Source organism: Calypte anna, chromosome 2 (assembly GCF_003957555.1).
Source record: "Calypte anna isolate BGI_N300 chromosome 2, bCalAnn1_v1.p, whole genome shotgun sequence".
NCBI classification, from domain to species: Eukaryota; Metazoa; Chordata; class Aves; order Apodiformes; family Trochilidae; genus Calypte; species Calypte anna.
In genome coordinates, this window is record NC_044245.1 from 17,089,127 (window position 1) to 17,215,170 (window position 126,044).

Here is a 126,044-nt window from a genome sequence, read left to right on the forward strand (position 1 = left end):
ATCTTCCATAGCTTTGCAACAACCACAGGAGGCCCTGAACAATGATTAACAACTGAGGTAAAAGAGCGGCAGCCAAACATTTAAGTCCTTCTTATGAAACTGAACCAGAAAAACACTAAGTGACAATTATTATTTCAGGGGTGGGCTTCACGAAGACCTGAACAGCTTAGATTTTTTTATTTCCCCCTTCCGCTTGGGATAACCCCCGGAGAAGGCTAACTACCACTAGTCGCGATGCTCCTACCGTTTTACCAGTTGTGCTGCCATAGAAATGTCTATCCTGACGGGAGGCTGGGAGGCTGGATAGCCAGGACCAGGACCGCCCTTCCCTCCTAGAGCCTTTTGGCTTCTCCGGAAGAGAGGCGCTGCCTCAGGGCAGCACTGATGGGGCTTTTTTTGAGGGAGCTGCAAGAAGGACACAAGGCTCTCCCCTCGTCCCCATGTGCCCAGAAGGACAGTCGATCAGCCCTTCTGCCGCCCTTCGCAGCGGACGGGCCACTCACGATACCGCCCGGTACCACCTATTCTTTAAGGTAGCCGTGGGCGGCGGCCATGAGCAGCGCCTGCCCTGCCCACCCCGCGCATGCGCCCTGGGCAGCACGGCGCTGCCTACAGCTCCCGGCTTGCTTTGCAGAGGGGCTGGGTTGTTCTTTCTTTTTCTTTTTTTTTTTTTTTTTCGGTTGTGGCTTTTTTTTTTTTTTTTTTTTTTTTTGCTTTGCTTCTTTTTTTTTTTTTTTTTTTTTTTTTTTTTCCCCTCCTCTCAGAGGGGGAAGGATGGGTGGGGAAAGCGAGAGCTCACGAAAGCGAGGCGAGGAGGAATCCCACAATACCAGGCGGGTTGCAAGCCCGGTGGTGCCGCTGTCTCTTTAATGCAAGAGGAAGCGATGCGGAGGGGTGGAAAATGGCAGAGTTGCAGATGTTGCTAGAGGAGGAAATCCCTTCTGGCAAGCGGGCTCTGCTCGAGAGCTACCAGAACCTTACTCGAGTCGCCGACTACTGCGAAAACAACTACATCCAGGTGAGGGGCGCGGGGCAGCGCACCGGGGCCGGCGGTGAAGCGGGGAGGCTCAGCCGGGCTCGGCTCTCTGGTGCGGCCGGCGGGGCCGGAGCCGCCTGAGGGGCAGCGCGGCGCTCGGCTGCCCCCGCCGTAGCTCCCCACCCCACAGCCGTTCCCCCGGGTTTGCCTTTTCTTTCAACTTTTCCAACCGAACGCCCGGGCTTCCCTCCCCCCTGCTCCGGAGGGGAAGGGAGGGGGTTATTATGTCAGTCCGGCTGGGAGGGTGTGTCTTTTTTTTTTCTCTTTTCTTTCTTTCTTTTTTTTTTTTTTTTTTTTTTTCTTCCTCTGTTTTTATTTATTATGAGTCACATCCCGGAGACCTGCCTGGTCCGGGGTGGGGGGTGAGCGGGGTGCGAGGGCCGATGATCCTCTCGGTGTGGCCGGCTCAGACCCGGTATCTCAGGTTTCCCCCTGGCTTCCCGGCGGCGCGGCTCCCTGCGGGGGAAGCCGTCGGGCCCCGGGGCGGCGGTTGGTGACGGTTGCTGAGGCTCCGCGCCGAGCGCCTCCCGCGCCTCACGTGGAGCCGGGCGGCCCCTCCGCTAGAGCCGCGCCGGCAGCGCGGGGCCGCCATCCGCAGCGGCTCGGGGGGCGGAAGGGGCCCCGCACCCGGGTGACATCACGTAGTTCAGTCATCCCAGGGGATCCGCCGTGTGGGAGATGTGCGAGGGGTCCTCTTTATCGGCGTGCGGCTCCCGGCGAGGCCGAGGGAACGGCGTTCATTTGCGGGGAGCGCGGAGGGTCCTGCGTCGCGGCGATGAGCCGTGTGCGGGGGCAGGAAGCTGCCGGCACTGCTGTGCGAGGCAGGGGTGGTGCTTCAAAATGGCAATCTGTGCCTCTCGTTGGCTTCGCAATTCCAGCACCCTACAGTAATGATTTCAGACCGGGTCTCCGGTGCTGGAGGAGGCTCCGTTGCTTGTAGCTTGTCTGCACCAGTCGGGGTGGATTTTTTTTCCCCAGCGAATTGCCAGTGCTTCTTGGCCTTGCTTAAGTCTACTTTGTAAAGCTGCTTCAATCACAATTGAGTTTAATTATATTTGCAGCGCATAAATCTGTAAGTCTGTATATGTAGTCATAGTGGTGTGGATACAGAGCCGTTCAGAGATCCACAAATTCGAAGTATTATCTTCTTTTTAGTAAAAAAATTGAAAGGGAAAAACGAATAAACTCCACTTTATTTGCTAGACAACTTTTAAAGCGAACTTGTTGAACCTAATGCTAGACTACCTCTGATGAGTGTTTAGCATACGTTAATAAATTCGCTGGCATCCATAGTTGTTGGTAGACTTACTGTTTTTAGCAGAGAAGTAGCAAATTTGAAAACACAGCTTCAGTAATATGAAGTACTTTTTAAAATAACCTCCTTGGATGAAAACTGCTCTAGCAAGCCATATTTTTAAGATTTTTTTGGTGTGGTATCTGAGGTAGTATGAGTTAATGGCTATTTACTCTTCCGAGTTGTTGGCTCCACCCAAAAAAAGCTGCTGATAGAAATGCTTCAGAGAGGCGAGGTTCATTTGGTTTTTACTCATGGGAAATATGACAAATACATGAGCATGGTAATTGCTACACAAGTTTTGACCTGTCTCCTGCTTCTGACTTTTTCCCTATGTCAGAGAGTTACAGATTCTTCAGTTACATCATTTTCTTCAGAGTCTGAAAACTTGTCTTTTCTTAAAGCAAACAAACCAAAAAAACACAATAGTTGAGGTAGCTCCAATCTGGTCATGTGGGATAGTTTGTTTTTTTGTTTGTTTGTTTTGTTTGTTTTTTTTAATTTGGTAGCTCATTTTAACCTCAAGTATCAAGGTCATCTGGATGTGGGATTGGTACAGTTTGTTTTATCTGAGTACAGCTGTGTTTACCTGTTTTAAAAGGAAGCTGGAGTTGTAGAATTCCTAATGAGGACTTCTGCTGTAGCTTTGAAAAAATGTATACTTTGCTTATATTGTACACACATTGTACATTTACTCAGTAAAAATGTCAAATATATTGATAAAATTGCATGGGTTTTTAATATGTGATGGAGTGGGGTTTTTTTAATCAGCACTTTATCCAAAGCCATCTGCTCTCCAGTTGGACTACTGAACAGATTATAGTCCAGTGCCTATGGTGGGGCCAGTGCAGGATTAGGCAGTATGACACAGGGCACTGGGTTATGAGCTGTTGGAAGGAAGAAAGAGAGAGGAAGAGGCTTAACCATCACGTAATATGAAGTTTGTATTTCATGTAATTGAGCATTTTATAAAAAATGTGGGCCAGAACAGATAACCTTGCCATGAAGTGAGTATTAAAATAGTTCAGAAGTGGCTATGCATTGTAACTCATTCTGCAGCATGTAACTGTTTCAGTCTGGCATCTTAGAGTTTGGATGGGCTTGAATTTGGAGAGTTTTCTCTCTGTGGGAAAGGCTGTGTCCTTCTTAGTAAGAAAACTACTGTGTGCTTTCACCCACTTTGCACTGTGGCACGGAGATGGAACTTCTGAACACTGGTGCTGGCAACTTAACTGTATTTGCAATAGCACTCAGATATTTATTCAGAACTCCTGATGTTCTCAGTGTTATGTTTTATATTTTTTACTCACTTTAACAGGAAAGTAATTCCCCATCCTCAATATTGGTATATTCAAGCTATAGGTATATTATTTGATCTGGAAGCATACAAATCTTGTCTCTTACTCAGGGAATAGTTCTGATTTTAGTTGTGCTGATTTTTTCGGGTTTTTTTCAAGATAATTTGTCTTTGATATGTTTTGGTTTTCCTTTAAAAGAAAAAGGGGGGGTGGGTGGAGGAGGAAACTCACCTGAAAAGAACTTGGCTCCTTAGTCGTGAATGTAGTTCTGTTGTCAGTAGTCATCCTTGTACTGTAGCATTTAGGAAAGATGATGGCATTTGGGACTCACAAAGTGAAAAGCATTGTTCAGAGAAAGCTGGGAAGCAGTTTCATGTTAAGACAAATTGTGAATAAACCAGAATGTGAGGTAGTAATGCAATCTGCCCTGCAGACCGTGTGTGTTCTGGTTATCTAGAAGGTTTATCTGATAGGAAGAGAATCTGAGAATTTGAGAGAAGCAGAAAAATAAGTTTCTAAGGAATATTTGTAATGTCAGTAGTGCTGTACAGAGAATAGAGTTTGGTGGCAGTGTTGGGGGGATAGGAGAGAGAGGGAGACAGAAAAAAGGTCAAGGAAACCAAACGCAGAACTTCCAGAGAGATTGTCTGATCAGTTCCCAGGCTGAATCTAATAATTTTCAGTTTTAATGAACTTGCTTACAATAACTACTATCTTATGAAGTATAAGAAATTACACCAGAACCCCACATCTCCAGTGTTACTGTACCTATGGCTTTGTTTTGAACACATTGAGTTGACTGGTGTAGTGCAGAGATGCCTCTCTGGTGCTGTGAAACACTGCTTACAACTCTCCCCTACTGTTTTATGTATCTGTAGGCAGATACATAGTTTTTGTCTGTCACTCTCCTTCTAGGCCACTTGGGAAGATTTATTTTTAATTTTTTTTTTTTTAGCTCAAATATTATTTTAATACAACTATGAGAAGCTCTAAATGAATAGCTTGGAATATGTACTACTTACGTAAATTCTGATCTTGATGGTCTCTAGTGGGTTGATCTAGCAGCTTTAGGAAATAAGTTAAGTGAAAGACCTTTTAAGGAAGTAAGCTCTGTGTTGCCTAAATGTGTGGTATTTTGTTGTCATGTTACTTCCTTCTGTAGTCTTCAACTGGTATGTGGAAGCTGAACGGTGAGTTAACAAACTGTTACAGTTAAAAGAGGCAAAAGCAGAGAAAGATTTCAGTTTATTTCCTTGTACAGAAAACTTAGTCTCTTACCAGCAGATAGAAAAATAAGCTTACGGGGGTTCAGCAGAAGTGTTGCGTTCAAGAAGTTCTACAAATGGTTATTTTCCAGTATGCATTAAGAAATCCTGTCTGTTCAGTAGGAAGCACAGAACATGCAGCCTGTGCAGTAGATAGTATGTATTGGAAAGGAAATAACTTTTTTCATGGTGTTTATTTTTCCTTAAATGCTAGTAACTGATCTGACGCTTGGTTTAGTTGCCTGGTATTGGAAAGTGTCTTTGCTTAGTTCGGTACAAAGAAGTTCACACAGAATGCCTAATTCAGGAAATGACCTGCTTTAAAAGGATAAACTTTAATTGTCACTAATACACTGTGAGAACTTGCATGATTTTGTGTTCATAGCTTAATTAGTTTGTATTGCAAGTAAATACAGTGATTTTCATTGCTAAATTTGGCAGAATTTACAAAAACAAAAATTTAAGCCGGTTCACTTTCTGTAACACCAAATAGCTTGAGAGAGCTTGAGAGCATTAAGATAAAATATAGATGTACCATCCACTATCCTGTGTAGATTTAAATCATATTTTTTAAGGAAAGATGTTAGCTTACATTTAAACACTGGGGTTTTTTTAAGGTAATTTTTAAGGTAATGCATAAGGCCTTAGTACAAAAGGCACTGCCTGTTCTGTGTGCCTGGTTTAAAAAATAATAATAATAATTGGGGTATAGGTGTGGTAGATTAGACTTGTAGCATAGGTCTTCTGTGCCAGTGTGTTGTCTGTGTTCTGGAAAATACAGATGGATGTTTAGCTTGAAAGCAGCAGTAAGACAATAGTGCAAGTTCACTGAATCAGCAAGTGTGTACCCTGTGTATACAGGAGACAGATCCTGTATGTCTGTTTTTTGTGCAGAGGAGGCAGATGATACAAGACCACCTTTTCCAAATTAGAAATATTTCTTTTGATTTTAGTATATTTGGTTTAAGAAGTCAGCAAATTGTCAGCTTCTCTTCCTGATCCATTTTCCATTGGCATTTCAGCAGATGATTGTGTCTGCACTGTGCTGCACCTTAATAGATTGAAGTAAAGTGGATTTGGGATAAGCTTTTACAGGTGTGTACTGCTTCTTCCACAAAAGGAGTGCTGCCTTCTCCTTTCTGTTTGCTCATGCCCTGGAAGGCAGGAGCTTGCAGATTGTTGTCTGTGTATTTTAAGCATGATCCTTGCTCTCTGTGCTCTGCTCCTTGTGCTGAGCCCCGTGGAGTTGGAAGAAAGCAAGACATGAATGAGAGGGGAAAGTATCTAATACTTAACCTCCCTCCAGTTCTCTTGGAGCTTGTTGCATTACGTAGCTCTTACAGTAAAGAGAAAAGAGATGGGCCTTGAGGAGGGTTCATAAAGTGGATCGCATTGTAATGAAGGTAGGAGTACAGGAGCAGGCTGTGTAAACCAGGAAGCATTGTACCTCAGGACAAAGTTCTTGTTATTGTCTGTGCTACTCATCTAAATTTAACTACTAAAACCCCTGAATCTCTCTCTCTCAAAAAAAAAACAAACCAAGATGCAACTTTTCAATATCTTTGTTTAGTATTTTGAACTGTCCTCATATTACAGAAACATAAATGGAGGCACAGAATTCATAACTGACTTGTGGAAGGTCATATAGGGACATGTTGTCAGATTTGGGAACAGAACCTGATTGTTTGGACTCCTAGTACTGTGCACAAGGGTTTCCTCCCTACAGCCCTCTCCCTCCTTTCTTAAATGCCTCTGTTATACTACAACACATCAAGAAGTACATATTTGCAGAAATGCACAGACAGTGTTCACAGAGACTGCAATTAATCCCTTGGGAAAACGTGCACCTGCAATCATCAGTGAACTCTTAGCAGCAATTACTTTTAAAGAGTTTTACATATGTCTTCTCATAAGAATATAATTTTTGGCTTTGCAAACTTCTAGAGTTATATAAAGCTCACAGTACCCTCTGTCTGTGTGTTGATGGTGGCAGAGGCACAAGAAGATACCATTCCTGTTAGTGAAAGCAGTCTGTGTTTTAACAGTTGTGGTAACTGCAATCTTACTTATCTGCAGAACAACAGAGTGCCAACTGTGTTTACAAAGAGTGATATACCAAGACATCCTTGAGGGATTAAGGGGGTATCTTTCTCTGCCTGTGTTCAGACCTTGATTAGTAACTTGGAGTCAATAGGAGGATGGTTTGGTTTTTATTTGTTATTAGTTGGTAGGAGATGAGTTGTGGGCCCTCAGTTACTCAGTGTCCAGGCTTGTTCATAATTAGCTGAGCATTCTTGCTTACTTAACTATTTGTGTTACCCAGGATGGTGTTCTTCTGATGTTGCTCCTTCTACCTCTACCTTGCCTCCCCCAAATCTGAGCACTGATGACAAAGGTGGATGGGCAGGCGGGCAGACTTGGTCACTGGGATCCCCCTTTTCCTCCACCCCTAACTAAAGGGAAGTGTCTGCTGAATTTGTAGTAGTAGAAAAAGATGGTGTCTGTAGGTGCCTTTCATCCTTCATCTCCAGCCTGTCATCATGCCCTTTGGACTGTGCTGGAGGGGCTCAGTCAAGTGTTTCATCAGCTGAGGGCCAGGTTGTGAAACACAAGATACTGCACTTCTAACAGGTAGAATCCATATATTGTACAGCAAATAAAAAGCAGAAGGCTTAAACTCCTCCTCTTAGTATTAGACAGAATGCCTTTTGTTTCCTTGGGTTAATTAATAAGAGTGTAGATGCCACCTTTGAAACTGTGCAAATAGCGTTATTCATTACTTAAGCAAGTTCTTAATGCTGATAACAGGAGCCATTTACACTATCATAGAGTGTAGATTTGTTACTGTGATGGCAATAAAATAGAAGAATAGCAGGCAGGGACCCTGCAAGAGAATTTCACCTTGGAGCGAAACACAAGTGCAGCTTTTTCAGGTGCAGCTTATTAACAGAGATTGAATTTTACATGAGATAAAACTGGTAGTCAGTCTGCTGGCTAAGCTGGCAAAACAAGGTAGCTTTACTCTGAAAAAGATTGACTGCTTACAAGGTGAGTTTGTTTCAATAATGTTCTTGTCTAAGATTCCTGATCGAATACATTTAGTTAGTAAGTGTTGAGTTGTGGCTCTGAAATTCAAAACTTGTATTGGTTTGGGCCTGTTCTGATATTAAGTATCTTCATAACAGCCACAGATGATGCATACTGTGCTGTATCTCCTGCCATGGTGGAATATTCTAAAAGTAAAGGTTGTCTTTTCTTCAAAGTGGCAGAGCTTCAGTATGTTCCTTATGTTAAGATAGCAGATATATTTGTGACAGTGTCTTCCCTCCCTCTTGCTTCCTCCCTCTATCTCTCTACAAAGAGACCAAAATAATCAACTCCATGTACTCTTTCTAAAGCAGAAGTTAGAGTAAGCATGCTGCTCAGTGTGTGAGGAGGCTCTGATACTATAGTGACCAGCAGATAAAGAGCTCATGACCAAAAAGCGTCCACATCACTTTCCGAATTGTATTGTAACCTGAAGGCAAATAGGAGTCAAATGTGGTGCTGTTCCTGCTTCTGTAAAGAGAGCAGAGATCTCTCAGAATCTGGGCAAAGGAGGCTTACTGAAACAAATGCTCATTTGACATCCTTAGAGTTGGATCTAATGTTCTTACTGGGTGGTCTTAAGAGTATAAATAGTCAATTTTTGTTGTTGTTGTTGTTAGTAAACATAAGCATAATAATTCTTTGATATCCTTGGAAAAAAATTGAAGTGTAAACTCTTCTGGCTGCTTTCACACTAGCGTTTCACAAGATAATGTTTTCTGTTAGCTGTAGGCAAATGTGGTGTGTGAGTGTTTCTTTTTTTTTAATTTATCTTTTTTTTTTTTTTCTCCAGATGATTTTCCACCAGATGCATATTTTCACCTTCATCTCTGACCTCTTTGTCTGGGCTCAGCAAATCCACCAACTAGTATTTGTCTTGAGACAATTTTTTACCAGTTGAGCATCTTATTTGACTTTATTGTAGTAGAGGTGCTACAAATACTTGAACTGTGGTCCTCATGCAATAATTGTGTTTTCTGGGGCCTAAAACCAGAAAAAAGGAAAATGTCTGTGCAGAACAAATAGACAAGAGAAGAACAAGCTGTCCAGGCAGTTGCATCAGACTACTGCAGTAACATCTAGGCTGCAGAATGCCATACCATGGCTTGTCTTTTCACATTTGTATCCTTCATAATGTTAGTTATTATTATGTCACTGAATGTTACTAGTGACATTTCTCTCTTTCCAGGTGCTTCTCCTAACCTGTGATCTTAATGTGAATGTGCTGATTTCTCTCTCATTGTGGAAATCTCCTGTCTGCTTCCTGTAGGCAGTTCCCTAGACCTGTTGTCTCACTCTGCTGCTGCCAGATACCGTGGACTTTCTTTTTTGCTGCCATTGATGCAAGAGTGCTCTAATCACAGCTTCTGCCTCTGAAACACTCACAGGCTTGCTCTTCAACTCACTGACTTTTTCTCATTTCATATATCATATGAAAACCTCTTCTCCCTTGCCCATTTCTCTTAATTAATCTTTCTGTTATTTAACTGCATATTTTATTGCCTTGCAGTTTGTGCAGCTGCTTTTTATGATGCCTTTCAGACAAACTGCTTCAACTAGCATGGGTTTTAATAATTTTAAACCTGCAGCTACTGAAGGCGTTTATATACAATTCTTTTTTAGATTATCTTTAAGGCCTTGGCTCTGAAGTGGTCTGTAGCTGTAGCCACCTGGGGAAGCCATGATGAGCAGGATACACAGGAAACAGATGGCAACTGGGGAGACATGGTGTGCAATGGGACTGATACCATTCTGTCTACTAGTAAAGTTCTTAGGAAGCGTTTCAGGTATCTGTATTCTGGGCCTTTCTTTTATAAGAAATCTCTCTTGTTCAGGAAGATAATCCTTTTGTTACTCTAAGACCAAGGAGTGGAAAGGGCTTAATGGAACTTCTATTCTTGAAGGGCTTTGGATTTTTTATCAGTGAGAAATAGGTGGATGTGTCAGGGGGACTGAGGTTCTGTTGACATACGTTGGTCAGTATGTGTCCACAAAGCATAGTTGGACCTGATACTGAAGGGTTTTTATAAAATGCTATTATAGCATCCAGTGTTCCCACTGTGAGACCTTGTGGCAGGTGGCTTGGATGATGCTTCAGCCAAGGTCCAGAGAGTATTAGACTAACAAATAGAGATATGATAGATAAGGCACTTATCATTGGCAAGATCCTTGGAGACCTGGCTGGGGATTGTTTAGCTTTTGGTTTGCTGGCTGACTTGCAGGATTTCTAAATCTGGGAGGAGCTATTGTTTCTGTGATGCAGACTCCTGGCTTTAGCTACATTCTATAAAATATGTGTCTGGTTTGGAAGTGCTTGGCTCTACAAGAACTCTCTTTAAATACCGTGGGTGTGTTTCCTGCTGCAGTGTACCATATGTTCTTCCATCACTAAGATGATCAGGTTGCTGCAGTAGTCCTGAGACTTGTCTGGGAGCATTGCAAATACATGTTGTCTTAAATGGCAACAGATTTTGTCTGATTTCTAAGGTGTCTTAAGCTTTGAATGTTAGAGAAAATTGTTGTTGCCAAAGATGTAGTTGAAGCTTGGGCTCATACAGTGCTGCTTACTTTGTAAGAAGTCTTGTATCACTTGAGCGGTGGCTGTGTTATTTCTAGATGTGTATTTCACTCCTTTTTAACAGTCCATCTTTTGGACCAGTGGAGAAGCGTAACAGCCAATGGACAGCTTTCAAGCACATGCTCCCTCTTTTGAAACCTGGATCGATGAACAAGAACTCTAAAATAATCTCTAGACAGTACTCTGCACTGAATACAGTCCATTCTGAGACTAGTGGAGGTACTTGTTTTAATTATAAGGGGCGTGTTAGCTGGGGATAGGAGCCAGGCATGCAGGGATATGGTGCCTGTGGGCTGCTGCTCTGCTGAAGAGAGAAAAGTTTCTGGTTTTGGTCCTGGATATGGGGTGTGGTTTGAGCATGTTCCTTGGGCATGGAAAGGGGGCTTAAGAGTTGATAAAGAATGATCTGTGTTGCATAACTTTCTGCCTTGTTGACAGAAAAGGGGAAAGGTTTGAAGGACGATGGGAAAGCAAGCTGAGGGTCTCGAGCAACTTGATTGTGGTAGGAGTAAAAGCACAGAAGGAAGGAGGGAGAGAATGTCCTCTCTCTTCAGCCATTTTCCCTTGCTACCTGTGACATGATAGGAGAACATTAAAAGCAAATCCTGTTACTGTTTGCATCCTACCTACAGCAGACAGCTGGAGAGGTAGCTTTACTTTTTTACCAGATTACTACGAGGGGTTACTGCAGCAGTGCTGGGTGTGGGGGAGTATGAACTGGAGCAGGTACTTATTGGCTGTATAACATCTCACGAGGCCTGGGGGAATGAATGTGGGGAATACTGTGAGTCATGCTTGTCAGTCTCAAAGCAGGAGGCTTTTTAAAATTGGCATTGGAAGGGAAGAGGTGTTTAATGGAGCAGTTGTGAAGGAGTTATGGAAAGAGAACATAAATAATGAGCAAAAGATACTCATTTAGGCTTCTTGCCTCCTCAGAAAATGATTAAATGCAAACTAACCACTGTGAAGATTAAGAAAAATGCATCATCATTAAGTGTAATGGGTGTGAAAATGTGACCATTCATGAGGATAAGAAAATTCTTTTTTGTGACTAGGAAAATGGGTTTCTGCAGTTGTTGAACATAACAGGTTTTGTTTTAAGAAATTACAAGGTGGTAAGCTGAAAAGTAGTTCCTCTTGTAGGAGCTAGGAGGTTGCAAAAGTCCAATCTTTAGTTTTGCTTTGGACATACATAAAGTGTTTAGGCTGTACTTGTGTAAAGTCTTTCCTTTTCTATCCCCGTATGCATGCAGGATTTTATTTACATGTTTTTAGGGTATAATTTCTTGCAACTGACACAGCCACTTACTGCTATTACGAAGAGTTTTGAACAGAGCTTGTGAAATGTAACTGTTTTGTCTTGGGCTTGCTAACATCTACTGACACTGTAGTAGGAATATTATCTCTGGTAGCTAAGCCTTGCCAGCAGACGTAATTGGCATATAATCTGCTTGGACTACTTCTGCCTCTCTTGCAGTGTAGTGAGGCCATCCCAATCTTTGATGGCATTGGATATGCCAGGTAGTGTCCCACACTCTGCTCCCTGGTTGTGAATGTCATCCCCTGTGTTTTAACTTGGTGGGGGCAACTTCCCTTGGGAAACATGGATGTGCAGATAGGTGCAGTATGGGTATGGGGGATGTTCAGCTGTGGCTGATGTGTTCCTGTGATGAAAGGACTGTTTCTCTGGACATGGCTCCTCTGTGGCTCTCATAAAGCCACTCATCTGTCAAGCTGGTACAGACAAGATAGTAACAAGAAGTAGGTGTTCTGGTGGCCTTACTACAAGTGCTGAAATAGTTCAAGGGTAGTGTTACTATTGGAGGGGGGATATGATGTGATGTGGATGTCACTCTTCTCACACATCTCATCTTATGGAAGTGCTGCTGTCATCTGTGTGACTCTTTGTGCCTCTTGCATCTGCCTAAAGCTGCCTTCCTCTACTTGGTTCGTGAAGGGGAAGCAGTCTTTAAAGTCAAAAAGGAGCAGCATCAAAACACCAAGGGAACTTTCAACATGGATTAGAAATCTTTGCTCTAATTGTGTCTGGCAGAGGCACTGCAGCTGTGTTTCTAGGAAGAGTTACTCACTTGAACTACCGCTGTGCTAACACTACAGGAACTGACTCTCCAAGGCCTTTGCCTGCAAAAAAACTCAACAAATGAAAACAAAACGAACCCCTATACTTCTGAATTTGACACTTTGTTTTCTAATGAAGAACTTGCTGTCTGTCTTCTGTTGGTTTCTGAAAGTTAAGTTTTATCTGTTGCTGGATGTGGAGGTTACCATATTTCTTCACTTTTTTTTTTTTTTTTTACCTGCCGTCCTCCTGTTTGTGGAACTTACCGTTCCTCTCTCCCCTCCTCTCCATTCTCATGAGCCATCTGTTTTGTTCTGTTGTGTGTGTTTGTTTTTTTGAGGAGCTAAATTCCTACTTTCTACAATCGACATAACCTAGAATTCAAGTGATCTTATGTGTATAGGGTTTTGAAATGCTGTTGCTAACCATAGGCTCAAATTTTAATGTAACAAAGTAATTCTTCAAAAAGAAACTTCATGTAGGGTGCTTACAAACACTATCAGATAAAAATTGTACAGTGAGGTATATGAGTATGTGAAAGTCTAAGCAATATTAACAGCTGCCTATGTGAGCAGATAGAAACAGAAACTAGGTCGATTTTCTCCACTGACATGGAAGTTACTGTAAAAACAATCTGTCTTTACATGGCAGTCCATTATTTTATTACCATGAGATTGCTGTGTAGCCTCTGTGCTATGTGAGAGTCTGCCTTGTTGTGAAAGGAAGCTACTACAAAACTGTGGATTCTGATGTAAGCATGTTGTGCTAGGATGTGCAAGCCTTTGGATAGCTTCCTGCTGGAGTGAGTATATTGATTGTCATGACACTAAATAGTCTGCAGTGTAGTGCTACAAAAGATGAGAAGAGAATTTGCCCCCTTCTCTGTGTGTGATGCTGTGATGTTTGGGATCTGCCTGAACTGTAAAATCGGGGCAGCATCTGCATTTTGAAAGTGACTTTCTTAAACATGAGAACCCTTCTTGGAATTTGCTGGATGTTAAAAGGTCTGTGTAACTCCTGGCTCTACATTCTGGTGCCTTGAGGTGCTCCTTGGAGCTGGACAGGGCTGCCAATAATTTTCCAGCTGCCAATGATTTTCAGTGCTTTCCTTCCCCATTTCCCTCTTTGCTTGTTCTGATATCTCCATCTGGAAAAACCTTTTTGTGGTGTAGCTTACAACCTGCTTGCATTTGGACTGCCCCTTTTGCAGATGCTGCCATTCAATATGTTGCTGTCTTGCAAACAGTGGTTGAGGCTATCCTTTTGTATGGGTTTGGAATCTCTGATAGCAGGACATGCTGAGGTGACACTATAGTTTGATTCTTTTATGCTCAATCTTGTTGTTTTAAACTTGCTTTGTCCAATCCCTGTCTGGTATGATTGCAGGCCTGCCTAGAGGCAGTGAGGATCTGGAAATAAGCTTGTCTCTAAAAGATCATTGAATTTTAGCATGTTGCTTGTCTTCAGCTAAGGATTTATTGTAGTATTCTGGTCTTATTCCTTCAGTTTGGTTCATCAAAATTAAAAAAAAAACCACAACAACAACAAAAACCCCCTTTTGGCTGTGTAAGCACCTGCCAGTCCTTGAGAGTAAACTGAAGTAAATAAAATATATAGAAGGAAACATTGTTACGAATAGTATGAAAATTAACTTTTTCACACTGTGAACTGAAGAGTTTTGCCCCAAAAAGGGGAATCTTGAGCTGCCTTGATTCAGAGGCTTGCATGGGATGAAAATCTGAATTTCACTTTTTCATTGCAGTTAGGTTCTGTGTTGCTACCACTTTATTATGAAGAGGATATTAAGGTAACTGGTAAATGCTAAAGTATCTTCTTCCTATTTCCACAAAAAAGGTGAAAAATCTGATTACCAGTGAGCATGTACTAGCTAGATGAGCTAATTTTTTTGGTTTGGTGTTGGCACTAAAGGAAGTAGATATAAAGCCATCTTAATTTCAAGCTCCATTACAAACAGAAAGCAAAAGATCAATATTTTAGAGACAATATGTAAAGAAACAAATGGAACATAAGTTCTCTAATTCCCTATTATATGCTGTCGAGCATGCAGAAATAATCAAACTCTCCAAAGCCTTGGATAGCTTTCTTAGTGTCAAAGAAGAAAGACTGCTATAGAAGTGCCAAGGGTTTCTTTTCCTGGCTGGCAGTCTGAGGGTGGCATAAATCCATATTTGTAGCTCTGGATGATGTTTATGATGTCAGAGCCTGCTTTGTGTCAGCTCTGAAGAAAGTTTTCTGTTGGATGTCATAAAGTAAATCATAGGCACTGCAAGGAAGTTGAAAGCAATTTTGAAGCAATTGTAGGTGCTAATGGAAGCTTTTGTTTCTGTCCTGGAGCTTGTGTTGTCAAAATCATGTAAAACAGAAAGTAAAACTCAGACCAAATTTCTTAAGCTTTCTGCATATGTAGTGTTGAAGTCTTACTAAATCAGTGTGTAAGGGTTGTGTGAAAATGACACATGGGCATGTCTGTTTCTGTCATTTTAGTTCTGCTGCTTGCTATTTTGGTAGTACACAGTCTATCAGTCTAACAACTGACATTAGCAATGTATTGTGTCAACATATATGTTTATTATGACATCTCTAATGGATTTGGTAGGAGAATTGAAAATTGTGCTTTTGACAACATAAATATGTATATATATATTTTATTTTTTTTTTAAGGGGAGTGGTTTAGTCCAGAGTCAACATAAGCACTGTTTGCTGCATTGGGCAGAAAATGCTGCTAACAGAGCAGCTGGCATGTATCTTCCCAGGCTCCATCTGTCAGAGTCGGCATTGCTTTGTAAATCACACTCCTATTGGATAGATTCATGTCTTGCAAATAACATTTGCAGCCTAGATTAAAATGGAATTCCTAAGTTGATTTTTTTTTTCCCCCAAGTAACTTACAGTTAAAAAAAAATAAAGTTTTTGTAGGTTCTTTCCGCCCTCCTTTACAGACCTATTAAAGTCTGCATCAGGGTGTTATGAATGCTGCATTATGTGGACTTAATGTAAGTAAATAACATATATGAGGATAAGGTAGTTATTGAAAACTTAATCTCAAAACCGTGATTCTCTGCCACATACGTGCAGGTCAGGTTAGGCTGGAATCTGATGATAACCTGGATCAATGCATCTGGGAAATTGAAACATGATTTTATTTTTGGGGGGAAGGTACATTAAAGTACATATTTATCTTGCATCTGTTGTTGTCAGTACTGGTACACTTTTACCACTGTGAGGGGTGTGGGTGTGTATGTATCTGTGTGTGTACATATACAAGATATTCATGTCCCTTAAACTCCACATTGGAATGAACTTCTCCCCTTAATGAAGAAACTTTTCACCTTCTACCTTTGAAAAAGAGAAAATAACTAGGAAAATTGACTTTTATTTGTACAGTTAAATCAACAGAATGAAAAGCGACTTCCAAGTAAAAGAAATCAGTAAGAGCACGGGCAGATTGGCCAAATTGGTCTCAGCCCATAGAAATGCTAATTTGCTATCCAGGCTATTCAGGACTGGTCAGGGGAATATTATTGATGGAAGTGAAGGATTTGTTTCTATCTGATCATCTAGCATGTACAGGATTTGGGGGAAGGGCCTGTTTGTGAATTATAGACAGTGCTTGTTAAATATCAAACTACAATAAATTGGTATGTGTCTTCAACCCTTGAGGTGGAGTATGTGACTAGTAAATATTTTTTTACAAGGTAGTGTTTCTAGAAAGAAACAGACTGAAATCTTGCTTGTGGGCTCTAGTGTAGGTTGCTACTGTAGTGGTGATCCCCTTACCCTCTGGTGCCTTGGATGCCTGCTGGCTTTATTGTGCAAGGTCTTTACCTGGGGGGAAGATATTTCAAGTTCTGCCTGTTCCTCTGTGTTTGTTATAGCTGAATTCCTCCTGCATCTTATCTTGGAGAAATTCAACAGACACAGCATTAGTTCATACCAGTGGACCTTTTTGTTGTGGATGCTTGAAGGAAGTTCACATGGGTTGTAGATACCACCCTGGCTGTGTTTACTGAAGATTTCTGCCTCAGTAGATGAGAAGAATTGCTGTTTACTGTATGAACTTGAAAGAATTTGTCATCCTGGTTTTAATTTTGGGGTTACTGTAGTGAGAGGGATCTTGGGCTCTAGAACTGTTTTGAATGGTTAGGTGTTCTTCTGTGCCTCCCCTGTCTTTAAATTCCTTCATACTTCTGAAACAATCAGTTATTTGAGTGGTTGAGAACTTTGATACTTTTATTTGACACCACTTCTCACTACTTGTTAGGAGAGGTGTGTTGGGTAGTCTGTTCTGTTTCTTGTTTTCATTGTCAGGGAAGGATTGACTGGCAGTCTCCCTGGAGAGAAGGTCTTGGACAGTAGGTGGACATATTCAGTGACTGCAATATGCTGTTACTAACAGCTTGAATGGTACATGGTAATGAAAAGCTTGAGCTTTCAGCACCCCATTCCCCTGTCCTCCCTGAATTCCTCCCAAATTCAGGAATGGCAGAAAAGTAGCAATAAATGAGAAGTTGTGACAGATCACTTCAGTAAAGCACTTGAACCTATTTCTACTGCATGCATTATAGTACTGATTATCTGGATACAGGATTTCAGTTAAGATTTCCCTGCATTCTAGAACGTGAGCTTTTGGCTTTAGTTCCCCTGTTCATAAGTGCTGGGTTTGCCCTGTTGTTTATCAGGCTGTGCTTGTACCAAGTCCCTTCCTGTTCCTTCTCACCACATAAATGCTTTCTTTTAAAATTTCCTACTCTTCTTTTTGACTGATTATTGTAACAAAAATGGCAAAGCAGGTGGTTCCAGTAACAAGAATACTGATGGTGTTTGATCTCGAACTGATTACATTGAAGACAGACAGTAGATGAAGTGTATTGGTGACCCTCTGAAGTCTTTGGTGCTACGGGAGGATGTCTCTTGGTTAGTATGTTGGACAAAGGCTGAGCTTAAACTTCTGAACTGGCTCTCCTAATGGCTTACTTTGCTTTCCAATGCAGAAATTGAGATGCTGATCAGTGAGGAACAGTCTGTAACTTGTAGGCAGGTAAATACTAGGCTTGGTGTTGGATATAGAGAAAGACTCCATGTATCATCCCCTTGAAGTAAATGCTAGAATAATACTTTGCAGAGAGATTTTTTTCAGTGAGATTGCTATATGGCATAAGCACAATAATTCTGTTCCAGAAGGCAGTTGACACATCTGATTCATACTCTGTCCTTATCTGGATGGCATACATAGTGTACGCCAACATGTATTTGTAAATTTTGAAGCCTTAGTTTCCTCTGTCATGCTGGAATAATATATAGCCCTTAAGGCTATACCTGTGGTGAGAGAAACCCTGAATGCTCCCTGCTGAGCACCTGCTAGTAATAACCACAGTCTGTTTAGATCTCCTTGGATGGCTTCCAGGTAGGTAGTTGGCTCCTTAAAGTTCTTCAGAATAGAAAAGGTTGTGGCACTTGTTCCTGTGACTTGCTGGTTTGACTTTCTTCTTCATTTATATCTGATATTGATATAATAACTATCAGTAACTGCCAAAATATGTCACATTGCAGCATGGACAACCTGTACTCATGGGCTACCTAGTTATTTTGGTAGATAGCTCCTCAGTTATTTACAGTGATCTTTGGATTTACTGTCCTTGATAGTCGATGTAAATTGACTTTTGGCTCAGTATGTAAACCTGTTCTAGTTTGTGTCTGTGTTACATTTTTAAATCTTTGAAACATTTTGCAGCTTGGATATGGAGTACATACATCATTAATAGTTTAGAAATACCAAACCCTTTTGCTACTATTGACAGTCAGAAGTAGCAAACTCTTTGACACCAGCTTTGTGAGTTATTAAAAACTTACCACATCAGTGAAGCAGCAACTTCAAACTCAAAATGTATCCAGAAGTTCCACATAGTGTTACAAGCTCCTGCTCACCTTTCTGTAAAAGTATTTCCAATTGATTGAGAAGTAAGGTGATGTAGATTGTAGCTAACTTAAGCTAAAAGTTTTGTCTGGGTGTATTTTCAGTTTTTATTGTTTTTTGTTTAACTAAAAATTCTAGTTCTGAGTTTGGGTCCAGATATCTGAGCTAAAATGGCAAGAGCTTAGTGAAGGAAGCAGAACTTGAAACCTCTTCTGTCTTATCAGAAAGTATGCATCCTGTAAATGTCAAAAATCTATGACATCATTAACAAAAGAGCACATAAATGGCCATATTGATGACTTTGAATGACATAGATTTATTTTATGAGTGCTGGTATATGATAGAGATTGCTAAAATCATGTGGTAACTGACTGTAGTAATCGTAATTTTCTCTTCACTCTGCAATCAATTAACGAAAGGTGGAAGTCTTTTTTAAAAAGACAACCAAAATGTAAAACTAAACAATTATCCTGTTTCTACTTGTAAAGCAAACACAAATGCTCTGCATTGTTGAATTCATTAAATGTACATGAGCAGTAACAGCAAAGGCATGTAAAAATTGAGTGTAAAGCTTTTCCTCTAGCTTGACTGCTGAATGTGGTCAAGGCCTTCCAACAGAAAAGCCCTCAGTTGTTTGTCCTGGATGGGTTCTCCTGTGTTTGAGTTTGCATGTATTCCAACAGCTGAAGTTGAAAAATGTAGAACAACACATGCCAGGTACTGAGGAAGCAAATTAATTTGTTTCTGCTAGGGCAGCCAGTCTTGGTGTGATCAGATTAGCTGCTTCGGACCTTTGTCAAGTGGAGCCAGTTCTTCTAGTGTGGTGTGTTATCTTACAGAGAGTTTCAAGCACAGTTAATGGGACTGGAGTAGAAAGAGGGAAAAGTGAGGTGAGAAAATAGGAAGTGAGGGTATGGGCTGGTGTGCTTGCAGCAGAAAATTTGGCTTCCAAAGACTCTTCACAGTGTGAATTGATTTTTGGAGGAAAACTTTACATGTAGTTGCATGCTGTGTGAATTAGAAGATGGTAGGAATTAGTTGAGAGAGAGAAAGCTGGGTCTTCAGATGGTTTGAACACTCACAGATGCAGTTGTGGGGATGTTCCTGCATGGGCAGCAGTTTGTAGAGGAAAGAAAAAGTTGAAAGGCTATGCAGCTTGTAAAGATCAGCTGCCAAGTGATCATCAGGTTCCTCATAATTTGACCTTGACATGTTAGTGAACTGAGGAACCAGTAAATAAGCTCTGATTCTCTTTTTACTGTGGCAATTGGTTGGGTGCAGAATCAGTTTTGACTTGATTATAATAGTTTTTAAGAAAGCTTTTTAATACAAGCTTGGATTTGGGAAAAATATGTGGTATGCAGTTTGGAATGCCATGGTAGTTTAGCTATTTCTTAGTATATCCACTTCAATTATAGTCTAAGTTTCTAAGTTGGTTTGTTGTTTTTGTTTTATTTTTCCCCAGTATTAAATCTAGTTATGTGAAAGCAATTTCAAACTGTATTTTTGCCATAGTAACGTGACTGTTAAAGGTGAACTGAGGATACAAGTGAACTGAGCTTGGTTGAAGAGGTAAACTTGAAAAGCTGTGATGTTCCGGTTTTGAAGAATGAGACCATCAAATAATTCCAAACTCTTAGGAAGCAAGCCCATGACAGCCTTTGTACTGTGTGGTCCTTTAAATCTGAATAGTTAAGGGGTACTGAAGTATCATACTAAAGTATCTGAAGGCATGTAAACATGTATCATCTTCTATACTGCTTTTAGTTTTGGCTTAAAGTGAAGAGATGAAAATAACAGTTGAATGTTTGAAATCTCTGCTTTCTCCTGGTGCTGCCACAAAGCTCTTGGATTCTTCCTTTCCGTGCCCCATTTTGCTTCCTATGAAGCTTCTACTTTATATCCAATGGAAACCAGCGGTCCTAATTAAAAAAATGCAAAAGACTCTATAGAATGGCTAGGGTTGGAAGGGACTCTAAATATCATCTAGTTCCAACCCCCCTGCCATGGGCAGGGACACCTTCCACTAGATCAGGTTGCTCAAGGCCCTATCCAACCTGGCCTTGAATGTCAATGTCAAGTTGTTTCTAATCTAAACTCTTAAGCTGTAAATTGTAAAGTGAAATTGCCTGAATCATTGTCAAAGCTTGAAAAGCTTCTAACATAATAATTCTAGAACTTGACAACTAGAAATGTCACTATTCATTTCAGGTGAAAGGTAGCTTTGTTTACATCTGGAAATACTAAAAAATTGGATTTTGTGTAATGTGACAATTGCTGTTTTGCATCTTGACAACAGATTGCATTAAACTGTTTTTGCTGCTTTGCGCTGTAGAAGGCATCTGTATAAATCTGTATGAAGGATGACATTAACCAAGTGTTCCAATAGGTGTTAAAACACTGCTAGGTATGTTAAACATTAATATGCACAAATTCTCTGGATTGGAGGAATTCACCCTGTTTAAAAAGCTTTTAATTAAAGCTATCATAGCATAGCTTGTATTGCAGTATTTAGATCATTATGCAACTTTACAATCTATAAGAATGGCTTGCCTTCTGTTTTTTTTCTTAAAGCAAGAAAGATGAGGATTCCTTACTAGCTGTTATATCTTTTCACACTTTAATTTAGGGACAGATTTAACATTTGTGGATGTTAAGCTAAAATATTGAGGTGAAGAATTAAGAAGTAGGATTTAAGAATGAATGAGTGCATGGAAACCAGAAAATGCTCAGTTGAATGCAACTGAAATTTTTGTTTCCTGACTTTGTCCTTAATATTATAACTGTTGCATACAATGTGTGTTGAGTGTTATTCAAATAAATTAACAATAAAAATAGACATAAGTCTAGCTGGAAGGGACTGTTAGTATGAACCTTTCCTTTTGGTTACTGAGATAACTGACTATTTCATGAATAAAATGCAGAAGAAGCTATGCTAGCTCTGAGTCATCGTGATACTGGAAAAGCTTTCTTATGTGGAGCACCTTTCCTACAAAGGGAAGTGAAGAGAATTCTGCATTGCTGTATTTTGCTAGTTGGGTGACTGGTGAAGTATGTGATCTCCACTTCCATGCTGTCATACAGGGAGGACTTTCACAATGGCTTTTGTATTTTTTGGGTAGATGTGGTGTTAGTACCTCCTATGCTGACATTGAGAAGGTACTTGCTTGTGATTCAAGTCATGGAAGTATTGGCTGATGCTGAACAGTAACCTGCCCAAGTGATGCCTCAGTGACAGATTTGAGGACTTTACCTTAGCAATGTGTGATTTCAATGGAAAGTAATCTTTCCCATGCATTCTTTTTGTGAGGAAGCTGCCCTATTTTCTGATACTTCAAAATATGTGTGTTTTCCCGGTCACTTGCTCAGCTGTCAAGGAAACTTTATTAAGCTTTTGTACAAGGAGGGATAATTTCACAAATACTCCTTCATTCAGGACCACACTGTGCATGTCATCTTGGTGCTCTGCCTGTCCTTTTCCTGGGCTGTAGGAGTAGTAGGCAGCACCCAGCCATGGGAAAAGACTTTTGTCTTTAGCTGGCTTGGCCTCATAGGAGGTAACAAAAACTGCATTTCAGTGTTCTTGGGGAATTGGAGGCTTTTCAAGAAATGAAGGATTGGGCAGGCTTTAGCAACTCTATTCCTAACAAATTATGATAGTGTTGGTTTTTCTACTGAATAAATTGTTTCTCGGCATGTACTATTGTTATTTTTTATTTTTCAAATTATTTCTCTGGTCCTTATTGAGATTTTTTTTTTAAATATAGATGCAGATAGTGTACGTTGACTGCAGTCAGATCTTCTTGATTGCAGATCCTTCTAAATATAGGTTGTATTTTTTTGTTCCTGACTTTTCCCTCCCACCCCCCACCCTTTTCCTTGTCTTATGCAAACATCTTATTCTTTTGCTTTACAGGCTCCAGATAAAAGGAAAGCATTAGAAGAGACCAAAGCCTACACAACTCAGTCTCTAGCCAGTGTTGCTTATCAGATCAATGCACTGGCCAACAATGTATTACAACTGCTGGACATCCAAGCATCCCAGCTACGGAGGATGGAGTCCTCTATCAACCATATCTCCCAGGTAATCTTGTTTTTAATAAGGGGCTGGCAGCAATGGAGAAGGCATTATCTCTTATTGAGCTAGATAGTTTATGTTGACTTGCTTAAATTGTCTGAGTAACATGACAGAAAGTGGTAAGGCTTTTTTAATATTTATGAAGGCCACTTTGTGATGGAGATCATGACTGAGATAAAAGGGTTCCTTTATCAAGAAGCGCTGTGATACATTTGCTCTAAAGCAAGAGTTAATAATTAAGATTCCATGACTGGATGCTGCAGTTGAGGAAAGAGTAGAGACAGGTATTCTGTTTCTGAAGAAAATCCAAATAAAAGCACCATATGAGTAAGGATATTTTGTTTAATGTTGCAACGTAGGCAATAATCTCATTTGTTTTCATACCCTTGCAGGATGCAATTTCATGAGCTGTGTGGAGAGCGGTTCACATGCTGCCTCCACCTGCTCAAGCCAAACTCCATCCAAGCCAAGGCAGTTGGATGGGTGAGCCAACCTGACTGGTACTGTGACTGCAGTATTGCCAGAGTCAGTGCAGGGAGGACATGGAAATAGATGGTGGAAAAGAACAGGCCTGTCCCTGCCAGTGGGGGGTGGATCATTACCCTGTCTGGCTGCTGCTGAGGGGGGGACAGTTGCTGCTGATGCCTGCCTTGTACCTAATCTGACACTGATCTGATTGTGTGGTAATTCTGCCAAAAAGTGCCTGCTGTGTTTAACCTGGCAATGGTTTATGGCATAAGTAGGTGTGTAGCATTCTGGTGCCAAGGAAGGGAGCAACGGGATCCATGCAGCTGTTTCACTCTTACATTGCTATTCTGAAGTGGGCTTGAGTGACTTGCTCCTACTGAAATTCAGTCTGATATTCTAAGCCTATCTGAGATACTTAATAAACAAATCTCAGAGGATTCAACCTGAAATGTTCCTCAATGCAGCCAGTGAATTCAAAACTTTTGTTGGCCAACCAGTACACTGTTAGTGGTACACCTTACACCAAATACTTCAAAGACAGCACTTCTTATGGCCTTTGCTGTCTGTCTCTCCACAGTCCCTGCTAACCTTTGTTTACTGTTCTTTTAGAGTAACTGTGGTTTCTAAAAATCTTTGTTAGATGGCAGCATGGTGGTTCACTGAAAGCATGTCAGCAAGGAGAAGATTCCAGTGCATGTGGCAGGACCCTCCTAGTAACAAACTTGTCCAGAAAGCTTTTAAAGTTAGTATGTGCTAAGAAGTGCAGTTTTAAAAGCTGTATCAAGTACTGAAAAAGTACATGCCAGTGAAACAGTAAAGTATGCAGAAGTACAATTGCTGGAGATAAGTTACCTGTTATGTCAAGTATTTTGAGATTTCTTGATGCTGAAATTATGACTACCTCTGACAAAATGACTGGATAAAGAACTGAACTTACAGGCCTCCCCAAGCATTGGGTTCCCTTTTATACCAAGCACATATTTTCTTACATGTGTAAGAAAAGGGCTGCACTGTGTGTGAAGTGATTATTGTTAAATTCTCATTGGTCCACTGGTATGACTAACCATGGAAGAAGCCAAAATGTTTGATACTAGCACAAAAGGTGTTAACCCTCTGTACTGTTTGCTGCTTGAATTGAAGGCACTATGCTGAAAGCTATTGAGTCACCTGATACATGAACTGATTGCTAAAGACTATGAACAATCAGTGCTTTGTAGAGCTTTTGAGGAGTGTTTAGCAAGGTCACTTGATTGTAGTTTCTGTCCTTGTTGGTGTTTCCTGAAACTAATCCTTGCTTATAAATCAACCGTTTTTGACTAACAAATTTTGTAGAACTAAAATAGATATGATGCACACATACCAGCTCAGCTACTTGCTTTGAAAAGTTTCTGCTTAAATGTTTTAACTGCGTATATTAGATCTGCTGTGCAGTTTCTCTGATAAACTGTTTCTAAAGTTCAGAGGTCTCCAGAGTGTCCTTTCCCATGTTTGTATCAGTTGTGAATATTTTCATGTCACTAAAGCCTGATGAACCTATTCTCAAAATGGAATTCTTCTCCGTGAAAGGAGTATTGCCTAGAAACACAGACCTGAGGCATTGCCAGTCAATTGCTCACTTCCGAGTTTTGCAACATAGAGCAGATACCTGTGAGATAAGGTAGAATTTGATAGTGCTTCTGGTTATAATCCCTTTCTTCTTTCTGTGGAAGAAAACCCCATGGTTCTTCTGAACTGCAGGTAGTTTCTGTTCCCCTACTGTGTTTCAGTTCCTTTTGCATTTTTTCCAGCTTGACTCTAGACAAAATGGCTGAGTAGCTAATCTATAGCCACTCTATTTTTCCTAGCTATGTACCTTCTTTATTGGAAAAAAGCACTCATTAAAAGTTAGGTGATGAACTGCTGTGTTCTGTTCTGGTTGCTGGAGCTTTATTTTACAGATGGAAAGTTAAGTTGTTTCAATAGGGAAAAAATAATTCAGCTTTGGTTTCTGGTTGCGAGCAAAGAGAGAGGGTCTTCATGTGAGTAATCACATTGTGGTGAGGGAGCAGTGCTCTGAGCACACAGAGGCAGTGAACAGCTACAGAAATAGCTTTATGTGGCCTGAGCAGAACCCTGCCCAGCTGCATCTGTATTTTCTGTACTTGCAGTTGTCTTTCAGCTGTAACATCTGGGTCTGGAGTCACCTGCCATGCTATTATTTACTGCACGCAGTATGCAGAGCTGTGCATATACAGCTCAGGTCTTTGGCTTAAACCCTTGATATTAACTTTGAGCTTGACTAAGCTGACTTGACCTTTCCAAGCTGCTCTGATATGGCAGAGCAGAGATTTGATCACTGTTCTGGAGAAAACTGCAAATACTTTGAGTGTAAGAGATCCTACTCATCCTTTGAGGCAAGAACCTGGGGAAAAAGATAAGTCTACTTTGGACCAATGTAAGCATCAAGGCTTCACTAAATGCTTTAGGGCGTATATACTTCTAGACTCTCTAGTGCAAGCTTTCTGTTGCAGTCACAGTTAAATTGCATATTTCTGTCAGTTCCTATTTGGTGCTTTAGTTTATTTTTATTTGCCTTGAGAAAAGCCATACTGAGAAGGGAATTTTCAGGTGGGGTTTGAGCTAGTTTTGATCTAAGATGTGAAAGCAGAGCCAGATTGAGTGCTCTGGTGTTTGTTGTGTGCCATCTCCACTTTCTCTATGGGACACAGATGTAAAAACGCCATGGAGGAAGGACTTGGGCCCCAGGGGTTTCCTAGCAACCACTGCTGACTTGTCCATCCACAAATGCCTGCTTGAAGCAGAGCAGCAGTTCTGCTATTGTATAGATTGCCTTCAGTTGCAGTGACCAAAAGGAAAAGTTCCTTGAACAGCAATATCCATGTATTTTGCTCTCTTTGTAGCATATGAAGTAGAAAGTGTCTGTATTAGGTAGTATTTTCTTTTGTAGCAGTTTTAGGCAAAATGAGTGAATACATGGACTAGACAAGAAAAGGCGAAAGGAAATGCATCAACTTGCAGTGGGAGACACCAGAAAGGAATTTGGATATCAAGGTCAGGAAGGAATGAAGACCTTAGCATGCAGCATATGAAGTTTCTTAAGGTGTGCTGCATCTAAATAAGCACTTTTTTTTTTTTTTTTCTTCCCTCTCTGTGATTCCTCAGATTTGGAATCACACTGTATATTTGCATTTTAAATGCAGTATAAGCTTCATTGTTTAATTCCACTATGTATTAAATGAAATTAAAGTTTGCTGTTTAAACTCATGATGTTAATTTCTGCCATTCTTGCATATGTCCTTGAGTCAGTGAATTAATTAATTTAAAAAAAAATGCTTTTCTATCCCTCTGTGTTGAAAATTTTTTCAGCTTCAATTCCACAGACTTCAAGAGAACAAAGATGGGACAGCCAGATTCATCAGTAGAGAGGTTGACAGGGACATTGTTGTTTACTGTGTCAAAACTGAAAAACTAACAGATCAGCACTCACGTTTATATCAGAGCAGCTGCAGTACTGGGCGTAGCAACTATTCCTTTTTTTTTTTTTTTTTTCCTGGACATGAACAGTTTTTAAATAGCACAGTATTTAAATTCATGTCTCTTGAAGCATGAAGGAAGCAACAGACTCCTTTTTAAGAAATGCTGATCTGCACCCCTTAAAGATTCAGTGTTAAAATTTTCTTCTTTTTCTGAAGCTCTCTTCAGAAATAGGGACTATTACAAAACAATATGTTTGGAAGGCATAGCTCTGAAAAAAAAAAAGCTTTTGTCACTATTAAAATTTAGAGGCTGTTAGAGCTAAATAAAAACAAATTAGATCCCTGAATTAGTTTAGAAGAATCTTGCCTGCCCCCGTCCACGTCTAATTCATTGCATGTGTAATTCAAATACTTCATGCAAGCACAATACCAAATGCCTTCAGTTTCTGTGGTTGTGTAACTTAAGTAAGGGGCAATAATGAAATACACAGATGTTATCTTTTCTTGTAGAACTTCTGAAACTTACAGCTGTTGCCTGTGTTGAATTGCACATACACACTACTCTCAGCCTGAAATTCTAAGGCTTTTTGCATTAGGAGAGCAACCAGTCAGGACTGACATGGATTAGGTTTCAGAGAAACTCTGCTGAAAATGTTTTGGGGTTTGAAGGGGTGAACTCATAAGTAGCCCAGAACCCAATAACTGATGCTTGATGCCAGGAAAAAAAAGCACAAGAGCTTTTATGCACTTAGCAGGTCTGTGATGTTTGAAGAGGCATAAGGTAGTGCACGTACAGTGGGGACTCTGTGTCCCCCACATACTATTGAAGTGTGTCTGTCTGTCTGTCCTTTGGGTTAATGTGATATTGCACTCATGGGTTGTAGTATATGATGAAAACACAGTTCAAATTTGTGTTTGAAAGCCAAGAAATAAAAAGAGGATAGAAAATGTGGCAAATCTGATAAATGCGGGTGGTCATGCCTAGGAACAATTATGTAAAGTACTTTAATATGGTTGTGCATAGGGGCAAAACACCTCACCAAATTCTCTTAGTGGTGATCGTGCTTCCAAAGGACATCTGTCCAGGTACTTTTACAATGAAGTTTCCTCTTTAAAAAAAAAAAGGGATTCCTATAACTCTGATCTTATTCTCTGGCATAAAGAACATAGAGGTTGGACAGGATTCCTAATTGGAAAGAAAATTAGCCAGAATTAGCAACATGTTGATGTTTGCTAACAAGCAGGGTCAATGCTGAAGCCCACACTGGTCAAAATATTCTTTGGAGACCATTCAGAACATAAGGCGTATTCTCAGCAAATCTATGGGTAACTGTAAATGGATTTGTATCTGATTTTGGTTCATATGTTAAATTATTATTTGTACACTGAATGGCAGAGTTTCAGTGCAGAGGAACCCTGAGAACTTTGAGGATTGAGCCAGTGAAAGCCTTGTGTAATGGGGCGAGGTGCAAGAACTTACACCTGATGTGGAATAACCCCGTGCATTTGTATGTGCTGGGAGGTGACTATGTGAATAGCTGTCCTGCTGAAAAGGAGCTCGTATGCTGGTAGGTGTGCTGCTCGTGAGCCAACAACACAAAGCCATCAGAATAAATGAACACCATGGAAGGGTTGCATTGAGAAGAGTGTGGCTGGTGGATAAAGGGCAGTGATTATCATCTGCTCTGAAGAGATGCAGCTTCATGTGCAGTACTGTGTCCATTTTTTTGGTCCCCCCTGCCTTTTTCAAGAGCAATTTAGGGAAACTTGAGATAGCCCAGCAGAGAGGGACAATGAGATGAAGTATGCAGCCTACAAGGAGAGGTCAGAGAATTTGTACTTGTTTAGTCTGACAAAGAGGAAGCAAAGCAGTGACATCATGGTAGCCTACAGACACTTAAGTCTGGCTCTGTCGTCTTTGCAGTTAGTCTTTCTCTTGGTAGTGACAGTGTAATGTTGAACAGTTAGCCACAAGCTGAAGCTCAGCCAGCTAGTACATGAAGTTGGGAAAATCCTTTTTACTTTGGAGGGTGGTGGAACACTGGAACAGGTTACCTTTTGTTGTGACTTTTCTCATTGTTACACTTCCATGGCTGGGTATATCCTTGGTTGCTTATCATAAGGGAGACAATTACAAAGTCAGGGGAGAAACTGCTGCTCCATGTCCACAAATCCTTGTAATCTCCATTTCCTTACAAACTTTCCTTTTTGCACATTTGAGTGTGTGAAGAGGCCAAGTGTTTCTGCAGGAACTAGCCCATCATCTAATGTTGTATACATTAGAAAGATAGTGTCTTCTCTGGGTTCTCTTGGACTGCACTGGCTTGTCAGCAGATGCAAATATTCCAAATACACTGATAAAACTTGCACTTTTTGTTTAGCTTAACCTTGCCATGGGTGACATTCCCCCTCCTACAAAAGCGCTGACAGTTATCTCTGTGGCCTTTGCATCACATCCTGCTCTTCCTGTACTTTCTGTGATAGAGGCCAAGGCTCCAAGAAATTCTACTGTGCTTGCTCTGTTTTTCTGCCTGCTTATGAAAGTAGTTGTTAACTTTGTGCATATCAGCTTCTACGTGATACACAGAAATTGCTCGGAATCTGGTATGATGTGCAAGGGTTGCCTTGTCAGCTGTTTTGTTGAGAAATTCCCTTCATGACTACAAATGGGATACACATAGGACCTGTCTAAAGCCTGTACAATACAGTTCAGCTGATGCAATCAAAAAAGCCCAACATATGACCAACAACAACAACAACAACAACAACAACAACAACAAAAAATCAAAACAAACCAAATAAGTGCCATGATAGTTATGTACACCTATGAGAGAGCAACCACAAGCCCTTTTGTGATGTGGAAGGGCAGTTGCTTTGATGATGAGTAAGAAAATAAGCCAGGAACTTCTGTTTCCTGTCATTCTTTAGTCTAGAAGGCCAAGTCTGAATGCATAGTTTTCTGTGATTTAGACTATGAAAACCTTTCTGCTGAAAGAATATTTGGCTGTAAGCTCTTGATACCTCATTAAGTACTAAATTAAGAGGCCTGATGTAGTGTTTTGTTTTCTGAAGTCAAAGCCAAAAATCCTAGGACTGGGAACATTAGTCTGAAAGGGGGTTTTGATGATTTTATACAATCTTTCTTTTTTAATGAAAACCCCTCTTACATGCAAGATAAACCAGATTTGTGAAATGCATGACTAACCTGTTGTAAAGTCACATACTGGACTTTTTCAAGGAGTCTTTTTTTTTTTTTTTTTTTTCAGATGCATCTGATTAGATTGTTGCCTAAAATTTTTTCTTCTATTTGAAGTCTTGGTTAAACCAGCTGGCTTCATATGTGAATAGCTTCTGTTTTACATCAAACTAGGGTTTTCTGTTTGTTGATGTTTTCGTGGCATAACATGTATCCCTTCCCCAGCATCACCTGGGACAGTATGATCTCTGCATCACTGGGGCAGCTACAGGGCACAAAGTAAAAAGTTTCCCATTACTGTTTTAGGAAAAAAAGTCTGTGTGAAAGTGTATTAATTCATTGTAATTCATGGTTAGATACCTAAATAGAAACAAGTTACCATTAATATTATTTTTTCAAAACTTTTTATTCCACTGGCAAATATTGTTGATTTGTAACTGACCCTGCTGCTAGTGCCATGACAGAATGGGCATCATGGTGGCAGTGGAAATAAAATCATACATTTATTTGGTTAAAAGGTGTACTGTGTGTAGAAGTAATCACCATAAGTATGTCTGCCCCTTCTCAGTTTCAAAAAATAGATTAAAGCTGTCATTTTCCTTTTTAATGTTCATTCCTGGTTCTTGCAAATCATTATTTAATAATTTTGCCTAATATTGAGGCTAAATACATTTTTGTACCCATAAGTACTACATGACTGTAGGATTGCAGATCTTATAGCTATTTAGCAGATTCTCAAAGAAGAGGCAAAATATGACCTTTTTCTCAATATACCTCTGTATGACTGCTAGTATGTGGTGGCTTTGTAGCTTTACTTGTTCATTCCTAAAAACACTTGCTTTTTCCCCTCACAGGTTATGTGAGGGGATGGTTATTTACAATAGGTCCATCAGTACAGTTCGGTGTGGTGTCACATGGGGACTTGAAGCATAGCTTGCTGTTTCTTTAATTGGCTTCTCTGTTCCTTGCCTGCAAGAGAAAACTCTTGTCAACCTGATCTTGTCATGCTATCTCAAATTCCCGTATGTGGCAAAACCAGGAGCAACCAGGATGTGATTAAAAGCTATCGGGCTTCTATACAAAGTGAGAACAAGTAGAATGGGAACCTTAGAGCTAAGAGGGGTCATTGTGGTAATAATAAAACATATCATTGCTTCAAGAAAGGTCAGCAGGGCCATCTTTTGAAAATACAGGAACAATAAAATATAATGAAAATAATGATTGAAAGGCTTGATTTGATTGTAGGAAATTCTGCTTTCTGGTTGAACTCAGTCTTAGAGGAATGTTTTTTCTTCTTCTTAAGTTATACTTTTGAACTGTGTTCAAAACTGGACTATATAAGGTTGCAGGATAAGCCTCCACAAATCAACCTTTATCTGACTGGAAAGGGGATAAATGTCATCTTTAGGAAGCTGATCCTTCTTTGTCTGCTTATAGGATTTTTTTACGTGTGTTGTTAAGTATTGGACAAGATGCAGAAATGGCCAGATGTAGTACAGGGCTAGGAGATGAGTTGTACTGTGGATAAGACTTGTCTTCTACACTAGGCTGAAAAAGACATTACTATAGTTTTTCAGCAGTGTATGTAATTTTGCTGATACACAAAATGTATGGTAAGTTAATAAAATGCCAGCTCATGTAGGCTAGAAAATTGTTTATTACACTTAACTAGAAGAAATTCAAGTACTATGTAAACTTAGCTTGAAATGATGCTGTTGATCATGAAACATGGCATTTGAGAGTGAATGAGCAGTAGAAATATTTTATTATTGAGTGCTCCACTCAGGCACTTCTCATCTGCTGTGCTGAAAAGTGAGACACTGAAGTAACTCAGAACTATCTCCATATGGGAGCTATAACTTGTAAGTCATACCAGAAATATGCCACCTTCATGTAATTATGGGTCATTAAGTTGAAAAGAGAAGTCCAATCAAATGGCCACTGTGTTTAGTGCTATCCTGGCATCTGGATACTAAAACTTGAAAGGAGAAAACTTCATGGTGTGTTCATGGTATTTTGGTCAAATATTGTGCTTTCCCTTAGTACAGGCTGTGGCATGCTAACATAAAATAAAAAAAAAACCAACTTCAGGAAGTGGGGGATGGTTTCCATAAGATCTTCCTGTGAGAAATTCAAGTGAAATCACTTGGGACTTTCCTGCTTTGAGCATTCCTCCTGCAGTGCATGCCTCTCAGCTGGCAGATAAAATATCAAACTTCAGTCACAGTTTGCTTGCTTCTTACTTCTAGACCTGCAGACTGGGGAGCAAAAGAAGCTTAATGAGACCACAACTCCAAGTTATTTGCATCTTATTTTCAACTCGGCATCTTTATGAAGCTAAGCTACCTTAATTGTGTATACAGTCCTTCAGTCAATGCAGAAACTCTGGCTGAAATACTCAGAATATATGTGCCTAACACTTCTATTATTTTGGAAATGATTTAATAACGTTTTTAAAGACTGTTTTCCATCTGAAACATTTGCCTAATATAAGAAGATTTAAAGCATGCTGCTGGCTGATCGTTAGTAGATACTGACTGGTCACCTAGTTTGGTATTTTTTAAAAGCATAATCAGTAGGAAGAGAAGAAAGAAAACATGGTGTATTTCCAAATGGATTTTTAGGAGGCAAACAATTATGTGACCGAAGTAGATATCCTGGTAAGAGCAGATTGTAAGCTTTTCCTGCATACTCTTCCCCTCCTTACCATTTGCCATGGTGGTAGTTCAAACAACTATACATTTGTTTTCATTAGCTGTATACTTCTGAGAGTAAACACTGTCTGTATTGCTGGGTGGATATACACAAACTAAATCCAAAAAGTACACTGACCTCACTTAGGAAAACTAGACCTCCCCAGTACTAATGCAGTGGGGAGAAGGCAGGCCACAGAATTTTATACAAATGTGTTTTTGTAGCCCATTAAAGTCCTAATATACCCCTTTATCTCTTTGGGAAATATTTTACTCCTCACCAACACCTTCCTCCCTGATTAAGGTAACTGTAGCAGTCTGTTGATCTCAGTCACTTACCCAGGCAGTTAGATTTCTTGCAGAAATTCAGGAACTCTTCATCTTGTGTTAGATGTCAGTGGCTAGGCATGCACAAGTATGTGGTGCTTGTTGCTGTGAAGCTCTAAGGCCTTCTCTTGAAATGCTGCAGTGCAGATCAGGGGCTTGTAACCCACTTCAGTTTTTGGAGTACCTTTACCAGGGCACTCGTGTACCTTCCTCAGCTTTAGACATTCCAGTGGCCAGTAACACGTCTGACGTTAGCCTGAAGCGACACTAAGAGATGGTCAGTCTTGTTTTTCCTGCCTTTCTCTTGTTCCAAACAGTGTTTTGTTCTCTGCCTCTCCCTTACCCTAAACTGGGAGATCAATTATCCTGGAGACAAGGTCTTGAAAACTGCAGACTTCTGGCTGCTTCTTTTGATGGAGTTCTTTCTATGCATCATCCCCAGTGCCAGACACTGCTCCCCAAGAGTTTGTAGTCAGGTTTAATCATTACACTAATAATTGCATAGTGGAAATGTCTAATTTTTGAACACATAGGCTGACTAATGAGCTTACTGCAGCAGTAGTGGGATGATGCATTCAGTGTCCTCCTCTCTGCCTGCACACGTGCACACAGGAATTCTCTTCAAGTCTTGCTGCTGAGTACGTTCATCTACCAGTCTGTGGTGCTGGAGGAGGCATTGACTGGTGGTATGGTTTCTTGGGCCAATGTCCTCTGCCTATGAGTCTGGAAAAATTTGGGTTGGAGAATGTTGTGGCTCAGTATAGGCTAAGTGCTGCTAGCACTGTTGAGGCCATGTGGATGTTTCCAGCAGATATAATTGCAGTTTTTCAGCTGTGGCCAGGAGTAGGAGGCGAAGGGAAATGTATTTACAGAAACATTGAGCAACTTCCTGTTCCAGTTGTGTGTGGTAGATAAAATGGCAATGGAGAAGTAGAGTAGCCTTAGCAGTTCCATCTCTGTCCTTTGTCTTCCTCCCCAGCCAACTGAACTGGTGAATGTCATAGATGCTTGTGATTTGGTTGTCTGTCTTCTGCTTTTACTTAATATATACCAAATTTCAAGGAGTTTATCACTCGGTCCAAAGTAGTAACACAATGTTAGAAAACATGTGAGAAAATCTTTGATAACTCTTCTTTTTTGCTAGAATATCTTGATAGGCTTCCATGTGCAGTGCTGTGGAAACTGGGATTTCAGTAGAGGTTTCAGCTGAGTGAAGTTTGTTATGCTTTTGAGCTTTTCCTCTGTTGATGTACCTTCAGAAGGAACAGCTTGTTACTGGAGGGGGTTTGAGAAAGGGGAGACTGGAACAGACTTGATCTGTCTTGTTCTAGCTCTGTCTTTCAAAACAGATGTGAGGAGCTTGTCAGATCCTAGTTGTTTTGATGTTAAAGTGACATGGAAGAGCTTTTTGCTACAGTAATGTGCTGGAGGTACTATGGGTAGCAAGTTAACTGCAGAATGGAAAAAGTACACTGAAAACTTAGGTAGGATTTATAGTGGGTAAAGTTTGTTGCTGACATCTTATTTCACTGATAAGACTCATCAAGAAAGAGGGGCAAGAGGAAAAAAATGGTTGTTGGTTACCTTCCCATTGCAGTAGCACTTCACAGCATTGCAACAGAGTTGCTCACCATAGTGACTTGCTTGCTTTCTACAAAATTTTGTGGGGGGTGGGAGTGGGAATAAAAAAATCCAGAACTTCAGCAGATCTCTTATGGAGAAAACGCAGTCTTGAGCATTTAGGAAATGAAGAGAAAAAGAAACTTCATGTGTGGTAAGCTGTGTTTGTGGCACTAAGCCAAAAGGGGGTGTGATGTAGCTAATACAACCTTTAGTGAGGCGATGGCTGTTCAAATAATACTCATGAATTACTCTCAGTGTAGCGCTGAGCCATCTGAAAACCAGCAGATTTCCCACTGTAGTCAAATGAGATGATCAAAGAAGTGTAGAAATAACATTGTCCCTTCGATGGTGTATCAAAATTATGTTGGCAGGTGTCTAAAAGATAGTGTCATTTCCACCTGTACTGTCACCATTTTATGTCTTAGGCAAACAGTCTGTCCCAGGACTATCTATCTTAAGACACCTTAAAGATGTCTTAAAGATGGCTGTGAATTCATGCAGAGAAGGGGTGTTGTGTGAGAGAGGAATTTTTTTTGGTGTCTGTGTAGTTTTTGCTTGTGTTTTTTGTTGGGCTTTGATTGCTTGTTTGTTTGTTTGGGTTGGCTGTTTTTTTCTTTAAGAAAAGTGTGAGACTAAATGTTAGTTCAGAAAACTTTCAAGTGTATATAGGTATCTTTATGTGGGACTTCATTATTCTGTAGTGTAAAGGTTATTTTGAGATATGCAATAAGCCTGCTCTCCCAACAATGTAACATAACCTGTCTAACTGGAATTTTTTTTGCTACTAGAGGTGATCAGCTGTATCACTGAAGAGGTGACAAGTTAAAGTGAAGGCTCCCCATAATTTATTTTTTTGTTATTGTTGTTCAAGCACAAGCATTTTGGCTTCTTGTTTTTCCAGTTCATCAGCTCCTTACCTCAAACAAACTTTCAGAAAGTTCAGACTTGTTCTGTTGAGTTTATTTTGTTATAGGCTTTTTTTAGATGGTTTCGTTTTCAGCCACCTGCAGTGCTCTTTGCAATTGCACATGTTCATCTCCTATGAAGCTGCTTTTTTTGGCACACAAAATGCTTTTCATTTGACATACAATTTTGCTCTACTCCCATGGTGGTTCTTCAGTGAGTACAAACTACTGAAGAAGCCTTTTAATTTTCCTTTCTGTCCTTGTGCATTCCTTCAGTCAAGTTTATATTTAGATTTGTATTTTTTTGTTTAATTCTAGACAAGTGCATTGCTTCCAGAAAAGAAAATAGGAACTCATTCATCCACTTGAAAATGCTGAAACTCTCATGTGGGAGCTTGCATAAGCATATTTTTCTTTTATTTTTATTTTTTTCAATGAGCCTATCAATATGCTGTAGCTTGAGAAATATTCGGCAAAAAAACTCTTGGAATTACTAAGATCTGATTTCAGGTACTAAAATACACTTACATAACAATTGAGATTTTGACCTTGCATAATCAAAAGCATTTATCTGCTTTTTGTGCTTTTTAAGACCAAATACAAACCTAACATGTTATGACTGCACATCCCAACTGTTGTTCTGCCAAAACCAATCAGTAGGTTTGTACATTTGAAGCACTTTTCTTTTGAAGTGTCTTCACTTTTAAATACTGTTTTTAATAAGCAAATATTTTGCATTTCTATCTTGTTTCAAATATTATTAATAAGTCTTTGGTTCCATTTAGATATTTTTTCCTCCTGGAAATTTATATTAGCAATGTGATTAGGGTTAGTTACTGAAGTGTCTGTTCAGTCCACTGTGTGGAACATCTGTAGCTCATTAGAAGAGAAGGGATGTACCTTGGTAGTTCCCTTATCAGAATACTGTCTTGGTGAAGGGAAAATGAGTGCAGAGAGAGGACTGAATAAGAGAACTGTCCTTTAAAAAGGTGTTTGGCATACAGCATGAAACTCAGGTGGACAGTTAGCAGTGATTAACTTGACAAGCATTGTCGTTTTGTACTGTTTCAGAGCTGAGTCTGTCCTTCCTGTGCTACGGTGGGAGTGAAGTGATGGTGCTCAGCCACATAGGAAATTCCAGCAAATACTGGAAAGTGCATTCTAGAGTAACTGGGGACTTTGTGTTAGAACAGGGAATAACACCATAGAAGCTGCTTCTCTCTTCTGCACTCCTGGCTTTTGATACTGAAAAGCCACAGACTTTAGGAGATGGGTAGAAGATAGCTGTAAATAATCTCTGCTTCTCTGTGTTCTCCTGCAGAGATCTGCATTAGTGATGCTTTTTCCCTGATTGTTTATGATAGTCAGACTCTTGAAAAGGGAATTGAACTAGCTGCTGTACTTGAAAGGCCAAAAAAAGGTATCCTGAATGCAAAAACACATTGTACTCCCTGTGAGCATATATCAGAGGTCATTGGGAAGCCTTTTTTTTTTTTTTTTTCCTTAGATGGGTAACAATCGCAATGCACTTCCCGTTGAGGTGTATCTACGTTTAGTTTGCTCATATTGGTAAAGTCAGCAGTAGGGTTTGCCAAAGCACAGGAAGTATGATCTGCAGCTCAATCTCTCAATCTGGCATTTTCACTAGCAATTAGAAACATCAGTGGAAGCTGTTTTACAGAGAAATCTTGGGTATCTTTGCTGCTCTGTGTCACTGTGCTCAAAGCAGAGAGCTATGGCAGCATTGCCCACTCCTGGGTGCCCACCTGTGCTCTGTGTCTGTTCATGAGGCTGCTGTGGGTGGGCAGCTCCAAGAAAATGGCCCAGGCAGCTGAGTGACTTGCTTGGCATAGCACAGGAAGTCTGGCAGAGACAGGAATAGAGCTTCAATCTGCTGTTTTCCAGGCTCTTGCTCCTAGCCACAGACCCATCCCATCTCTTCACTCGACTGATGTCCTGGCAGACAGCCGCCTCCTGCGTGCAGGGCCAGCTGCTTCTGCACCAGTGTCTGACCTCCATACTCCAGATGTTTGAAGTTCCATTTCCCCTGTGCTTATGTGAACTTTTGCAAAGTGCTTCTGGCATTTCACCAATGCAATGGGGAGGAGGGAGGACTGTTGTCTTAACTATTTTCTTTCCATAATAAGGCCTCTGAAGAGCTGCTAAAAATTTTCCCCTCTGTGGGTTTTAAACTTCATTTGCCTTCAGTTGCCATCTGCTAGTTTTCCTTCCCACATCACTTTCCCTGTTCCAAAGATACTCCTGCAGACCTTCTTTCCTTATACACTCTGTTGATACCATCTTTCTTTCAGGTGGGGGTCGGGGGGTGAGGTTGTGATGGTGTCTCCATAGATACCCCTCATGTGTAGAGCCTAATTCTGCCAGGTGGCATTTTACAGGTTAGACTTACTGCTTTCCTTCAGATGTCCCATTTTACATTCTTAGTATCTTGCATATATGTTCTCCAAAGTAGCCATTAGAGAATAATGCAAGGAGCTTCTTTCCTTCTGTCCTGTCTGAAGGATGTGTATATATCCTTCCTAGCACTCTTTCCATTTCCAGTTGGCACAAGGAAAGAAACATCAGGCATGAACTCAGGTCTGGCTCTTCGATGAGTGCTCTGGTTTCTTTGCTCTGATTCTTGTCTTAGAATGTCATGCATCTGCTCCTGGCCACGCTGGTCTGTCCTTGCCCCGTGTCCTCTTTCTGCATGTCCCCTTTCTGCTCAGTTTCTAGAGTGTGTGACTAGATTTGCCAATAGAGTACTCTGAAAAGCATATAGATAAATAATCCTTCAGCTGAACAGACCTCTCTTCCCTCTCCTTTTCAGTGCTTTTGTACAGATGTATGGGCCACTACACAGATTGTGTTTTGGAAATCAGTGTCTACGAGTCCAATTCTCACTAAATCTTAGTTTCCTGTTGGAAGAAAGGCTTCCAGTTTCATAACAGCAAGAGAGCTAAAGGAGAGATGCTTTGCCTGTGGCCAGAAAGCTTTAAGCCTGTTTTTCTAGCTCTTGTTTTCAGCTTCTTGATTTTTAATGAGGTTTACTAAGGCCTTCACTCTTTCCCTCCCCCCACCATGAAGGTTTTTTTGTGTTTGTTTTTTGTTTTTTGTTTGTTTTGTGTGTGTGTGTGTGTGTGTGTTAACATAGTAACACTTGCAGGCACATGTTCTGTTGGTCAGAAATCAAATTGGAGTTAGGTATGCCTTGCATGAAAGTTGGTACAGCTTAAGAAACAATTCTGGAGCAGGATAGGCTATGAAGTATGTGCATTATTGTTTTACATTCTTTTGAATTCTAAAACCATACAGCAAGCCTGGGTAAATGGTACACTTCCCTCCCTAATACCCTTCCCCTCCCAACTATCTTTGTGTCCCAGGAAAAATGTTGATGTAAAGGTAGAAAATATATTAAAACATTTGCTGAAATCTGGTCAAATCTGGTCTGCTTTATGCAAATAGTGATTGCTAGGAGAATCTGAGAAAATCTGCTAGTGCATATACAGAGAAGATTTAATTTTTTAAATCAAAGGCTAGCTCCATAGGATTAAACTGGAATATAATCTGCATTCAGATATAATTGAAGAAATCCACTGATAAACTGTCAAAATAAAACCACAACCACCATTTTCAACCCTTGTCAATGTTGGAGGATATTATTAAAATGCTTTGTTAGCATTGTGCTTTTATAAACATATTAAAAACATATATTATGTAGATAAATAAACTAAAAACTTGCGCTTTTACATATGTGTTAGCTCTGGAAATAGGACCTAACACTTCATGTGTTTATTTTTCTTTGTTCTTTGTAGCGCCTTTCCCCCTCTGATGATGGCAAATGTTTTTTATGTAGATTGTGCAAGTGCTACTGTATAGGTGTTAAGGACCTTAGTTCATAATGTTAATCTGTAAAAGCTCTTGATTGTGAACCCTCTTTGAAGGAAAAAGAAGGTGACATATCGGATTACATGAGACATGGTTTATCTGGCTCCTGTAGCCTTTTACCTTAAGAGACCTGGATTTACCAGGACTTCAGCTGATGAAGCTTTCTGGAGAGCCTGTCCTACTATTTTAACTTGTCTGTATACTAGAGGGAATGTGTGAGAAACTTCTCTCTATAACCTAAAAGAAAACATTGCTGGATTTGCATCTCTGTAAATAAAACTCTTAAATCTATTTCAGTTGCCTCCTACGTTGTCAGCACCACATTTGAAGCAAACACACAAGGTGAAACTTAAATGTCAAAATGCTTCAGAGGTGACAGGAGACCTGTCTTTCATGGTGGAGCCATGAAGATATCTTGCCAGAAGTCATGGCAGGATATTCTAAGGATTTTCAGATGCCATTAGGCACTGGTGTTCATGCAGCTTGACTTTAAGCATTAGTGAAAATTGAAGTGGAGGATTATATATGTGAAACAATAAAACCTTGAAATCCTTATATTCTTAAAACAATTTGTGGAAGTAAAAAAAAAAACACAACCAAAAATAAAACCAAAAACCACCACTCCTCAAGTAACTGTGGATTGACTGATAAATTTACAGTACTTCAGCCCAAGGAGCTATTAAAGATATCTTAAATTCATCTCATGAAGCCAGAGCAGGGAGGAGTGGTCAGGAGAACCTTTCCCCTTTTTATTGTGAAAGATAACCAGTATATAGCTTCCAGTCAAAGCTAATTAGGGACTTAAATTTCACACAACTGATGACTAGCAGGGCATGATAAAAGGTTGCATAATTCTTCTACCTTAGAGATAGGATTGGTGCCACCAGTCACTGATAACAGGACAGTACTTCCATCGAAGTTTCATGTATTTTATATTCCTCTCAGATGATGGTTAAACGAACTCCATGTCTGCCCTGAAGAACTTGGAAGAGTTAGATGTCCATCAAGCTGTCTGGTTTGATCTATAGCTGAGTTGGTGCAGACACAGCTGGGGCATTCAACCTATTTATGGTCAATGGAATTTTAAGTTGTAGCCAGCAGAGCATACCTTGGAGAAGATTCACATGAGATAAATAAGTGTGAACATGGCAATAAAGAAGAGTGAGCTGTGTCAATTGCTCTGTGCTGTCTGTATCACCAAGGCTTGTTTAGCACTTAGAGTCTCCTGGTCAAGATTTAGAAATAATTTATTTTATTTCTGTAGAAAAATTCTTGAGTTTCTTGAACACTCTCAGACAACATATAAATTTCATCAAGAGTCAATGAAAAATATAGTTTATAACATTGTGTAGATGTCTGATTGAACATGATGTCTTAAAAAGCCCGAAGTATTCATACTTTCCGATGTGTCTTGAAACCATAATTGATCTTTTCTATGGAATATTTCTCTTGCAGTGTAAATATGTTCACATTTCTCCATGTTGATATATTAAATTGTCTTTTAATTTCCTTCACAAAATAACAGCATAAAATAATGCTCTCCTTGAAGAAGGTAGTTGTCTAGCTGAGCTCATTATAGCTGGAGATTTTATTGTCCTTTTCATAGGTCAGACTTACTTCTTACAAGTAGCCTGTACAATCTGCTTTGTCCAGGATCTCTTCAGTGCTATTACTCAAATAACCATAACTCATTAATTTAAAAAATCTTCAGTAATATGCCTTTATGGAAGCAGCAGTGGGATAAATCTGTATTTCTAAAACAGTACAGGTTCACGTACTTAGTTTCCTCAGATATTTTTTTCACTTCAGGAAGTGTATTGTGTAAACTATATAGAAAGACAATGAAATCTGCAGTTCTGCAGAATGACAGTAAGGGCTAATATTACAGCTGGGTCTAGGAACAAATTGGAAAGAGTGAGGGTTTGGTTTTTTGCTTTATTAAGGCATGCTGAAAGCACCCTAGTGCATGTTTCATAAGTTATGTTTCCTTTTGTTAACACCACAGTTTATGGTCTTGGGTGTGTGAGCTTGTAGTACTTAAGAGAAAATGTGCATTTATTAGAAAATGTTTGGGTTTCTTCTACTATTTGTAACATTCAGCTACATGTATTTTATTGCTATGAATAAATAAACTGAAACTGTGGCTCATTTTTACAGGTTGTAGAGCAGGTAGCTACCTATCATATTCAAACATTAAACAAGTAAGCTTGGAATCCATACAGTTGTCCCAGGGTTCAAGGAAGGAATCTAAACTTCTTTCTCTGCACGTCTCGCTGTACCACATATTGCCATGTATTGACTAGATTCAGTCTGAAACCTGTGTCTTCCCCTATATTTTGTGTAATCAGGCACAGTTTCTGCTGAAAGGAGCTACCATTTTTGACAGATTGCTAGCCTGACTTAGTATGTCAAATGTAGTGCCCAAAGTGACTTGTCTTTGACTTAGAAACAAGGTTCTTTTTCCCTTATACTTCTCTTTTTTTACACTGCCAGTGGTGCCCTTTGGTTAAGGGTGACACAGAGTGAATAAAATACTCTTTTCTCTATTAACTTACTTTACCAAAATGGTGTCTTTAGCATAGAATCATCTCAACTTGGAAGGGATTCGTAAAGATCATAGAGTCCAACTCCCTGCTCTTTGCAGGACTACATGTGACTAAAAGTGTCATCCAGTTTGGTGCCCTGACCACTTCCCTGAGGAGCCTTTTCCAGTGACTGACCACCCCTTCAGTGACGAACCTTTTCCTCATGTCTAGTCTGAGCTTCCCCTTATGCAGCTTCACTCCATTTTCTTGTCCTGATGCTGGTCACCTGGAAGAGATCAGCTTCTCCCCCTTTGCTGCCCTCCTCGAGGAAGGTGTAGACTGTGATGAGCACGCACCCCTCAGCCTTCTCCAAGCTGAGCAAACCTGAAGGGAGGGTTCCAGCATATTTCTAGAGTATGAGTTAAATTAACATAAGACTAAAGGTTATTTGTTTGGTGTGGTTTTAGTGGAGCAAGTTGTCTTGTCCTTCAGGGCAGCCTGAAGTTGGCAGGGCCTGGTTAGCTGAGTTGATTTGACAGTGTTGTGGTTTTTTTTTCCCATCCTGCTTTTCACCAGCTGTGCTTGCATATAGAGAGAGGATCTGTGGCTGTGTATCTGTGTCATAAACTTGCTGTGTATCTGTCTCATAAACTTGAGTTGCAGTGGTTCAGAATTTAAAAAGATGATAAAAGCTTGAAGTTGTGTTTTGTTTTTAAATATCACTATATACAAGCTTTACTAAAATATTTAGATATCCTCAAGTTAGCTTGGCCAAATGTTCTGCAGACTCTGTTTCTTACAAAGTGTTTGATCTGGGATTGCACACTGTAGCACATGTGTGGAGTGGTAGCTGCAATAAATTCAAATAAATAAAAAAAAGAACTATTTGCTTTATCACTGCTGTGCTGCACTTGGCCTTGAGACTACTTCTGAGGGAGCAGACAGTTAAATTTTAACTCTGCATCCGGCTGATCAACTATGTCATACTGGGTTTTTTTGTTTTGTTTTTCCCATATGATTTAAAGCAGACAGATAGTGGGGGCAGCTAATCATTAACAGCTTCTTCAGCCTCCCAAGTAAAAGTTTGGTTCAGGGATTAGCTGGCATGGTCCCTAGCACCCAGTTATTATGGCAAAGGGGCTTGTTTGGTGTTCCCAAAGGAAGCACGTGCTTTTGGAAGGTCTGTCTTCCTCTTTTCCAAATCAGTTAAATGCTTAACTTTGTCCTGTTGCATTGTTTTGTCTCAGAGTGAGAATCTTATCCCGATTTCCAAAATTTTGGTTTATGCCATGTATTTGTTGCAGCATAGGCCAAGCATGTTTGAAGCTGCTCTGTTTGCTGGTGGTTATTAACCTGTGTTAGTCCAAGCTAGTTTGCCATACTTTGCTGCTCTCCATCTTTCATGTTTTTAAGTAAATTTTGTGCATAAAGTAACAGGACAGATAGTATGTTTGTGATCATATTGGAACAGTCACTCAGCTACAGGTTCCAAGTCTAGAGCTTTGAGTATGATCTAGTTTGGCTGTTACCTGGTATATGTATCTTGCCTGTCTTGGGGATTAACTCTTGTCTGACTGGATAGATATGCTGTCCTGCTAAAAATTGCTTGTGTTTAGGATTTTTCCTCTCAGAAGTGAAAAATATTGCCCACCACTAAACAGTAAGTTTCCACATCAACAACAAGCAAATACATATAAAAAAACCTCAACTATTAACAACTGTTACGTGCTTTGTATTGCATAACGATCACGTAACAATCGCATGCAGCCTTTAGAAATCTAGAGAAAGTCATTTCTTCTTGAGGCAAGATGCTGTCTAGTAGCTGCTGGGCAGCACATTGCTTTGGGCAAAGTGTATGCTGGAAGCCTCTGCTTTGCATAGGGCCTTGCTCTTCCAGTGTGTACCAGTTGTGGTAAGCGTTGCAGTCTCATTTGCTTTGAATTAGTAAATTAGTCTCTTACAAAGGCGTATGTGGATGCCTTTCAAGATTTACATATGTGCCCTAAGTTGCTGACCCTGCACTTTGCTTGGTTTATGTTCTCTGAAATCCATGGAAACACTTTACAAATCACTTTGCTATATTTAGTTTTTTATAAGCTCTTTGATAGAATTAATATATGCTCTTTTCCTGTTCCAAGTTACTCTTTTCTGTTAACAAGAGTTTGTTGCAAAATTACCTAAGTTATTTTCCAAAGCATCTGTTCCTGGAAAATCTTATCCTCAGCTCTAGTAATTTATGGAATTTTCATTGTTCATTGCAGGGAGGAAGTTAGTCTTCATGGACTGTCTGCTAGGAGAAGATACATCTCTCTGTACAGTGAAGGGCTTTGTTTTATTTTACTTATTTTTTCACATCAATATTACGAAAACTCTTAGTAAAAAGATGCATTTTTGTCCATCTGCTGAACAAAAATTGAATTTATTAACAAAAGATACTGCCCATGAGGATGAAGTAGAAGAATAGATTTATTTCAAGAGGCATAGTAGTATTTTTAAGTACCTTCTTTTAAGACATTGTAGTACGGACCTTAAATTGATATTCTCCTCAGCCTCCTATATTGCTGTGTTATTTAGATTACTCAAAATGAAGTGTTTTTTTTCAGTTATGCAGTGCTTATGTATTACAAAATATGAAGAGCTGTGTATTATTAAAGCGTTCTATAAGATCATTTGAGACCTGCTATTACCATTGAGCAAAAGGGCTCATGTCGTACAGATAGGAAGAGAGATGATCTCGGAACATGTAGCACAGCACTTAGATAATGTTTTGGGATCTTTCTGTAAGCAAACTAAAAGGCAGAACTAATGTGTATCTTAGTTTCTAAAAGGAAAAGAACAAATGGTTGCTGGAGTTGAAGAAATACATCCAGTTTTTTTCTTAAGTCTTTGCTCTGTCATCTGTGAAATTGGCTGCCAGAGCAAATGTGGGTGCAGTGTCTGATACCTGTAGTAGTAAATGCTTGATGTATAGGACTCTTTCCTTTGGAAAGGTGCTTTTTATTCCTGACTATGGGATTTTTCTGACCATGAGTAGAGCAATAATGTTTGCTCTGAAGCTGTATTGATATATTGAATTTACTTATTACAAATGAGCTACTGCAGACAAACATACTTTGTCTTGCATTGCTCTGAAAAATCACAACTCTTAATAGAAATAATATTCCTTATGTTTCCAAAGTAAAAGAACTTCTGCAATGTTAACAAGTTGTCTGTTACTTACCTCTAAGATATGAAAGCAAGCTTGCTTGGTATCACTGCGTTTAAGGTACTTCTTGTGTTTCCACTTTTAATCTGCAATGCCATGTATCAAAACTGTGTAGGAGGATTTAGTTTCTTTCTGTACTGAAGGGAATTTTAGATCATTTGATCATATGCACCAGTTACTGAAAAAAACAGTTTAATTGAAGGCATTTCATAGTTAACTTTGAACACTGAATTCTGGCTTTCCTAGAAGTAGTCATTTCCTGGATGCTTAACTTGCTTTCTTCATTTTGCCTAATATAGAAGTAGAGTGAAATACAAACTAATATTGTACTATATTTTTGGCTCTGCTTCACTAACCAAATCTTGCACATCACAATATCCATTTTAGTTTATGCACTTTCTAGAGATGTACCCAAAGGTGTACTGATGGACAAGAATTTTTCTCTCTTTCTGAACCTTGACTCTTTGTTCTGTAGCAGTCTTTCCAGGAGGAATTCATGCTTGGAGATGTAGAATTATTTCCTTCAGTGGAAAAAGTGGTGGATTGATAGATTTTGTTCACAGTCACTTAGAGTAGAGGGTTTTTTGTCAGATACCATCTCCTGCAGTGAGAACCTAAGATTCTAGTAGGTACTTAAAGCAGTAAAATCAGTCCCTGAATCTTCAAATAAGCTTCCTGGAGATGGAACTTCCTGTGGCATCTGATGTTTGATTTGTACTTGTTCTCCCTAAGCTAGGGTTTAAGTGGTGGTTATATTGCATGAAGAAGCACGTGTCTGTCCTGTGAAGCATAATTGGATCCTTCACAGACTGCTGGTCTGACCTTTCATTGCCTGTTTAGGTATTTCTTAATAAAATGATGGAGCAGCATATTTTATACATGCATTTTTAAGGTTCTATTTTATTCTTTTAGTAAAACTGACATAAACGGTATGACAAAATAACCTCAGTGCTGAAATAAGTCCTTCTCTATGCAGACTTTAACTCTGATATGCACTGATGGCTTTGCTGAAAGAAATTACTGCACAGACTTTGCAAGCTTAGTCCCCTTCTGGGACTGCAGGCAAATTGCTGAGCTTCTCTCTCCTGGTTTCCTGGCTGTGAAGTTGGAGTAATTTATTGCTAGTGCAAGTCATAAGAACACTGAGAGTTAATGCATAAGACACTATGTATCTGCATAGTGTCTTTAGCATTCAAAACAATAATGTATAATTGTAATTTTATTATTAATATTGGTTATTTCATTAAAATATCAGTTTCAAACAATATCCATGTAGGTTAAATTCATTTTGTCAATAAACCGGTGTCCTTCCTGCAGTGTTAAATCTGTTCAGATTCTTTGTCTAATAGTGAAGTCTAAACATGTGGATAGCTCTGTAAAGAAGACAGCAAATGCCTAAAGAAACCCATATTTTCTTGTTTTTAATCTAGACTGTGGACATCCATAAAGAAAAGGTTGCTCGCAGAGAGATTGGCATTTTGACAACCAATAAGAACACATCAAGAACTCACAAAATTATAGCACCAGCGAACATGGAGCGTCCTGTAAGGTATATTCGAAAACCTATAGACTACACAGTGCTGGATGATGTTGGCCATGGCGTAAAGGTAAGAATGCCTGAACACATGAGGTTCCCAAATACCAGACCAGGAAGGTGCAGACCATTACTGACATTAAAATGTTTTAAAATATGTAGTTCCTTTATGGTAGGAAGGTTATGGGTTTGATATGCTCCCAGCTACAACCAAGTTTGTAAGAAAATGTGTTGGTTTACAGTGAGGGGTTTCTGAGCAATGTTTGCCTAAACCTTGTGACTGTCAGTTGTAATCACAGTGTCTGGAAATAATGGCTCATGATCTTAGGCTAATGACTTGTTAGAAGGCATGATTAACTTTTAAAATTATCACTCCTTCCTTCTCAGGAAGTTGTCTTTGCCCCTCGTATTATTCCTGTTGTTACTGAGAAAAATTAAGTGATCTCTTATGGGGAAACTGGCTGCTGGGGTGGGTTGTTCTTTGTTGGGTTTTTTTGGATGGTAATCCAGGAGAAAAAGGGTAATCTCATTGGAACTGAAATCTCAGTGGCATTTGATGTCTTGCTTCCATTAATGCCTCATTTCCGTTTTTTCTGAATAAAAACCTTCATAATTTAATGTCCATGTCCCTTGAAATTGTAATAGTTGAAGTGTATTAATGTAACAGCTTTTGCTCCCTGGATGTCTTTATAAAAAATAGCTTCATATTCCCCTAGAGCAGGCATTCCAGGTATATTCAGTTCATAACAGTCCTCCTTTGAATGGCATTAAAAAGCTTTTATACAGCACCCATGTATCCTCTAAAGCTTAATGTGTCCTGGTCAGTCAGTTGTGCTATATCAGCTCATCATGTGCACTTTCAATTTCTGAGCTCTTGAGGAACAAATCTTTCAGAATTACCTAACACAAGAGTTTTAAAGTACCTTCTGCATCCTAGTTTCCCTCTGAATGTCCAGAGGAGTCTATTTCTAACATATTGGTAGCTCTATACCATGACATCTCTAGGTTATGACTGGTGACTTTGGACTATGTGAATTTTTGTTTAATTTTCAGCTAAACCTGTAGTAAACCTCTAATGCTTAGAGCTGTTTTACACTAATAATTTAAACCAGACTAGATGAAGCACAGTCCTGTGTAGATGCATGAAAAAACATGCCCTGAATTGCTCTAAAATAGAAGCATTAGGCACAGAAATTGTTCCTTTTTCAGTACAGTCTCTGCATTCAAGAGAGAGCTCTATGAATAGAGACTACAGGAATCCACAAATTCGATGTCAGGATGTTGGCTTCTGCATTTAAGTGCTCCAGGGATCAAGTGCTGTGGAAGACTTGTATAATAATTACTGTTTGTCTCTGAAGTTGATGCTTTGCTTAAGTGCTTGTATTGTGCAGGCTCAACACAGGCTGCTTGATCCATAACCACCGAAATTGTTAAGGTGTAGCAGTTATATTTTCCAATATCACTAATTGCTTTTAGGAATACTGGTGTCTGTTTTATTAATGAGACCCTATTTGCTCAGAGGGTGGAAATGAGGTGCTGTTGACCTATATTTAGGCAGCTCTTATGAAACATTTTTAGTAAAGGTTTTTTGACTGTTACTGATCTAATTCTGTATTAGAAATTTGGTCTGTTCAGAGGTAAAATATCTTCCAGGGAATAATCAAATTAGCAACATTACAAGTCAGCTACAAATTATATTTTGCAATTGTTTCTTTATTGAGTGATTGACTTAAGTCGGTTTCATGTCTGTGGAAGGCATGAAACAGCAGAAAAATGTTAGTATTTTCTAGGTAGACTTGCTACACAAATGAGAGAATCTTGTTGGCCGTGCCCTCAAGTGTGTAGTTTAAGATGGCTGCCAAGCATTTGATGCCTTCACCAGTGTTGATATTTACTGGACACAAAATTGAGTACAGTGGGCTGAGGTAGTGATAAACTAATTACATCTGCTTAGTGTGGCACTGATCATAGCACTGAAGGAAGTAGCTTGCTTTGTCTGCAAACTTGATGTAGCTAATACTTTAATAAGAAAATCGAACTGAAACAACTTGAGAAACCAGATCAGGTCCTGTTGGAAGAGAGCACAAATAATAGATGATGTTTAGAATCTTGGATTGCCTCTTGTGCAGGACACAGATTAGGAGAAGCATACAATAAAATGAATTACAAACTCTTGACTTGTCACAGAATAGTGATCTTAGAAAATGCTTCAGACCCTTTTAAGACTTATTTTCTTGACCCAAGATTTCACCCCAAGTTGGACAGCAGCATGTTTGATAAGGCCTTGGGAAACATGTTTTTCTAGAGGAAAGGAAGTTCGAGTTGTGCCAAGGGCAACTGTCTATTTGACTGACTTGCAGGTCTTTGTCATTTGCTGTGGCAACTGTCAATAAAATACAATACAACATATAATTGACACTTAAGTATTAAGTAAAAATAATGAAACACTGAGATCTGTAGATGACAGGTTACTGCTGTTAATGGGGTTATCTGTGTTTTTTTCCAGAAAGGAAAAATAGAAGGAAGAGAAAGCAAAACAAAACAAAAAAAAACCCCTTTCTGCATTGTAACCTGTTTCTGCTTTAATTAATTTAATGAAATTCTGATCCTTGGAAAAATATAATTAAAATATGCAGTATATTTTAAGAGATAATCCTGAATTGTTTTCTATAAAAAGTGTAAATAAAAATACTGTCTCACAGAATTAAAAAAAAATATTTAAAAATAGATTGGGTAATCCTCACAGTAAATACTGTCTTTCCCTATTCATCTTCTATCTAAGCTATTGCAGAAACACCTTCTATTTGTACTCACAGTTCATTTTGTTTGTGTGTCACTTTAATGTTTCTTAAGGCTGTGTGGAGGGCATCAAAAAGCAGATGCTTATGCACAGGGCATACAGAAGGGCCCTATATGCCCCCCCTCTGTCTCATGTGTATGCAGTAATTTCTGTTGAGCTGGTAATGAAGGTGAGGGCAATTAGTGATGGTAAGGAGCAGGTTTCCTCCCTGATGGGAGACACCTTTCTTGGAAATCAGTGCAGGTTTCGTCCTCCTGCAGCTTCTTGGCAGAAAAGCTTTTGTAGAGCATCCTAGGATTGCAGAGGTTTTTACTTCAACCTCAAAGCTCTGTGGCATCCCCAAGTTGCCACAGCTGCTCCCCTCCATGTCCCTTCTCTCTGCAGGGGCAGATACAGGTGAAATCTTCAAAATGAGTGAAATTACTGTTTTTTTTAATCTAAGTACCTATGAAGCCAAGGTTAGCATCAGTCAAAATTAGGAGGGCTTTTAAAATTGGTGTGCTAGTGAGAAGGCTTTCTCTTGCAACAAATATTATGTGTGGATGGCTCCAAGAAACACACAGGCAAGCATTTTTGCCGGTCTGTTAAGCTGTGGCTCAGCTGTCACCCTCTGGGGATAGGGGAATGTAGATGAAGTCATTCTTGATAAATAAGAGTAACTGTCAAGATGTGAGAGACTACCTTCCTGTGTACAGCTTGGTTTAAAATTATTAGGCAGAGGCTACTTTAACATTTCCTTCCTTCTCTTCCCCTTCTTTTGTGAAAGGAAAAAAAAAAAAAGTAGTGTGCCAGCAAATAAATAGGTCAAATACAATTACTCATACAGAAAATCCTCAGTTTAAGAGGGGGGGAGAAGGAGGAGGAAGCTTGGAAGCTGCTTTAAAAGCTGTGAAGTTGGCCTTTGAATTTATTATAATCTTTCTTTTTTAATAGGAGGCAAGTGGAATTGCAGCAATTAGTAAAATGGCAGCTAAGTGGGAAATTGAAATGGTGCCTTATAGTAAAGGCAGATAAAATGTTGAATACACGCTAAATTGAAATGCCTAATAGCTGTACTTGGTTTGAGTTTATTTTATGGAACTAATAGTTCTTTAAAAAAATACTTGAATTGTATATGAAGATTGATCACTTTTCAGCTTTGTTTCAAGACGAAAATTTGGAATTTCATCACTGCAGAGCACTTGCATTTCAGTGCATTAAAATTGTCAGAAGCTTTCTAGCCCAGGAAGTTAAACAGGAGTTGAGCATTCAGAGATCTTTCTCCAGCAAATGGAAGCTGGAAGACTCCCTTAAAGCAGGGATTGAGTCAAAATTTACCAAATGCTAGGGTTAGGACAGGAGCCTTGCACTCACCCTTGTTATGCTTCCCAGCCTGCCTGCTCACCTGCACTCCTCATGCTGTGAGGTTTATCATCCTCCTTTCTATCATCATCATCTGTGTCGGTGCAGATGAGGTGCTGATGTGAGGGTGGAAGGCTACCTAATCATGCCTGCCTCCCCATTAGGATAAGACCTTTTATGTGATAGCCACTTGAGTATTAACTTTAAATAATTCACAGGAATAAAGCCAAAATGAGACGGGAAGCCTGAACCTGAGCTTCTGCCGCCTTTGTCCCTGTGTGAGTCTCTGTCAGACACTCACGCTTCAAAGGATGTCATGTTGCCAATTTCATTGATGTCACATCATCTCTCCGGGGTCACGGCCAAACAGTAAATATTGCTGTAGGGTAAAGAACGCTTCTCTGGGGGAAAAAGTAACTCTGCCAACTGTAATGACTGTGTTGTGAGTGTTGACACTGTGCTTTTCATAAGGCACTTGCTACTGGAAGTTCAGAAGCATGCACAGTGTCATCTGATACAATGTAGGTTTTGAGCATGTCTGGTTGCAGAGAAAACTCCAAACTATGAGGTCTCTTATTTTCTAATTTTGAAAAGAATTTTTTCATTAACTGTAGTTTATTGTAGATAGATTCAAAGTTACCAACTCAAAGGATAAAAAAACTTGAAAAGAGTTCAAGTATTTAAAGGCAGGAATCTAGGTATCTTTCTAGGAACAAGTGCTGAGGGAAAAATGCAAAGTTTTTCTATCAACCATAAGCAGGTTTTTGTATACTAAGGGCAGTTTAATATCTTAAAATACTTTAGGGTCAAATGTGTTTTTTGCCTGCTCAGTTTGGAAACTTAACAAAAATAATAATAAATAAAGGAGAGAAGCAATACTGGCAACCTACATCTGGTTGCTGTTAATGGAAGACTGATTACTAGGTTATAAGTAGTACTGGGAGATGTTATAGTTAAAAGATAAATGTAAAATTCACTGGAGAGAGACTTATGTAATCATGTTTAATTCTGAAAGAAATACTGATTTGAAACCTAAATTTTCTCAAAATTATCTGTCTCACAGTATAGTATAAGTAAAGAACAGATAAAGACTTCTGACCTACTCTGATATGGAAATTGAGACACAGGAATCTTTTCTTCAAAACTGCACAGAACTAGTACAAGTGTGTTACCCTGAGTATCTGATACCCACGTACAGTCTGCCTTCTCAAAAACATCTGTGATTACATATCCTCCCGAACTCCACATCTTGATTTTTGTATGGAAATGATGTTTGAGACCTTGGTGCTTTACTGGGTCCTTTCCTATCTTCCCTATCTTTAGGTACAAGTACCCTTCCAATTGCTTTTCTAGCTCTGGCTTTGTAGTGTTGTGATACTCCAAAACTATGCCACTAATGAGGCATGAGACAGTCCTTTATAAAAAAATCTAAAAGAATTGTCTGTATGGCAATTGGATTGCTTAACTGCAGGTACATAATAGTGATTCAGAAGATCTTCCTGTAGGGAAGTCCCACACAATTCTTCCTGGATTAATAATAAAGGAAATACCTTTTCAAGTAAAAGGGGAGGTTGCTTGAAGAATCAAGGGCAATCATGTTTTTTTTCCTGCTGTAGTTTATGACTGTGATTAACTGGTCAAAGGTAATGGATCTTAAGGCTGGTTATTGCTTTTAGAGCATAAATACTACAGTTTGATCAGCATTTATATCAGTCTTTAATGACAGCTTTCAGTGATTCTGGGTATGGTAGGTTATAGAGTAAAACTGGTTCTAAATTCAGAAGTTAGGAAGACAGTGAGCAACACACTGCATGGGAAGTACCAACCTGCATAGAGATTTGGAGTTTCTGCAGTCTGAAATTGGAGAGTTCGTAGCTGAAATATGTAGGATAAACTTGCTGATGTCAGTGTGGTGTAAGGGTTCTGCTCCTGTGTCCAAGTTGCCTTTTGTATTTCTATGCTTGTAGATAGATTTGCTCAAACAAATGAATTGTGTACAATGTCCCTAGCCCTAGTTTTTGAAACAGATTGTGACTCAAATAATAGCTTTCTGGTTCCATGAATCATGACTAATGTTCCCCTGTGACTTGTAGCTTGGCATGGAAACTATTTAAAATAGTTAGATGGCTGCCTCCTGAGGCTGGCCAGTAGAGCCCTTCAAATGTCTGGACATCCTTAGACTACGAGTAGATAACCTCAGATTGCCTCACACCCTACCCTTTCATACTGTTCTTGGTCTTTCCCTTTGGCCTCAGCTACAGAAACCTGCAGTACTGCCTTTGTCACCAGGTATTTTTGTGCCATTTTGGCTAGGAGTGAGCATGCAGGAATTGCCAAAATAGTTGCTTTAAACAAGTAAATCTCTGCCTTGGTACTTACTCTCAATGCTAAACTGTTCCAAAATGTAGCTTCTCCTGTCCAAAACTACAGCTGGAATTCACAGTCCAGGTGCTCTGAATTCCTGGCATCAGATAGAGAAGTAGCCTCATTTTTGGCTTTGATAAACGCCTTGCATAGGTGTTGCAAACACCTGTTTTGCTTTAATTGCATTGCTCCTTTCCAACCCACTGCTGGTTCTCAGTCCCTGGCCAGCCTGTTCTCCCATGGTGTCAAAATCCTGTAAATGTGCCATTGCCCTCGCTGTGATCTTTTTGAAATGCAGCAAAGTCAACTCCTGGTTCTTAAGCCTGAGACTATGGTTTCTTTCTCTTATTTTTGTGACAGCCCTTAAAACTTCATCCAGGACTGCCACATGCTTGGCCAGTTTTCCCTGGAAAGGCAAAGTTGTTCTGCTTCATTCTTCAAAACATCTCCTTTGCTATGATGCTCGCAAGAAAACCCAACCAGTACTGCTGCTTACCATGCTGTCTTGTTTCTGGGAACATCTTGATCTCTCTAGTTCTCTGCCTTGGCATCAAAAGCATCCCCAACAAGCCTACACACTGTGTTTTTGTTCTGATGTGTACAGTGTCCAGGATGCTGATATTGGGCTGCAATCTGTCTCCTGTGTGTACAGGAATACAGCTAGCAGGAGAAGGGAGTCTGTCTTCTGTCTGAGTTTTCAGAGCTGCTCTTCCTTTGACTAAGCATTTTTCCTTTTGCACCTCCTAGCTGTTGTTTTATAGACCCTTCTCAGAACAGCTTCTTTCTTCTTAGAGCTGTGAACCTTATGCATGCTGCTGCTTCTCTGTGCCCTGCATTGACTTCCTGACAGACCTCAGAATTGATCAGGTAGTTGGTGATGGTCATGTTTTGCCAACTGGATGCCTGTCCTAGAGGCATTTGTAGAGAGATGCTTGGACCTACATTAAACAAGTACTTCCTTTTGGTTTTCTGCTGTCCTTTTTTTGGCCAGTTTTCTTAAAGTCCTAATGAATGTAAACCCTCTTATCTAAACTGTTCCCAGTTCCAAGCAATTTTTAAAATTGCTTAGAAAGCACTACATTTAATTTTCATACCAAGGAATGCAGCAAGGTTGACTTCATAAGCTTAACCAATAAGTACAACTAAATCTCTCCTTCTAATTAATTAGCTTATTAGAAATGGTTAAATAGCCATGTGGTTCATCTCACTTCTATATGTTTGCTTCTCTCCCTTATTTCTGTCTTTTAGAGGAGTTCCTCTACCATAAGAAACCCTGTTCACTTTGTGTTCCTTCCTTCTGTGTTTTTCTGCCTGTATGACTTACTTATATTGACATCAACAGAGAGGACATGCAAAGAGCTTTTTACATATAGAAAGCAGTATGACAGCACTCACTAATTCTTCTGCACAATAAAGAGATTTTGTCTGTATATTGTTTAACTGGTAGCAAGAGAGATGAAGCTCATTGACAAGTGAAGGGCAAGAGCTGTTGGACTTCAGCTGTATGTTTGGTATGTTAAGCAGTCCTTAGCAGTAGAAAAGTTTGAAATAAGGTGAAAATTCCAGAATGACTGCTATCTGTTGATATACATATTGTTTACTGCAGTGGAGACAGGCTCTCCATAAGTGCTGAGTGACACTGCATAAGGGAAGAAAAGACAGAGCTTTTTTTGTGTGTTTTTTGTGGCAGGCAAATTTAGTAATAGAGGCTAGGTAGGATGCCATGTCACCCTTCCTTTTAAGTCATTAAAAGGTTTCTATCTGTGGCCTCTGGTGAGGCATGGGACCAGAAGTTTCAACTTTGGTTTCTCTTAATAAATTGCTTTCATTATGCCCTTGCCTTTGGCAGCTGGTGAAGTAAGGGGAAGGGTCACATATTCCTATGAGAGGAGAAAACAAACTTCATTGCTAAAAATCTGTTTTAAAAATACAGTATTTGGGAGACTAGCCTGACACCCTGGAAACTGAGCCTTTGTGATTGTCCATGAAATAAGTATATAGGGTCAGAAGTGGTTTAAATGCCTTCATTCTGCCACTCTGCTCATGAACCTCTGCCCAAACTGAGAGTGAATGGGATGACCTTAAGATTTACTAACCACAGATAAGTATTTTCGAATTTTGAAGCAGGTTTTGTGTTTCTTTTCTTGTAATATGAATAACGTAAAGGCAGTGACTTTCAACCTCTCGGTTTGTAACCACAGCTATTTTTCAGTGGTTTTGCAGACCCTGTCAGAAATCTTGTATACCCATTGCTATATAGCGTATTAAAATATTTTTTCTGAGTTCATGGATGCCTTTAAACTTGTCTGTGTTTCATAGAGGATGAAAAGGAGGAGGAGAAGGAGGTGCAAACCACAGTTTGAAAACCTGTACATTAGGAGGCTTGTTCTGAAAGTGATAGCTTATTTCCAAACAACCTAAAAATAAAGCATTAGTATTTTTTTATGTTTTGTGGGTTTGTGTTTACTTGTGTTTTGTTGTTCGTTTGTTTGTTTTCCATTGGAAAACAGAAGTCCTTTTTCCTGGCCCCTTTCCTAAAATTGGAGAACTTAACTTGAATTTATATAATATTTTACACTCATTTTCCTTGTGAAGCCAAGTCTTCATAATTTTTTTTCCTTCTGCAATCAAGAAGAGTGTAAAAATGATACAGTGGGGTTCTATAATGACTTGATTCAAAGAGGTAAAATTTCAGAACAACAGTCATTAGAGCACTGCCAACGCAGTTTGAGCAGTCAGCTCTGTGCTGGCTTGAGTCAGATTTCAATCAATAAACCAGAGGTGAAAGGCACTGCTGCTCATCCTGTTGGAGAACTTCCATTCCTTTATTTACCATTCAATGCAGCAGCTAGGATTTCTTCAAAACAATGTGAAGGTTAAGTATCAAAGCAACAGGCAAAGTCTGTTCTGCACCATGTAGCTGAAACTGGTCTTGTGAATGAATTCTTAAGTGCATGTTACCATCAAAATAGCATTGATGTGGGTTTGGTCTTGAATGCTGAGCAAGGGGCTTCTCAAACTTTTACTGCCCATGAGGAGCTGGAGAAACAAATCTGGTGAACCTTAGGTAAACTTAGTTTTGACACAAGCATTTTTCCTGTGATCACTTAGGCTCAGAACTTTCAATGACAAAATGAGACAGTAAAATCTCTGTTAGAGTGCTGGGATGTGGCTAATTATCAGTAGATGCAAATGATTTTTTTAAAATGTCATTATCTCTAGTTTAACCTGTCCTATCACTTGTGATGGATCTGCCATTAATTTCTACCTTTTCCCCTCTTTTTTTGCCAACGTTAAGTGGCTAAAAGCCAAGGTAAGAAGTGTTATTTCTCCTTTGACCCACAGTGCCTCATGTGACTGATAGTAGAGGCTGCAGAGCCATTAAAACTGAAAACTAGCGCTCTCTTCTGCTCTTTTCTGCTTTCCATAGGATATTTAGATTAAACATGCTATACTTGATTTTTTTTGTTTACAGCGTTTAGTGTGTCAATGTATCTGCGATACATTGGCATTTGCATTTATACATAGATATATTAATTTCTCTAACATGTGTAGTGCTTTGCTCTGAATTCAGTAGATGCCTTGTTTCCCTTCACTTACATTTTTTTGCAGGAGACTTCCCAGACAACCTGAATGACTCTGGTAGTCAAATAGCAGGGACAAACTGAGAAATTCTGGTCTCATGCTGACAGTTGTTGTGCTGTCAGTGTTAAAGTCTGATTTAAATTATTAACACCCAAATGGAGGTGAACACAAATGTGGCTTTCCTTTAAAGAAAACAGGGTATAAAAGATTTGTGAATGAACCTGGCGACCTCTTTGTGCCGACCTTTCCGATGTCTGTTGTAAATGAATTGCAAAAATAACATTAAGCTTGTATTTAGTCTCTGTTTTTACTGGTGTCTTGTGTGTAGCTGAAAACTTGCTGTTTGACAGCTGTCTGGGAATTCTCACTCCATATTCTTACACTTAAAAAAAAAAAAAAAAAAAAAGCTGTCAATAATAGGGCTGCTCTGTTTTAAAAATAAAACCATGTTTTCCCTTATTTCAGCATGGAAATAACCAGCCTGCAAGAACTGGCACCTTGTCAAGAACAAATCCGCCTACACAAAAACCACCAAGTCCTCCCATGTCAGGCCGGGGAACTCTGGGGTAAGAATGAAATCTGCTTGGTTCCTCCTGTGTAATAGAAAGTTCTAATTGTGCTTGTGCCAGTTTCTTAGATGTGTGGATCGATGGCAATTCTGACAGTCTTTAGCAAAAAAACTAATTGCCTTTTCTGTATAAACACTTTCAGCTACACTGACTCTTGTTTTCATTATGACCTTTTGAAAGAATGTGAAGATTTATTACAGATAGAGGAAAATGAGGAGGCCAGTGTTGATCCTGATTTTTGGGGAGAAATCTTTAGTGACTCAAAAGTCACAATAAGGTTTTAACTTCACTGGGGGAAAAATTGCTGAAGTTCTTGACTGCTCATTTTTTTAATATTATAAGAGGTATGAAATGACTGTTGATACCATATTTGTTGCATTAAGAACACTTGGGCAACATAGATTCTCTTGGGATCATGCATTTTTATTTTTATTGTGCTTAAATGAGGAAGGATTTTGTTACTCCCAAGTCCCACTGTGCTCAGAGTTCCTTGCCATAGCATCTATTTTGCTGCTGTGGATCTGTAGGGAGTGAAATCTGCTTATCTTGGTGTGCCAGCAAGTAGTTGTTGCTAGGGACCAAAACATTAATGCTTGAGAAGCTCAGAGCACGTGCCATATGGTTTTGTCTGTCCAACAGTGCTGCTGCTTCCAAAAGGCATCCTAAACAAGACCTTCTATGTATTTATCACTTTCAGTCTTTCCTTTGTGCTGTGGAGGACTGAGGCACTGTAGGGCTGGCTGGCACGGTTGTATTGGCTTCAGGTATCACTTGTCTGTGATAGATGGGGAGCTGGAAAAATCAGGAATAACGAGACAGAACAAGATGAGGATCAAGAGCAATGGTCAAGGAAAATTAGAAGCTGTAATTCCTTTTGTCAAAGACTTAGTGATTTTTAATCCTCATTTGACGCTTTGCTGCTTCATGCTTGCCGTGTTTGTTGTATATTCGGTAGAGAAATTACCCTAGAGGTTTCCTCAGCATGTTTTGTGAAGATTCCCATTGCTCGAGGGCATGCAATCAGTATTCCAATTGTCTCTCATCCCAGCTGAGAGAGAGTTGTTTATCAGCCCTGGGAAGCTGGGTAGTGCTTTCATGTCCTCTTGGACGGTTTCTAGTGAAACAGCAGCATTGATGTACTGGTGAGCTGTCTCCTTTCAAATGCTCCCCCCCTGAGCAAGCCAGAGCTGTTCGGTTTCCTTGGCTGATGCCTGATAAGGATTAATCAGCTGCGAGTCATTTCCAGATGAGCTTGACAAGAGGCAGCAGTTGGCTGAGGGGGAGGAATAATGTGGGTTCATAACAGAGATTTCTATCTGCCCTTCTTGTTCAGGAAGTACAGCTCTTGTCTTGAACACATATGTTCTGCCAAAGCATGAAATATCATAGGCTTAACTGTTTCCCTATTATATGAAGAAAAAAATCGGTAGAAACTGCAAGGTTACTCATGCTCTGTCTTTGATCCAGAAAAATTATAAGCATTTAAAATCTGAGGGAGCTTGGTGTGTTACACTGGCCTTTAAGTAGGTGCTGCCTGTTGTGAAGCTTGTCCCTTCAAGGCAAGACTATTTAAAGGTGATGGGGAGGGAGTCCTGCACAGAAATTGCTCAGGTGGAAATGGAAATAACTGAAGGAAACAGAGGTCTCTTAACTGGACCAGGCAGAGGCTGGGAAACCTTGGATGCTCTGTTTGGCAGTATTACAGGGGAAAGAGTCAACTGCAGGAGCTGGATGGAGGCAGCAGTTGCAGTCATGTGTTGAGGGTCCTGGGGCAGAGCAAGGCCTTGGACTTCTTGTAGCACTCCCTGGCAATGGGCATCAGCACTGCTCTGGAGTTCTGGGCAACATGCAGATTGGGCACCTAGGCAACGTCAGGAAAGTGTATTTTCCTCATCTGTGTAAGGCTGGTAGAAAAGCAAAGGGAAAGATGAGACTGACTGGGAAGAAATAGTTTTTTTTTCTGATGCTAAGGAGTTTGAGATCTTCAGTGGAGCTGAGAAGAGCAAAGGAGAAACTGAGGCATGGTTGACCCTGAGGATGTGGTCAGGTTTTGTTTTTGGCACTATATTTACACTGTACAGGCAAAATAAATAGTATTAGAGAGCTGAGTGCTAGTTTCTATTGCCAGTGCATTCCAAGGCAGAATACTTTAAAGCATGAGTTTTCAAGATTATTTCTGTTCAAAGCACATTTTAAATCTTCCTTGCTTGTAATTTTATTTGGTAGTTTTTCGAAATCTATGTCTTACAACTGGAATACAAAGTTTCTCTATTTTCCCCATGGCTGCTTGCTTATGGCAGGTTTATAGGTGGTGGCACTCTGCAGAGTAAAAGTTCTTTATACAGACAAACTAATTTATAAACATTACAGTGCATACAAACAATTATGGTGTTTTCACTTTTCTCTTCAAGATGTTTTAATAATAAAATGTTGAAGTTAAAATTTAGTACTATTGTGTTCTATATTGTAAAAAGGAAGTCAATAAGTTTCTTAAAGTACCAGGAAGCTGTATAACTTAGCAACTCAGTTATAACCAGTAATTGAACAAATTATTAAATGCCTGTAGTTCAGTATTTTTGTATTTGCTTAGCTGGTGCATTGCCAAGTTCCATGTCTTGCAAGGGATCTCTTAGTTACTGGTGAAGACCTCTGCAATTCAGTACAAAAAATGCACTGTTCTTAAGGGAGAATGGGTCTGGTAAATAGATCTCAGAAGATCTGTTTTGAATTTCTGACTTGATGCAGTCTGCTAGGTGAGCTTGGAAGTCTCTGTACTTCATTTTCTTGAGCTGCAAAATGGAGACAATGAAACTTATTTGTGAGACACTAAGATCAGCGTAAGTGATAAGAGGTTGCTTGATTACTTCATGAAACAATGCCACTAGGTAGGAAACACCCTGGTGACTGCAAAAGTAACTTGTTCTGTGAATCTTTCAGGCTCACTCCTGTCTTAATGTGTTGAACACCTTTAGCCAAGAATGCTTTTGGAAAGCATTTGAAGGGGAGGGGAAGAGGGGGAAAAAGGAAATTGTTACAGTGGAACAGTCTATCATGTGCAATGTACTGAAAGGTAACCACAGAATATTATATGTCTGTAACTATTGTGTGTTATGTAATTCAAATAATATATTTTAGGTAATAAGCTTAGGTTAGGCTTTTAAAATCAATTTATATACTGTAGGCCAACTTTTATGGATCTGTCTACACAAGAGCACTTTAAGGAGGTGAATGTAACCTGTCTACCCTGTCTAAAGGAATTTGTTTAATACACTGTACTGTGGGTCACTGTGCAGTGATCTGTCATGGGAACTTAAGAAAACAAATAGCTGCACTACCTCATTCATTTATCCTTTTGATCCTCTGATCCTTTATCTTTCTCTCTTCAAATCTTTTTCCTTGACCAGACGAAATACTCCTTACAAAACCCTGGAGCCAGTCAAACCACCAACAGTCCCCAATGATTACATGACCAGTCCTGCCAGACTGGGCAGTCAGCACAGTCCAGGAAGGACAGCTTCCTTGAACCAGAGACCACGAACACACAGGTAGAGCATTTTCTCACTGTAAGTCTTTCTCTCCTTCACATTCTGAATGCTTACTCAAGTCACAGAAAAGCTTTGAAGCTTTGTGCCTATTGGTTTTTTGTTGAAAAGCAAAAGCTGAGTTACCATTCTTCATTAACAGAACTGAACTGTGTTGTTGGCTTCTCCAACACACAGAAATGTGTTCATAATGTAGAAGACTCATTGTGTCTAGCTTCCATAATTCACAGGCCTCATTTTATATACTAAGTTTATTTTGCTCTTTGGCTTTTGTTTCCCAAGAAAAAACGAACTTCCAAATTTATGTAGTTGCAAGGCAGGATAGTGGTGGATCCTTATGTTTTTGAAGCTGCATTATTAACCTTAGCCTAAAATACACTTCAGCTTTTTGTTGTTGTTTTCAAGACCACTAATTGCAAAGGAAAATTTCTGTTGATTAGAAACACTGTGATGAAGGTAGTCTGAAAGAGCTGATTGCTTTCTTTTGGCTAAGACTTAATGCTCATAATCAGTGCTAGCACGATAGAAGTCGAAAATAAAACCTATTTACAGAGCAGATATTGGCATCAGCCAGTTGATTCCACTTGTTTAAGGACTTTGATGAACTAATAGTGTATGTTTTAGGTGAGAAGATTGTTCCAATTGTACCTTTTTTTTAAATGTTATTTTTTTCAAAAATTGGAAGGCTAGCTCTTTCTCTGAGCCTCTTGAGTGAGCTAGGGTTTTTCAGTTTAATTTTCATAGGCTGCAACGAAAATACAGACTGGAGAATTCAGTGTAGCTAGAAGAAAGAGGTTAGATGATTTTTGAGAGAGCTTAATTTTTTTATTTTAACTTCCAGGAGACAGCTAAATACAGTAGGTCACTAATAAGGGCTGAGAGAGTAATTTGGACTGCTGGATCAATTGATCATGAAATACTGTCAGAATTAAGTAATTTCTAAATCTGTCTGCAGTGAAGATCTTGTTAATCTGTTTAGCTGGCTACTGTGAAGGCTCCCTACTCCTGCCTTGCAAGATCTTTTATGTAGAATGCAGTTAGAAATTCAGCTGCAGCCATGGTGACAAGATGAAGGTCTTCAGCAGACAGAACACTAATTATGAAGGGATTATCTTGGCTTCCACTTCAGGTCACTGAGTTGGTTTTGGGTTTTTTTTTTTTTTGTAACAGTGTTATTTTCTTAAAATATATTTGATTTGTATTTGACTCTTGACAGCACTGCTTTGTAGCTACCCAGTAATGGTGAATAAACTGTTGCATCACTGGGTACTCTTTAATTAGCGTGGATGTGTTAAAGTGGTATTTTGGCTTCAAAACATTTTTACTACTTAGTTCCCTTTATATTACCAATTTAATCTATGTTAATTCAAGCTTTGGCCTAAGGGAGTGCTTATGGATAAGTATAAAGACAGATTCCACCTGAATATTGATTCCATCTGCCTCAGTGAAAAGAAGTGTTACAGCCTCCAATAGCCTGTGTAGAAATGTATGTTCTATTAAAATTCATGTCTCTGGCATCTCATTTTTATATTATCTAATGGTACATTAACAGATTTTGACCTGAGTGTGTATTGTTACCTTTCAGACTATCTTAGTAATAAACTTCTAGTGCACAAAAAGTGTGTGCATGGGCAGTGGGAAGTGTTAGATATACAGAAAATTATCCACATGAAGCCCCAACTGGCTTATCATGGCTGGGCTGTTAAAAAGTTCTCGATATAAGCTATTCTGAGTGGAGGAAATGTTCCTTTAGCCAAGAGCATAAATAATTCTTTGTAGTTCAGGCATGAGCTCTTCCATCCCCAGTTTATTACTTTAAAACATTACAGGGCCTTTAAACTACTTCTACAGTTGTGACTCCATTGCCTAGATCTGGTATGGTTGCTTACCTTTTTGGTTTTTAAAGCATTTAATTAGACATTTTATGTGTAGTGATGCTTATCAGCTTCACTAACTCCATTTATTAGGAGTGTAATGCATCAAGACTCAGTTAACTGTTTGCAATGGTAGGTGGAGATGGAGGCATTTTACAGGGGATTCTTCAACAGTCTATAATAGAGTTAGGCTAGCAGAGCTCTCACAAGAAATGTGACAGCCCGTGTAGGAAATACTGTGCTAATACTTGTGGTTTTGTTTTACAGTGGTAGTAGTGGAGGAAGTGGCAGTCGAGAGAACAGTGGCAGCAGCAGTATTGGCATTCCCATTGCCGTGCCTACACCTTCACCACCAACCATTGGACCAGGTAGGTGGGACTCTTCCCAAGCTAACCTAGGGCCATAGTGTCAGTCACTTGTGTTTGCAGGGGGATTTTGGCAGAATATGATAGGGTAGAAACTGCCCTGAGGCACAGTCCCAGTCAGAAAATCTCTGTGCTGCGGAACATCTAGAGTTATATTTCTTTACCAAAAGTACTTGCAGAACAATCACTTGCAGAACAATGGTTAAAATACCATTGCTGGTCCATGTTTTTAGAAGATAATCAAAGGGAAGAGAAGATAGAAGGAGAGAGGTGTGTCCTTTTAAAGCTTAAGCATATTTTATAATGCCTATCTACAATTTGGCATTTGTGGATGCCCTGAAAAGCAGCAGTGACTACGTATATGTTTGATGGGAAATGTTGCCTTCTGAAATAGCCTGCTAATTTTACCATCTGTCAGAGATGGTATGTACATGTTCCTCTTTTAATTAAATAAAGGTGTTCAGATAAAACACAAAAGATGACCCATGAAAACACAGCTAGGAGTAGAAGTCAGGCTTATCTACCAGTGTTGTTTATGCTAAAGTTACAGTCTGAGGTTGCTAACCTATGCTGGGGATCACTGAGAGAGGTGGGAGAACTCATGTGTCTGTGATGACACAGCAATGAGAGAATCATGCAGGATGTCTTGAATTGAAAGTAAAACTCCTTTGTCTTTAAGAAGGATGAATGGTGAAAATGTATAGGATCCTTCTTCATTACAAGCCAACAGACTTAATCACTTGGTTACTATCTGTGAATTTTGTAAGCACAAAAAGCTAATTTGCACAAGAGTAGAGTTTTGGTGTCATGTAATTTTGATACTGCATCTCTTACATCTCTGTTCCTACAGTAGTACAAATAGGCATGAAGTCTTACATTAAAAGTCAATGAGAATTAAATTCTGCAGGTTCAGAACCTGTATAGGATCAGTTTGCGTCAGCTGACCAAAGCTGAATTTCTCTATTTATTTGGTAAGCCTTTCAAGTGCCCATGCTTTATAATTTTTTATTTTTTTAATAATATATGGTCTAATTGGGAATATAAACTATTTTATTAGCACATATTTCTGTTCCTCCTCCTCCTGGAGCCCCGCCAGCACCACCACTGCCACCACCTCTCCTGATGGGCAGTCTGATAGGTGAGACCTGTGTCGATGCTGAAGTGATTGCAGTCATGCTGCATAATCAATAATCATCTCTTCCTAATGGACTTAGTGAAGCTGTTTTTTCTTCTGTAGTGGGGTCAACATGATTTTTAGTGTATGTCCTGGTTTGGGTCAGGTCTGTGATTTTTAATTTTGTTTGATTTTAAACAAATCTAATCTCCACTAATTTCCTGTGGTTAAAGCCTCTGAAGGTAAAAGCGCAAGGCATGGAGAAAAGGCTGTCAGTTGCTTGAAATCTCTGTTCCCAATAAAGTTAATATCCAATTAGTCTGATCTGTAAGAACTCAAAATCAGTTTGAATTATTGCTATTCTATTGTATCACTCCTGCAGCTGAAACAAAGCCCACAACAGTTGCACTCTGGCTTAATCTGTAGCAGATAGGTAGGGTGATGTATGTATTCTGTCCTGTGGGCACGGAAAGGCTGAAGTGTCTGTCACAGGGACTTGGGTTTCAGTCTGTAATGCTGCATCTGGGTGTCAAACTGGAAGACTTGAGGGTATGAACTATAACATTTCTAGAAAATTGTCATCAGACATTACATATAGCTGTTAGGATGGGGATCTAAAAGTTGTACTTCTCAAAACAGGAAGGAAAAAGTACCCCACCCTTTTCTGTCTCAGGATCATGACAGAATTCATTGATTGTGTTATGAAACTAACTTTGGAGGCTTTGACCCACATAATCCTTTGCACTTTCTCTTGCTAAAGTGGTAAGTGAAAGTGACTTTGGATAGCTTTACAGGACTGCAAACTTCTGATCACACACTGCGTATATATGTGTGTATGTGCATTTTTGGATATAGTTATTGTTGATACATATGTATGAAAGCATAAAAAAAACTACTGCAAACCAATTTTTGCATTTAAAAATTGTATTTGTAAATGCCACATCAATGTGTGAGATTCAGTAGTTTGCAAGGTGTGATTCTTTTCTTTATCTGTCAGAGATTAATCCAAAAGAGAACTTAAATTATTTTATTAACCTTGAAGTCTGTGCAGCAAGCATGTGGAAGGTAAAAAACGGGTGTTCATCTTCAAGAACGAGTGACATGTCTTTCTGTCAGTTGGCATTGCTGGTTCTGATTTGTTAGTTCCAATTCCATCAATATAAAAGTACAACTGGCAAATATGATTGATAAATGTGCCAAGTGTTTGAAGCTCATGACATTTGGTTTACTGTTTTGTTAGTGTCTTTTTATATTAGATTGGAGACAAGTTCTGGTTCACAATGGAAAACATTTGCTTCAAGCCTAGTGTGGATTTTTTTTCCTGTGTGCTTTTTAATAAAGGGTATTGCATGTAGAATAATTGAGATATGCTTAGGAGTTGGCAGCTGATAAATTTTTCCAGTCTGATCCAGTCTTTCAAAGTAGTTTTATGTCCTGTACATTTTTTCTCATTGATTATAACACAGATGTTTGTTTTCTGGTGATTTCCTGTTAATGGCCTTAAATTACTGGAGACCTGTAATCAAGTATTGCTCATGTTCTGGGCTTTTTTTCTGTTTTCTGCATTCTGTCCCAAGTAATGCTCTGCTTAAGTCTTCTCCTTGGTTCCTCTGGCTAATGCTTTTCAGCTGCTCCGGGTTCAGCTCCTGATTCCCAGTATGGCACAATGACCAGGCAAATCTCACGACACAACTCTACCACTTCTTCAGCATCTTCTGGTGGATACAGACGGAACACTTCTGTGACTGCCCCATTTTCTGCTCAACCTCATGTTAATGGCGGGCCTCTTTATTCTCAAAATTCAAGTAAGCTGCTGAGCTCTGAAATCTCAAACTGTCTTGAGCAAAATGATTGTGAAAGCATGCACGGCATTTTAATTAACTTATGAAAAAGCATCAATCTGATAACTGCTTTCTTTCCTAAAACAGAAGGAAAAACAAACAAGAAAAACCACGTGGAAGTTGTACAGTGATTGCAGTATATGCAATTATACTGTTTGCCCCTCTGACTTGTTTGCTGCTACTCATGACAAGAAATTATTTTGATTGCCTGTCTAATTAGAGGCATGTTATACTTAGCATTTCAGGTGTGCTCAGAGAACATAAACTAAAAACAAGTTGTTTTTTTTTTTGCAGGAGACCTAATATGGTTGTAGCACAGGCCCTTCACTACAGGGCTAGTGTCAATAGAATGCTGTCAGAGCACTGTGCTCATGGAACAGACTTTTCCCTTTCCACACTTCTTCTCTGTCTCTTTCCTAAATCCTTTCTTGATTCCAAGTTTGTCCTTTGTTCTTAGTTTTAAGCTTGACTGTTAAAGAAGAGCTCAGCCTCTGTCTTTTCAGCAGACTTCTTCTCTGTACTTCCACACTAACAGTAGCATATAGCTGGAGTTGAATGAGGGAAGGTATGAATAGCATGCGGAAGCGAGCAGATTTTTGTCAGCAGCATCCTGCCTGGTGCCCAGCAGGGCAAACAAGGTTAACTGAGAAAAATCTGCAAAATAAGGGTATCCTTGAGTGTTGGTAGAAAGCTGTTTCTATCAAACTTAATCCTTGCTATTTCTATAAATTTTGACTAGATACACAGAGAGGAGTAAGAGTCCTCTAATGGTTTCTAGTGGTGTTCTTCAGCATGCCAACTCTTTTTTAACTTCAGGGTTATATTTCTCTTAAAAAGAAATGTTGGTGATTGGGCTGAAGATCACTTTGGATCAGTGTTTGTGTACTTTTAAGGAAAAAAACCTATGTGCAACACAGGTGAAGAGTTCACTGAGGTGAAGAGTTTTCTCAGTAGCTTACAACTATTATATTTGTCATCAGAAAGCATTTTTTATATTCAGATATGGTACATATCTATTTTTTTCCAGTCCTGATTTTCCTCCCACTCTCTCACTCATACTGGCCTTTCATACTTCTTTTTTTCCAGTCCTGATTTTCTTCCCACTCTCTCACTCTTGCTGCCCTTTCATATTCCTCCACACTCTTGTTTCCTCAAATTAGTTCACCAAAACAACACAAGCTCCTTCATGTTTGAGCATTTGTACTCTGTTGAATAAACAGGGCCTTACTTCTGGAAATAGTTCAGTTGTCTTAAATGCTGTGCACACCACTGTTTCTGAACATTTACATTTGTCCCAAGCAATTTTTTGCTCAAATGCAGGTGCTGTTCCTTACTGTAGCCTCTCTGGTGCTTTCAAAATACTGATTGTCAACATTTTAAACCAGTATTTTGATGGGTGTGGTTTTCTACTTTAAACTGTTTCCTCTGTTTCTGTAACTGGTGATTTTTAATTTTTTTTAATGCTGCTGTCTCGACATTAAATCCAAGTCCCATGTTTCCTTAAGGTTTTACTTTTAATGCTAACAAATGCTCGGTTTTTTCTTAGATGTTTACTTCAGTTTTGTGAGAAGCCTGTTTGTGACCCCGTTTTTGTTGATAATTTATCCCATACAGTTTATTTGATTTATTGATTTTGTAATGAACTCAAATGATCCATTCTTATTCGTCAAACATTAATCTTAGTTATGGCTTTATTTAAAACTGTTGCTTACTTGAAAGTACAGAACCTCTTTCAAATTTGGTTCCAACTAGATTACCCTGCTGAATTCCCATCTTCACAGGAATTTTTCTGCTTCAGTGCAAAATTCCCCTAAGAAGGGGATGGTATAAACAAATGAGTTATCGTTATGTTAGGGTTTTTTTTATTTTCCCTGCTTCATGGGTAGGTGTCCTGCCAGGGCTGATACTTGCAATCGTGTGCCCTACTGCTACCACACCTCTTTCCTACCTGTAGAGGGAAGAGTTGAGCATCTCAGCTGTTAGCCCAGTGTCTCTCAGTACTGATGCCACGTCTCATATCTTACTACTCATCAATAGGTACATACTTGAGAGAAAACGAGCTTGGAAGTGCTTCCTTGGAAGCTCTGCATGCTAGTGTAGCCAGTTGAAGCCTTCACCAGCATTCTAGGTTGCCGAGTGCCTCTAACCACAGAAGACATCATTTGAAATGAACTTCCATTCTCCTCCGAACCCACCATGAGCAGTGATGTCCCTTTTTCTGTGTAAAACAAAAGCACAGTAAGCCAAGCCACTGCCTCTTACCCCAAAAGAACAAAGTTTCAGGAGGTACTCTATGAATATTAAGTTGCAGCATTATTTCCCTTCTATATTTGTCTTAGTGCTGCTTTGCTGCACTGATGTAGTGCTCTACTCCTATTTTAGAGGAGTTCAGAATCTTGGAAAACATCACCTCTACTTCTAGTACTGTAGTTTTAAAAGATGAGTAACTTTCAGTAATCCTAATTTGGCTGCAAGAGGAAGAGCTCAGGTTTTGTGTGCTTGCCAAGTGAAGCAGAGCAAGTCCCTTCACACACGCACCCTGTGAGCTTCCAGACACGCAGCCTGCGCTCGGCTTTTTGTTCAGCTGGACACGGGGCACGCTTTGCTTTTTGATCCTCGATTGGCTAACCACGAATTCAGCCTTGTTGGGAACACAAGCTTGAAGAAGGTTCTTCTGTGTGTGTTCTTGTTGTTCTTTACATACTTTGTTTTGTGGTCCTTGTTACTGACGGCTGCTTTTGTTTGTTTCCTTTTTTTTTTTTTTTTTTTTTTTTCCTGTGTCTGACTTTCCCCGATATGGTGTGTGTGTTGCTACCAGTTTCTATCGCTCCACCCCCTCCCCCTATGCCTCAGTTGACTCCACAGATACCTCTCACAGGCTTCGTGGCCAGGGTGCAGGAAAACAGTAAGTTTGGACGAGCTGAGCTGTTAAAGGGTAGAGCCTACTTTCTTCTAGCATGCATGGCTGGCAAGTCAGACTATTATGTTTCCTTTTCCAGAAGCTAATACCATCTTGCATTCTAGTGTCAATATGCTATTGGAGCTGAAGGGCACACTCTTCAATATTTTATAACATATGCATGATTATTACTGATACATTTAAGTTTTGAGCTGCAAATTTTTTTGTGGATATAGAAATGTCTTATTAAAAATATTAATTGTGTGTTGAATCATCCTCCCCGAGGCTTTTTCACTGGGAATAATTGATTAGTTTTTATTAGAAAGGCTTATGTAGACTGTCAGAATATGTACTGTGTAATCATTGACTCTGATGCTGTGGTAGTTTCCAGGAAGCTTTACAGTCAATTGAAAATGTGCAGTCTTGTGATCTAATGCCATTACAAAGAAGCTTGTAAGATATTTCTCCTCTTTGCAGCCTTTCATTTTCTGTTTCTTTGTATTCTCTAGTCAGATTTCCCTACTGAGCTTCTTGCAGCAAAGCTCTGCTTGTTAGGTTTGCCAGACATGTGCTCCCTGGTTAAGATATGTGCTACAAGGTATTCTATACTGGTAACTCTGCTTTTACTATTACTTCTTGTTTCATTTTGGGTGAGTGTTACTGTCCCAAATGCTAGTGCAGGTGTAATGGTGTTCCTGATCTGGGAACATCTTTCCTTTAGGAGTACATTGCAGTTCTGTAAACAACAGAATGAATGGAATATACACAGGGCATGAAGTAAGGATGAAATGTTTTAAAAGTGTTTCGGAGCCATAGCAAAATTTGCCAGCATCTCAGAGGCTACTTCTATATAGAAGCTATATAGCTACAGCATACATTTAGGGACCCCCCAGCTCTGATTTATGCTGCTGCTCAGCTTCTCCATTAGAGCAGAGCTTTTACGTGGTCGTGTTCTGAACATTCCCCTACAGTTAGGAGTCCCTCTGATTCTCATTCAAAAAGGAGGTATTATGGTATTGTGCTGGGTGAACAGTAAGAGTTGTGTTGATGTAGAATAGTATGTCATAAAATTGTACTGATGAACCTTTCCAATATTCAAGGTGTAGTGTTAAACATACTGAAGATGAAGGTTATGGAGTGTCTTGATTTGCAGGTAAACTTGAGAAAATTGACACCTGCTTCTGAACTGTTCCAAGTATTTTCCTCCTGAAGATAACACAGCCCTTGAGAGAGCAGAGGTGAAAGGGCCAGACTTCCTCACGTCTGCAACAACAAAATGCAAGCTAATTTGTGAATGAGATGGCAGCAAAAATAGCTGAAGCTTGAAATCCAGTCTTAGCAACCGTTCTTTTTATTTCTTTCTTTTAGCATCCTTTGGATTTAAGGGTTATATAATGAGTATGGCTTTGAGCTGTTGCTGCCTCACAAGGAGGCAGGGGTGCGTGGGGCAGTCGGTGCATATGCTCAGCAAACTGGCTGTAGAGGCTGTTGAGTTTTGGCATTGTGTGCTAGACTTTCATCTGCCTCATTTTCTGCAAGAAGTCTACAGGGGAGTGGAGTTAAGGAGACATGTGAGTAGGCTTGCCTTATAAAGGTCTGTGGCTTTGGAAAGTGACATCCCCTGCTCTGTGGACTTCTTTCAGAGAACAAGGACAGAGGGCTTAGAAATTCTGCAGTGCCTTTTTTCCTGCGCCCTGTGCCCAAACTGTGGGTATCTCCTTCAAAGAGATTTTTCAGTGTGTCCACTGATGACACGTTGGATGTAAATTGCTGTATTGTCACCCCCTGCCCTTTCAAAGGGAGTCTGCTGGTACCCACTTAAAGAATAGAGATGTGAATACATAAGAGAAAAGATGTCTCAAGTTGGAGCTGTATAAATACTGGTCCTCTTACCCTTTCTCATTTAGTGTGGTTTTATGTATGCTTTGTTTTTGCTCCCCCAGGAAAAGTAATGCTATTCTAGAGTCTGCCTGCTTTAAGATCAGAACCAGGAAAATCGTAGGTTAAGATTCAAGAAGTGGGGGGATGCTTCATGGGGTGGCACTTGTCTAATTTTCTGTTTCATTCTCTCCCCTTGTTTAAATGTGAATTTGAATTGTTTTAAATGTTTCCCATAATGCATGCAGTGTGTGCACTGCATCTCAGTAGGGGTATGTGTTGGCACTTTCACACTTGCATTTCCTGCCCTCTTTTCTTCTTTTCAAATAAGCAACTTCATTGTTGAATAAATGAAACTTTTTGCATTTCTTAAGGTAAAGGACTTCTCAAGATCTCAAAAGATTGTTGTCCTAATACTGGCTTTTTATACTGTCTGCTGATGAAAAGGGGAGAAATACATTTTGTGAAAGATGTGCTGAAACTACTGCACAAAACCAATCCATTCATAAACAGTGCTGTCATGTGTCAGTGGTGGATTAATGAAGCCTGCCTGTGAGTTCTATTCAGTAATACAGGCAAGACATAGCATTCACTTGGCCAAAGACTTTGTTAGTCTCCAAGTGACATAAATGGGCTTCTGTATGGGAGAGGAATCACTAATACAGTGGCAGCAATTCTTGCTGATGAAGAGAGCTGTGGGGTATACAGCTCAGCTGGTTAAGATGAAGAGGAGCAAAGCTTGCACGTGAAATACAGCATCGGGTCTTCAAGGGACAGAGAGCTGGCTGCGTGCCAGACCCGAGGCAGCCTCTGCCCCAGCAGCTCCTGAAGGCTTCTGTCCCCTCACAGCAGGAGGGTTGGCTTCCCCTATACCAGAGCAGATGAGCTGACCCAGCTAGGATGTGGGATCTGTGCTCAAGACCCTTTCCAGGGGCATGTGGCTGAAGAGCAAAGGTCAGTCACTTGGAGTACTGGACAGGTAAAAGGAAAGAGCATCAGAGCAAATGGAAACTCTGTTTCTAATCTGCCGTTACCAGCTGTAACTCGCAGTTACTCGGTGTTGCTCATCCATTGCCCTACAGGTTGGCTTTCTTACAATTAGTGAAGTGTGCTGGAGCTCCGTGTTCTGGAGCACATGCCCAGCCTGATGGCTTCTTCCAGTCTAACCCTTATTACGGCAGTGGTTTTCAGCCTGTTCTTAATATGCAGATTTCCAAATCTCTTGTAATTAAATCTGTATTGCTATGTAATACAGTTGAGTTTAGTGACAGTAACTGAGCTTCATAGTGCTTACGCCTAGGTCTGTGTGTAGTGGACCACAGTTTCCAAGGAATAGGATAAGTGACTTGATGTCTTGCATCTGAGCATGTTCTCTGCCTCCTTTGCTGCCAGCTGCTGTGAACATTACTGAAAACTAATTTGATGAACTGATTTTAAGAGTGACTTGTACCATAATGCCTTCCTCTTTTTCCCTTTCCCAAAGCAACTTTTAATTGAGCTGATTGAAGAATCTCAGGACAGGCACTTGATATTTTGGATTATATGCTTAATTTCTTGAGTACTTTTTCCCCAAGAGCAGCAGCTGCCTGATGTAGCTTTCCAGTTAATTGAATCCTGGATGTGTGCACACACAAGCTAGTCTGTAAGATAAGGTTCTGTACAAATGTTTTCTCCTGCAGAAGGCTTACGTGGCTTTCTCTTACCTGGTCAAATCTTTAAACACCAATCTCTTCCCCTTTTTCTAATGATGCACACCAGATCTTTTTGTCTGCTCAATGCTAGCTCTGAGAGAGAAGGAATCCAAGGAAGCAGTGTTGAGAAATAAATTGATTGTTATAGATAAAGGATTTGTTAAAAAATAATCAAGTTGCTGGTTCAGTCCAGAGGCCTGTTGCTGCCTGGCTCAGAGGGTGCCACTCGGAGTCCTCCCATAGCTATCGGCTGCAGCTGCCCCTCAGCGCATGGACGTCGGAGCAGGAACCTTTCCTCTCTGCTGGTGTTCGGCTTACGCCCTGCAGCATGTGCTTTGACTCCAGTAGCAATTATACATAGATCTGACCACTAATAACAGATGTAGTTGTATGTTGTAGATGTTAATACAACGCCTCTGTTTCTAATCAGTGCATGGTATCATAGTGCATGCTATGTGTGTTGTCCCCCTACCCCTTCTGTTTACAGTATACAGCCTCAGGTTTGTTTGCATCTCCACATTGTTTTGATATAAGAAAAAAAAATAATCTCCAAACATTTCTAGTTGCTGATAGCCCGACTCCTCCCCCACCACCGCCTCCTGATGAGATGCCCATGTTCGATGACTCTCCTCCTCCTCCACCCCCACCCCCTGTGGATTACGAGGATGAGGAGGCTGCTGTTGTGCAGTACAGTGATCCCTATGCAGATGGAGATCCTGCTTGGGCACCTAAAAACTATATAGAGAAAGGTAAGAGAAGCGTTGCAAATCTGTGTTACTGCAGTATCAGATGATTAATGGTGTCTGAAGGGGTGAAGGACAAAGCTTGGGTCTGATGAAAACAACCATTGTCCCTGCTAAGTCAGAACTTGAACTATTCTTTCCTTGGTTTGTCTGTGGCTATGCTTAATGTTATAAAATATAATCCTTCTTTGGAAGGATTATAAAATACCTTCAGGCATTCAAAAATGGAAAAAAAATTTTCTTTGTTATGAGAAGCAGATAGCTTTCATCTTTGCTGGACCTGGGGATTGCTGGGCAATCATGTAGAAATAGTGTTGCAGAAAGGCCAGAAAGACCAAGCTCTATGTATCCCATCAACTAGATAGCTAGGGCAGATCATTAGACTTACAACTATAAAATGTAGTGAGATTTCCTTGGAGAGTTATTAGTGACTCTAAATCAGCAGACTTTAAACTGTACTTAGGTATGAACTCATATAGTAAATGCCTTTTCCCATGAATAATTGAGATGCTGATTTCCTGCCTGTAGAGTTGTTGGCTGTGTTCTGACAAACGACCATTTTGTCAACAGCAGTGTTGCCGTTTTCTCATGATCTGAGACCATCCATATCTGTGCAGTGGCTTTAAGCAACTATGATTACAAGATAATACACTGAAGTACATGCACTATGTAGGTGCAGGGACCATAGTGAAGAATTCTTTTTCTGCTGGTTTGTTTTTACAGAATGATTTTTTATGGCTTTCTCTTTTTTTCAAGAGATCCCTTCACAGGGATTTTTTGAGGTAATCAGACCAGAAATGACTGCCATACTCATTAAACCAGTTATTTCATATATTTCAGCTTTTAGGTATCCATGTGCTCTGCTTTACTCTGTCACAGTCAAGTGTAACCTCTCTGTCAATAGTTTAACTGAGCATTCAGTGTAGTCACCACCCACTTCTTACTGGTATCTGATGTTGCAAGGAAAGCAAAAATTGATTTTCTGGACTTACTGTTCAACAAGGAAAGCATGTGAATTCATTACAGAACATCCCAGGGTAGCAAACTAGTCTTTCAAAAAATAACTGCACTTCAAGAAATGCTAATACTGATGCTATTAATAAAATGCTAAACTTGTCCCTGTTCAATCCACAGTTGTTGCTATATATGACTATACAAAGGACAAAGACGATGAGCTGTCATTTATGGAGGGTGCAATCATTTATGTGATAAAGAAGAATGATGATGGCTGGTATGAAGGAGTTTGCAATCGAGTAACTGGCTTGTTTCCTGGGAATTATGTTGAATCCATCATGCACTATGCCGATTAAAATCCTTTGCTTTTTGAAGTTGGGTCTTGTATTCAGTCATACCATGATTATTTACAAGGGGAAACTAAAAGCTAACAGAGTTGTCTTAATATACTTTCAAAACAATGTGCCCATCTCTTCAGGCCATACTGTTTTAATGGTATGATTGAATGTCATCTAAGTCTCTGGAGACATTATGTCTTACCTGATGGCAATTTGTAAAACAAGCAACTGTCTATAACTGGTTATACTTATTTACTTATGCATTGTTAATTTTATGACCAGCCTAAATATTCTGGGGAAGTAGGGTATAATATTTAATGAACCATGATTCAGATTGTGCCATTACATTTTTCAGTACAGCATGGTAACTAACACTATGTTAGACTAACATATTAAAATCTGGATGATAAGTTTAATGTTAGTGCTGGTCATATTACTTTTTGTTTAGACTCTTTGCTCATTCTTGAACTATATTGTTTAAAGCATGCATACAAACTTATGTATTGAAATATACTTTTTTAAAAATCCAAGATGCTTCCAATTGTTGTAATATTTACCTGGAGTATTCTCACTAAAGTCTATTACAATGAGTTGTTTGGGTCTAAGGTGTCCATGTGAATCAAAAAATGGGTGGTCTTATGTATGTGTAATTTGTACCCGAGTTTTTTTAATGAGTAAATTTACATTATGGATTTTTCCATTCATAAATATATAAGTGAACCAAAGGTCTTGTCCATTACTTTGTTGGCTGGCTTGGCAAAGAAGTTTGGAATGCTAACGTAGCAAAATCACAGCTGTGTTATCCCAGGCAATGTACTAAAAAAGCAAATGTTTGTAATGTGACTTTATCACTGACAGAGGGCAAATAAATTAGATATGAAACCTGAATTCCACATTAATACATACTCTTAAAAGTTCTTTTCTTCCAAAATTAATTTTAGTAAGGCTTATTGATTGAATTTAGTTATCTAAATGCTGTAAGTTGAACACCATCTGTAACTGACGGTTTTTCAGTGGAATTTTTATCTGTCTTGGTGATGTGCCCAACTGAACAGAGATGGCAGCCTGTCCTCAAGATATGACAAAGGGGGAACAAACGTGACAGGAACTTACTCAGCCATTGTGTTCAGGGATCGCAGGCAGAGATAGAGACATTATGTACTTCCCTGTTCTACAAATCCTGTGGCTTAAATATCCTGAAAAGAAATGTGGCAGTACTGGGTAATTACTGTAAGAGGAATGTGTCTGGAACGTCAAAGCAGACTTCTAGGAGGGTTCTGAATATGCTTTTTAAATATGTGAGTAATGTAAAGGGATGGAATTGAAGCTTTGACGGGCTGCTGAATCATTCATTCTCAGTGCGAGTTAAAAATACTGAGCTGTACCAATCTCAAATTCTGCATCTTGTTAACTGCGAGCAAGAAGCAACCACTACCACACCTAAATTTCATTATTAATTGGAAAACTTATTTTTGTACGTAACCAGTTAAAGTCTGCATATAGTCTTTTATAATAAACCAGTTCCTGCATATCTAAGTCCAGGTACTTCCCTAGTTTAACAGCCAGAAAAGCATTTAAACCATCTCTCTTCACAGTTTATCAGATAGATAGTAATACCTGTGCTTTGTTTATTAGTGTGAACAAGTGAACTATGGAGCAACTTGAGTCTCTTACACTGATTTATGTTTATTTTCATTCAGGCCTTTGTGCATCAACATGTAAACATCTTTCCCCACACACACACACACACTTAACAGCCGCCACTAAAACAACTGTACAGCACAATTTGATTTGCTCTGAATTGCATGGCTTCCCACATTAAAACACTAAATTTAAACTTCCCTTTTTTTAAAAAAAAGTAGAACACCCTCCCCTCCCCCCCCCAAAAAAAAAAGTTTCTTAAAAAAATAATTTTTGGTAGCCTGTGTTGGAAGCAAATAACTTTTGAAGTAAATTTAGGCACAGTCTGGTAAGTAGCTGCCAGAGTGAGTGGAAGGGTTTCTCTCACTTGTCTCTGGTGAGAACCATTTCCGTCAGCTGGATGAGGGCTTCTCTCTCCGGGGAGGGCCGCAGTTTGCTGATCTCTCGGGTGGCTGCATGGCAGTAGCGCTGGGCGAGGTAGGTTGTTTGCTGCACACCATCACTCTGAGGTAAGAAGATGTTAGACATTAAAGGGAATGGAAAACTCATCAGCCTCCCTCCTACATTTTACCTTTTCCGGTTACAAGGGGAAGTTTTAAGGTCAGTAAGTACCCTAAACAGTTAGATTCTGAAGGGGAAAGGAAGGCTGCTAATTCTGGAGTCATTGAATCTTTTTGTCTCTTCTCTAAGGCCTTTTAGTGCTTGTCAGCACTAAACTTTAAGTATACTTAAAAATCCAGCAATGCTAATAACTTACTCATCAATAGGACCAAAGAGTAATGGTGAAAGTAACAGAAAAGTACCAAAAAAGCATACAGCTATGCTGAAAGAAATAGGCATTAATATTGCACAGACAGTTATTCAGTCTTTTCAGAAGCAGAGTCAATTGAGACTGATACAGAGTGTGCTCTGCAGTTTTAAGACTGGTAATTAGATGTTGCTTATTGGATACAGCTCCTGTTCAGCTGAAGGAACTGAATTCATGCATGAGCTTCTTGCTTTTATTATGCTATTTTTATGCTATTGGCAAAAAAAAAAAAAGCTCTTCAGTACCTGGCATTTCTTATAAAACACGGAGCCATCTGGCAGCTGAATACTAACTTGGCACTGTACATAGAGTGTTACTTAACAGGTATTTGAAAATGTTGTTTCACTTCAGAGGCAAGGAATTTCAGAGTTACTTCAGTAGGGATGGCACTTCAGGAATGAAACATTTGGTATCAGTCCTACCTGCAACACGTATTTCCGAGCACGTTCGACATCTCCTGGCTTACTGAATCGTCTCATTATCATAGCATTCATTTCTGGAAACTAAACACAAAGGGAGAAGGTTTTGTACTGCTTATGAGTTGTTTTCTGAGTAGCTGCCTGCCCTGCCAAGGTCAAAAAGAAATCAAGGTACAGACTTCTTCCCCTGCCCCTGCTGTCACTACTGCAACTGCCTGTGTCAGTACCTGTGATCTGCATGCCTGTAGCACACACAAACCCATGCATTTAAAACTTGAACTGGCTGGCTCTGGTGGTGGCAAAAGTTTGCCCCATCACCTTGAGCAGATGATCCAGTGTGGCAATTTCTGATCTGGCTACTTCCAGGTGTATCCACATTTATATTCCAGGTGTGGAATCTGGTTCAGGTATTTTTACATCACAGATTATGGTCAGTGTTGGCCCATTGAGAAGACTCACCTCTTCCCCCATAGGTAAAACAGAAAACCCCAGAGGCTTCTTAAATTACATAGTTCAGCATGTAAAACCTTTCATGAGTGCTAGATGTGCTTATGCCCTCTATTGCTCTGGTATTTTATATATATAGGTTTTGCCTGGAGAAAGCTCAGAACAGATTTTTATAAGTGAAAAAAGACCACTGTAATGTATTTTGTATTAAATCAATTGTGTAGAATTTGTAATTAGTATTGCACTCTCAATTCCCTAGAAATCAAGAAGGTAACTAAAGTAGTTTTTCTGAGAAACTCTCTTCATCGCTTATCAAACAGGCAAGCACTTTCTTCAGACAGTCCAGAAACAGAAAAGCCTGGTGTTTAACAAAAACCAATAAATATCACAACTCAAGGTAGCTATTCTGCGTAAGAATGGTTTTTAAAGGAAAGAGGCATTTGTTCATCTAGTCTGAAAGGGTTATTGTCAAACAAAGAGTATTTTATTGCCATACACTTGTAAAAAATAATATGCTTTCCTTTCACAACTTTGGTCCTGGAACTGTATACCTACAAGCTTGTTAGGGAACAAGCAAGTATCATTCCTCATTGTTGTGACACTTCCCTGTTACTCATAAGTAGTCTTCTTGGAAGATAAATCTAAAAGTTTATTGGTGACTCATACTTGGCCTTCTCTAGATTCTAGCTTTTTTCCCATGCAATTCTAGCTTTTTTCCCACAATTTAATTGCAATGTTCATATAATCCATTTTTCTGCTATTCATGTTTACAATTATTTAGGATGCATATGCTTTCACTTCTTATATTTAAGCACTAGAGAGTATAAAAATCCCCAAACCTGTAATACAAAGCTCTTATTAGCAGTTCAGCAGATGTAACAGGCAGCACATTAGCATTTGACAGGAATGCTTATATTAAAAGCATTATAATAAAACAGCTTATAATAAAAACCCCTCTTCCACTGTACTAGTTTAAGGGTGTCTTTAGACTTAGTATATGCTAATGTATTTCTTTAAAATATGTTTGGGTTTTCTTGTGTTTCATTTACAGACTGAACTAAGCTTAGATACTGACTAAATAGGCCTTGCATCAAGCTAAACATTTTTATATAAAGGTCTCTCCTTAATATTCTAATGCACAAAGATACATCTCAGGGGGAGGGAAGAGGACAAGAAGAAAACGATGTCACTGAACATCTAGACAACATTTAGAATTAAAGCATGTTTGTCCAGAAGACAAAGTGAGGATTCCCAGGTCTATTCAAGGGTATGCAGAACAGCAGTAATACCAATTTCATGTAAAAAGAGAGCCCATATCTAACAATTACATTTTGGACTATCTTAAAGTCCTGGCTCAAGAGTTTTTCTTTTCAAACACAAGTAGATGAAACATCTTGTAGTAGCAGAATAGATAGGTATCTGTTGAAGCTCCAAATTTTTTATCACTTAGACTTTGTCTTTTCTTACAGTTTCTGTAAGAAACTGGTTGCTGTTCTTACAGTTTCTTGAAAGAAGCAGGACATTTTCAGCCTACTGGTTAACACAGAAAACTTTGCAAGATGGTCATGTTATTTTTCAATGCAAAAACGTGCACTTCCCTTCTACCAAAGATATAAATGAGGAGAAGTGTTTAAAAGTGACCTACAAACCCCAAGATACTGACAGATTTCCTTTTCTTGTGTTTCTGTATTATGGACTTCTCATTTACCTTATAAAGCTGATTAAATGATAGATCAAGTTGAAAGTCTGAGATAGCCAACCCAAACAAGTAAATAAAGAGTTTTAATTTTAAAAATTGGAACATTGAACACCCACCAGACTAATCAGTATCACCCATTCTCTGCCAGAATCTGAGTATTTGCAACATGTCCTTGTTTCTCTCTCTAAGTAGCTTCAACACACAAATAAATAAGCAAACTAGTTCACAATAGCATCTGCTTTCTGTACCCAAGTTCTTTTGATAATTCCAGTTGCTGCTGACTAACAGGATCCTGGTGCTTATCAACAGCTTCTGAAACAGTGATTCAAGAATGGGTCTCCTCCAGATGAGTCTACAGGGAGGAATGCATTCTTCTGCTTTCTCAAGTGGCTGACCCTCTGCTTTCCTGTCTTTTTCTGATATGTATGTCTTTGTAATGTGTATGTTCCACCTCCCCCACCTTGGGCTCTTTAAGAATGAGGGGGAAGTAAATGTCATGAAGCTGTTATTTTTTAAATTATTTAAAAATTTTCCCATGTCAAGCTCTGAGCCATTCCAATTACAGATCACAGATCAGAGCTCTACTGCAACTAATGGTGCCAGATTTTTATCATGCTTTGAAGTTTGGTAGGAAGAACTGCTTTCTATCCCTCTGTGTCCCAAATGTTTCCTGAAGGTGAACCAGGAGCTTAAGCAAGGTTTCTTCTCCTGTTATGGGTTAGCACCAGTATTAATATTTCTTCTGGTGGCCCACACTTCAGTTTTCCTTCAAGCATTTTTCAAACTACTAAAAATCCTGATCTATTTTAAGCTTATTTTATTTATGATACTCCTCTTTCTCTTATCCAAACTTCTGTTACATGGGAAAGCTTCCCATGCTTGTAAATGATAAAGACTCAAGGAATAAGATGGAGATCAAATCCAACAAATAGAGGTGCCCATCTAAAGGCTACAGTAATTAAAATTCTTGGCCCCAGGATGGACACAAAGCCCAGAACTTGGCAAAAAGCCCACCTACATAGTCTGGGGAGAACAAGATGTCTCAGGAAAGAACATAAGCAAGAAGCTACTTTGCAAAGGTTAAGCCTAGTGCTGCTTTTGATACAAATGGTAATAAGAGGCCTTAATAGGAATGTGTTTCTCAGTCTGAGAGAAGATGCACGTGCACTCTAAATCCAGCTGATCTGGAACATGCTGGTTTTTCACAGGTACCCAGGCCACACTCGTCACTCACACTGTGCACTTGATGTATTTGAGCTGGACCTGTGTGTGTGCAGTGAGGAGCTGTGCACACTTTCTGATTTGGGGAACTGGATTCCTTTTGACTCACCTGTCGACAAGCAAACAAGACAGGGCCTGTGGCCAGTCCAAGCTTGAGATCTGCTGCTGCTGGTTTCCCCAGACGGTCAGCACACGATGTAAAATCCAGCACATCATCTATTAGCTATAAAGAGATAAACACACAGATTATTAAAAACTTTTATTTTCTTCAAACAAGAACCAGATGCAGACTAATTGTTAATTAAGAAAAGATTTACGGAAGGATTAAGACAGTCCATTTTGATTTCTAAGGTAGCAGGAAAAGTTTAAATTTTTCATTCCCTTTAGTTCAACAAAAGCACTACCTGAAAAGCTATGCCAACATTTTTTCCATACTGGTATGCAATTTCATGAACTTTGGGATCGGGGCAGCCTAGAATTGAAACCTGAAAAAAAAACACAAAACAAAACAACCTAGGTAAATATAAAGCTTTAGTCAGCATCGCATTTAGTCTCCAGCTGTAGGTTTGACATAGCAAGCAGAGACAGTAGAGATCTAGGAAAGGAAAGAGAGCTGACTCAGTGGCACACTCTTGCTTAGCTCAGTCCATGGATGAACACAAATAGCCAAGCTTATTAGAAAACAAAGCTGAACAGCAGTGCAGCATTAAAAATATATTCCAGTCAGGAAAAACAGTAGCTTTATTAAATATTTATCAGAAATTATAATGCAAGAGAGAAGAACTGTGGATGCAGTGCACATGCAGGCTAGTAGTCATACGTAGTGCAGTGACTGGGGAATTCAATCTACATCTCTACATCAGCCAGGAGATAATTGGGAGATCAGAGAACAGACAAATGGACATTACACACCTCATGAAAGACCCCAAAACTGGATGCACCCAGAGCACCCAGTATCAGAGGGACAGCTGAGATAAGGAAGATTATTTTTAAGGGTAATGTTAGATATAACTGAATTGCTCAGGTAGATCAGCTGATTAGCTTGCAGACAAAGGTATCAAGGGATAATTAGTGACAAAAAAAAAAAAAAAAAGAGGAGAAACACCAGGCTAGACAAAAGTATCACCAAACTGAAATAATCAAATAACCTTTTTAACTGAGTACAGATAAAGGAATCAACTGCTTGAGAGACATAAATTTTGCTTAACTCCACAAAGCCAAAATACTGGACACAAACTAAGATTTGAGAATTAATACCTTGCTTCAAAGTAAAGGCACTTCTGCAATTGTGTAGTGATTACACACTCTGCAAAATGAGGTTGATTATATTTAAATACTCAGATTTATCTCAGCCTTCAATAAAGCAATTGGGAACAGGGACAAAAATCCATCCTGGTTGCTGCAGACTTTCCAGATCTGCTGTGACTAATGGAAGGAGTGAAGATACATTTTACTTAACGTAAGATTAAAAATACATGCTAGGAAAACCACACAACATAAAAACATATATTTATATGTGTGTGTGTGTGTATATGTATATATATATGTATATATATATGTAAATTCTTCTTTAAGACTATGTAAGGTAGGCTCATTAAAAAAAAAAAAAGCCCCAAACCAAACCTGAACTAAAAGTTGAGTCCAATAGTAGCTTTGAAGGTAACATGAAGATGGAAATAATAAAAAACCACCATGTCCTAAGAAATGTGATGCAACTCAATATTATACCTATTTTGTTCACCAGTGCATTTTGTAACTGAGCATCAGAATTCCCAGTCAAACCCTGCACACATGGATAATACTTAAAACCCAGGGGAATGAATTTGGATGCCTGAGGCATTAACAATATCTCACATTTCCCAATTTTAGTTAGAAAAGGAGGACAGTGCACCAGGAAAATATTTTAATAGTCCTCAGGATTTTCTATGATGTAGCATTAGAGTGGACTGCAAATACGAGATATTTAAACAGACATTGCTAAGCTCTGTCAAACTAGAATATTTTGCTCTTTTATCCTCCTTTTGATGCTTGTCTCTTCAACAGCAGTATTTGCACAAGAGAGCTGACATCTGCTACTGTACCAGGCCTAGTAAACTTTTGGTTTCTTCTCTAATGTAAATCAAATAATATCAGCAAGGCTAGGGGACTGCATCTACCCTGTTTCAATGAAATCTTTACCTACAACCACATTTCATGTGAACAATTAAAATACAGAATTCAGTAAAACAGTGACAAAATCCTGGTTAATGGCAAAGGGACAGAGTGAACACAAATGGGTTGATGGAGAAAGGAAGTGCCATGTCAAGAGAGGAGCATTCTCATTTAACTGGAAAGGTCAAAACAGAGCTATTCAGCTGGGTGGGACAGTTTTCTGGGGACACAGACATGACCTATATAAAGAACCACTGCAGTATTTGTCCATTTAAAAAAAGAAGTTACAGAATGTAAACCCAACAAAATTAATAAACTCAAAATTAATTCTTGCATCTTTGCAAGAGAACTTCATTGCTCTGTTTATGAACATTTCTGAAGACAAAAAACCAAACACAACAAAAAACCCATGAGCTTGATATGCCTATTACACCTCAAGTAAGCAACTCTCTGACTAGGACCACATAACAAACCTGCAGCATGACTGGGTGGTGCATCCCAGACTTCTCTCAGGAGCCAGTTTCTCAAATTGTGCTTGTGGATTATTGCCACCACCCGGACACTCACTGGAATGCAGGCAGCCAGCCTTGTCTCGGCCAGTCACTCAGAGTAATGAAGTTTGAATGAAGCCATACTGGGATAATAGCATGCATTTACAGACACAACTTAGGATTACAGTGTCAATATAATAATTATGTTTAAATTATAAAGCTCACCCTTTAAAACCATCCTATAACTCTCCTGATATAACTGGTTGATTACAAATTTAATCTTGCAATAATTTAGACCTGTCCTCCACTAAATCCTTGTGAAAAACCCTTTCTAATACCCAGTGGACCAAATTCTTTAGAAGGGTTCTTTGAGTTCAGTAAAGGAGTTCAATCTGCTTGGCATTATTTAAAACACACTTTTAAATTTTTTTTTTGTTTCTAGTATTTTATGCTACATGAGAGACTATAAACCAATCTTGCCTCTTTACTGAATTTCAAATCCATAAAATATATTCTGTCATCATCCTTAGGTAGATGCTCTGTTATTCATAATGTGAGTATGGCAGCTGGAGTTGAAAGCTCTTGCTCATCTATACCAGTGCCCTGTCAGTCAGAGAGGAAAAACTGCTGCTGGGCAGGGGTATGCTTGAATAAACAGTACAAGAGATGTCTTCTCTCACACCCCTATGTTTGTGGACACCATGAAAAGGAAAAGCCTCTAAAATCTTTTCCAGCCCTTCTCTGTGCCCATCTCCTGAAGCAGTGAGGATCCTGCCTTCTCATTCATGGCTCATCCATGGCTGTTTATCCAGACAGGAGCAGTGTTACTCTTCCCAGTGGAGTCACAGAATAGTTTAGGTTGGAAGGGAACTCTGAAAGTTACTTAGTCTGGTCATCTGCTCGAATCACAGCTCAGAGCTGTGTCCAATTTAGCCCTGAGCAACAAGTATAAATATCCCATATTCTCTCTGGGCAATCTGTTCCAGTATTTGACCACCATCATGGACAATTTTTTCCTAATAGCTAACTGAATTTTTCCATGGTGTAACTTCTCCTTTCATTGCCTCTCTCTCCATCCTTTCTACACCCTGGAGACGGCAGGAGGATTCTTCCTTAGTCTCCTCTGCTCCAGAGGAAAGCCAGCTCACCACAGTGGCCCTTCACTTGAATGACTCCACAATGGGAATTCCTGTCTGGTGCCAGGGAACCCAGCCTTGAAGTCTCACCTGTGCTGCACAGAAGCAAACAACTCATAGAATCATAGAATCATAGAATTAGCCGGGTTGGAAGGGACCTCAGAGATCATCTAGTCCAACCCTTGACCCACCGGAGCAGTTGCTAGACCATGGCACTGAGTGCCACATCCAGTCTTTTTTTAAATGTCTCCAGGGACGGAGAATCTACCACCTCACCGGGCAGTCCATTCCATAGCCTGATCACCCTCTCCGTGAAGAAATTCTTTCTAATATCTAACCTAAACCTCCCCTGGCACAACTTAAGACTGTGTCCTCTTGTCTTGTTGATGGTCGTCTGTGAAAAGAGTCCAGTTCCCACCTTGCTACAGCCTCCTTTCAGGTAGTTGTAGACAGCAATGAGGTCTCCCCTGAGCCTCCTCTTCTTCAGGCTGAACAGCCCCAGCTCTCTCAGCCTCTCCTCATAGGGCCTGTGCTCGAGTCCCTTCACCAGCCTGGTTGCCCTCCTTTGGACCTGTTCCAGGACCTCTACATCCTTCTTAAACTGAGGGGCCCAGAACTGGACACAGTACTCGAGGTGTGGCCTAACCAGCGCTGAGTACAGGGGAAGAATCACCTCCCTGGACCTGCTGGTGACGCTGTTTTTGATACAGGCCAGGATGCCATTGGCCTTCTTGGCCACCTGGGCACACTGCTGGCTCATGTTCAGTTTCTTGTCAATGCAGACTCCCAGGTCCCTTTCTGCCTGGCTGCTCTCCAGCCACTCTGTCCCCAGCCTGTAGCGCTGCATGGGGTTGTTGTGGCCAAAGTGCAGGACCCGGCACTCACACCCCTTGATGTGCTGGCAGCCATGCACCTCAGTGTGTGCTTGTCCTTCATGGCTCCCAGGCATGCCACTGACTTCTCCAGGCTCTTGACATCTTTTTGGTAACTCCTCTTGGACAGGGACTCTTCCTACCCGAGAGAGGAAAATGTCTACCCAGCAGAAGGCTGGGTACATACAGCAGACAACCAGCTTGTTCTGAGCCTGCACTTCCACGCATCTGACATCTCAATATGTTAACATGTAAACCAAGTACTTGCTTAGGAGAAAATTGTACTTTTACATAAGTGAGGATTATCTGCCTAGAAACCTGTGATATATTGATGATGAACTTTCTCATAACAAACATTATAAAGAAGAAGTATCCCCAAAAGAGTTACTGTATTTTAAACAATAGATGAGGAAATTTACTGGCTGGCCACAATTCCTGGTGGCACTGATGCTATTGCCCTACACCTGTCAGTGGACTTCCCTGCAGTCTGCATGACTGGTTGAGCATATCTGGGGAGAGCACATTTGCTGGTGGGGGTCAAGGGTCTTATTTTTTTAGACACCAGTTCCACACACTGGTAAGTATTTCTGATGGAGCTCTGTGCACACACCAAACTGCAATCTGTTCCAGCAGGAGTTCACAGATAGATCCAGAGCTGCAGTCTATTCCTTTTCTTCTGTCCCAAAGGCAAAGCAGACCTTCCATACACAGCCTGGCCTTACAAAAGACTGCGTGCTTTCTCCTAATGCAGTAATCAAGAATTGTCCAGAGCAACTTCAGCCTTATCTCAAAACATGCATGATTTAATTCCCCTTCAGAAAGTATGCTGGGCAAAATGTAAACAGCTTTATGAGGGTTAGCAATTGACATTACAGCAGGATAAAAACAGACAGAAAGAACCTGCTCAGCTTATTTTGCCATCTCCAGCTTGCATGATGACAAATAGAAATTCCACTTCAGCTTTATTGTTTCTGAATTCTTGAACCAAAGTCACCTCACGTTTCTCTGAAAAATGCCTTTCAGTAACTAAGGCTTCACTGACCCTCTGGGCCATCTGCCAGCATTTCCTCCTGCAATGTATTACTTTAACTGCAACTTGGGTAATATTCCCTCATGCAGAACTATTGTAGAAACAAACTGGAGACTGGGATGGTTCCAACATCTTGAACAGACTGTTCTGTCCATAAAAAAGCTACTTTGCTAACTTAAAGGACTTTTGATTCAAATGCAGTAATGCTTTGGTGATGCAGAAGGTATCTAATACAGTGACTTGACCAGTGTTGAGAGACTATTACATTGTTTAAACATTTTTAAGGGGAATACTCTTCCATTTCTAAGGTATGACACTGCAGAATTCTAAGATGTCGCCTGAACTCCTTTGACATCTTCTTTCCAGTTAATACTTTTATCTTATTTATTTTCCTATCAACAGAAACTGAATTGCTTCTCATTACAAGCTAGCCTGGTTGTAGCTAAATGTTCTGAAAACCAACAATCTCTCTCCTTAGCTTTATCCCCAAAACCAAGTTGTGAATACACTTGATTCCCCAACTGATTATCCTTTCAAACTAGAACAAATGATCCTGTTTATGATTTTTACTACAGAAAGAAACTCCCTTCTGATTCCAACCTTTTCATTAGTAGCCAAAACCATGGAAGCAACAATGAAAAAAAAATCAAACCCAAAACCAAGCCCTCCTGCAAAAAAACCCAACCCAAATTTCAAACAGAACAAATCCCTTTTCAATAGAATTCTAATCCATGCAAGTAACTGAGGGAGACATGTATGCCATTGCTGCTGCATGCAGTAAGTATATTTTTGTATAAAGACAGACTTCTCTCTCATATTTCCTTTATAACACAAATTCTACTGCACATAAAATGCCAGCAGTTCAGCAATAGAACAACTCAGAGCAACCACTAAGAAAAACAGCTAAGCACCCACCCCTTCCACCAGCATCACAGCCACAACCTTGAGGAAACTGCTTAAATCTATAACCCCTGCAAATTATGAAAAGGAAGAAAATCTCAAAGTTGCACATTTGCAAGCAGAATCCACAGTGGGAAGGTGATTTCTATGAAAGTTCTTATAAGAAGACTGTCAGAGTGAATATAAAAGGTTGTATGTTTTTGTTGAGGCAGCAGAGTAATCTGATGCTCCTTACTAGTCCTCTTGCCCACTGATATTAATGAAGACTTGGAAAGTGAAATTCTTCTCAGGGTCATTTTGCCATCAACATGAGCAATCCAGAAGATGTAATTTACCTCTAACCAGAAGGAAAGATGTTTTCCCTCTGCACAAAATCTGTCTCTCATTCTAAATCATCCTTTTGATGTAAGCTTTTTTCAGCTGCTGTCTATTGCACAAATGTACCCTTTCTCTGAGAACAAAGGAGGATGACTAACACTAGCACAGATTTTTAGTCTAATTCTATTAGAACTCCCTCATGCTTTAGCATACACCAGCTATACTGCCTTAATAAAACAAAATTAAAAAAACAGAACTCCCTCTTTGGGTGAGATTATTGCCCAGTGTTTCCATTTTCTGGACTAAATCTAAACATGTTTTTTGAATAAAAGTATCATATTAAAACAAATCTTTCTGTAACAGAACGGAGTGACAGATAGGGTTGGATATAGCAACTGACCATTAAAAAAACCAAATAAACCAAGTACATGCTGCTGTTCTTTTACAATGAAATGTAGAGTATACACAGTTAGAGATTTCCACCCACTGTTATCATTTAAAGTCCCATTCTGCACCAAGGAGTGGGGCCAGATCTCAAAGAAGGCTTAGAATAAAATTACAGATTTAAGAATTATCAACTGTGATTAAAAACAGATGCAAAGTTGCAGAATTTCACCAAGGCTTCCACTGTGGACCTTATTGTGATTCAAGTGAGGAAAACAAATGTTTGAATTAATAGAAATCAAAAGAAAAAGTGAAAACCAATACTGGAGGCTACAGATCCCAAACTGGTGATACTGGATGCTACAAACTCAAAACCTGTTATCTGGTTATCTGTTTAAGGGTTTGCTTTGGAGACTCTCCATAGAAACCAGTAATAACTAGGAGATTAGCTGTGAAACTTATAGTGTCGTTTGTTAACTTTAGAAGAGACAGACGTACATACTGCTTTACAACTGTTTGCTATAAGACTTGCAGTCTTCTTAAAGGTCTTCTCGAGGTAGTGAGCAAATCTCTCGTTCTCATTTTCCTTGGAACCCAACTGGAGGAATTCACCTAAAAAGTTGCACAGATGGCAGTTTTTATTTGTGGGTTTACTGCTTAGACAAGCAAATGTGAAGATAAAAATGGAAAAAGACCTTACCACGCACCAGATCTTCAATCACCTGAGTTAGAACAGAGATTATAGTAGTGTTTCCAATTCGTGCTAAAGCTACAGAAGCAGCTGAGAGGATGAAGTCACCAGCTAGAACAGCCTAAGAATGAAAAACAAATATTTTACAAGTCTTTTCCTGTACAATTTCCTGACAATTTCCATTATTTAGCAGATGTACTCAACAATAGATGATTTTCATACCTACAGCACATGTATCTTGTTGTAACAGAGAGGATAAAGAAAATTACCAAAAATAAAAATTTGAACCATTTTTCTATGTAAGCACTATCCTTGTATGCAGTTTACCTGTAAAGTTTTTTAAAGGTTACTTGTGTATTTTACCATTCTGTTGTGACTGTTATGCCACGTTAGCTCTGAATTGCCATAAGAACTGATGTGTCAGCAATGACCTTCTTTCCTTGAATTTTCTGATTAAGACCTTCCTTTTAATGCTCTATAAAGGAACACCTCTCAAAAAAATAAAAAAAAATCATGCAAACTGAAAACTTTTTTGCCTTTACTACTGAATAAGAATAAGATATAGTAGTCTGGATGAGGTACAAGTTCAAAGTATTCCAACAGCACTGCAGAGAATGGCATGTAAATGGGAATGTAAAATCAGTAAGAATCACACTACAATCATACATTATATAATGCTTCCAAGGGCTCAGAAAAGGAACACACATTTTCTTGGCCACAATCTGTACACATCTCATCATATTTTTTCTGGCATATCCCAAGAATGTGCCTAGGGATAGTAATGTGACAAAAGCCCTAGGTGTTTGTGCTCTGCTGAAACTCAAAGGCAAATCTAGCACATAACAGCAAACTCACCTTCCTCTCTCCCCAGATTTGATTGACTGTCATTTTTCCTCTGCGGGAATTTGCATCATCAATTACATCATCATGAACCAGGCTGGCTGTGTGGATCATCTCAGCAATTATGGCCACAGAGCGTTGGCTTGCTTGCACCTCCCTAGAATAAAGAACAAGAACTGTGAAATAACTACACTAAAATAAACTTCTTCCAAAACCAAACAAAAATGTTTCTCTGAAAACAGCTGTTGCAGTTTTTCCATGCTCTGAATACCATCTTTCAAACCTGGAATTAGGAAGACAAGAGAAAGTGAGATCATATTAGTACAGTCAGTGCAATGGGACGTTTCCATCCTTACAGACCCATTTCTGCCTTGCTGCATTCACAGTACTGAAAAATTCCTGAGTTATTGACTCTAATCCTTCTAAAGCCGGGCTGCAAATGGAATGGCATCAAGAATCCTTGGTCCAAGGAGATGGAAATCTGGAAGATGGCACAGAAAAAGAATGCCAGGTAGCTTTATAAATTAGTTTTATATTTTCATGATCTCTGTGTTGCTCTATCTATAAGATGCAGCATCTCTAACTCTCCAGTGCTGACTAACTCTGCTAACCAGTAAGCTGGAGAGATGAGCAGACAAAGAAACCTGCATTCTACATCTGAAAGACACAACTCATTGATCATATCCTTTATGTTAGCCGATTACTTTAACACCTCAGAAGGTCTTTAAAAGTCTGAGGAATTTACTGGAAGCACACTGCAATCATTTTAGGACTGTTAACACTACCTACCAAACACTTACTGAAATTCAGACTTGGGAAGATCTAACAATGAAGGTTCAACTCTCAGTAGGTCACACCTACTTTATTTTTCTTTTAAACTAGCTGAAAAGAAGGTAATAGAAGAACACAGAAGCAATTACCCAGGGAACAATGTTGGCAAAAAACTATAAAGAAGTCAATCTTGCATAAAGGATCATCTATACCCTAGTATCCACCTGCCATTGTCTTGTTCTGTTGCCTATTCTCCCCGTTTTCATCATGGGTAACAGGCAGGATCCCAGAAAAGGAAATCCCCAAAATCCATTGCCATATGGCTGTAAAAATCCCACATGGACATGAAAAAAAAACCCCCAAGTCCCACAAAAGAAAAACATCCCAAAACAGTAACAACAATAAAAAAACAACAAAAGAAAAAAATTACTTCTCATATACACATAACAAAGCAAATCACACTATTTTCCATCAGAAAAGCACTGAGAAGAACAGAAGAATACAATTTCTGCTCAGCTGAAGAGAATTTAAGGTCTTCTTGCATTGTCTATTAAAATCTAGTGATTAATCACAAAATGAAAGAACATCTTGCAGTCTGCTGACATAACATTGTGTTCTGACACCTACCCCTGCAGAACTCTGCATTGCTGTCAGTGGGAGTTCAGCATCCTGACAATAGCAGGATGTGTGGCTCATAGGCTGTGGAAACATGGCTTTTAAACAACAGAAAATAAGAGCTGGAAACCTTCATGGTTGTTTGAAGGAAGTTTTTCTGTGGACTGGTAATTTAGCCAAATGCTAGCTCAGTGTAAGTAGTTTTCCAAAATAAACTATTGCTACTAAGTCAGAGAACTTACCTTCAAAAACCTGTAAAGGTCTCCAGGCTCTTTCATGCACTGGTCTCCTTTTGGGGATTCCCTTTTTCATTAATTATATCAGCAGACTGGACTTCCTGCTGGGAAGTAGCAGTAAATGGTAACACTCACTGACACACCAAAATCCTTCAGGAGTAGGAACACAGCACAAGGACAGACATTTCAAAAGCAGGTTTTGAAAAGTTCTGCATTTTAGTGCATTTTATCTCTAAAAATGACTAAAAATGGCATAGGAATGCACATGGTTCATGTGTCTGGCTCCCCAGATGTTATATCAAACACAGTAATTTAACCTGAAGAGGTGCTTTTTTAACTACTATTTCTGCAAGATCTCAAGCAAGGTTCTTCCCATTGCTGGCAAAAAAATTTTGCAATAGTTTGCTACAAACATCTTGTGTAATTCTGAGAGTAATTCTGAAACAGAGCATGCCTATTTAGGGAAAACGCACAAGCAACAGGATCCTCCTCATTCCCTGCCATTTTTCATTCTGCTTTGCCTGCAAAACAAAAGCAAAAAGTAGCAGTAACTCATGTCAATATATAACTGGGTCCCCACATGTCTAGTGAGTGGAAAGATGCCATTTTTAAGCCATTCTTAAAGTAAAGGCACCACAAGATGTATGTACCTACATAAAATTTTTATACATTTGGAAGATTATATTTTTACACATGCAATATATTATTTTTTAAGTCCTTGGTCATATTCTGTTTTTCAGTAGAATCCCCTTTTTGATTCTGTATTAGAATTTTATAGACCTACAGTACTCTGACGTCTTTTCCATTACAGAACTTGCTTCATGTACACTGAACAAGTCCAAGGCTGACCTTATAAGTTAAAAAAACCAAACCAAACAAAAAACAACCACCAAATACACCTGTCCCTCCAAATACCTCTCTTAAAAAACCAAACCAACCAAACAAAAAAACCCCACCTCAAAACAGTATTTACAATCTGCAGCAAAAAGCTTTGAAGCTTTTGAAAGCAAACACAGTCCAGAAGTAAAGACTGACAGTATAAAAACAGGAAACATGCAGAATAACTTGCAAAATGTTGGTGTTATGACCATACTCCTCAAAGTACATTTGTGCTGTTAAGTCCCTGTGGCTGAACCTGTGACACAGAAGGGCACTGCAAACTCGGGGAAGCATAGAAAACTGACATGTTAACACAGGAGCAATTTACAGCTGAAAACCAGCATACAGTACAGGCACCTGACAACCATGGCTTGGAGGAGTGAAAGAAAAAGAGGACTAAGGTTGCTGGCATCTTCTCATATCTTCAGGAAATATTACTCTCTTGATTTTAACCAGGTCATTATATTTTTCACACTATTCTGATGGATTTATTTCCCTTCCCCCCCCCTAAAGCTTTTGTGATCACGATTTTCTTTATTAGGATGTCTCAGTACTTCTTTGGCTTTCTCTTGTTCCTTTGTCTCTCACATTTTGGTTGCAGAAATAGAAATAAAAACTCCTATTTGCAAACACCTCTGGAGAACTCACCCTTACCAGAAACAAGCTAAGTGATAATGCTGTGAAGTTCTGCACACAGGTACGTGAAGAAATGCCTAAAGATGTGTGAAATTACGGGTTTGTGTGACCTCAGCTTAAACTCCTGACAACAATTCTCACTCTTGCAGAAAGCTAAGTTGCTATCATTAAGCAAAAAGCCAAGGGATCCAAGTCCCACGGGATCTAAGGACTCATGGTTGGACTTCTGACACTTGGATCTTCAAGGAGAAAACACAACATATCGGTGCAGAACAATATGAATGCTTCAGATGTTCATCTTTCCAGAAACAGGTCAGATTCTTTATACAAGTCTAATTCATATTATGACTAAAATACAGCGTCTCTATAAAGACAGTTAATCTACTGAGGGCATCTTAAATACCTAGCCTTCCTCAAATCTTACATAAATTATTATATCACCTCATCTGTAAGCAGAGCTGCCTGGGTGTTCCCTTCTATTCACTTGAGAAGTTTCAGCTATCCTGGCACAGCTCTTTGAAGACAAAGGGGCATCTGGGGACTGCCTTATAAGATTTGGCCCTATAACCTCACATAGTTGTGTCCTGTTATTCTAACAACCGAACATTACCTTTTCTATTAGTATTGCACAAAAGAAGAAATAATAAAAAAAAAACAACAGATGAAAGAGTAAGCAAAACTATGCTGAGTCCAGCAAGTTATATGACATTTGAGAATGGCAGAAAGATGAAGCAGAAACTCAACATCAGTAACACAAACCCTAGGGACAGCATAAAAAAATGCTAGGGATAAACAGCACAGGATATTGGGTTGACCCACAAGTTTCCAGATGTTGTGACCAGTATCTTTGATTACATGTGTCAAAACCGGAGCTTCAATTAAAAAAATCAACCAAACAAGTTGTCTGGGGAAAAAAAAACTAATAAAACATAAAGAATGACAAAATGTTTTATGGGAAATGACAAGCTGGAAGACAAAAAATATCTTAAAAATCCCCAAACAAATGAAAAAACACATCAGAAGCAGCAGAATGGAAAGCAAGTGGTTTTTTTTCTCTCTCAGGTCTATAGCAGAGTAGGAGAGTTACAAATAGACAGTGTTTCCTTCTCTACATACATAACTTGCCTCATAAACAGCAAAAACTTGGAAGAACAGTTTGTCACCTGGAAGCAATGCTGCTTAAAAAGCAACAATAATGGAACTAGTATCAGTGTGGACTGGAAGAATATGTGTATAGAAAGCAGATGTAACACAGCCTGCTTCAATAAGCTTAAAAGCAAAGGAGAAGGAAATGCCCATAAAATTTAATCAGTTCTCGGTTAGTGAGTGTCCACATTATGAAAGTATAGTCTTTTGGCATGGCCCTCAAAAGACACTGGTCATGCATGAACCAAAAAGCAGCCCACTGAAGGCCTGTGTAAACACATGTGAATTTTGACTATGTTAAATTACAATTTAATTACAAGTGGCATGAAACAAATAAAAGGAAGGTAAATACTCTGGGATTTAATTATTTTCATTTGCTGAAACATTTCTGTTCTCCCTGTTCAGGATTTCATTCTAAAAACATGATAGAGATAGTGACAGACTGTCCTAATACAAGTAACATTCAGATTAATGAGGATGCTTTTCAACATGAAACACAGTTTGGAGGTGCTGACAAAAAACTGCAACAGATGGACAAAATCTGCCAAGTAACACAGGCATCTATAAATGAGAGCACTTACGCTGAGGGTTGGCTACTGTTTTTACAAGAAAACACTTGCTTCAGGCATAGGTGGCACCTGATTTCTGAGACCACACTTTCCCCCTGGCATAAGGAAGATCTTGAAACTGCTCCTGGTGGTTTCAGGACAGCTTAATGTACGGACAAGAGTATGTCCATGAGCATAAATATGTCAAAAGACAGCAAATACGCTTTAAGCATATAAACACAAATTCCTTCTACAACTACCTCGTCTTTGATTCACCTCCTACACTATGTGACATCAGTTCTAGCCTGCTTGGTTTTGCATGTACACTACATAACTTCATTCATAAATTTCTCGTGCTACACACTAGAATAAGATAAAACTATTCTCCCCATTATTTTGACTTAAAAGATGCTTCAAAAACTCATTGCTCCTGTTGTTAAAAGTCTCTGCCTAAATTTCCATCCTGTTAGTAACAATCATCTTTTGTCTTAAATAGCTCTTTTACCCCTGTTCCTGATATTACTGTAGATCACAAGTACTTCATTCTTCCTGATTATCTTTCCAGTCCATCCCAGGAGCAAGCTGGAATGTTTTTTATTTTTTTTAAACATGAGGTTCAGACATGCTGATGGTGAGATACAAGGGTAGCAGCACGCCTGTAGCAATGATATAGCAATGACATATTATCATTGATGCATGCTAGAATTACTCTAAGGTATTTCACAGGGGAGGTGGGTGTGAATCACACTGCAGTTATGCCCTAACAGGACACTCATGAAGATTCCAAGCTCAAGCATAAATTTTTGTTTTATTGTGCTCCCTTTTGTTGCACCATGGATTGCCAGTCATCAAAAAGTGCCCTCATTGTGCTCCTGTTTTGCATGTCAAGATCACTGATGAAAATATTAAGCCAATCAGTGCTATGACAAAGGACATCCTTGAAGAGTTTCACAACCATTATTTTTCCCTTTGCTACCTTTAAGACACTGAGAAGGAGGAGTACTGAACAGAGAACAGAAATAGCCTGGATTGAAGCTCATTAATCCTGGACAATGTTTTCCTAAAACAAGAGGAACTGGCACACACAAGACAGGATGCTGCCAACTAGGTTTTTCTTTCTCCTAAGGAATCATATTCACTGGTAGGAACATGCAGTGGTGTCTTTGCAATCAGCCAGAGTAGGGAGAGATAGAGAGCATGATGTTCTGCTTTGTTAAAACCACTTCCAAAAGAAATGTAACTTGAAAAACATGAGGATTATACCAGCTCTAAACTTAGAATTGTATATTAAAGTGTTGGAACTTTCTCCTAGTGGGAGTAAAAAAATAAATCTCTGACTTATTTGAATGTCTTACTGCTTGGAGTATAATCATACCACCTGCTTAGTGGCTTTTCTGTCTAATTAAAAAAAAAAAAACAAACTATGAGAGTCTCTTCTTGCAGCTAAGTTCTTACCCATGACAAGAGTCTAGTAGCTACAGAAGTGGTTACAAATGAAAAATACTTCTAATTAATTTCACATAGTTTCAATGAGTATTACAGGTCCTAACAAAGCATTTATGTAAGAAGCTAAAATTCACTAAAAGACTTGAAAGTATCAGAATTTCACAACATTATTTATCCATCACCAGTTACAACTACACTATTTTACATATGGAAGCATGTAATAGACACAGTAGTTCCTTTTGGATTGCTAACTACAAAAATACAGCAGCTTCATGATAGAAATTAGATGCAGGATTTACTGGGGAGCATTTTATTTTCATGGAATTACTAGACATATTTTTTGGAAATGCAAGAATTATAAATTTCAAGTACAACACATGTCCATATATCTAAATATTATTAACCCACCTGGAATTATTATGGTGAATGTTGCAAGCCCTTGCCATTAGCACCACAATCATTGGTCGAAAGGCCTTTCCTTTCCCGTCAAAGTAATAATCACACATTTCCTTAAGTTCTGCAGCAGATACAAGTAATTCCTATAAAAAGGAGAAAAACATATCAGCATAAAAGTCACAGAGCAGATTTGTTTAGTGGAAGCAAAACAGTATTAATGTACGAAGTTGTTGCCTGCATTCATTCTACCCAATACTACAAGTAATCTGAAACATAAATTATGAATTCCAGCAGTGTAAGTCAGGAGGAAAAAATTCCCTCTCCTTCTATAAGATATGTATATATCTTTGTCTCTCTTTGTCTTCAGTCTAAGTTTCAGACTGCTGTTCAGAAACATATTCTTTCAATAACTATCCTGTAAAGCATAATTCACAGCATCCCAGAACAATCACCAAAATCTCTAACCTTTTTTATATCTTCATAGAGATTCTTCAAGTCTTTTCTACCAAGTTGAAAAGGGTCTTGGTATTTTTCATCAGTAATTGTCTTACTGCAGCTGCACAAGTGGGATGTACTTGTATGGTGAAACCTGGTAACAGTGATTTTCAAGAGAGAATCACTGTTAAAAGCAAACTTTCCCCAATTCTCCAAATAGAAACATTTCAAAACATTTCCTCCCCTTCCTGGTTCTTTTTTCCTCTCACACAAAATTTAACCAAATGGCTAAAATATAAACATAAGTCATCAAAGCACACTTTACAGACAGCTAATAAGGTGCAAGGACAGCACAGATACATATTGATAACTGTAGACTTTTAGGAGCTAGAAACAGTAACATGCTGTCACCATTAACAGATTACAGAAGTCTTTGGAGACACATCAAACTACATTGCTCTCAATGTATTCTTTTACACTATTGATAGTATAGCATGCATTTAAAGATGAAGCTTTCATCTTCCAGTAATACGGTTCTGCTACTTTCTTCCCTTTCCTGTATACTCCTGGAAAAATATATCTGACTTGGATTTGAAAACCTTCCTTTGCATACCCAGCTACATTATAAATTAAATCAATTCTTCTAGGCAGTGTGACGATGCTATGGAAGTTCAGCAGTACAAGGCAGAAGCTCCACCTGGGTGCATTAAGATACATTTGGCAGAGGCCTGACTTTATGTTCCCTAGAGCTCAGCTTCATGCCTCTTAATTAGGTTTCCATTTTAAAAGTGAACTATTTGGGTTTTAGTGGGGCATTCTTACTTTTGCCGATTGCTCTCCAGGATGGAGGACTTGCATTCAGACTCAGCACCACAGCAGCAGTGTATACAGAATTATCCAATTATGGATGAGAGCAGAAAACCTTATTTTCAAAGTTTACAGCTCACAGGTGTAACTACCCAGTTCACCCCATAACTATGTATTTGCCCATTCTACCACCATATGACTCTCCAACTTACCGCCAAAATATATTACATATTTTTGGAAACAGTAAAGTTGTACTTCTTTGGGTAAAGGGACAGATCTGCACAAAGAAAAATCAGGGTTATTTTAATAGAACTTTAAACTGTCAGAAAACATTCGATTAAAAAAACCACAAGTATCTGTTCATCAGCAATGCTTTATTTCTCCATTTTAACAACTCAGCAGCAAAGGAAGTCTCATCATCTCCTTCTGTATCACATGACACATAAGTGACAATATGTACCTCACCTTCTCACTTGAACTGACTCTCCCCTCAGGAGTGTTGGACTTTCTACCCTCACAGAACCAGCTCAGAAGGCATTATCAGTTCACTCCCCAGAACTGCTTTAATGAAACCTTGTTTTTGCACTCCTTGAAAGTGCAATTTTCAAACATTCCATCTTGCAGATAAATCTGGATTGCACCAGTCAAGGCACAGAGGAAAACACAACAGCTGTTTCTGTAAGCTACTACATTAAGAGAAGAACATGTCCTTGCTTTCCTCTGAAGAAATTTTAATTCAGCTTGCTTCTTATGGTAATTTACACCTGCGCATCTTCCCTGCTAAATGTCAAGACCTTAACCTCCAAATCTAGCCATCTCTTCAATGATCTCTCCCTCCACATGGAGCCCAGGAGTCTGGGGGAAGGCACAGTCCAAGGTACACAATTTCAGCAGGCTGAGAAAGGAAATGCACCTTCTGCTCTGCTCCTGGCATCACTGCCAAGAACAGCCCTGCTCTGGAGTGCACACTGCCTCGGAGGCCCAGCCAGGCTGACCCAGCCCAGAATCATTGCAATCCACACGTTCACCAAACTACCTCTCCTAAAGCCTGCAAAGAAACACTCAAGGAGGCCTAGAACTGGAGGAGAGGAAGAATTTCCCTGACTTGCTCCTTATGCCTCAGTGTCTCTTTGTAAATAGCCTGAAGTCTTTCCTTGGACACAGGGAGAGGAACAAGAGCACTGCAATGGCTCCAGGGCACCCTTCCATTTTACCTGTGTACAGGAAGAAAAAAGGCCAGGCAAGGAGACAAGGAAAGGAGAGGAACCCTAACTTACCACAGACTTGCAACTCACTGACTTTAGTGCCCAGCCCTATAGCTGAGACCTTCATAAGTTCACCTCCTCATACCGTTTTGTTAAAAATTGCTTATTTCTTCTATTCTTCCTCAGTGAGGGCACAGACAGCTTGACAGACACTCCTTTGCAGTGCTGCTCAGCACTCTGAGTCATGTATGATGCTGGACACATCACTGCCACAAGACTTTACTGCATGTCAGAACAGCAGCTTGGCCTTGTGACAAACCTTGTGTAACCGAGTGCAGCAAGAGAACTGCCCCCCATTACAGCTCGTATCATTTAAATCGCCCACTGACCAGAAATACTTTCCCCGCTCCCACCTAGCAAAGACTCCGAGCGGTTCTTCCCCACAGCACTAAGCCTGCCCTGAGAACCCTCAAGCACTATTTAACCTTGTACCGAGAGCGCTCCTGCCCCCTGCAAGGCCTCCCCCGCCCCGGGCAGGGAGCTGCCCACCCGCCTCCGGCTACCGCGCACCGGAACCGCCTTCGGGCCTTCGCGCCTCCCGGACGGGAGGGAAGACGTGGGCTGAGAAAGGCCGAAGCAGCGGGAGCCCCGAGGCGGCCCAAACCCTGCGCCCCGGCCGGACCCCCACCCCCCGCTTCCCCATTCATTCCCGGTGACCTCCAAGCGCCCGCCGCCGCCCCGCACTCACCGCCGCGCTGGCGACCGGAGTCGGCGGAGTGCGAGAGCCGGGTCCCGGGGGCCGGAGGCGAGGCAGGGAGCCGAGCGGCGGCGCCCGGCGGGAGGAGGCGCCGCACCGCCACCACCACCGCAAGGCCATGGTGTCCCCCAGCCCTGCGGCGCCGGCACCGCCTTCCGCCACCGCCGCGACCCGGAGGCGGAAGCCCGGTGCCGCTACCACTGTGGAGCAGAGGTGTCGGGAGGACATCCGGGCAGGGTCGGGGGCGTTTTGGTTTCATCGTTCAGTATCTTCCATCCTGCCGCTCCCCTGGGGCGTCGAGCATAGCAGTGGGCCGGGCGGGGGAAAGCCTTCACCTGGCAGGGCCCGGTCCGGGTGCTGGGCCCGGTCCGGGTGCTGCACCCGGCTGCGGGACAGGGCTTGGGCTTCCGCCGCCCGTCACCGGGGATGCTCCCTGCCCGGCTCATTCAGTACAGGGAGAGCGGCTCAAGCGACAGCCGCTGTGTCCTTTCCCGGAGAAGGCACCAGCTCTCCCCTGAAATATCCGTGAAGGGATACGGAGGGAGGGATTTTTCTGAGGGGAATGAGACTTCAAGCCGGTTTCTGACGTGACTTGACGAGGGCCACTCTTTGGGGGCATGTGGTGGCCCCCCTTGCTGGCCGCCTGCCTGGCCTGGGCCGGTGAGGCCGGGGCTGGGCAGCCGGAACCGCTCTGCTCCTCCCGCGGGCTCTACCGGGCTCCCGCCCGCCCCAACACCTCGGTGCCTCAGCCGGGGCAGTGCCCGCCGGAGCGGCGGGAGGCGGACATGTGCGCATGGCCCCTCTCCTCCGACAGCCTCCGAGGTACGGGCACCTTGCTCTGCCTGCGGCTCTTGTGCACTCTGTCTGGGGCTTTTGCTTTGTGGGTTACAGCAGCTACTCGTGCTTTTCTATTAGCAGTTTATTATAAGGGAGAGACATGTGAGACCCAATTATGTGTTAATGCATAATTGATAACCTGATACCTCATCTGAAACATGCAAAGCAGTATAGCTCTCAGGCATACAGAACTGCCTGTAATAATAATTTATATGTTAACATTACAGGAATTATTTCTTCAGGCAATGCAATTACTTTTGAGCATTAAGAAGTAATAATCAATGCTAAATCATGTGGCAGCTGGCTATAACAGGTTTTGTCACTAGGTGTTGAGAAACATGGCCAACAGCATCTCTTCAGAGATGCTAACTAACAGTTTTTGCAAAACTGTGACTGCAGTACTGGGATTTTGTTGTTGACAAGGAATTGTAAGTCAATTAGCAATTAGCATGCAAAAATCCAGTGTTTTAAAAAAATATTTGTCCTCAGCATGGATCAGAGTGTAGAGTAGCTCTGAAGGAAGAGTGAAACACAGCTTTTGAGTAAATACGTTATGCTACAGCAGGAAATGCATATTCTGATCCTTTTGTTGACTGTTTACATTAATCAGAGAAGACTTCAAGCTGTCTCTTAGGTTACTTGGTGATCATCACTGCATATGGACTGTATGCCACAGTTACTGGTACTTGGTGACTTTATCTGTCATTCAGCTCTGAGGGTAGCTGAACTTCTCTGTCTCATGAAAGTAAGGTTGCATATAATTGAGTGCAATATAATATCACCCTGGGAGTGTTAATCACAGTTAATTGAAACTATGCTTAAATAGGTTATAGATCTTAAGGCTGGAATGCTCTATCACTCTTTAGCTACAGAATTCAATCCTTTTTTTAGAAATCCCACACAGAATTAAGTCTGCATTCATTTGGTCTTGCTTTTCAAGCAAGTTTACCACAGTGTGAGAGAGTGGGGTTTTGAGTATTTCTGAAGTATTTTGATTTGATTAAAAAGCAAAGGTATTAAGAATGGTTGATCGATTTATTTAAAAAAAATACCAAAACATTTCTTGTGTATTTCTGTTTTGTAGATCCCTTTCCAATTGATGTTATTCAAGAAAATTATGTCCGGAATGTGAGAAACTGCATTTTTTCTAATTGTCTATCCTATACCTTTTAAATCAAGAGTTCGTCTTGTAGCTGTTTCAAAGGTTGGCTATTATTCCTTTGTTCTGAATTAGTAGAGGTTGTTAATGCATGCACTAAAGTACATTTTACTATTTGCATGCTATTGTGAAAGCATCCTAGCAATACATACTTTAAACAAATAGAAGATGTGAAATATCCTGGTAGTTGCCTTTTAATAACAAAATGAGGAAAGAAAACACATTAATTACCACAGAAAATCTGATCATATTCATGTAACACCTGTATTTTTTTTTTCTCTAGGAAGTTCTTGAAAATATTTTGGATCTTGATGTATCTGTCAAAGGAACATCTGATTTTCTTCAGTTTGTCAGTGGTAGGAAAATGATTCTTGGGTCTGTTCCATTGGCCCACAGATATGGGGGTCACCAGGTAACTATAACACTTGTTCTTCCAGGTGGAATTGTGTAGGTCTTTTCCTGTGAATTATACCTTCATAATACCTGTAAGCATATGAGTATATACCTACAAGTATACGAACACTTACGAACATTTTGGTTGTGGATTTGTTCTTCATAAGGGGCTGCAGAGAGAAGAGAGAAATAATATTCTTTCTTGGTACCATGTCTGCTTTCTCTGTTTCTGTCAGAAGGAAACTATTTTTTTAACTTTTGTTAGCTGCAGGTCTACTTAGTACCCCTGCAGTATGACAAGTTCTGATTCATCATAGGTATTACCAGCTCAGGGGAGTAAAGAAGGACAGAGCCTCACCAATTTCAGCAATACCATTACTGAGAGTTAAGTTTCAAGGAAATGAATAAGACTTCATGGAAAGTAATAGTAAAATATGATTTGTAATTAGCAATTAAAAAAATAAATTACAATCTGTGTTAGTTTAAAGGTTCGTTAAACAAAAGAGACTGGGCTGTAGTTGTACGTTGTATCTGGAAGGTAGAGAAGATGTGGGAATTACTGACGTAATTTTTTAAATGTGGTTTTCTGACTCATATTGGTCTAAGTGGAAATACAGCTTTAGGGATCAATAGCTTAATGACTACCTGAGCAAATTTGTTATTATACTGTGTAGATCACAGAGAATCTACATGTGATTTGTACTGTTTCAAATATAACTGCTATAAACGATACAAGAAAATAACTTGATTTTCTTTTTTATCAGTTTGGTAGCTGGGCAGGTCAGCTGGGTGATGGAAGAGCCCACTTGATCGGAGTATATACAAACAGGTGTGACATTTTTTTAAGTGACCAATGTAAGTGACTGTTTAATCTGGCTTCATGCAAAGCCCAAGGTGCACTGTTAGAAATACTAATGGTATTTTTGCAGGAATGGTGAGAGGTGGGAACTACAGCTAAAGGGGTCAGGAAAGACCCCATACTCCAGGTCAGTTGCAGTTCATCTATGTACACCAAAACTGGATGTTTTCATTTCAGAATTCACTTAGAATATATGACCTATTCCTTATTTCTCTGTTCTCCATAGGGATGGTGATGGAAGAGCTGTGCTTCACTCTTCTGTGCGAGAATTTTTATGCAGTGAGGCTATGCACTACCTTGGAATTCCTACAAGCAGAGCTGCTAGGTACTTTTATTTTATTTTTCACAGCACCCATTCTTACAGGTAATCTCGTGTTCACCAGATATCATTAACTGTATACAATCAGAACAAAATACATCTCTCCAGTTTCTTATATTCTCAGATAAAACTTTCCAGTAATAATGAGTTCCAGCAATTGGTTCTGTTTTGCTTTTTGTATGCTTTGAAGTGCTACGTTGACTACCATACTTATCTGTGTCTTGCAGTGAACAGCTGGTTTTCACTTTTAAGACTGTCTTAACTGAATTACCCTCATTTGAAATCTGGCTCATTTTGCAAAGAAAGTAAAAAGTGGAACTCAGATTGAGTGATTGTATCTGACACTAACTCTTCTCTCCAGTTTTTATGGTACTCCAATTAAGAATTTCTTTTCTTAAAATAAAATAAATTGTTTTCTCCCTTTCTTCTCACCAGAAGGCTTGCAAAACCAGCAGGACTTGAATTCCTGCCTTGTAAATACTAGTAATGCCTTTAGTGTTTATAGTTAATCAGTGGTCTATTCATACATTTTACATGGTTAATAAACAAGTCTTTTACTCCATTAAAGTTAAGCATTTGGATTATTTTTTATAGAACCAGGCCAAGTAGGAAAATGTTGAAAGTGGCTATGTCTGTGTTGGCACAATCACCTAGTTGTAATTTCTAAGACTAGTAGGAAAAGCTGTCAGATAAATAGATATTTATATTACAGGTAGTACTGAATGCAGGTAATTGCTCTCAAATCCTTATTTGTACAAACACCTCTTGAGCAGAGAGGGAGATTTCATAAAAAATAATTTAAAACTTATTCTGTTTTAAATTCTAGTTTTAAAACTAATAATTTCACTCATTTGAGTAGTTTTCTCAGAATAAAGTAAACTTTTTTGCTGATGCTTGTGTTTGAAATGTCAAGTTCACTCTGTGTTCTAAGTGGTCTCATGTCTATCTACTCTGGCATTTCAGGCTTTAAAGAAAGATGTTCTGCAGAAAAGGCTTGTACTTAGCTGCATGTGTCTATTTGCAAAGTGTCTGCAAATCTATCTAGTAGTAATTCTAAAACATGCTCCTTGGAACTGCAGTGTTTGTAAATGACATTTTTGATGGTTTATTCACAGACTTCACCTTTAGAACCTTTGCTCTTGGCTGTTAATGCAAAGCCTGAGTTCAGTCTGAGTATCAGTAAGAAAGCATCTGGCAAGGTTATAGCTTCTCTTTGCTGCCATCTCAACAAATTGTTCAGTGTGAAAAACAATATAAAATTACTCCTTAACTGTGTACAAATTCTATTGAGTACACAGTGTGCTTTAGCTCTCTGCTGGCAAATTGTTTGAGTGCCTGGCTCTCTTAACTGCTGTACAAGCTTTCCAGACTGCTTGCGGGACTTGATTTGTAAAAACCCAGCTGATACCCATATTCTTCCCAATGGGGAGCTGTTGCACTGAGGCTGGTGGGATGCACTTACAGAGGTTATGTCAAGTCTTGGCAGAAGTGTGGGGAAAAGCCTTAGATCTTATCCCAGAACACCCAGCAGGTTGGTGTGCTCTATTAGTTTTAAGTATTGTGTTCCCAATGGGGTGCTACAGTTTATGACTGTACTGCCAGATAAAGAACACTTCATTATATGGTACCATTTAATCACCTCCTGGGTCCACCAGTCAGCAGTGTTATGTTATGCTAGGTCAGAAAAGTGAGTCAGTATGTGTAGTTTTCACAGCAGTCCTTACTTGCAAAGGGCTTTATGTTCATGCAGAATGGGAAGCAGAGCACTCAGGAGTGTCAAGGCCAGCCCATAAGCTTGAGGCAGGGGTAGGAAGGGATACAACTCATCCATCCTACTGTGAGTACTGTTCGCTCCTCTGGTGTAAGCAATTTCAGTACTCTGTTTCCTGGGTCTCTGTGTGGTCTCCTGCTGCCTTCTCTCAAGTAATGGTACTTCCCAACTGCAGGGACCATTTGAAAGCTATTTGTATAGTAGGAATGTAGGTATCTTTATTTGGCTGCTCCACTATCTGGCCAGCTTGTAAGTGTTGTCCATTAACTTGTGTTAGTAACTAACCAAATGTTGATGCCCCCATGGATTTTTTTTGTCAGTAATGAGAAATGCTGGTATGCTACAGGGTTTTGCAGAGGGCCTCCTAAAAGATACATAGACAAAATGAAACCACCCTTCTGGGAGAGGTCTGTTCAAAACAGTAAAATTTAATAGCATTATTATTGTGGCTCCTTTCTCCCAATGATCTGAATTACACACTATTTCATTAATGTCTGAGTTTATTCCCTGGTTTTGAATCTTTTTATTTTTCTTGAAGGATTAAGAATTTCTTCTTCCATACATTTACGTCAGCACTTTTTGTGCTTCACAGACATACCAATCATATTCAATTATTTCCAAAAGAGTCTTTTTTTTTAAAAAAAATTCCTAATATTGCTTGTATCATTACAACTCCACTACCAGAAACAGATTGATTTCCAGCTACTTTTTCCCTCTTTCTGGAACAATTCACTGCCTGTTCTTTGCAGTCAACAGAGAGCTCTGAGTTTGGATAGCTATTAGATACCATCAAAAATACAGAATATTGTACTAATAATTATGTTTAAAACATGCAGTTATTGTTGAAAGCAACTGCACTGTGTAAGAATTCAGACAAATTCTTTTCATGATTTTTTGGTCACATTTATGTTTATAAGCATACCCCATGCTTTTGGTCCAACTAAATTCTTTCTAAAATTTTGATGCTGAAGTATGCAAACCCAGAATCTAATGTACTCTGAAAAGTTAACACTCAGGGGCTGTTTTAACTCTGTGTCTGTCTGCAGTCATATGAGTGGAATATTATGTTTTCCTCTTATCCTTTTCTGTGTACCTCTAAGGAAAGCTTGGTTGTTTTCTGCATAGTCTTCAACTACCTAATAGTTACTAGCTGTAAGCAGCTGTATTATATTTCAGAAACTATGTCACCAAGCTGTTTTGAATAGAATACTGTTTTCCAGTTATCAGCAGGCACAGATAAAGAAGAATTGTTCAAAATGAGCTAAATATTCCTGCTACTGGGCTTGAACAAGAAGTCTTCAGTGGTACCTACTGAAGCAGTAACACTTATTAGCACCAAGCATTGCTTATGCTGGATTGTCTGTGTGGTTCCAATTGCTTTGGAGAGAACACTTCCTACATATTAGCCTTAGAGGAATATGATGCTCTTGCATAGTTTATGTGGCTTTATTAATTTTTCCCCCCTGATATAACATAGAAATACAGTGAAATCACACATTTTGTAAAATGAATGTAGGTTGTGAAATACTTTAGTGCCAGCAAAGTTGTTCTATGCACTTTCAAATCTCAGTATTTGGATAAACATGCAAATTTATAGGATGTGTGGAATTTTAAGGCAAATGAAAGGAAGGGATTGTTTTTAAAAATCCAAGTACAAGCAGCATTGCTGAAGAAAGGGATAATTATGATGTGTCATCAATTGTGTGCTGATACTATTTGAGGAGTTCCTGATTGGCAGGGATCCCAGAGATGTCCTGAAAGCTCCTGAGACAACAGTTTTGGCTCACATAAAGGCAGCCTCCATGTGATGTAACAGTTTTGTTTCTAATTTCCCTGTCCTTCCAAATCTGATGTTGTCCTCAGGGAAATTGTGACTTGCTAAATGTTATCATGGCATTTATCAAGTTACAAATGAATACAGTACTTTTTAAAAATGCAACCCCCTCGCCAAGAACAATGTAATTTGTAATAACAACTGTTCTTCCCTGTTGGTACAATTGGATAACATTGTATAAATACAAAATAAATGCATTTTTCTAATAAAACTTGGTAAGCTTCAGCTTAACTTTTTGCCTGTGTCATTTGAACATACAAAGCTGTGCCAGTGAAAAGATCTTCATGAAAGAAATAAAATTATATAAAATAGGACTTGATATTCATTGTAAATCATTTGTCCTGATACAACTTTTTAATGTTCATTTCTTTCTTGCTACAGCTTAGTTGTAAGTGATGATGATGTGTGGAGAGACCAGTTCTACAATGGAAATATTAAGAGAGAAAGAGGTAATGAGCACATTTCAAAATATGTTGCAGCACTGTAACTTAATTCTCCATTGCAAAAATGAATTCTAACATGTCATATATGTGTAATGAAAAGTAATAAACTGGCTTGATTTCATTTATTAATATATAAAACCTTTACTGAGAAAATAAGTCAGAAACATATCTCAGAGAAGTGGTGTTGTATGAACAGGTCTGTTATGACTGTGGCATATGTGTTGTAGGGGTGTAATTTTTATTTTCACACACCTTTACAAAAGTTATGTTGAAAAATAAGGAATTTTTCCATTGTTCCAATAGCAGTACTAGGACAGTGGAATGCTACAGTGGCTGTACCATTGCTACATCCCCTATACCTGCTCTGAAAAAGAATGAGATGACACAGCATGGGGAAAAATGTATTTATGCTGGTTATTTCTTTGTTGCTAGCATCTCTAAAGTAATTCTAATATTAATGCAGTACTGGAACTTAGCCTGTGTTTCCTTGTGTGGCAAATTAAGCTTTATCTATAAAATATGCATATATTAAATTAATACTTGAGCATACTTATACTAGTTTAACTAAACATATATAAATTATGTGTTTATAGAAACAACACAATGGCTTTTACAATGGGACTATTTTATTTTGATGATACTCCGTTTGCTTTTTAACACGTGTTTGTATTTCAGGTGCAATAGTGCTACGTCTTGCCAAATCATGGTTTCGTATAGGATCCTTAGAAATATTAGCTCATTCTGGGGAACTGGACTTACAAAGGTTTGAATTTAATCTTCATAGTAACTATAGTAGTTTTTTTAACAATCAAATCCTAATGCATATACACAGTTAGAATTTAGACACAGATTGTTTAGAAAGCAAGATTGCATAATTAAAAATGAAACCTATTTTTCTACAAGCATACAAAAGATTTTGCCTCATAAGATACATTTTTTTAAGGGCTGTATCTTATAAAATGAGAAAGATTGTATAGCTCAAATAGTTCTGGTAGTGAAGAACTAGGGAGGAGTTTTTTGTTTAGGAAATATTTGTAAATTTAGAGCATAAGTTCCTGCATTTCTCATACTTGTCTATGAAGCCAAGTTAACAGAAATATGAAAGAAGTCACTAGCCTGAATATATGGTATAAAGTATCCTCTCCAGAATTATGCAGAACCAGAGACGTATACTAGGTCAGAAATCATTGCAGAGTTTTAAGCTACTGAGCAATATTAATTTGTGTAGTTTATTCTACTTCAAGCAGTTAACATGGCAAATTATAGTTCTACCATAAATATTTAAAAGTTGTTAATTTCTCCTCAGGAGCAATGTAGTGGTTGATAATGTAACTGATAATTTGGTTTAAATTCCCTCACAGCTCTACGCTTTCTTTCCTTTTTGTTTGAAATTTCACTGCAGATTTTTGTTGTAAAGCTGAAAGATTGAATTAAGGAACTGATTTTAAGTTCTTTGTTTGTGTTTTGGTTTGGGTTTTTTTTTGTGGTTTTTGTTTGTTTGTTTGTTTTTTTGCTTTTTGGGTTTTTTTCCTCCGGTTAAAGTATTTGTGACCCATTGGCATCAAGGAGCACATAAAAGATCACTTGTACTCATGCAAAATAGACAATTCCTTCCTACCTGTTTTGGAGGATCCCTCAGAAAGAGGGGCCAAGAGCAGGCCAAGGCTTGTGTGACTGACTGTGCTTCCTCCTCAGAGCAGGTCCTCCTGAAACAGGATGTCCCGGGGCAACCAGCTGAATTTCAGAGGGCAGTAGGGAGGACACCCTTCTAAGGGTCAGGATGCTGGGTACTCTGATAAAATCATCACAGTTTGAGGAAAGTTCAGTGATTTGCTCCAACAACCTGATTAGAAGTTAAAATCCAGGTATTTGTGTGTGTAGCTGCACAACCCTTGCCCAGGTCCATCCCTTGCCCAGGTCCATCCCTTGCCCAGGTCCATCCCTTGCCCAGGCTGCCTACCCCAGGTGTAGATAGTGTGTACAGCTTCCTGTGCCAGTGGCACTGGCTAGTTCTGGCCACAAGGAAGGTTCTACAGGGAGCTCCTAAATGTACTCAGTGCCAGCAACTCTACTTTGAAGGTTCAGATCTGTGAAGAAATAGACCTGACAGGCATTGCAGTTTTTAATGCATGTATTCCAATTTCCTGGACCTGTCGTGTAGTACTGTGCAGCACTGTTTTGGGAATGGCTGGTTACCATGGCAAGTAATTCAGCCATAACACTTTGTGGGAATTCTGTTACAGAACTACTTCTTGTAATCTTGTTTTTTTTGGTTTTTTTTTAGATGCAAACTCTTTTTTCCCTAAAAAATTATTACTGCATGTGAAACAAGATTCTGGTGTGCCCTGTCAATTAAAAATGTGGAAATAGTTTTAAGTTTACATGGCAGTCTGCAGTCATATTTATGACTGGAACCCGAGGTTTTATCTCTAAGCATTTGGAAGGGCTTAATCCAAGACTCATTGGAATAAATAGCGTGAGTTCTCCAAGTGTTTGCAGCAAGCTGTAGATCAGCATTTAGCTGTTTGAAAACAAAAATTTTGAATGATCAGTTCTAAAATGCCAGTTTTGTTTCAAGAATTATGCCTTTCATGTTACAGAAAATTGCTAGACTTTATCATCCAGGAACATTTTCCATCAATAGCCCTGAATGATTCAAATAAATATCTGGTAAGTCTTCTTTAAAGTTTTGGGTTTTTTTTTTCCACAAACCTGTAAACAAAAATTATACAAAGCTTTTCGAAGTTTCAAGTTTTAAAGATTGAAATAAGTTTCAAAATTTTATTAATCTTTGTTTGTTAATTCTCTTTAGTAAAAAACTGCTATTTGAAGTTTTTTTCCTCCATGTAAAATATGAACATTCTTCACCACTTCTAATTATGGAAATGTTTATTGGGAAATAACCATTTTCTGTTATACTTTGCTCTCTTACTGCTGAGATTTTAAGTGAGCAGTGGTCATGAAATGCTGAGTTACACTTTTTATAGTAGAATTGTAGTATATGTGGTATATACTAGTATATATACTTTCTTTGCTTCTATTTTTTTTACTTTTCAATTGCTTCTAGGGCATCTGTATGTATTTCAGTATAGTCTTTGCTGAATAAGGTTATTGTATGGTCACATAATTTATAATGTATATGAGAAGTCCTGACAGATACATTAAAAAATAGAATGTATGACATATTTCTAATGTGAATCAAATGTTAATGTCACTTATTGTATTCCATACTGCTAATTGAGGGGACTTGAAATAAAAGATGTATTTGATTTTAGGAATTTTTCTCTAGAGTTGTATCAGAGACTGCAAATCTGATCGCATTGTGGATGTCTGTGGGGTTTGCACATGGTAAGCTGCAGTAGATGGCACAGCCTTTGGAGGAATGACTTTTAGTCACTTGGAGGTGGCTTTTATTTGTCACTTGGCTCTTCAGTTCTTCTGATGTCTTTGCCTACAGCATATCTGTTAAGCATTAATATACAGGTCTTTTCATAAGAGAGGTAGGAACACTTTCTGATCTTTCAAAGTATGTCTGAATCTGACAGAAACAAGACTATGAGACCTGAAGTAGGTGAGCAAGAATTCTAAGAATTATAATAGTACAAATACCATAAATTGATGTCATATATGTTTAATTGCTTTGAATTTGGTGAATCTACATAAAAACATGACCTTTCAAAGTATATAGAATATAGGCCTGTCCACCTTTGTTTCAGATTAATATGACAAAAATTAAAATAGCAATGTCCCCAGTCAGGTTGCAAGGAAGCAGTTAATGTCCTTGCAACCTTGCAGATTGCAAGGTGCTGTTTCAGTTTTGAGGAGGAAAAGGAAACAGTGCCACCTAGGTACAGAAACCAGGTGCAAGACAGCATAGCAAACATTTTCTCATTTTCACACTTAAAATGCATGCCAGGTCAAGAATGAGAGAGAAAAGTCTATTTTCCAGAATCTGCAAGTTCTTTAGGCTCAGTGGATCTGTTTCACAGAAAATTTTCTAGAGACTGTAAGTTTCAAGTGGAACTTTAACTTTTATTTCTCCTTGTTGTTTACTTGTAGGTGTGTGCAATACAGATAACTTCAGTTTACTATCCATAACAATAGATTATGGTCCATTTGGATTTATGGAGTCCTATGACCCAAGTGAGTATAGCACCTTTTTAAAAATAGAATTTTTTACTTAACTTATTTATATTAATTTATGTAATTTCTCTGTGCATGAAAACTCCTAACATCATTAGCAGAAAAAATCCCAAATGTGTGTTGTTTGAAGAGTTGTACGGAAAAAAATCTTATCAGTGTCCAGTTTTATGATACACTGTACAGGCTGCAGTTCAATTGCTAAAAGTTTTACTGATGCAGTATTACTATTAAGCCCATTTTCAGGAGAATGTTTCCAGTTGAATTTCATCAATTTCATAGATGCTAAAAAAGAAACCCAGAAAACTAAAAATTGCATATTACTATAAACAGCCAAAATCAAAAGTGGTATGTAGTAACTTGGCATGCATCATGCTCTAGCTTTATAATCACAGCAGCTAATTTCAGAACCAGCACTGTTTATCTCACTGTTTGTTTTCATGAGACTGCAGCTTCAAATTTAGGAAATCTTATGAGAATAAATGTCATATTGTTTCTATTACATTAAAAAATAGGGCTTTTCTGCTTTTAGATCATTCTCTGTATGGTGGGGTTGGCCCCAGCCAGCAATTAAGACCCATCAGCCATTGTTCACTCCCCCATGCTCTGGGCTGGGGGACAGAATTGGAAGAGCAAAGATGAGAAAAAGTTCATGAGTCAAGATAAAGACAGTTGAATAAGTGAAGGGAGGAAAAAAAAAAGGCTTGAGGGACACCGTCAAATGATTGCAAAGGCAATCACTGAGCACCTCCCACCAGCAGACAGATATACAGACAGTCCCCAAGCAACAACTGCATTGACAAAAGTGCCCTCAGTTTCTATTGCAGAGCATGATGTTATATGGCATGGAATATCCCTGGTCAGCTGGAGGCAGCTATCACAGCTGTGCCCCCTCCCAACGTGCTGGGGTTGCAGAGTGAGAACAGAGAAGGCATTGATGCTGTGCAGGCACTGCTCAGCAATAACCAAAGCACTGGTGTGGTATCAGCACTGTTTTAGCCACAGTCTAAAACACAACACACTGCAGTCTGCTATGAAGAAAGTTAACTCCATCCCAGCCAGAGCCAGTACACCCTAGAACCAGGTGAAATGCTTTAAAATTAAAATTCAGATTTGAACCAATGACCAAATGTCACAGACATGTCACAGGTCTCCTCCTTAGTGCTCTGTTTGTTGCTGAGGTTCTCTGAGGGCTCAGGCCATGCTGTGTGCATTGATCAGGGCAAGGGGTTGATGCTGCATCTGTTCAGAGGCTGCTGCTGTAGATATGCATCAGTTTTACTTCTGGTTACCTGTAATTGCATGGCAGATGTTTATGATCTCCTGAATAAGAGGCTTTCCTACTGGAGCACGTTAGCCCTGATTTTTATGTGGATACATAAAGCTTGCTTGTGAAAATGAAACAAGTCTTGCCCAGGTGAGCTGTTTGTTTAAATACATGTTCATACATGCTACTTTTCAAAAATTACTTAAAAATCCCCAATCTGGTTGTACAGTTGTTTGTTTAATCTGTAAACTGAATAGTAGCACTACATTGAATAAGACATTGTTTTTAGTGCAAAAATTCTTTTTTATTTTTAAATATATGAATTAAATTTGGATCTTCAAGTAGGAAAATGTCGTTTGTGACCTATGGGAACTTGTCTATGAAGGGAGCATTCCTTAGATTTGCAAATAATAGAGTTAACACAAGGTAAATAGATATCCTTGTAATCTGATTTTAAATATTTATTAACTTTAGGGCTTTTGTTAGTTTGCTGTGTAAATATAAAATTATACACTTCAATATTTTAGCATTGCATATTTTAATTACTCTGTTGTGGAAAAGTAATGTTTTGTTTGAAACAGATTTTATTCCAAACACATCTGATGATGAAGGAAGGTATAAAATAGGAAACCAGGCAAATGCTGGGCTGTTTAATCTGAATAAGCTGTTAGAAGCTCTAAAACCTTTATTGGATCCCAGGCAAAAGCAGCTGTAAGTAATCCTTAAAATATCTTAACACTTAAAAGAACTAGTTGTGGAGGAGCCTCTAATCAGCATATGCATAGGAAAGAAAGGGATTAGCTTTTAAAATCTTTTCTAAGTGGAAATTGATTTTAGATTGTTTGCCAGAATAAGATGGAGGGAGGGGATAAGGGTTTTATTTGGTCATAATTAATAGCAAAATATGATTGGAAAGGGGTCCTAGATGTGTAGTCCATTCTCCTTTCCCCAAAGTAGGATTTTGGCCTGTAGTTGTGTAAGTTTGCCTAGCTTGTTCTGTAAGATGTTTACTTACAGATACCATACATCCTCCTGAAGTAAAGAGGTAGTATTTTAACACCCAATTGTAAAGATTCCTAATATCAGTCTTTGTTTGTGTGGCTTAAATTTGTGACTTCTTACTCAATATGAAAAGGAAGAACATATTTTTCGTCTTTACAGCAGCTATTTGTGTATTTGAAGACTTTTAAAATGTTTCCTATAAGTCTTTTCCCCACTACAGATCTCAGTTTAATCAGAATTTCAGTGTTTGTGAGATATCATATGGAAGTTTTCATTAGTAAGTGTACAGTAGGACTGTATAGGATTGTACCCCCAGTGGTATTATAGTTTCATAGAATTTGACATTTCTTTCTTTTTTTTTTTTTTCAGAGCTTCCCAGATTTTGGAGGGTTATGGGGAGGTCTATTACATCCGGTATGCAGTTCCAGAACTCAGACCTTGGTAGTCACAAAACTACAGTTTGTTATGTGGCAGTTTCCTTACTTTCTTGCTATTTTCAGCTTTACAGAACTATTCAAAACAAAATTGGGTCTTCTTGGGGAGAATGAGGATGACAGCTATTTGATTGCTTTCCTCTTAAAAGTGAGTTTGCTTTACTTATTTTGTTGGCAAACATCTGGACTCATACTCCATACTTGAGAAACTCTAACAGGAGTAACTTTTTTCACCAGCTTATGGAAGATACAAAGGCTGATTTTACTATGACATTTCGACAGCTCAGTGAAATTACTGAAGACCAGTTAAAGAAGCTCCATATTCCTGAGGTATTACTTAATATAAGCGCTCAATTTCAGGAATACTTAATATAAAATGAGTAAATCAGGTTGAACATGACCCTGGTGTGATAGAGAATGTCTCAAGACATGGTTGACAACACAGACTCACATCTGTGTTGTCATGCTGCCACTCCATGTTAAGTCTGTATCTAGTAATGAAAGATTAATTAACAAATAGAAAGATAGTGAAATTATCTAATGAAAGATACAGTAATGAAGACGAGTAGTCATAAATATTCCTACAGAGGTGGGAATGTGATTTTCTTCACATTTAAGATGGGTTTGCTATGAAGAACTTTACTTCTTTCCCCTATCTCCTTACCACCACCCCTGTTTTTCTTTAACATAGCAATGCCTTCCTATAGTATTTAATAAGACAAAAATTAAGCTGGACAGGGCTCATCAGGAAAACTGAAACTTCAGAGTACTCTTAGCATGGCTTTACCAGGTGATGTAAACATCTGCTCCCAGGCTCATCAGCTTGTCTCAGTAGGTAATGACACTTGAGATCCCATCTCATCATAACCTCTTGGTAGAATCTCAGCCCATAATGGCCTCTGCCTTTCCTTGGGCACAATATTGGTTCTAATTTTAGCTTGAAGCACAGGAATACATTTTGTCATTGTCCTGCTCATCCTGCTGTCCCATGCTGTGCTACTGCTAACCCAGCCTAAACTGATTCTTTAGGACCAAGTATATTCCTACGTGAGATGAGAATATTAAAATAAAAGAGATAAGCTCCTTACCTGGATATTATTCAATCTTTAGAAGTGGAAAGATGGCTGAAATGTTTGACCTGGAGTAAGATGCTAGGCAAATAATCATTGGGTAAAAATTTACAGACAAAACCCTGAAAGGAATAAAGGAAGCCTTATTGCAAGAACCGTAAGTTGTTTTTTTTTTAATGCAGTGCCTTTTCCGTGTGAAGAATATTGTTCACTTTGCCTGCCAAACTTCATTGTTTTTCTGCAATTTCTAACTTATTTATGTTTGTGTTTGTATTTGAATCTAATTAAAAATGAGAGCAGGTGGACTTAGCCTCAGGAGGCTGTTTTAGGGAGCATAATGACTGTGTGTAAAACAAAGAATGAAAATGAGGAGTTAGTGTTTCTTTTTTCTGGTTGTGTCCTAGATAATTAAGTGGTTTTGACCAAATTGCCTAGTTTTCCTTGTTTTCTTTTATTAAGATGTTTAACCTGACCTTTTCCATGAGCTTGAAGCCATTAATACTTAAAAAGCTGAGATTTTATAGTGGTTAGTGACAAAAATACACAGAGCTGTAGCTGTGGAATTAACAATTTGCACAGAGGGGGTAACAAGAGGATGGGTGTGTTTGTAAGAAAAAGTTTTTTTGTCATAGAATACAAGGGATTTTTCCATTTCTTAGTGGTCTACATGTGACAGGAAGAAAGGAAGTCACCCTCATTCAGTGTGGAGCCACTCCCAGACTACTGCAGTCATGGCATTTCTGGAAGCTCCATCTCCCCTTCTTTAAAGGTTCAGGCCAAGGAACTAAAAATCGTGGTTTAGTTGTGACCCCAGTGCTACACCAAGGGTCATTTCCAGCCTTCACTTGGTGGCAGCTGACCTTTTTTTTCCACACAATGAAATTATTAAGCCCACAAGTTCTGAGTTCCAAAACTGACATGGTAAAGCAGGTAAACTTTTATGCTGGTAAAAAGCTTTCTTTTTTTAAAGATTTCTTAAATAGCAAAGTAATTTCACCTGCTGTTTAGTCACACTCTAATACTTTGTCAGCAGCAAAGTAAATTCTCGTATTGGTTTGTAGATCAATACATTTTTTTCATCTACACACCAAAATTGAGCTAAAAAATCTAGAAACCTTTGGGAACACTGCAGGAATCCTTATGTTTAGTATTAGATGGAAATACACTGAGATTCCTCTGAAAGCAGCCTAACCCTGCATGTCTTTGGACAAATGCTTGATTCCCACACTCACCTCTTATCCACCTGCTTGATCCTCAGCTTTTAGTCACTTCTGTATTTTAACTTTGCCAAGTTTTGCCTCCTCCTTTCTTACTCTCCTACTGTCTTCATTATTCTGCTTAATCTTCTCCTGTAGACTTAAGTTTCCCTTTTTCTCTACAGCTTACCTTCTTCTTCAATCTATTTTCTTTATTCCACAATTTTGGGAAAAAAAAAGTTTGTGCAAATAGATTTGATCCACGTACAGCACTTAGAGTAAAACCTGTAGGTATGTAACCTAAAAAATAAAATAGATTAGACATTAAACCAAGGAAAAATAGGAGTAAAGTGCTGGAGATGTTCAGGTAGAATTTGCCATAACACAGATGGAGTAATAAGAATGTGTCGTGCTAGCAAAAAATAATTGAAATACAGAGGAAAATATATTAATAATTTTGGGGAGAAAATTCCTTGAAGGGTCAGGGGTCATGATATATTTCCCTCTTATATTCTTTTGATACTCATTTGCTCACTTTGGTTTCTGTTCATTTAACAGGAGCAAAATTCTGATTGCCTGCCATTAACTGTATTTTTCTCCTCAGGAGTTCTGGGCTCTTCAGGATCTGGGCAAACATGAGTTATTTTCAGAATGGGTTACTATGTACCTCTTGAGATTAAATCGGTAAGTTTGGTGCAGTTTCAAGTGTAAAAATAACACCAGAATCTGCAGTAATTTTTCCATCATTATCAGTGGGTCTGGTAAACTGACCCCAACAGGGTTTGATTATGCCTTTTCTGTCTTCATGGCTTTAGATTGTGCTAGAGGCCAATAATGACTATTGTAGTTCTGCTTGGAGACACATAAAAATGATGTGGGAAGAGTGATCTGTGTTTTGTGTCCTTCACTGAGCAATGGATGAGATTTCTTTAGTAAATAATTTTTGTTACAATACCAGTCCTACAGATTCAGTCCAAAAGTTGTGCTTTGCAAACGCATAGACAAAACCAGTGTTTTATTACTGGTAATACTTATGGGGTTTACTATGTAATAATACCCCTTTAGGATGATGGGGTGAAAGTTAATCAGTTGTGAATACACAAACTGTGCTTAGAAACAAGTGGTGTTGCACAGGTTCTAACATGCAAGTTAGAATTTCCTGCTAATTCTTTAGTCTTAAATCAATAAAGATTGTAACGTGCTTTTCTTAGTGATATATGGTATTCATGGCCAATAGCAGTGAAAAGAAGAATGTATCAGGTACCTGGAAATTTAATAAATACAATTCTTTGGGAAAAAAAATCAATAAAAGATGCAAAGCCTACAAAAAAGCATGCACATTTCCCATGTTTGATCATTCTTAGATATTCACATCTGCTTCTACTGAACACAAAAGCAGTATTCTTAATTATTTTAGTGAGAGTCAAAATATTTCTAAAAATAAATAAACATAACCCTCATTATCCAAATCTCTTTTTCTTCTTTTTTTTTTTCCATTTATAGTAACAAGGGTGATTATGACAGCAAGAGAAGAAAAAGAATGACAAGTGAGTAAAACAATCCAAAGGAATTCATATGCTTGGACATGGTAACTGTCTATCTATATGGGTTTCTTTACTGTTAGTTCAGTTTCCTTTTGAGGGTTACTAAAATGTAGTACATTTTCTGAAGAGGGGAAGATCTTATTACACTGCTGCAGATCTTGTAATACTGTACATTCACTGTGGCTATCTGTGATTTCACCCAGTCTTGTGATTAGAAGCTAGCCAAGCGTGGATGGCTGGACCTGTGATATGTAATTTTTGCATACGCCACATGATCATGTTCCTTGGCTAAAATGAAGCTTGCTTCCTCCTTAGGGGTCCTCCCTTTTCTCTCCTTAAAAGAAAAAAGAAAAAGCCTTATTTTAATTGTCTGCATTTATAAATAAGTTGGTCTGGCCCAAACTCCTTCTATTGTGAATACCAGCCTAAGACTGTGAGATCATGAAATGCACAGCAACTATAAGTCCAAGTTGCTTTTCTCTAGATTTGAGTTGCAGAGCACATCTCAGTTTGTATTTTGGGTGACTGAAGTCACAAGGGATGAAGACCTCACGAAGGCAGCTTTTCCTATCAGTATTCACTGATATATTATATTGCCATTATCATCTCAGTATTCATCACCTTTCCCTTGTCATTAGTAAGTCTAGTCAAATATCTCACTTCTCACAGTATGTTACCTTGAAGCATGTCATAGAATCACAGAATGATAGAATGGTTTCAGTCGGAAGGGACCTTAAATATTATCTAGTTCTAACCTCCCCATATGGACAGGGGCACCTGCCACTAGACCAGGCTGCTCAAGCTGATAACTTATTATCTTTATTTTTTAACTCTTCATTTAGTTTTCCGTTGTTATTAGCATTTTATCTCGTACTGCCTAACATAGTAACTTAGAAATTGATTAAAAAGTTTTAAAAATCCAAATCCCTATACAAGTCTGTAATTGTATTTCTTCATAAATGAAACATCTAAAAAAATTGTAGACCAGACTGTAAAAGGTTCATAAGGCACAAAATTTCTCCTTTGTCCTTTTCTTACCTGTCATGTCTTAATCTTTTATAATTATGTTGTCAGTTGTGTAAATTATGGATATTTTTAACACCACTGTGAAGCTTGTCAATTTGCAGTTGTTAATAATGTATTTCTGGTACAAATATTCTCCTGCTAATATGAGTCATGGTTTTAATGTGAATTACTATTTTTTTTGTATGATTCATATGTTAACTTCTCCACTTTTTAAAGTTTCTTTTTAAAGTTTCTTTCTTTCTTCATAATTGAAAACCAGTTTACTGGATATTTCATATACTTGGCCATATCAAATTTCTTTGAGAAGGAAAGCACTATTGTTTTTAACAATTAGGGCAGGGTGTTGTTATGACAGTGTAGAGGTTATCAAGGTTCCATATAGCTGGTCATATTTATTGGCTTTTGTGTCACATATGTCAGTACATGTGGAACAGCAATAATGTGAAAAAGAAGACTGTGTCTGGATGAATTGCATCTCAGTCTTTGCCCTCAGAGAAGTCAGCACCTGGACATTGTGTCAGAATGTTTTCTTTTACCTGGGCAGGAGGGAGTGGCAGTGCCATTCGAGATGCTTTTGGTTCAACCCATGATCAGATTTTTTTGAGAGTTTCACCTTCTCTCTTCTGGCAGGAACATGGGTGGTCAGAGGTCAGCACTTAGAGAAGGGTGTTATATTTTTTTTTTTTTCTTGGCCTTTACTTTTCTAAGTAGCACAAAGAACCTCTGTGTAATGCTGCTGTGTGTCAAATCTAGGTAGCTTAAAATGGCTATCATTCAGTTCCAAACATAAAGAATTTCATTGATTTGTTTTATATAAAATAATAATGCAAATGTTGTCTTGTTATGTTAACATACCTGCAGTGAATTCTAGTTTGTTAGCTGGTTAAATGGTGCCTTTTAGAAGCAGTGCTTATTACAGAGAAGTCTGTTCACTGCATTAAGCACAAATTCTGTATGCGGTGCTCTTAAATGTGATTATAGTCCTGCAATTGTCTGCTTACAAAACCTGAGGAGGAGCCAGTCATGGGTCATCTCAAAGACATCAGTTGTCTTTGTAGCCCACTAGGGCAAACAAGTTATGTTTGCAATCAAAGCAGCACTACAAGGAGATGCAGGAACACAGTGAATGAGAAAATAGATTAATTTTAATCCTTTTATCTAAAATTTTGTTTTTAATTATTCCCTTTCTAATACAAGTTATTGTTTGTAAATAAAATAACATCATAACTCATTGATCAGAGGAACTGAGTAGAGGGAAATTTGGTATGGTCATTTTGGGGAATTACTGCTTCTACTAGTAGCCTCTTTCAAATATGCTGTTAAGAATATTATATAAAGCTGTATGGATTTTTTTGAAATATATAAAATAGGAGGCTCGAACTAATATTTATTCATACAAAAATATTTTTTACAAAAAAAACCTACTGGGACATGAATGGAAAGAGAAGTAGATGAAGTTTGTGTATGTCCATAAATCACAGGTTTTTGGTTTCAAGTCCATGTCTCTGGTATGATTAATTAATGTCATCATGTTCTAATCAGCTACTGAATTTGGGAAAATATGGATCCAGGTGTCAGATGAAGACCTACCATGCAAGCTTAAAATGTTTGTTACAATTAATCTGTAACATTGTTTTGATAATTAATAAAAGGGAAAGCTTTCTGAAGCAGAATCCTAGGCCTCAATTGTAGAGTTGTGTTGATGTTACCTGCTACAAAAATTGATCATAAAAGCCAAGTATGCTTATAAGAATTCTTTTTGGCATGCAGTTTGACAGAACTGCTAAGAAATGTTAGTGGCTGTCCTGTAAGGGTAAGTCCTGGGTTACTAATTCAGCAGCTTCATTTTCTTTTACCACTAGTGAGACAACCAGGCTGGAACATGCCAGGGAAGCTGTCATGGGTGTTTCCAGGAAGATACAACAGAGAGTTGTGGAAAAAAACTGTGGAACCTCTCTTCCAGAAAACTAAAAAGAATTCTGAAGCTGAAAAAGCAATTTCTAACAAATACAGCTGGAATCCAACACTAAAGGATTTTATGGCCAATTTTTTAATGTATTATATAGAAGAAGGAATATCTAAGTACATATACTTTAATGAATATATTTATAACTCCTTTTTTACATTATGTATTATAATACTGATTTTTATGATATCCAGGACTTTTTGACAATACTGAAAATGCTTTCCAGTGGTTTAGCAGGAAGCTAGGTTGTGGTAAACTCAGCTCATTTGAAAAGTCTGGTGTTCATAACAGGAAATACTTTGTGTATCAATGTCAGGTTCTGTGCTATTCTAGTTTTTGTTTGGTGGTTACTGATAATGCAGGTTTAAAAAAAACCTTTTAACAGATCATAAAAATAAATCTTGATTCATTCCTTTTCCTTTCTATCCATTTTTTCTTGATTTACAAATCAAACCTTGAAGATTTCAATGACATGTTTCAATGAGTATAATTTGCTTTTGTTGAATATGTCTAAATTTAACACAATTAACTTTTGGTTTCAGCTGTTAATCCTAGATACGTACTTAGAAACTGGATGGCAGAATCAGCAGTGCAAAAAGCTAATTTAAATGATTTCTCAGAGGTAAAATTATTTCTTTTTTTCTTGACGTATATACTAATAATTGGCATAGTTTTTAATGAAAGAGTTGTTTTATTTACGCTTTGAACATATAATACTTTCACTGACATTGTACTGTCTAATCCCTATTACTATTAAATATACTAACAAGGATATTAAGAATATCAATTATAATAGCAGTGACTATATAAATAGCATTACCAGTAATAGTAAGCAAATCAGGGAGTGGTTTCTGGAGCCAGGAGGGTACATAATATGAAGTGAAAGAGTCTTTTCTTGTTTGCAGGAAAACATTTTGTAATAAAAGCTTACCATTTTAATTGCTTCCAGGTTCATCTCCTACAGCAGATTTTACAACATCCCTTCCAGAGGCAGCAGGCTGCAGAGAAAGAAGGCTACTCCCTGCGCCCTCCAGCTTGGGCCAAGGATCTTAAAGTAAGCTGTTCATCCTGAGAGGAATCTTAACAAGCAGGAAAAATGATCAAGGTCAAAGCTCAGGACTTCAAATACCTTCAAAATCTTCAAAAAAATCAAGCCACAGGAGCTTCTCTCCCTTCTATTTTGTGGACTGGAATTTGCTATTCTGCTAGGCAAGACCTTGACCAACTTTATCAAGTCTAAAGATTAAAAAAATGGATCACATAGTTACTATGATGTAACTATGGTTACATCAGCAAATTGTATTGGCACTTTTAACTCTGCCCTTCATATTCAGTTGTGTGTTAATTTGAGTCCCACTATTTGTGTTCTGCCAAACTGTCACATTTCTCCTCTGAGAATTCAAGGTTCATCAGGTGGGTCTCAGTAACTTTTAATGGCTTTTAATGGTCAATTTAAAATCCATCTAAGCTAGTTCTAAACATAGAATACTTTGATGGGTGTTCTCCTTGTTGTTACACACTGTCCAAATATAATTGTATTTTGGAGATACAGATGTTCTTAGTTCTTTTGCAGCATTGTAAGAGGACATTCTTACATTTACTTGCAACTTGCAACTTTACCTTGCAACTTTTTCTCTTTTTGACCTTGTGTTGTCCCACTAAACTGTCAACAGAGACTTAAAGGAAATTCAATTGAACAATGAGCAAAGATGACCATTTTGGGAGTGACTTGCCCAAATAAATCTGGTGTCAGGTGCCTATCAAGCTTGGCCCACTGCTCTTTGGAAGTGTATCTCTTGATAATAGTAGAAAGATTATTGGTGCTTGGATATAATGCCTCAGGGAATTTTCACTGGTTGGACATGGAAAAGGACTTTCCTGGAAGTATCTCACTACCTATGTAGTCAGGTCAGTACACCTCTTGTAACCAGCCACCTGATGCTGAAAGGGACTAACAAAAACCTTGTAGGCAAAGTATTTAAAACTCAACTGAAGCTGTTACACAGAAGTCCTTTGAGTAAGAGAGGCTCTACTCCTTGAGTCCTGGGTCCTGTTTGTCCTTATTTCATACTCCCACATCACAAAACCTGGTGTGCAATTAAGGCAAAATTAATACGTAAGCAATCAGGTGCAATGTTATGCTAGAAAATGGACAGGGGCTTTGTTTACCTTATCTTTCCCTAAATCCAAAATTGATTGGTTTAGAATCTCCAGATTTCTTGTTTGCCTCTTGATTCTGAAATAGAGGCTATTGAGTGGTATAATTAGCATTTCCCAAATCTATTTCTAGAAAGATAGCATGGAAAAAATACATTATTAGAAATCTTTCAGTGACTAAAAAATATTTGAATGCTTTTACTTCCTAACTATAATCAACACAATTATTTAGGATTATTTTCCCTCAGATATTCAGCTGTTGAAATATAAACACAGTTGTTCAGATGTGATAGTATTATAATGTGAGGACCAATATAGATATGTAAAGCAGTTTTTTGAAAATACAGTCTGAATTATGAACAACTTCCATGATTTCAGCCTGGGCTGACATTCCTTGTGCAGGTGGTAAATGACCTTCTGCAACCATTGGACAACACCTCCAGGTAAGAGGAATGGGCTGCTGGGCGTCTGTAGAAGCCCATCAGCAGTGGGCTGCATTCCCAGCCCATCAGAACATGGGTAGTGGTGTTTCTTCTCAGATAATAACAAGGAAAATAGCCTTTTGTGATGAAACCTGTGAAGGTCAGCATTACCTCCTGCACTGGAGTGAGCAACGTTGCAAAAACTTGATGATCTTGAGCACAGATCCTATGAGGAGAGACAGAGGGAGCTGGGGCTGTTCAGCCTGGAGAAGAGGAGGCTCAGAGGAGACCTCATCACTCTCTACAACTACCTGAAAGGAGGTTGTAGCCAGGTGGGGGTTGGTCTCTTTTCCCAGGCAACTCTCAGCAAGACAAGAGGGCATGGGCTTAAGTTGTGCTGGGGGAGGTTTAGGTTGGACATTAGAAAGAATATCTTTCCCAAGAGGGTGATCAAGCATTTGAATGGGCTGCCCAGGGAAGTAGTGGGTTCTCTATCCCTGGAGATATTTAAAAAGAGACTGGATGTGGCACTCAGTGCCATGGTCTGGTAACTGCAGCGGTAGTGGTTCAAGGGTTGGACTTGATGATCTCTGAGGTCCCTTCCAACCCAGCCAATTCTATGATTCTATGATTTGAAGATGAACATATTTGTGCCTGCAGAGTAGATTCAGCAGCCCTGCACCTTGGGTTTTCTGGCTTCCATATAGCTGAAAGGAAAGAACTCTAATTTATGTGGAACCAAACATCTAGTGAATTTCTTTTGTATGTGGGCCAAACATGGCTACTTGTACATCTTTACGTCCTGGAGTAATTGCATAAATGCAAAACATTTTTTTACTGCTTTTTCTTCAAAGTATTTTGTAAATGTTAAGTCCTGTTAGTAACAGTAGCAGTAGACTTCTCCTATACCCATATTTACAGGTAATTAAAGCCTCCAGCATCACAATACAACAACAGAACATCCCCAAAGGGAGCTATTTTACAGACAATGGTATGTACTGCCCACTTTGCTCATTGTGAGGCTTTTCTCAGGTTCTTGAAAAAAGATCTGAAAGAAAGAAGCAAGCCATGAAAATTGGTCTCACAGATGCGGTTCAGTTACTTCTCCAGGAGTTTATTCATGGACTCAGTCATGTCTTCATTTATGTGAAAGCAAATCTCCATTATTTTTTCCCCTAATTTTACCATTAATTTTACATTGCCTGTTTTTAGCAATGATTCTGATTTCATAATAGTCAGTACTGACAGTTAATGGTGATTAAAATGCATTAGCATATTCTGCAAGCCCATGAGAATTCACAGCTTAATGATACTGAAGCTCTTCTGCCTCAAACAGAATATGCATGTTTCCCACTTGCTGTGACACTGTCAATAACTCATAACAGTTCTGTCCAGTAAGTTTTGCCACATCAGGCATTTGAATTTCTACTTTTCCACTTAAAGTCCCTGACAAAGAGGTTGTGAAAAGGAGCAGGTGGGGAGTAAAACCACTATGGCTGGTAATCAAAGAGGTGTTTTATTTGTACTGCTGTCCTCTTTCTATAGCAGAGCACATTTATTAGGGGCAGTAGTGTTGATCCCCTCCCACATGGACTTTTCCACATGGCTTTAATCTTTCCAACCCCAAGGACTGGTGGAAAAATGATGCTTGAAGTAGGTCCTTCTTCCATACCAGTGATGTGGGAGCCCAAAGAAGACAACAGCTGCTACCACTGCCTCCACCTGAGGCATGGAGAAAGGTTAAAAATAATATGCTGCAATTTCAGATCTTTCAAGGCTCAAATACTATAATCTGTAGTGATGTACATACTACTGCAATCTACAGGAACAGGATGATTTCCTATAGCAGTAGGTTAGATAGAAGTGGAAGGATTGATTTTTATTTTTTTACAAATGTTTTGATTTACAGTCTTTGGAAAGGAAAAAAAATCTCTCCTTATTTTGCAGCATCTCCTTTTTACCAAGTAAAGCCAGATAATAGTGTATCATTAAGACAGCAGCTCTGTTCTTTCAATGGAACGTTTGAGCACTTACATTTCAGAAATTCAATGCAACCATGTACATACACACAATAGTTGATAGAGGTCTAATCATCACAGCATTTTAATTGATTTTGGAGTTTTCTGTAGGCTTTGATTCTTTTTGTTTCAAAGAAAGCTCGACTTTTTCTTTTGTGTATGATTAAGTGCATGGGTTATGATTGCAGATGTAAAATGTACAAAATTGGGTTTATTGTGCTGTAACAAAAGAGGAGGGAGGAAATGGGGCAGGAGGCTGTGTGTTCTGGTGAGAAGAGTGAATGCTAGGAAACCCATGTAGAAGTCTTAGTGCTTTGTTAATTTGGATAAACTAGCTTTTTGTGCAACATTTTTCTAAGGCCATGTTCTGCTTTGTTTTGATGTTGGGTATATTTCTTGAAATAAAATAAATTTGATTTAAAACCAGTTGGATAGGAGACAGCTGTTATCACCAAAGTATGTTGAAGATGTACACTCCTAATACTTAGTCAGAAAATGATACCCAGCTCTTTAGGATTCAGTGATTTTACATAATGCTTACCTCAGTTACATATGCAAAGCAATTAATTCTTTAATTAATTCTTTTTAATTTTTCTTTTTAATTTTTTCTTTTTAATTCTTTTAATTCTTTTCTTTTTAATTTTTTTCTTTTTAATTTTTTAATTAATTCTTTTTATTTTTAACCCTCCTACTTTTAGCTAGTTACTATTTTTTTGTCCTGCACTCGGAATCAAGGCTTGTGAGCCTTGTTTTGGTCACTGGTCTCAAGAGCAATTCTCAGTTTGGCTGTTTGGAGATGGTGAGATACCTTTTGAATGTTCTAGCATGTCACAACTTGTCAGTAACATTTGTGTTTGTGGTCAACACAGTTCC

The 126,044-nt window shown here is 39.1% G+C and overlaps 3 protein-coding genes across 15 annotated transcripts; 2 read left to right on the forward strand and 1 right to left on the reverse strand.

Annotated features, from left to right (window-relative positions):
- Nucleotides 1–769: 769 nt before the first annotated feature.
- ABI1 (abl interactor 1) lies at nt 770–75,114 on the forward strand. Of its 13 annotated transcripts, none has more exons than XM_008492716.2 (12): nt 773–1,018; nt 22,490–22,657; nt 46,388–46,564; nt 56,295–56,309; nt 57,047–57,147; nt 60,555–60,695; nt 62,834–62,934; nt 63,989–64,069; nt 65,674–65,850; nt 68,705–68,791; nt 72,918–73,103; nt 74,232–75,114. In XM_008492716.2, the coding sequence occupies exons 1-12, from the start codon at nt 902–904 to the stop codon at nt 74,405–74,407; spliced, it is 1,527 nt and encodes a 508-aa protein (XP_008490938.1). In that variant the 5' UTR covers nt 773–901; the 3' UTR covers nt 74,408–75,114. The 13 variants fall into 13 exon arrangements, with proteins under 13 accessions (XP_008490944.1, XP_008490938.1, XP_008490940.1 ...); XM_030444325.1 differs by lacking the exon at nt 773–1,018 and adding an exon at nt 7,258–7,288; XM_008492718.2 differs by lacking the exon at nt 63,989–64,069 and having other exon boundaries at nt 804–1,018.
- Nucleotides 75,115–76,057: 943 nt separating this feature from the next.
- On the reverse strand, nt 76,058–91,084 carry PDSS1 (decaprenyl diphosphate synthase subunit 1). The gene is made up of 8 exons (XM_030445866.1): nt 91,066–91,084; nt 89,453–89,594; nt 88,607–88,718; nt 88,409–88,518; nt 81,029–81,109; nt 80,734–80,847; nt 77,261–77,341; nt 76,058–76,534 (listed from the first exon to the last, which is right to left on the reverse strand). The coding sequence occupies exons 2-8, from the start codon at nt 89,549–89,551 to the stop codon at nt 76,394–76,396; spliced, it is 738 nt and encodes a 245-aa protein (XP_030301726.1). The 5' UTR covers nt 89,552–89,594; nt 91,066–91,084; the 3' UTR covers nt 76,058–76,393.
- Nucleotides 91,085–99,630: 8,546 nt separating this feature from the next.
- LOC103527548 (protein adenylyltransferase SelO) lies at nt 99,631–122,780 on the forward strand. The gene is given in 20 exon segments (XM_030445865.1): nt 99,631–100,136; nt 101,236–101,300; nt 101,302–101,355; nt 101,594–101,722; nt 102,468–102,532; nt 102,633–102,689; nt 102,789–102,887; nt 106,868–106,935; nt 107,605–107,692; nt 109,530–109,599; nt 110,205–110,277; nt 110,989–111,072; nt 112,918–113,047; nt 113,708–113,752; nt 113,839–113,920; nt 114,010–114,102; nt 116,643–116,722; nt 117,542–117,585; nt 121,117–121,196; nt 121,524–122,780. Coding segments are annotated over 20 exon segments (1,734 nt in total). The 5' UTR covers nt 99,631–99,931; the 3' UTR covers nt 121,647–122,780.
- The last annotated feature ends 3,264 nt before the right edge of the window (nt 122,781–126,044 follow it).

Bases quoted from the DNA above. Each gene is read 5' to 3' on its own strand.
- PDSS1 (XM_030445866.1), bottom strand. From the start codon at position 89,551: ATGATCCACACAGCCAGCCTGGTTCATGATGATGTAATTGATGATGCA. The intron at 88,719-89,452 runs GTGAGTTTGCTG...TTTCATTCTTAG, and splicing joins AAATCTGGGGAGAGAGGAAG to GCTGTTCTAGCTGGTGACTT. The intron at 77,342-80,733 runs GTGAGTCAAAAG...CTTTGTGTTTAG, and splicing joins TCTTGTTTGCTTGTCGACAG to TTTCCAGAAATGAATGCTAT.
- ABI1 (XM_008492716.2), top strand. From the start codon at position 902: ATGGCAGAGTTGCAGATGTTGCTAGAGGAGGAAATCCCTTCTGGCAAG. The intron at 64,070-65,673 runs GTGAGACCTGTG...AATGCTTTTCAG, and splicing joins CCTGATGGGCAGTCTGATAG to CTGCTCCGGGTTCAGCTCCT. The intron at 65,851-68,704 runs GTAAGCTGCTGA...TGTTGCTACCAG, and splicing joins TCTTTATTCTCAAAATTCAA to TTTCTATCGCTCCACCCCCT.